Consider the following 144,179-nt stretch of genomic DNA (forward strand, 5'->3'; position numbering starts at 1 on the left):
CATGTTGCATGGCATATAAAAGGCATGAGGCACACAGGGGAATTAGACACAAGGAGCCACAAGAAAAGAGATGGTCACTTTAAAAAGTCCCTAACACTTATATACAACTTTATAGTTTTCCTTTAAACAAGTTAGCTTTTATCATTATAAAATTATATGAAAAATGCTAATAACAATAAATAATTGTATCCATATTTCTACACACAAAGATAATTGCTAAAATTGTGTTAAAATTTTTCCCTTTCATCTGTGCCTCTATACATTTCATAGTTGAGAACATACCATATGTTTTCCCCCACTTGCCTTTATATCACAAGCATTATATGTTAATATATAGTTGTTTTACAGTTTTTATTACACTTTTAAATTAAGATATAATTTACATACAGTAATTTCTACACTAAATTCACTCCTTTTCAGCATACAAAAGTTTGTGAGATTCATGAATATGAGTTTGACGAATGTGTACAGTCAAGTAACCACTGCCACAGTCAAGATATAGAACAATTTCGTCTTCCTCTCAAATTCCCCTGTGGCCCTCTGTATTCAACCACCCTTAAATCCCAGATTCTGGAAACTGCTGATCTGTTGTCCGCTTCTAAAGTTTTGTTTTTGCAAGAATTTCATGTTAATGGAATTATACAGTGATGTGGTTTGGATCTGTGTCCCCACCCAATCTCATGTTGACTTTTAATCCCCAGTGTTGCATGTGGAACCTGGTAGGAGGTGATTGGATCATGGGAGAGGATTTCTCATGAATGGTTTAGCACCATCCCCCTTGGTGCTATCCTCATGATACTGAGTGAGTTCTCCTGAGATCCGGTTGTTTAAGAGTGTGTGGTATCTCCCTCTGTCTCTCTCTTGCTCCTGCTCTGGCCGTGTGAATTGCCTGCTCTCACTTCACTTTCTGTCATAATTGTAAGTTTCCTGAGGTCTCCCTAGAAGCTGAGCAGATGCCAGCATCATGATTCCTGTACAGCCTGCAGAACCGTGAGCCAATTAAACCTCTTTTATTTAATATTTACCCAGTCTCAGGTAATTCTTTATAGCAGTGTGAGAATGGATTAATACATACAGTATGCAGACTTTTGGTTCTGCCTTCTTACATTCAACATATTGCATTTATGATTCATACATGTTGTTCTGTGTATAACCAGTTTATTCATTCTTATTGCTAAGTAGTATCCCATTGTATAAATGAACTATATTTATTCCCTAGGTGAGGTACATTTGATTTGGGTTTTGTATAAATCTGATCATATTTAGACAATTACAAAAAAGCTACTGTAAACATTTACATACACATTTTCATATGAACATGTGGTTCATTTCACTCAGGTAAGTGCCTAAGAGTGGATTGCTATATTGTATGGTAAATGTGAATTTAACTTTATACAAACTTTTCTACCTAGTACGCAAATCTTAGTTTCTAATACCTCATTCTCCAATAAAAGGAACCAGAGATTTTTGGAGAAATGGCTGATTCAAGGACTAGGACAGGAAATATATAAAATGAACTTGGAGCATCTTGCAGTATCAAAAATGAAATAAAAACAAAAAAGCCCATTGATGGGGACATATCAAAGAGACACAAGGGCCACTGAAAGACCTCCTAATGACCAAAGCTGGAACAATTTGAGAAACAAAGTAAAGAAAGTAGTATTGAATTGTAAACCAAAGTACAAAAGAGCTACCCATGTGTCCATACTGATATAAATACATGATTGAATAAATTAACGAATGGGGGAGAAGAGACGACAAATCTCCCATGCATAGGAATTCCAAATAAATTATTTAAGTATTTCACCACAAAAAAGGGGGAGCATAATTCCCCACTCCTTCAGTATAGGTTAAACGTAGTGACTTCCTTCTAAGGTGTACAGTATGGAAATGGGTGGGAAGTGGAAAGAAGAGTAAGTTTAAAGGTGAGAAATCTGACAAACACTACCACAGCCAGGTGATCAAAGTTAACATCAACAGCCAAAAATCATGTTGATTATATGCACTCTTGATATGATGTGTTGAAAGTGGCACTTTTACCTCTTTGGTTTTCCCTGCAAAAACCCATAACCAAATCATCTCCAACAAAGAGGCAAACTGCAATAGAGATATATCCTACAAAATAGGTAATCTGTACTCATCAAAGCTGTCAAGGTCATCAGAAACAAGGAAAGCCTGAGAAAACTGACATAGCCAAGAGGAGCTTAAGGAGACATGCTGGCTTTACATTACGTGGTATCCTAGATGGGATCTTGGAACAGAAAAGGTCAGTAGGTACAAAATAAGAAAATCTGAATAAGCTATAGACTTTAGTTGATAATAACCTATCAGTGTTGGCTGGTTAATTGTAGCAACTGTACCTTGCTAATGTAACATATTAATAATAGGGGAAATTACCTGCAGGAATAGATAGAACTCTCTACTATCTGCTCAGTTTCTCTATAAACCTAAATCCATTCTAAAAAATAAAATTTATCAATTAAAAAATCCTGAAAAATTGCTTTCCAAAATGGTTATATCACTTTGCATCCACACCATCAATGTATGAATGTTTTGTTTGCTCTATATCCTCGGTAGCATTTGGTACGGTAAGTTTATTTTAGTTTAGTTTTATTAATAGCAATACTATATCGTCTCAGTAAAGTTTCTGCTCATCTTTTGCTCACTACTGGTTTTCTATTTGGGTTGCTGGTTTTCTTGTTTTAGAAGTTTGGCAGAATGTGAAAAATGTATTTTGAATATATGAGATATTTTATCTTATATACAGCTTGAAACTTTTTCTCACAATCGGTGGTTTACTTTTTCATTCTCTTAACAGTCTTTTGAAGAGTATAAATTCTTAATTTTTATGAAGTCTAGTTTATCAATTTTTCTTTTATGGATTGTGCTTTTGATGGTGTATCTAAGAACTCTTTACTTAATCCAAAGTCAAAAAGATTTTCTCCTAGAAGTTTTATAATTTTAGGTTTTACATTTAGGTATATGATTCATATTGAGTTAATTTTTGTATAGGTTTTGTAAGGTAGAAAGAGAGGATACACACACACACACACACACACACACACACACATACACACACATACACATATTTATGAGACACTTAATGCCAGCCTGTGAAAGCAGTGGGGTGGAGAGGGTGGAGGCTGGGGGCTGTACTCTGCAAAACCACAGACATAGCTGCCCAAAACTGTGGGAGACCACCTCTTGTATCAGCATGACCCAGATGTGAAACATGGAGTCAAAGGAGGCCATTTCGGGGCTTTAAGATTTGATGACTGCCCCTACTGGATACATATACACATATATGTATGTCCTATATTCCTACCTCATATATATATATGTGTGTGTGTGTAAGTTTTATGTGGATGCTTGCCTGATATGGTTTGGCTCTGAGTCTCCACCGAAATCTCATCCTGAATTGTAATTCCCACCTGTCAAGGAAGGGGCCTGTAATTGCCACATGTCAAGGGAAGGAGGTGATTGGATCATGGGGGTGGTTCCCCCATGCTGTTCTCATGATAGTGACTGAATTATCACGAGATCTGATGGTTTTATAAGTGTTTGACAGTTCTTCCTTTACATGCTCTCTCGTGCCTGCTTCCCCTTCCTCCATGATTGCGTGTTTCCTGACGCCTCCCCAGCCATGTAGAACTCTTGACCATGTGGTAGAAAAGAAAAAACCCATTTTCTGGGGAGAAATTCAAGCTGGCTGCATAAATTTGCATAAGCAATAAGGAGCCAAATATTAATAGCCAAGATAACGGGGGAAACGTCTTCAGGGCATGTCAGAGATCTTCATAGCAGCCACTCCCGTTATAGGTCCTGAGGCCTAGGAGGAAAAAATGGTTTAATGGACCAGGCTCAGGGCTCCCCTGCTCTGTTCAGCCTTGGGACTTGGTGCCCTGTGTCCTAGCTGCTCCAGCTCCAGCCATGGCTAAAAGGGGCCAAGTTACAGCATGGGCCATTGCTTCAGAGAGTGCAAGCCCCAAACCTTGGCAGCTTCCATGTGGTATTGGGCCTGTGGGTACACAGAAGTCAAGAATTGAGGTTTGGAAACCTTTGTCTATATTTCAGAGGATGTATGGAAACACCTAGCTGTCCAGACAGATGTCTACTGCAGGGGCGAAACCCTCATGGAGAAACTCTGCTAGGGCAGTGAAAAGGGGAAATGTGGGGTCGAAGCTCCCACACAGAGTCCCCACTGGGGCAGTGCCTAGTGGAGCAGTGAGAAAAAGGCCACAATCCTCCAGACCCCAGATTGGCAGATCCACTGACAGCTTGCACCATGTGCCTGGAAAAACTGCAGACACTTAATGCTAGCCCATGAAAGCAGCCAGGGAGAAGGTGTTGGGGGTGCTGTACCCTGCAAAACCACAGAGATGCAGCTGCCTAAGACCATGGGAGCCTACCTCTTGCATAAGCATGACACAGATGTGAGACATGGAGTCAAAGGAGATCATTTCAGAACTTTAAGATTTAATGACTGCCCCCACTGGATCTTGGACTTGCATAGGGCCTGTAGCTCCTTTGTTTTGGCCAATTTCTCCCATTTGAAATGGGAACATGTATCCAATGCCTGTACACCCATTGTGTCTTGGAAGTAACTAACTAGCTTTTGATTTTACAGGCTTATAGGCAGAAAGCACTTGCCTTGACTCAGATGAGACTTTGGACTTGGCCTTTTGAGATAAAGGACTTTTGACTTTGGGGGACTGTTGGAAAAGCATGATTGGTTTTAAAATGTAAAAAAGACATGAGATTTGGGAGGGGCCGGGGCAGAATGATATGATTTGTCTGTGTCCCCACCCAAATCTCATCTTGAATTGTAATTCTCATGGATTGAGGTAGGGACCTGTAATCCTCACATGTCTAGGGAGGAAGGTGATTGGATCATGGGGGTGGTTTCCCCCATGCTATTCTCGTGATAGACAGTGAGTTCTCACGAGATCTGATGGTTTTAAAAAGTGGCAGTGTTTTCCTTTGCTCTCACTTCCCTCTCTCCTGCTGCCTTGTGAAGAAGGTGCCTGCTTCCCCTTCTGCCATGATTGTAAGTATTCTGAGGCCTCCCAAGCCATGAGTAACTGTGAGTCAATTAAACCTCTTTTGTTTATAAATTACCCAGTCTCAGGTAGTATCTTCATAACAGTGTGAGAATGGACTAATAAAATGCCTTTTATCAGATTGAAGTTCCTTTCTATTCGTAATTTCCTGAGAATTTTTATTATGAATGAATATTGAATTTAGTCAAAGGCTTTTTCTGCATCTGTTGAGATGATGATATGCTTTTCCCTCTTTAGTCTATTCCTATGGCGAATTATATTGATTGGTTTTTGAAAGCTGAGTCAGTTGAATACCTGACATGTATCCTACTTGATAATGACATACTATCCTTTTTGTATATATTAGTTTCAATTTGCTAAAGTTTGTTGAGGATCTTTGTGTATATGTTTATGTGGGATATTTTTCTGAAGTCCTGTTTTCTTGTAATGTCTTTGTATGGTTTTGGTATCAGGTTAATGCTTGCCTCATAGCGATAGAGGCAGGAGGCAGAGAACTCTCCTAGGCACATAAGGGAGGGTCCCTAGAGAATCTCCAACCCACCCCACAAATGCTTACACCAGATGTTTTGTGCAGAACTTGCACAGGGGGTTTGCCTGAACATTCCTACAGCAGACTAAGGGCACACATGTGCACTGTGGGGAGGGAGTGGAGCCACCAGGAATTTGCACCTCATACAGATAGGGAACCCAGCCCCATCAGCCTTTATGTAACAGCCCTGGTATTTAGCTGTGAAGGGGGCAACTGGGAACCTGCTTTCAGGACCCCACTCTTGGCTGAGAACTTTCCTTTTGCTTAATAAATTTTACTCCACTCACCCTTCAATGTCTGCATCCTGAATTTTTCCTGATTTTGAGACAAGAACCTGATCTAGCTGAGCTAAGGAGTAAAAAAATCCTGCATCATCTTGGTGGCCCATACGGGCACCTGAAGAAGGATGAGTAAAATGCAGAGCCCCAAAACCTCTTTTACTTTCATTTCACAGCCTTCTTATCCTCAGATTTTTCTGAAGGTAGAGGAAAAACTGAATCTCTGATTAGCCAATTAAGAATGAATGATGCACATCTACAGAGGAGGGTCCTCTCCATACCGATTGCTCTCAGGAGTTGGGAATGTCGACTTTCTTCTAGTCTAGTCTTTTCTATGGCATTTTTCTTCTTTCTTTTGGGATGGTCATGGCACCTATCTCCTCTTTTACAACGTTAGGAAGGCTGATGCAAACTGTTACTGGGTAGAATGAGTCCTTGCCCCAGCCATCGGATGTGCAATTTAGAACAATGTAATTTCCATCTGTTCTTAGAAGCATGTCCCCTACTCCCACTTCAATGGCCACAGGCTGGCCACAGGCTGGCGCAGGGGATGGACGGGTGAGCAGCAGCTCCCTGCCCCATCCCCTCCCGGCTAGGGTGCATGGCTCTATGTCTGCCACATGTGCATGCTACATGCAATGGCCACATGGGGTGGGAATGAGCCATGACCACTGCCCAGGCCCAGGCCTCAGGGCAGTCTCAGGGACTAAGGGCCCCATGTGGCCAGCTGGCCAAGCCAGGAGGGACGAAACAGCAATTAAAAGTTTATTTCCCAGTTGGAGGAATCCATTTGCATAAGAAGTTTATTCCCTAGGCATCTTCCCCCCTCCCCCGGCACTTAAGCTGTTGGTGTTAACTTCTTTGAGAGACTTTTTTTTTTTTCCCCACTTTTGAAAGGCATTTTATTAGGCCAGGACTCCCTTGTTCAAGGAGGACCCAGCTCCACAGCTTCACCTTAGCATGACTAATTCCTGTGGATTAGGCTCTTTCCTGTTTCATGGATGGAGGTCATGCTAGCATCCAAGAGATAGACAAGGTCTGGGGAACTCAAAGGTTACTGACAACAGGGGGACAAGCTATGCAAGGGTAAGAGTGGATAATTCCCACCCCGGAGGTCCCCTGTTAACATGGGTGAAAGTCACATTGACAGCCAGAGGTGGCACCCTGTTCGCCGTTGCCAGAACTTGGGGGTATAAGGATGGAAAAAGGAGAGAGGGATGCCTCTTCTTTCTCTCCCTCACATACCCCAGGTATTTACTAGGAAGGAAAAGGAACTAGAAATGCCTGTTCCCCTCTTTCTAGACGGGCAAACAATCATCTTCTATCTCTGCTTCTCTTGAACGCCTCCTGAATCACTGGGACGCCTTTGAAAAAATGCCTTATTTTTCCTTTTTCGTCCTCTGTCCTCATACCACAGGATATATAGTGGTGTTCTCATACCACAGGGTACTCCCCTCGGATGCGTTCCCCAAACTGGAACAAGTTAACTTCCCCAAACCTTAAACTGCTGGGCTTAAAATTGAGTTTCGTGGAAGAGAACCCAGAAGCCTGACATGCAGGCAAAAGGGTAAAAGTTTTTACCAGTCAGACTTCTGGCCTCCCTCTCCCTTTGCAAACTGGTTGAATGAATGATAAAATCACTGTTTATATCCTCTATAAAGTGTTCATTAATGGAAAAAAGATGTGTGAGGCTAGTCTTAAGGTGTAGCCAATCTGGTGTGCTTTGTATCTTTGTGTATGGTTCTGTCATAAAGCCTACATTAGGATAGAACGCAGACCTAGGACTCTATAAGCCCAGTGTTCAAAGCCAGCCTGGCAAACTGGCCAGTAACAAACTTTGTTGCAAGTCTCCATCTTGTTTTATGTCTTTGGGAGCATGACCTGTAACCACGTGGCAACCTGTAACCACCATCTGGTTTTGGTCTCTGCCATTTTATAATGGTGGCCTGGGTTCAATCTTGGCATAGAGAACGAGTACTTTCTGGGTAATATCTGTGTGACTTTTACCATTTGCTGATTCTCTTTCACTCCGTGAACAACTTCCAGCTTCCTTTATTAAATATTCCTTTCTCTGAGCCACCTTTAAAGATCCTAGATTTTGTAAAAACTGCTTATCACCTCTTTGAAAATACCTTATATACTTGCAGTTAAGCCATAACTATAGTTGAGGCTTCTTGTTTTCACCTGTGAGGTTACTTTGGTAAAGTTCAAAGGCCAGAAATATTGGCCACTTGGCATAGCTAAAGTCAAGTAATAAGGGATTTGAAAAGATTTTCTTAAGGAGCACTCAGCTTAATTAAAAATGGATAGCTAAGCTATAGGTATTTTTAAAAGGCCTTTACGTTTTTCTCTTCTTGGATCTTGTTTTTCTGTAAAAAGAAAGAACTTTTCTTGTTTTTTTCTCAATTAACCGAATTGTTTTTCTCCATTTTGTCTTGCCACTCTTAGTGCATGCATGGGAGGCCCTAAGATAACTTCTGATAGCCTGAAACTTCGAGAAAAAGCAGAGAAGGAGCCACAAACCCCATTTTGGTAAAAAACAAAAACAAAAAACAAAAAACAAAAAACCCTCTGTTTTCCTCAAGGAACTCCAGGAATTAAAAGTGGATAGATCCCTCTCAGAATCTGTTTCTGTCTTCCAGCCGTATCTGCTTATTAGGCTCTGTTAGACCACATACTTTCCTAGCCCTGTTTCTTGGAAGGCTCCACCCTCAGGCCAATAATCCAATTAGGGGATTGGCAAATGAAAAATCTTACAACTATGAGGTCTTCTTCTGTCTGTCTGTGTAATCATCATATATGTGTTATGTGTGGATGGTTATATAAAAAAGAGCTCTAATTGATTGGCCTGAAGAAAAATAAGTGCTTATATCAAATTTTTTTTGAAGGAAAAATAAAAGCTGTAATGCCTTTTAGTTAATGTGACTTTAATCTTTAAGGAATAAAAACAGTTTTGAAGATAGTTGGTAAAATACAAATGTCTTCAAAATGTAAATATGTGGTCTAAATTATGTGGGTCAGATACTAGGTTTGCTAAATGTTTTAAGGTTATAAACTGCTTCTTTGGCTTTGAGAACTGTTTGAATTACCTGCTTCACAACTGGTAAAGCCTGGGGACATATGGAATTAACCACACCCTTAACTATGCTGGAAGGAGTCACACCTTGCCTGTGCGTAGCACAAAATTAAAATAACTTAACAGGTTTTACACTAAAATTAAAAATTGCTAAGAGTTGCCATTATAACATGTACTTGAGACTACTGGAAATAGATTTATATGCAAGGTGTGTAAGGAAAGTAAAATGCATTTTTGGTAAAAGAGTATTAGAAGTCATGGGAATGTAAATTTCTCCAAACGATTAAAAGATTGTTTTGAATTAGATAAGATAAAGCTAGAGGTTTAAACAAATGGTGGAAGGTTTGTAAAAATAATCTTGTAGAAGAAACTCTGTGTGAACATATTAACAAAAATTTATAAAGGGTTATAAAAGGTTTATAAGAATCTTACTTCATGGTCAAATGATTAAGATTGGATAGAAATATCTATAAGGTTTCATTTAAAAAAATTGGGGTTGACCCCATCAAAACATGTGCAAAAGATATGAACAGACACTTCTCAAAAGAAGACATTTATGTGGCCAATGAACATAAAAAAAAAAAACTCAACGTCAAGGATCATTAGAGAAATGCAAATCAAAAACACACTGAGATACCATCTCTTGCCAGTCAGAATAGCGATTATTAAAAAGTAAAGAAATAGTAGATGTTGGTGAGGTTGTGGAAAAATAGGAATCCTTTTACACTGTAGGTGGGAATGTAAATTAGTTCAACCATTGTGGAAAACAATATGGTGATTCCTCAAGGATCTAGAACCAGAAATACCATTTGACCCAGCAATTTCATTACGGGGTATATACCCAAAGAAGTATAAATCATTTTGTTATAAAGACACATGCACACATATACTGCAGCACTATTTCTAATAGCAAAGACATGGCCAACCCAAATGCCCATCAATGATAGACTGGATATAGAAAATGTGGCACATATACACCACGGAATACTATGCAGCCATAAAAAGGAATGAGATCATGTCCTTTGCAGGGACATGGACGAAGCTGGAAGCCATCATCCTTAGCAAATTAACACAGGAACAGAAAACCAAATACTGCATGTTCTCACTCATAAGTGGGAGTTGAACAATGAGAACACATGGACACAGGGAGGGGAACATCACACACCGGGGCCTGTGGGGGGTGGAGGTGAGGGGAGGGAACTTAGAGGACAGGTCAATAGGTGTAGCAAACCACCATGGCACATGTATATCTATGTAACAAACCTGCACATTCTATATATGTATCTTGGAACTTAAAGTAAAATAAAAATTAATAAAAATAAAAAAATTATTGATCCATAAAAAATTGAGGTTGACATTAGTAGACTAATGCAAGTGTAAAATTTGGCTTTTTCTCCCTTGAACAATATTTTCATGTAATAGTAAACAATAACGAAAAGTTTTTGCCTTTTAAAAAATTTTTGAGTCACCATTTTGGCTAAAATAAATTACTTATGGTAATTTGGAATTTTATTTCATAATATCAATGCTTTGAACCCCTAATATATTTAATAGGCTTCCCCAAATCAAACTTCAGCTTCAAAAATTGTCTTTTTTGACCCCTACCTTGTGGATGCTACAGAGAGGTAAACAGGATTATTTGACGTATTTAGTTATGTAGCATTGTCAAAGTGATGTTCAATCTCTTTAGGTTATATTTTAGTAAATAATATTAATATATGTTCCAAAATTATATGGGATGTCTAAAATTCTAATATCTGAGTATATGCTATCAATCATAATTAAGGTTTTTATGTTAAACTGTTGTAAACCACAGAAATAAGCAAATTTTTTTGTCAATTGTGTTTGACTGTAACTACAACTACCCTGGATATTTTGTCATTCACAGACAATTGTTGTCTTGCTTTGACCCTTTTCCAAAGATGGTTTATAATCAGCTATAGGACTTTGACGTTGCTCTCAATGTAGGTTTCTGATAACTTTGGAGATTTTGACATTGGCATAAAGGAAGAACATATAAGACTCACAAAGAACTGAAATGTTCATGAATATTAAGCAGAACAACAGTTAACAGAATGGACTGAACTGACAGAAAACTGAAGTAATCTTTTTAACCTTTTTGCTTAAAGGGTTGCTGATCCTTGTTTTGTTTTTCAGTCCAGGAAACTTTTATTTTGAGCTACTTCCAGTCTTTAATAATTGAGTAAGGTATATTCCTGTGAATGAAATTTGGAATATATTTGTTTTTCTCTGCCTGGCTTCTCCAGAATTTGGAAACCATTTGTGAGTATTCTTGACTTATGGCAATATAATTATTTGCATCAGTGCAATAAGAATTCATTTTCTGCTGCAACAGGACACAATTGGAGAAACTGATTGTTGTACTTAGGCTTTGAATGGAAGGGTGTGCTTCCCTTTAAGGAATCAAGCTTGACTTGCAGAGCCAATAAGAGCCCTTCGGGAAAACTGGCCTCATACCTTGTCTACACAGTCCTTGCACAGGGTTCCTCACCTTCTGTGAGTAAAAAATGTCACTTGCTAACAGACCCAGGAGCCCCATATTCTTGGGACCTCAAGAAGAGAGGAATTTACACAACTCATAGGTATTTGAGGGTACAAACCCCCTGCTGGGCTCAGCTTTAAAAGGTCTTACCTGAGATTCTTTGTGGAACAGAGTTCCATCAAAGCCAACTGAAAAGCCAATGTGACAAATAATTATTCTTGCTGCACTTTATACAAATAATCAAGCCAAGAGACTAAAGTTTATTTTGCAAACAACTCAGTCCTATCATGATTTGTTTTGACAAAAATGAGGACTGGAGAGAGAAAAATTATATTTCAAAACATCATACATTTGTCATTAAATTCTAATCTCGTTCATTGTTTTAAAATTTTTGCCTACATTTTAGACTAACCCTGCTTATTCCTGTGAACTTACCAGTGATCTCTGCCTGCATCTCAGAAGAAACAAAAGGGTTGGGTATTGTAAAAATCTGGATCAATATTTTAATTCTGAGCAATTATCCTGCAAATCCTGCTGGGTGATGGGAGTAAATAGGGTGCCCATAACCTGGAGGTTTCTTTGTTTGGGAAAATAAGACCAAGGGAGCTAACCAAAGCCAAGCCCCAAGCAGACTTCCAGTCTGGGAGTCATTTAACTTATTGTTTATTAGATTCTAATCACACTGAAATATCCAAACTCATTTCCAGGCTTTCTAAGTAGAAGAGACTTAGAGAAGAACTCACTTTTTTTCCCCCAGAAAAGAGAATAAGTGAAACTACTTCTGCACATTCCAGTTAATGGATTAACATAATGAATGTTGGTAGGTCAAATAATGTAGCTGTGTAAACATTTGTTTAAGCTGCAGCCAACAAAGAAGTTTAATCTCCTTGAAGGAAACTTCATTTTTAGTCCCTTCGGAAACATCTATTTACTAATAATCAAATTGATATACACAGTATTTCTCAATGTACATCCCAGGGTACTTGTTTATCACAGCGTGCTGTATTTTGCTGTGGGCATTTATAAATCATAAAATTGCTTTAAAAAAAAATAGAAATCCCTTCACATTCTTCATAGTTATTCAAAGCAGACATAGCTTTTTAACATAGAAATAATTGCATGTGATTTTTTAATTTAAAGAATGAAATTGTGTCCTTTTTGGTGCCACATCAGTTAAAGGAAGGTGATATGATTGTCTTTTTGTGTGCTGCAAGGAGAAGGAATCAGTTAAGCTTTGAAGACTGGGAAAAAAGAAAGAGTTGAAGATGGGTGAAGTATGACTGGAGAGTACTGGCTAGAATTCAATGACTCAGACTTCATTCGTTCAATAAGAAAATATTTACTGAGTACCTACTATGTGTAAGCCACTGTTTCAGAAGCTGACTGCTGAGTGACGATGGAAGATTTTCACAAAACAGATTGTGGTGAGGTAGAAAGAGCTCTGAACAAAAAAAATGATTGATTTTAGTTCTATAAATGCCTTTGGTAACTTCTTGTCCTCGCTGGTCTCTATCCTGTATGTATGTAAAATGGGAGTGGTGGGATTGAACCGCATGATCTTAAATTCCTGTATGTCTCTTCTACCAAACTACCACCAGGTGACTAAAAAATGAAACTTTGCATAGGCAATTTCGATGTGGGAAGAGTTCAATATGTTAAGGTTCAATAGACGAACAGGGCGAGAAAGCTATGTGGCTGGCATAATAGAGAAGGAGTGTTCATGATTCTTTTTGAAGGGGCTGTGGTAAACTGGGTGGCAGATAAGTGGAGGAGTTCTGAGAAAATTGCAGCTGAGAACTGGATCTATTTTTCTATGTCTCCATACTATCATAGAGATGGGCTCTAGTCAAATTGAAGCCAGGCTCAATGTTAGCAGCATGGTGTACCAGAACAAAAAAATGTTTTAGATAGTCCTGGGTTGGATTTTTTTCTGTCCAACTCAATTATTAGCTCCTTGTGGTCTCCCTTTCTTACTTCCTATCTGGATGCTGTTGGAAAGTGTCTAACCCTTTTAGATTAAGGTTGATGAATAGATTATATGAGTTAATATGTATGACACTTAATACATGATACTGAGTAAATTCTTGAATGTCAATTTTTTTTTTCATTGTACTACTATAAAAGTACAATGATCTGGGATCTTCCATTAGAGAGCCAAATTGTGAATATTTGTTTAACTAAAGAATTATTCTCTCATAAAGATAATGATGACTCTTATGTTCACCACCTTGGACTGGAGTGTATGTTCTCTTTGACAACTCTTTCACAAGAATAGGCTTCTAAGTGTTAGCTCCCTATGCCCAATTACCCCTTTTGACAATGCATTACCCACCTGCTGTTGGAGTTTTCTTTCTAAAGCGCAGTTCTGATCATGCTACTCCTCTGCTCAAAATTCTACATTGGCTCCCTGTTGCTTACACAACAAAATTCCACCCCTGTGCTTGCATTCTAAGCTCACCGGGATTCAGATTCACCATGCATTTCCAGCCTTATCTCACATCATATCACTGCATGCACATTACCCTCTATTTCAGGGGTTCTCAAATCTAAGTGTGCTTCAGAGTCACCTGGATGTCTTGTTAAAACACATGTTTCTGGGCCTTATGCCCAGCATTTCTGATTCTGTGAGCCTAAGTGGGAACCTTGAAATTTTGCATTTCTAACAAGTTCCCAGTTGACACTGATGTTGCTTATCTAGGGACTACACTTTTAGGAGTCATTGTTGGCCGGCCTTGTTGGCCAGGCGCAGTGGCTCACACCTATAATCCCAGCACTTTGGGAGGCTGAGTCTGGGCGGGGGGGGATCACCTGAGATCAGGAGTTCAAGACCAGCCTGGCCAACATGGTGAAAACCTGTCTCTACTAAAAATACAAAAAAATTAGCTGCGTGTGGTGGTACTCACCTGTAATCCCAGCTACTTAGGAGGCTGAGTCAGGTGAATTGCTTGAACTAGGGAGGCGGAGGCTGCAGTGAGCCCAGATTGTGCCTCTGCACTCCAGACTAGGCAACAGAGTGAGACTGCATCTCAAAAAAAAAAAAAAAAAAGAGAGAGAGAGAGAGAGAGAACCATTGCTCTAACAACACCAAATGCTGGTTCTTTTGGAATATATCTAGTGTCTACTTTTTCATCTTAGCATTTTTCTGGTACTCTTTCCTCTTTCCTTGGGCACCTTCTATTGGGAGAATTCCTCTCATTTTTCAAACTAATTTTACTTTCTTTGGAAGCTCATACTAATCATCAGTCAGTATTAAAGGGGGAGCACTGACTCCTGTTTCCTTTCACAACATGCTGCTTGTACTCTGCTTTAGTATTTGTATCATTTTGCATTGTACTAGAGTTAATTGTGTTTGTCCTCTTGCTCACATTCAGTTGTCAAGCCCATGAAAGAAGGGACTATATTTCATTAATCTTCGATCTTCAAACGAATTGAATTTCATCATGGTGCCTAAAAGCCAGCCCCAGTAATTACACATCTGTTTTCTTAAAAATGTATCTGATTATCACAGCCTGCAGAAAAGACAACAATCTTATGGGGAGCAGCCACCCTGCCTTTTGAGATAGAAGGATATGCACCATTTAAGTGCCTGAACAAATGGATTCCATGAGCAACATGATAGAGAAATTTATTAAGGTTAGAAAGAAACCAGCCTGAAATGTTGGGGTGGTAGGTTTCAGAGTTGCCTATATAATAAAGATGCTGAAACCCATTGCAGTAAGTCAAACTGTCACAGGGAACACTTTCTAAAGCCAACTCAAATCTAATGAGGTGTTTGAATTATTGTTAAAAGGAAGAATGCCAGAAGCGGTTTGTTCTTCTGTGGATTGTGCTTTCCTATACCAAATGTACAGGAAAGAACTAGGGGAATTAGTAATGAAGCCAGAGTAAATGCACAGTCTGGAGAAATTTTTGTTCAATCTAAATTTCAGAGAATGTAACATAATCAATCTCCTTAAATACTCTGTCAGTTTCCAAAGAGCACAGAGTGAACCCAATTCTCCCATATGACACCCTGCTCTCTGTTAGTGGGAAAGGTGCTTGTTAGCCTCCCTCCCACTCCAGCTTCTCTGCCCCTGCTTTCCTCTTGAATACCAGGTCCTCTTCCCTTCTTATGCTTCACACTATACTTGCGGCATTTCATCTGACCTGACTTCCTCTGTCATCTTTTTGCTGATGACCACATCTTTCCTTGGGCTCCTTCTATTGGAGGAGGATCCAATAGAAGGATCCAGCCTAGATCCTCCTCCTGAGCCTCAGATCCCTGGAGTCAACAATTTTCTCTTAATTCTCCTTGGCTGTTCCATAGTCATCTCAGATTCAGTATCTCCCCAAATTAACTCATCATTTTCCTGGTACTTTGGTTATTTGTAGGGTGTCTACCTCAGAGAACAAGGAGTTGGTACAACCATTTTAGAAAGCTTTTCAATCATTTCTACTAAAGCTGAATGAATGCACAGGACATGACCCCAAAATAGCCAACAGAATTGCTTACATATATTCACCAGAAGAGATGTACAAAATGTTTATACCACACTATTTGTTGTATCTCCCAACTGGAAATGATGTAAGGGGTCTCTTGACTATAGAATGGGTACATCATTGTGGCTTATTCATACAATAAAATGCCATTCATCATTAATCATGAACAAATCATGAGTGAACACCATGAGTGAACCATACAAACATAAAGTTAAAAAAAAGCCAGAAGCCAGATACAGAATATAGACTGAGTACTTCCATTTGCATAAAGTTCAAAAGCAGGCAGAATGAAGCTGTGCTGTGAAAAGTCAGGAGAGAGAATACCGTTGGGGAAATGTGATGGGAAGGAACCCTGAGACCTTCCGGGATACTGGTAATGTTCTTTTTCTCAATCTGGATGCTGATTTACGTGATGGCGTTTAGTTTGGGAAAATTCCTTGCACGGCACACTAGGGAGTTGTGGACTTTTCTCAATATATATGTCAATAAAAGTTACAAAGAAAAGTAAAGAACTTGGATCACTGCTCTCTGCCTCTCTTCAGCCACTGAGAGTTCAGCCTTCAGTCCTGGTTCTGTCATTTTCCTATGCTGGGTAACTTTCTTATGTGGCTATGAGGGCCCTTGGTGACCCTCATCCCCAGCAGAATGAGAAGACATATGTGTGAGGGCACACTCTGTAAGGTTTAGTCAGAGTGATGTTTCTAACCATCTGGTTAGCTGTCCAGGCCGCCATGACTTTCTATGCCCAAGGTGGGTCCCCATGAACACTGGCCTCAGTCTAGAACTCAGCCTGAAAAAAGACTGCAGGTTGAAACTCTGTAGTATGAGGCGCTTGTGGACATAGATTCCCTATGTAGGAGGCTAAACAGGTGTTTGGTATGTTAATTAATTTATAGTCTCCAAATAAATGGAATTTAAAAGCTGCTATTGGCTAGAAACCCAGATTTGTATCACAGGTGGGATAGAGTCCATTATCAGCTGAGTTGCAGCATTGGTGTTTTAGTCAGCAGATAAACTCCGGGATCTCTGTGGCTTAAAAGATAAAACCTGAAATCTCGGTGTATTAACTCAGTAGAAATTTATTTCTAGCTTTTGTTAAGTCTAACAGCAGCAGCATTGGGGAGATGGGGCTGGGGAGAGAAGAATACACACCATGCTGTCGTTCAGGTTTGCAGAAGCTCTGGTGTCTTCAACATGTGACTTTCAAGGACACTTTGGACACGGACATGCAGCTGGCACAGAGGAAAATAAGAGTGGAAGACTGTGCAGTAAGTTTTCACAGTCAGGTCTGGCAACAGCATCTCTCATGTCTTTCCAGTTTTTATTGGCTAGAATCTGGTCATATCACTACATCTAACAGCAAGGGAGTCTAGGAAGTATGGCCCAGCTGTGGGCATGGAAGAAAGGAAAACAAATTTGATGACTCGCTAGCCAGTGTCTGCCACATTTAGATTTACCTACAAGCAGAGAAAGGTGGATGTCAAAAGCAAATGTGATACTCTGTTGGCTGGAATATATCACAGATGTGGCACTAGGAAGTAGTGGTGAGCTGAGGGGAGACATCCAAAATAAAACTGAGCTCTTACTGTAACCAGAGATAATTTTTTGTTCTTTTCATGCTACAAGCTGAAATTGGAACACTGAGAAAATGTGTGAGCATTCCATGGTAAGTAAACAGAAGAGGGAGACTGACTTTCCTAATTAGTGTCCTCCCACCTCAACTTGTTTCTTCTACATTCTCTCACATTCACATAGTCACCTAAGCCTGACATTGAGAGAAGTTCTTCCATCTTCATATTTATCCAGATATTTACTATGACCAGTCAAGTTCATGCCCTACATTGTATTCACTCCATTGCATCAATCCATTTCTACTGATGCTCTTCCATTTCTGGAAATCTAGTTCTCAAGTGGGTTACTGCCATATGTCTGTCAGATCTTCCCACTTACCATCTCTCTCCTTTGATCTAGTCTCTATACATTGTCAAAATCATCTTAAAGTAACATGGTTCAAGCATTCCAGTGACTCCCCATTTCTGTAAAATTAAATATAAACTCCTTTGTTTGACATATACAGCATTTCTCAATCTAGACTCAAAATTGACTGTTCACCCTTATCTCTGGAAATTGAACAACCCTACCAATTCTGTATTCCAGACCACCCTAACTGCTTGTCATTCTCTGTACAATCTCAAGTCCATTTCACAGGCTTCCAAGCATGCCTTTTCTGGGCTCTACCTGGTGAGTTCCTAATCATTAATAAAACCTGACTCAAATGTCACCTCTTTCTTGAGACTTCCAAAGCTCCTTCAGGGAGAGTTAATTCCAGTAAGACTTATCTTGGTTATCTAGCACTCATCACATTGCATTGTATTTTCTTGTTATCCACCTCCCCTGCTAGGCTGTCCTGGAAGGCAATGTAGTGTGGGGAAAAAAAGCCAGAATTTAGAAGTCAGGTTAAACCTAGATTTGATTTTCACCTTTCACATGACACCTATGTAGCTGTAAGTTATGTAAACTCTCTAAACTGTGGGATCCTCTTCTGTGAAATGCGGATGGTAATGTTTCATATGATATTCATACAATATCTTATACAGGACCAGAAACCACATGTCTAATTTATTTGTTATTGCCCCGTATTCCCCTCCTCTTTCTTGTATTTTGTCTTATATAAAAGACTATCTTTTAGTAAAGGCATACAATAAAGTTTTGTTTAATGAATAAACTAGAAAGTTAGCATCTTAGGACTATCCAGTGCTTACCTCCATCACAGCTCTCCCTTACTGCCACCCTTTTGCAAGTGGTGAAAGGCTCTCAAGGTAGTTATCCACAATGATTTCATCTAGAAAATGTTGGTTTATGCTTTTCTTTTGACAATGGCAAGTTTTCATCAAGGATGGTTAAAATCAGAAGTCTGTTTGCTTTTTTTTCTTTTCAACAAAATGACATTATTTTTCTTTTCTATTTTTATTTTAGGTTTGGGGATATATGTGCAGGTTTGTTACATAGGTAAATTGTGTGTCACAGAGGCTTGGTGTGAAAATGATCCCATTACCTAAGTAGTGAGCATAGCACCTGAGAAGTAGCCTTCCAACCCACAAACCGCCCTCCCACCCTCCCTCCTCAAGCGGTCCCCAGTGTCTATTGTGTTTATCTTTCTGTCCATGTGTATTCGATATTTAGCTGTTACTTATAAGTGAGAACGTGCAGCATTTGGTTTTCTGTTCCTATATTAGTTCACTTAAAATGAGGGCTTCCAGCTGTATCCCTGTTGCTGCAAAGGGCATGATTTCATTCTTTTTTATGGCTGCATAGTATTCCATGGTGTATGTGTGTACCAGTCCACCACTGATGAACATTTTTATTTATCTGGTCCACTGTTGATGAGCATCTTGTTTGATTCTGTCTTTTCTATTGTGAATAGTGCTGTGAGGAACATATAAATGCATGTGACTTTTCAGTATAACAATTTATTTTCCTTTGAGTATGTACCCACTAGTGGGATTCCTGGGTCAAATGGTAGCTTTGTTTTAAGTTCTTTAAGAAATATCCACACTACTTTCCACAGCAGCTGAACTAATTTACATTCGCACTAGCAGTGTATGAGTGTTACATTTTCTCTACAGCCTCACCAATATCTGTCGTTTTTTGACTTTTAAATAACAGCCGTACTAACTTTTATGAAATAGTGTCTCGTGGTTTTGATTTGCATTTTTCTAATGATTTGTGATGATGAACTTTTTTTCATATATTTGTTGGCTGCACATATGTCTTCTTTTGAGAAGAGTCTGTTCATATCTGTTGCCCAGTTTCTTAAATGGGTTTTTTTCTTGTTAATTTGTTTAAGTGACTTATAGATTCTCGATATTAGATCTTTTTCAGATGCATAGCTTGTATTTTCTCTCATTCTGTAGATTGTCTGTCCACTCTACTGAAAGTTGCTTTTGCTATGCAGAAGCTCTTTAGTTTAGTTAGGTCCCATGTGTCCAATGGTTATTTTTGTTGCAGTTGCTTTTGAGGACTTAGTCATAAATTCCTTGCCAAGGCTGATGTCCACAATGGTATTTCCTAGGTTTTCTTCTAGGGTTTTTAGTTTTAGGTTTTACATTTACGTCTTTAATCCATCTTAAGTTAATTTTTGTATATGGTGAAAGAAATGAGTCCAGTTTCAATCTTCTGCATATGGAGGCTTACTGTGGCTTCATACCGCATTAGAATTTGATTTGGAAATCAAACTATAGAAACAAGAGATCGTAAGCCATTTTATACTATTGACCTAAATTCCAGTCTAACGGTCCCTTTGCAAAGTTGTATAAAGCCCCCTTATATGCTAGTTGTAGGAAATATACTTATTAAACCAGACTCCCAAGTTATAACCTGTGAAAACTGCAGATTGTTTACTTGCATTGATTCCACTTTTAATTGGCAGCACCATATTCTGCTAGTGAGAGCAAGAGAAGGCGTGTGGATCCCTGTGTCCATGGACTGACCGTGGGAGGCCTCGCCATCCGTCCATATTTTGACTGAAGTATTAAAAGACATTTAAAATAGATCTGTAAGATTCGTTTTTACTTTAATTGCAGTGATTATGGGATTAATTGCAGTCACAGCTACTGCTGCCGTGGCAGGAGTTGCATTGAGCTCTTCTGTTCAGACAGTAAACTGTTAACAATTGGCAAAAGAATTCTACAAGATTGTGGAATTCACAATCTGGTATTGATCAAAAATTGGCAAATCAAATTAATGATCTTAGACAAACTGCCATTTGGATGGGAGATAGGCTCATGAGCTTAGAACACTATTTCCAGTTATAGTATGACTGGAATATGTCAGATTTTTGTATTACACCCTGAGTTTATAATGAGTCTGAGCATCACTGGGACATGGTTAGATGCCATCTAAAGGGAAGAGAAGATAATCTCACTTTAAACATTTCCAAATTAAAAGAACAAATTTTCAAAGTATCAAAAGCCCATTTAAACTTGGTACCAGAAACTGAGGCAATAGCAGGAGCTGCTGATGGTCTCACAAATCTTAACTCTGTCACTTGGGTTAAGACTGTCGAAAGTACTACTATTGTAAATTTCATATTAATCCTTGTGTGCCTGTTCTGTCTGTTGTTAGTCTGCAGGTGTACCCAGCAGCTCTGAAGAGACAGCAACCATTGAGAATGGGCCATGATGACGATGGCAATTTTGTCAAAAAGAAGAGGGGGAAATGAGGGGTAAAAAGAGAGATCAGACTGTTACTGTCTATGTAGAAAGAAGTAGACATAAGAGACTCCATTTTGTTCTGTACTAAGAGAAATTCTTCTGCCTTGAGATGCTGTTAATCTGTAACCCTAGCCCCAACCCTGTGCTCGCAGAGACATGTGCTGTGTTGACTCAACGTTTAATGGATTTAGGGCTATGCAGGATGTACTTTGTTAAAAAAGTGCTTGAAGGCAGTATGCTTGTTAAAAGTCATCGCCATTCTCTAATCTCAAGTACCCAGGGACACAATACACTGTGGAAGGCCACGGGGACCTCTGCCTAGGAAAGCCAGGTACTGTCCAAGGTTTCTTCCCATGTGATAGCCTGAGATATGGCCTCTTGAGAAGGGAAAGACCTGACTGTCACCCAGCCTGACACCCGTAAAGAGTCTGTGCTGAGGAGGATTAGTGAAAGAGGAAGGCCTCTTTGCAGTTGAGATAAGAGGAAGGCATCTGTCTCCTGTTCATCCCTGGGCAATGGAATGTCTCAGTGTAAAACGCGATTGTATGTTCTATTTACTGAGATGGGAGAAAACCACCTTAAGGCTAGAGGTGAGACATGCTGGCGGCAATACTGCTCTTTAATGCACTGAGATGTTTATGTATGTGCACATCAAAGCACAGCACCTTTTCTTAACCTTGTTTATGACACAGAGATATTTGTTCACATATTTTCCTGCTGACCCTCACCCCACTATTACCCTATTGTCCTGCCACATCCCCCTCTCCAAGATGGTAGAAATAATGATTAATAAATACTGAGGGAACTCAGAGACCAGTGCTGGCGTGGGTCCTCCCTATGCTGAGTGCCGGTCCCCTGGGCCCACTTTTCTTTCTCTATACTTTGTCTCTGTGTCTTATTTCTTTTCTCAGTCTCTCGTTCCACCTGATGAAAAACACCTACCAGTGTGGAGGGGCTGGCCCCCTTCAAGGTTTTACATTTAAGTCTTTAATCCATCTTAAGTTAATTTTTGTATATGGTGAAAGAAATGAGTTCAGTTTCAATATTCTGCATATGGCTAGCCAGTTATCCCAGCATAATTTATTGAATAGGGAGTCTTTCCCCATTATTTATCATTGACTTGTTGAAGATCAGGTGGTTGTAGGTGTGTGGCTTTATTTCTGGGCTCTCTATTCTGTTTCATTTGTCTGTGTGTCAGTTTTTGTACCAGTACCATGCTTGTTTGGTTACTGTAGCCTTATAACATAATTTTGAAGTTGGGTAATGTGATGCATCTGGCTATGTCCTTTTTGCTTAGGATTACTTTGACTATTTTGACTCTTTTTTTGGTTCCATATGAATTTTAGAATCTTTTTTCTAATTCTGTAAAAAATGACATTAGTAGTTTGATAGGAATAGCACTGAATCTTTAAATTGCTTTGGATAGTATGGCCATTTTAACAATATTGATTCTTCCTATTCATGAGCATACAATGTTTTTCCATTTGCTTGTGTCATCTCTGATTTCTTTTAGCAATGCCTTGCAATTTTCATTGCAAAGATCTTTCACCTTCTTAGTAAGTTGTATTCCTAGGTATTTTATTATTTTTGTGGCTAATGTAAATAGAATAGCATTCTTGATTTGGATCCCAGTTTGGATATTATTGGTTTATAGAAATGCTACCAATTTTTGTACATTGATTCTGTATCCCAAAACTTTAGTTAAGTCATTTATCTGTTCTAGGAAACTTCTGGCAGAGTCTATGGAGTTTTCTAGCTATAGAATCATATTGTCTGTGAAAAGAGATGGTCTGACTTCCTCTTTTTCTATTTGGATGCCTTTTACTTCTTTCTCTTGCCTGATTGCTCTGGCTGGGGTTTTTAGTACTATGTTGAATAGGCCTGGTGAGTGTGGGTGTTCTTGTCTTGTCCCAGTTCTCAAGGGAAATGCTTCTAGCTTTTACTTATTCAGTAGGATACTGACTGTGAGTTTGTAATAAATGGCTCTTAATATTTTGAGGTATTTTCTTTTGATTCTGAATTTTCTGAGGGTTTTCAATATACAGAGATGTTGATTTTTTTCTAAAGTTTTTTTAATGTCTATTAAGCTGATCATGTGGTTTTGCTTTTAATTCTGTTTATGTGGTGAATCATATTTCTTGGTTTGTGTATGTCAAACCAGCCTTGCATCCCAGAAATAAGGCCTACTTGATCATAGTGAATTAATGTTTTGATATGTGCTTCTGGATTTGGTTTGCAAGTATTTTGTTGAGGATTTTCAATTTTTTGTATCTAAGTTCATCAGGGATATTGACCTTATGTTTTCTTTTGTTATTGTTGTGTCTCTGCCATGTTTCAACATCAGAATGATGCTGCCTTCACAGAATGAGTTAGGAAGGAGTCCCTCCTCCTTGATTTTTTTGGAATAATTTCAGTAGGATTGGTACTAGCTCTTCTTTACATTTGGTAGAATTCAGCTGTGAATCTTCTGGTCCAGGGCTTTTTTTTTTTTTTTTTTTTATCGGTAGGCTTTTTATCACTGATTCAATTTTGAAACTCATTATTGATCTGCTCAGGATTTCAATTTTCTCAATCTTGGGAGGCTGTGTGTTTCCAGGAATTTATTCATTTCTTCCAGATTTTCTAGTTTATGTGCATAGAGGTGTTTATAATAGTATCTGAGAACTCTGTCTTTTTTTTAATTTGTTAGGGATTGGTTGTAATGTCATGATTGTCATTTCTTATTGTGCTTGTTTGGATCATCTCTCTTTTTAAATTTATTAATCTAGACAGCAGTCTAGATTAATAGCAGTCTATCAATCTTGTCTAATCTTTTAAAGAGCCAACTCTTGGTTTTGTTGATCCTTTGTATGAATATTTGCATCTCACTTTCATTCAGTTCAGCTTTGATTTTGGTTATCTCTTTTCTTCTACTAGCTTTGGGGTTGGTTCACTCTTGTTTTCCTAGGTGTAACGTTAAGTTGTTAATTGGAGATCTTTCTACTTTGATGTACGTGTTTAGCAGTATAAACTTTACTCTTAACACTGCTTTACCTGTATCCTAACAATTCTTACATGTTTTACCTTTGTTTTCATTAGTTTAAAAGAAGTTTTTGATTTCTTCCTTAATTTTGTTCTTTACCCAAAAGTCATTCAGGAGCAGGTAGTTTAACTTCCATGTAATTTTAACATTTTGATAGATCTTCTTGATATTGATTTCTATTTTTCTTGTGCTGTGGTCTGAGAGTGTGCTTCGTATGATTTTGATTTTTTAAAATTTGTTGAGACTTGATTTATGGTTGAACATGTGGTCAGTCTTAGAGTATGTGCCATATGCAGATAAGAAGAATGTATGTTTTGTTGTCGTTGAGTGTAGTGTTCTGTAGATCTCTATTAGGTCCAGTTGTTCTAGTGTTGAGGTTAATTTCACAACACTTGGTTAGTTTTCTTTTTCTTTTTTTTTTTTTTTTTTTTTTTTGAGATGAGGTCTCGCTCTGTTCCCCAGGCTGGAGTGCAGTAGTGTGATCTCTGCTCACTGCAAGCTCCGCCTCCCGGGTTCATGCCATTCTTCTGCCTCAGCCTCCCAAGTAGCTGGGACTACAGGCGTCCACCACCACGCCCAGCTAATTTTTTGTATTTTCAGTAGAGACGGGGTTTCACCATGTTTGCCAGGATGATCTCGATCTCCTGACCTCGTGATGCGCCTGCCTCGGCTTCCCAAAGTGACTTTGTTAGTTTTCTGACTCAGTGATATGTCTAATGCTGTCAGTGGAGTGTTAAAGTCCCCTACCATTATTGTGTGGTTGTCTAAATCTCTTCATAGATCTGTAAGAACTTGTTTTATGAATCTGGGTGCTCCAATGTTGGGTGCATATTTCTTTAGGATAGCTAAGTCTTCTTGTTGAAGCTTAAATCATTATGTAATGTCCTTCTTTGTCTTTTTTGATCATTGTTTGTTTAAAGTCTATTTTGTCTGATGTAAGAATAGCAACTGCAGCTCTTTTTTTTTGGTTTTGTTTCTGTTTGCCTGATAGATCTCTCTCCATTTCTTTACTTTGAACCTATGTGTGTTAATCACTTGTGAGATAGGTCTCTTGAAGACAGTAGACAGCTGGGTCTGATTCTTTATCCAACTTGCTACTCTATTTCTTTTAAGTGAGGTATTTAGCCCATTTACATTCAGGGTCAATATTCATATGTAGGGACTCGATCCTGTAATCATGCTGTAGCTGGTCGTTATGTAAACTTGATTGTATAGTTGCTTTACAGTGTCAAAGGGCTATGTACTTAAGTGTGTTTCTCTGGTGACAGGTATTGTTCTTTCATTTCCATGTTTAGCACTCACTTTAAGACCTGCTTAACGCAGGCCCCGTGTAAGAAATTCCCTTAGCATTTGCTTCTCTGAAAAGAATTTCATTTCTTCTTCACTTATAAAGCTTAGTTTGTCAGGATATGAAATTCTTGGTTGTAATTTCTTTTCTTTAAGGCTGTGGAAGATGGGTCCACAATCTCTTCTGGTTTTTAGAATTTCAACTGAAAGGTCCACAGTTAGCCTTATGGAGTTCCCTTTGTAAGCGACCTTCCTCTTTTCACTAGCTGCCTGTAACATTTTTTCTTTCACATTGGCCTTGGAGAATCTGACACCTATGTGTCTAGGGGATGGTTGTCTTGCATAGAAACTTCTAGGATTCTCTGAATTTCTTGAAGTTGCATGTTGACATTGCTAGTGAAATTGGGAAAATTTTAGTGGATTGTATGCTCAAATATGTTTTCTAAGTTGCCTGATCTCTCTCCTCTTGCAGGAATGTCAATGAGTTGTAGGTTTGGTCTCTTTACAAAATCCAATATTTCTCAGAGATTTTGCTTATTTTTATTTATTTATTTATTTATTTATTTGAGATGGAGTTTTGCTCTTTTTGCCCAGGCTGGAGTACAATGGCACAATCTTGGCTCACTGCAACCTCTGCCTCCCGGGTTCAAGTGATTCTCCTGCCTCAGCCTCCCGAGTAGCTGGGATTACAGGCATGCGCCACCATGAGTGGCTAATTTTGTATTTTTAGTAGAGATGGGGTTTCTCCATGTTGGTCAAGTGGTCTTGAACTCCTGACCTCAGGTGATCCACCCACCTCGGCCTCCCAAAGTGCTGGGATTACAGGAGTGAGCCACCGTGCCCGGCGATTTTGCTTATTTTTTAAAAGTCTTTTTTCTTTACTTTTGTATGCCTATTGCTTCAAAGGAACAGAATTCAAGCTCTGAGATACTTTCCTCAGCCTATTTTGTTGTTAATGATTCCAATTGTATTTTGAAATCACCTAGTGAATTTTTCATTTTCAGAAGTTCATTTTAGTCTTATCTTAAGATGGTATGTCTTCTTCAGATAGTTTTACTATTTCCTTGAATTGGATTTTAACTTTCTCTTGTGTTGCAATAAGCTTTCTTGATATCCAGATTCTGAATTCTATGCCTGACATTTCAGCCATTTAAATCTGGCTAAGAACTATAGATGGGGAGCTAGTGTGATCTTTAAAGGTAGGAAGACACTCTGGCTTTTAGAGTTGCCAGAATTCTTGAGCTGGTTCTTTCTCATCCACGAGGGCTGATTTTTTTAATCCTTTTTAGTTGCTGTCCTTTGGATGGGGTTTTTTGTTTCTATGTTCCATATTGCCCTTGAAGATTTGAATGTGGTACAAATTGGGTATAGTTGAATGGCTTTGTTTCTGGATACTTTCATATGGCTAAGTCTCAGTACTCCACTTCTGGGCTATGTCCTCTAACCCTGGGTGGCTGGGACTGGGCCCATAGCTTTGTCCTCTTGTCTCTCAAGATTGAGCCCTGGTTGGGCTGGAGGAGCCAAGGTACTCCTAGACCACTTACAACAGTACTCTGTTGGTGGTGGAGGGGCAGTGGGCATGCTAAGGATGGGAAGTGCTCCAGCAGGGGTGCAATGGGCAAACACTTTCCTAAGGGGGCAATGGCAGGGTCTCAAGCAAATATGCTCTGGCAGAAGGTGGTTAGCAAAAGTGCTCTGGCAGAGTCAGCAGGGGATCCACAGGCAGGAAGTGCTCTGGTATGGGCAGCTTGGTTACTGTGGGTAGGGAACACTCTGATAGTGTATTAGTCCATTTTCATACTGCTATGAAGAAATACCGGAAACTGATTAATTTTTAAAGAAAAAGAGGTTTAATCGACTCAGAGTTCCACATGGTTGGGAAGGCCTCACAGTCATGGCAGAAGATGAAGGAGGGGCAAAGATATGTCTCACATGGCAGCAGGCAAGAAACCATGCACAGGAGAACTGCTTTTTATAAAACCATCAGATCTCATGAGACTTCTTCACTATCACGAGAACAGCATGGGAAAAACCCATCCCCATGATTCAGTTACCTCCCACCAGGTCCCTCCCATGACACATGGGGATTATGGGAGCTACAATTCAAGATGAGATTTGGGTAGAGACACAACCAAGCCATATTATTCCACCCTGGTCCCTCCCAAATCTCATATCCTCACATTTCAAAACAAATCCTGTTTTCTCAACAGTCCCCCAAAATCTTAACTCGTTTCTGCATTAACTGAAAAGTCCACAGTCCAAAGTCTTATCTGAGACAAGGCAAGTCCCTTTCACCTATGAGCCTGTAAAATTAAAAGCAAGTTAGTTACTTCCAAGGTACAATGTGGGTACAGGCATTGGGTAAAAACACCTATTCCTAATGGGAAAAATTGACAAAAATGAAGAAGCTACAGGTCCCATGCAAGTCTAAAATCCAGCAGAGCAGTCAAATCTTAAAGCTCTAAAATGATTGCCTTTGACTCCATATCTCACATCTAGGTCATGCTGATGCAAGAGATGGACTCCCATGGTTTTGGGAAGCTCTGGCTCTGTGACTTTGCAGGGTATAACCCCCCTCCTGGCAGCTTTCATTGGCTGAAATTGAGTGTCTGCAGCTATTTTAGGGGCATGGTGCAAGATGTCAGGAAATCTACCATTCTGGTGTCTGGAACTTGGTGGCCCTCTTCTCACAGCTCCACTAAGGCAGTGCCCTAGGGAGGACTCTGTGTAGGGGTCCCAACCCTACATTTCCTTGCTGCATTGCCCTAGCAGAGGTTTGCTGTGAGGGCCCCACCCCTGGAGCAAACTTCTGCTTGGACATGCAGGCATTTCCATATGTACTTTGAAATCTATGTGGAGGTTTCCAAACCTCAATTCTTGACTTCTGTGGAACTGCAGGCTCAACACCATGTGGAAGCTACCAAGGCCTGGGGCTTGCACCCTTTGGAGTCATGGCCCAAGCTGTATCTTGGTCCCTTTTAGCCATGGCTGGAGTGGCTGGGAGGCAGGGCACCAAGTCCCTAGGCTGCACACAGCAGGGGATGCTGGATTAGCTGAGGAAACAATTTGCCCTCCTTGGCCTCCAGGCCTGTGATGGGAGGGGCTGCTGTGAAGATCTCTGACATGGCCTGGAGACATTTTTTCCATTGTCTTGGTGATTAACCAAGACTTGTTACCTATGCAAATTCTGCAGCAGGCTTGAATTTCTCCCCAGAAAATGGGTTTTTCTTTTTTATTGCATCATCAGGCTGCAGATTTTTCAAATCTTTATGGTCTCCTTTCTTTTGAATGCTTTGCTGCTTAGAAATTTCTTCTACCAGATACCCTAAATCATCTCTCTCAAGTTAAAAGTTTCACAGATCTCTAGGGCAGGAGCAAAATGCCACCAGTCTCTTTGCTAAAGCATAACAAGAATCACCTTTGCTTCAGTTCCCAATGAGTCCCTAATCTCCTTCTGAGACCACATCAGCCTGCCTTTCATTGTCCATATCACTATCAGCATTTTGGTTAAAGCCGTTCAATAAGTCTCTAGGAAGTTCCAAACTTCCCCACATTTTTCTGTCGTCTGAGCTCTCCAAGTCTCTAAGAAGTTCCTAACTTTTCCACATTTTGTTATCTTCTTCTGAACTCTCCAAATGTTTCCAACCTCTGCTTATTACCCAGTTTCAAAGCCGCTTCCACATTTTCAGGTATCTTAATAGCAGTACTCCACTCTACTGATACCAATTTACTGTATTAGTCCATTTTCATGAGCTATGAAGAAACACCCAATACTGGGTAATTTATAAAGTAGAAGAGATTTAACGGACTCAGTTCCACATGGCTGGGGAGGCCTCACAATCATGGTGGAAGGCAAAAGAGGAGCAAAGGCCTGTCTTACATAGTGGCAGGCAGGCGAGTACATGCAGGGGAACTGCTTTTTATAAAACCATCAGATCTCATGAGACTTATTCACTATCATGAAAACAGCATGGGAAAAACTCACCCTCATATTTCAGTTACCTCCCACTGGGTCCCTCCCATGACACATGGGGATTATGGGAACTACAATTCAACATGAAATTTGGGTGGGGACACAGCCAAACCATATCAGGCAGGGTGGCAGAGCACCACAGGTGAATGTGCTCTGGTGGGGCAGTGGTGGGATGGTGAGGAAACTCACTCCAGCAGGAGACTATCAGCAAAAACACTCTAGTGGGATGATGGGGGCCTCAAGTAAAAGCTCTATGGTGGTCTTTGCTGGCAAAAACCACTCAGGTAGGTTACCCAAGGCTGTGCTGCATGTTAGCACAGCCAGATATGGACTCCGGGAGGGGCTGATGAACAGCGGGGCATGCAGATCGAACTCATCCCAGTACCATGGGAAATGCAGCCCTGCTTTCTCCAGGTCTGGCAGATTAAACAGATCAGAGTCATTTGGAGGAGTATGGAGAACCTTGGGGATGGGTGCCTATGGCTATGCTCGTCTGCAGCCATCCCCACACAGACCACCTAGGCTTTATGCAGATTCAGGTTGTCTCTGACTACTCTCCAGGCAGTTCGCTCTGCCCACTAAGATGTCCATGGGGTTTTGGGGCTTCCTGCAGCTATGATCCCAGAGGTCAGTGGCAAGAGTGGGCTGCTACATATTTATTTCACTACTCCCATTTTTCCTAGGAGTCATTTAGGGCCTAGAGCATGTCCTAGCACTTGACAACTCTGTGCAGGTGTCCTAGCTTCCTCTTGGTTAAGCCCTAGCATCTGGATTATCTCTTTAACCATTTTCAGTGTGTTCTCTCAGATGATCTGTTTGGAGTATGGCAGTCTACTTGATATTCTGGCTTGTCCTGGTGGGGGAAGTTCTTGGCTACGTCTAATTGACCATCTTGCCTCCCTCCCTATTTTCCTGATTATTTTAATTTTACAGGTCTTAAGACCAAGAACTATATATTCTCTTTGTTACTTTTATTTCAAAGTTGTGTTATCTATTTTGGTTGTTTCATATAAATTATTTAATCAAATCATCAATTGCTCCAAAAAAACCTGCAGAATTTTGATAGGGATTGCATTGAACATGTATCCCAGTTTACAGAGACTGCATATCTTAACAATATTGAGTCTTTTAATTGATAAGCATTATTCATTTATTTCAGTCTTCTTTTGTTTTTTCTCAGCAATATATTGTAGTTTTCAGTAAAAAGTGCTTGTATATTTTTAGTTTTAGTTCAAGTTTTTGAAGTTTTTAAAACCTGTTGAAAATTGTATTTTTTAGTTTTGATTTCCAGTTGTTTATTGCTAGTGTTTAGGCTTTTTAACCTGTAATTTTTCTAAATTTATTATTAATTTTGTTGATAGATATGTTATTTTATGTTTTATTTTTGTGATTTAATAAAAATATATTGTCAAGGATTTTCCTTTTTATCTAACTTACTGAATTTATTTGCATAAGATTATTTATGTTTCTTTATTACTTTTTAAAAACTTCTATTTTGAAATAAATTTATATTTACAAAGGAGTTGCAAAGACAGTACAGAGAGTTCCAGTGTATTCTTCACCCAACTTCCCCTCATGTAAACATTTTATGACCATAGTACATTTCTCAAAATTAGGAAACTAACATTGATATGATACTATTAATTAAAGACAATTCAGATGTCACCTGGTGATATCTGACATCTGTCACCAGATGTCATCTGATATTTCAGATGACATTCAGTTTTTGTACTAATGTCTTTTTTTTTTTTTTTTTTTTTTTCTGTTCTGGGAATCAATGTAGAATACTACCTACATTTAATTGTTTTGCTTTTTAATCCTCTCTAATTTGTCATGCTTTCTCAGTCTTTCCTTGTTTTTCATGTCTTTGATAGTTTTGATATTTTTTATTGATTTATGTTTAATTGACAAATAGTAATTGTGTATATTTATGGGGTACATTGTAATGTTTTGATCTACATATACATTGTAGGAAGATTCAATCAATCTAATTAACATACCTGTCACTTCACTAAGTTTTTTGTGGTGAGGACATTAAAAATCTATTAACAATTTTGAAATATACAATACATTATTATTAACTATGGTCAAAATACAGTGAAATAAAATATCAAAACTTACTTCTCTGATTTAACTGAAAGTTAGTACCCTTTGATCAACATTTCCCCTTTCTCCACTCCTTCCCTTCCCCTCCAGCCTCTGGTAACAACCTTCCTTCCTCTTTCTTTCTTTCTTTCTTTCTTTCTTTCTTTCTTTCTTTCTTTCTCTTCTTTCTTTTTCTTTTCTTTCTTTCTCTTCTTTTTCTTTCTTTTTCTTCTCTCTTTTTCTTTTCTTTCTTTCTCTTTCTTTCTTTCTCTCTCTTTCTCCTTCCTTCCTTCCTTCCTTCCTTCCTTCCTTCCTTCCTTCCTTCCTTCCTTCCTTCCTTTCCTTTCTCTCTTTCTTTCTTTCCTTTTTATTTTGTTGTTTACTGACCTGCTTTAAGATAGATGGTGAGGAGAAGGTCAGAGAGACCTTCCTGCACAGGCTGTTTTTCAAATACCTTCAGGTTAAAATAATATGCCAAGTTTCAATGTTTTGGATAGTATGTTTTGAACCCCATCAGGTACTTATATAGAGTGTCTAAGTTATTATATTAATGTAATAGGAATAGGCTATTCAGATGAGGTAGGACATCTGTTTCTGTCTAGTTTCACCATGATCAGATGTGTGAGGGGTAGGTCGCCATTCCAGGCTACAACTCCCAACCAGGTTTCCAGGACCCCCCTTCACCTCATGTACAGGGCTGGTGAATGGAGAGGTTGCCTCCATGAGTGGGTCAGATGGGGGTGCTAAGCAATGTGTTGAGGCAGAGATGACTGTCATTCTGGCAGACAATTCAAGTCAACAAACAGGCTGCTCACTGGACCATAGAGAGAAGGGCAACTGGACACTGATTTGGTGCTTGTGCCTGTGGTGGCTGGAGACCTCCTGTCTTTACTCTGCTCCTTTCTAGATGGTTGTGGTGTCTTTTATTTGGTCTAAGGGCAGGAAAGACTTGCTCTGCAAGTTTATGTCTGAGCCCCTGTGCCCTGTTATGCTTAGAAGTGGGCATTGAAGGCTAACTGGGTTAAAGGAGAAAACCCTCAGAGATTGAAGGATCGTGGACTCAGGAATGGGGAAGACCATAAAGGAATGCTTCGAATTACCATCTTACTGCATTAAATTAATGTTGATCTCTGTGCCATACTTTTATTTCCCGTGTCTGTGTTTCTGTAAGGGTTATCTCTAACCCAAGAGCACAAACCATTATTATTATTATTATTATTGTTATTTTTTAAATTTCTTCTTTTTTTAAATTTTACTTTAAGTTCTGGGATATATTTGCAGAACGTGCAGGTTTGTTACAGATATACATGTGCCATGGTGGTTTGCTGCACCTATCAACCTGTCATCTAGGTTTTAAGCCTCTCATGCATTAGGTGTTTGTCCTAATGCCCTCCCTTCCCTTGCCCCCCCATCCCCTGACAGGCCCTGGTGTGTGATGTTCCCCTTCCTGTTTCCATGTGTTCTCATTGTTCAACTCCCACTTATGACTGAGAACATTTGGTGTTTGGTTTTCTGTTCCTGTGTTAGTTTGCTGAGAATGATGGCTTCCAGCTTCATCCATGTCCCTGCAAAGGACATGAACTCATTCTTTTTTATGGCTGCATAGTATCCCACATGTATATGTGCCACATTTTCTTTATCCATTCTATCATTTATGGGCATTTGGGTTGGTTCCAAGTCTTTGCTATTGTAAATTGTGCTGCAATAAACCTACGTGTGCATGTGTCTTTATAGTAGAATTGGTAACCACCTTTCTGTTTGGATTCTATGAGATCATCCTTTTTAGATTCCACATATAAGTGAGATTATACAAGCACATAAAGGTAACAAGATTTTTATCCCATGTTTTTCTTGATGTTTATTAGTTTTGGGTTCTAGTTTTGTTCTTAGATCCATGTTTGAATTAATTTTTGCATATAGTGTGGGGTATGGATCTAAAACCTTTATTTGCGTATATATGGAAAGCCAATATTTTCAACACCCATTTTTTGAAAAGTGTACCCTTTCTTCACTTAGTTGCCTTTGGGTCTTCGTCAGAAATCAGTTGTCTATATATGTGTGGGTTAACTACTGAAGCCCACTCTGTTCTACTGATCTGCTTGTCTATCTTTAAGTCAATGAATTACTCTTGATCACTATAGGTTTATAATAAGTCATGAAATTAGCTACTCTTAGCCTTCCTATTGTGTTGTTTTTCAAACATTTTGACTATTCTGTGTCTTTTGAATTCCATATGAATTTTAGAATCAGCTTGTCACTTTCTATGGAAAATCCTCCTTGAATTTTAGTTGGAACTTAATTAAGTTTATAGGTTAGTTGGGGAGAATTAACAATTTTAATATACTGTTTTTCTGCTTCAAAATCTCCTTCAACTGATTTTACTACAGCCACTTCAGCCTTCATTTGATTAGTATTTGTAGGGTATATTTTTTAACATTTCATTTTTTAAATATTTTAGTCTTCATTATTTGTTTTTTAAATGGATACATTTGTACATATCTGTGAGGTGCATATGATATTTTATTAGATTCATAGACAATGTAATGATTATGTCTGTGTATTTGTGGTGTTCATTACTTTGAGTATTTACCATTTTTATGTGTTGGGAACATTTCAAGTCCTCTCTTCTTGCCATTTGAAGTATGCAATATATTGTTGTTAATTATAGCCACCTTACTCTGCCATCAAACATTAGAACTTATTCCTTCTATCTAATTGTGTGTACCCATTAACCAGCCTCTTTTTATCACCCCCTTTCCTCACCCACACACCCTTCTCAATCTTTGGTATCCATCATTCTACTCTGTACTTCCATAAGATTACCTTTTTTAGCTTTTATATACAAGTGAGGACTTGTGATATTTGCTTTCTGTGCCTAGCTTTTTTCACTTAATAGAATGACTTCCAGTTCCATCCTTGTTTCTGTAAATGACATAATTTCATTCCTTTTTATGGCTGAATAGCATTTCATAATGTACATATACCACATTTTCTTTATTAATTCATTTGTTGATGAACACTTTGGTTGAATCTATGTCTTCTTTATTGTGAATAGTGCTGCAATAAACATAAAAGTGCAGGTATCACTTTGATATACTGATTTCCTTTTTTTTTTTTTGAGTAAATATTCACTGGGGGATGGCTGGATTACATGGTAGTTCTATTTTTAGGTTTTGAGAAATCTCCATACTGTTTTCCATAGTGTTGTACTAACTTTTTTTTTTTTTGAGACAGAGTCTCACTCTGTCCCCTAGGCTGGAGTGCAGTGATATGATCATGGCTCACTGTTGCCTTGACCTACCTGTACTTAAACATTCCTGCTGCCTCAGCTTCCCAAGCAGCTGGGGCTACAGGTGCATGTCACCACACCTGGCTTTTTTTTTTTTTTTTTTGTAGAGACAGGGTTTCACTATGTTGCTCAGGCTGACCTCAAACTCCTGGGCTTGAGCAATCTGCCTGCCTTGGCCTCCCATAGTGCCGGGATTACAGAAGTGAATCACTGGGACCAGTCTATTGTCTTTTTAATAATAGCTTTTCTGGCTGGGGTAAGGTGATATCTCACTGTAGTTTTGATTTGCATTTCCATGATGATTGATTAGTGATTTTTTTTCATATACCTGTTGGCCATTTGTATGTCTTCTTTTGAGAAATGTCTACTCATATCCTTTGCCTACTTTATAGTGAGATTACTATTGTTATTTTTTTACTCTTAAGTTATTTGAGTTCCTTGTATAGTCTGAATACTAGTCACTTGTTGGATAATTAATTGCCTACGTTTTCTCCCATTTAACAGGTTGTCTCTTTATTCTGTTGATTGTTTCCTTTGCTGTGCAGACGCTTTTAACTTTAATACAGTTCCATTTGTCTATTTTTGTTTTTCTTGCCTGTGCTTTTGAGATCTTAGCCATAAAATCTTTGCCAAGACCAATGTCCTAAAGTGTTTCCCCAGAAGGAAAAAAGTGATGAAGTTCAGAGCAGAACTAAACAAAATAAAGACTAAAAAAGTTTACAAAGAAAAACAAAACAAAAAGTTTTTTAAAATAAGATAAACAAAATTGAAAACTGTTAGCTACACTAACCAAGAAAAAAAGAGAAGACCCAAATAAACAAAATCAGAAATGAGAAAGAAGATATTACAACAGATATGACAGAAATACAAAAGATCATCAGAGACTGTTATGAAATTATCCCTCCGCAGATGATATAATATTATATCTAGAAAAACCTAAAGATTCTACTGTTAAAATGATTGTACTGGCTGGGCGTGATGGCTCACACCTGTAATCCCAGCACTTTGGGAGTTTGAGGCATGTGGATCACGAGGTCAGGAGTTCAAGACCAGCCTGGCCAAGATGGTGAAACCTCATCTCTACTGAAAATACAAAAATTAGCTGAGCTTGGTGGCAGGCATCTGTAATCCCGGCCACTCGGGAGACAGAGGCAGGGAATTGCTTGAACCCAGGAGGCAGAGGTTGCAATAAGCTGAGATTGTGCCACTGCACTCCAGTCTGGGTGACAGAGCAAGACCCTGTCTCAAAAAAAAAAAAAAAAAGTACCACCCAAAACAATATATAGATTCAGTGCAATCCCTATCAAAATACAAGTATCATTTTTCAGAAAAATAGAAAAATATTCTAAAATTTACTTGGAAACCCAAAAGCACCCTAATAGCCCAAACAATCATGAACAAAAAGAATAAAACAGGAAGCATTACACTACTTGGCTTCAAAATATATTACAAGGCTATAGTAAACCAAACAGCATGGTATTGGTATGAAAATAGACACATAAAACAAAGGAATATAATGGAGAACCCAGAAATAAATCCATATATTTACAACCAACTGATTTTTGACAAAGGCACTAGGAACTTGCACTGAGGGAAAGGACACACTCTTCAATAAATGGTGCTGGGTAAATTGGATGTTCTTATGCAGGAGAATGAAACTTGGTCTTTATATTTTACCATATATAAAATCAACTAAATTTGGATTAAATATTTAAATGTGAGTCATTGTATTTAGAATGTGTTTCTTGTTAGCAGCATATACTTAGGTCTTGTCTTTTTTATTTAATCTGCCAATTAATTAAGGGCATGTAGCACATATAGATGAAAGGTAATTATTGATATTGGAGTTAAATTTATCATCAGTCTATCTGTTTTTTAAAACATCTGTTCCCTCTGTTACTTGTTTACCTTTCCTGTTTGCCTATCTTTGGGATAATTTAACATACACTATGATTCCATTTTAATTTTCCTTGTTGTGTTATTTGCTATAGTTTGTCCCTTCCTTTCCTCTTTTCCTTCCCTCTTTTTTCTTTTTCTTGTCTTTCTTTGTTCCTCCCTCCTTCCCTGCCTTCCTTTCTTCATTTTTTCCTTCCTTCCTTTCTTTTTTTTCCTTTCTTTCTTTTCCTTTTCTCTCCCTCCCCTCACCACCTCTCTCTCTCTTTTTCTTTCTTTTCTTTTATCTGGGACTCATATATCTTGTACCGTTTTCAGATGTCATACCTTTTTGGGTATAGCACAAGATCCTTACAAAGATGTATTTTCATCCCTTCCTCCTGATTGTTGTGTTATTGTTGTTACTCATTTTAATTTTAGATAAATCTCACTCTACATTGTTATTACTTCTAATATTCAGTTATCTTTAAAAGAGTTACAGAAATTACAAAAAATTTTGCGTGTACTCACTTTTGAGCATTTCTAGTACTCTTCATTTCTTTGTGTGGGTGTAGATTTCTATTTGGTATTATTTTTCTTCTTTCTTTACTTCAGATTTGCTAGTGATGAACTCTTAACTATTTGTATTTCTAAAAACAGCTCTAGTTTGCTTTCGTTTTAAAAATGTACTTGTACTTGATATAGAATTAGTGGTTGATAGTTTTTTTCTTTTAGTATTTTAGAGTTGGTTCGCTATCTTCTATTTTACATTGTTCCTAATGAGAAGTCTGCTGTCAATTTTATTTTTCTTTCTCTGTACCTAGGGTGTCTTTTGCCTTTGGCAGCTTCCAAGACTTATCACACATTCTAAGTAATTTGATATGTATATGCCTTTGTGTAGTTATTTTTCATATTTCTTTTGCTTAGTATTCATTGAGCTTCCTGAGTCTATGACTTTATAGTTTTCATGAATTTTGGAAAAAATTTTGGCTATTTTTATTTATCCACTCTTACTACTCTAGAGGACTCCGATTACAAGTATATTCAGCTACTTAAAATTGTCTCATAGCTCACTGATGACCTGTTCTTTTTTTGTTTTGAATGTTTTCTCTCTGATTTATTTGGATAATTTCTATGGCTATGTCTTCAACTTCGATCATCCTTTCTTCTACAGAGTCTATTCTGCTGTTAACTCTGGTCAATGTATTTTTCATTTCAGCTATTTTATTTTTCATCTCTTGATGTTTGTGTCTTAAAAACATTCTCTTATGTCTCTACTTGCTCATTTTTGCTCTACATGCTAATGTTTCCTCTACTTTCTACAAATATGGAATACATTTATAATAACCTTTTTAGAGTTAATCACACAAATATTTATTAGTACAATAATACTGTCACCTTCTTAATTTAGAGATGAAGAATTGGGATCTGGATTATAAGTTCTACTCCAAGGTATCCAGAGTCCCCAGCTTTTCTATCTCTCTTCTACATTCTCCAACTCTGTGCCCTGTGCTTCTAATGCATATTTAGCAGTGACTGTGTTACTATACTCATATCTTAACACTTCCAGAGTTGGGTTAGAAATTGAATGCATGCTTAAAATTTATTTATGAGTATAAGTATAAATGACCATAACATTTGAATAGCCACATTACAGATGTGAAATTGGTCTGCAGTTTATATGATTGAATCTTATTCATCTTGCCATTTTCACATTTGTGTATTTACTCAAAAATATATGGTTGATTTAACTGGGTTTGGCCCATAGTCCTAAAAGATTCAATTCCTAATGCTATAATCATGAATGTTGAACTCCTGAAAGATAAAAGTCCCTAATTTCTAAAATCTAAAAATCATAATCTTGAAAAATCAATATCCCAAAAATATAATTCTGAAAAAAGGTAATTTAAAAAATACTTTGAAAAACATTTATTTACACTTTTAAAGAGGATTTATTTGACAAACATATAAAACATGGCAGAATACTTCATAGGACACTTTATACAAACAAACAGATAATAATTACACATTTTTGCAAGGATAAACACTCCAGTATACTAACAAGAGTTACATAGATATAACAGTTTTGAGCAGATGAACCACATTCATAAAGAAATGGGTCAAAATGGGAAAGGTATAGGCACATATCACTTTCATCATTAATTGTGTGCACCCATCTTTGTACCTGCAGTGATCTGAAATACTATAAAGGACAACCTAAATGTTTTGATGAGACTGATAAAAAACTGCAATGGGCCACTATCACATATTCAGTTGCCTGAAGATCTGAGACCTGGAGAAATTTTATCTTTCACACATGTAGATATGCAGAAAAGATATCTCTTCATTTATTGAGGAAGTTTCAACATTTATATATATATGTATAATGCTTGCACCCAAAGTCAGTATTGTGGTAATGCATTTTTATGGAGTCAAATTTGCAAAGAATGCATAAAACAAATTAGAATTCTCTAAAAGTCTTAAATTTATCTGTACCTCCAGTATTGGAAATGATATAAAGATAAAATACATGGCATAGCAAATTGTAAAAAATAATGCTGACAATTTAAAATAGTGGGAAAATAAAACTAAAAGAAAAACCTGAAAGAAAATTTGACATATGAATAAAAGATGTATTACAGGGATAGATCATGGACAACTGCATGGAGATAGTCCATAAGAGCTGGCCAACTTTCATGATCATTAACTATATTTTGATGTCTTGCATAGTGATGAATAGCTGTTTTTTTGTTTGTTTGTTTGTTTGTTTTAGGGCACAGCTTTCCTCAGGGAATATGTTCACTTCATTTTCTATGTGGTACTGATCTTTTTGAAATTCTGCTATGATTTAATATATTGTGACATGAACATTCCCTATCAAAATTTTTCATCTTCTCTGCCTTGCTTTCATGTTGTTTTACATATGCAAAAATCTATTTCACATGCACTAAAATACAAACTCTAAATTTGGAGGAAACAATACTGGTGATGGAACAGCAACACCATTGAGTGTCTTCTTACCTTACCATGCATGTAACTATTTTTGAACTAGCCTTGGCTTCTGCAGGTAAATGTGACTTTAATTCACTAAACGCTCCTAGAATATCATCAGCTAGAAGGAATGTCAGTGCAGAAAATGACACATTTTTAAACTTGAAGTTTTTGTTATTGCTCTATTGCATGGCCAATCCACTCAACTGAATTTTCTGTCAAATGCATAGGGCTGAATGGATAAAACAAATTTTATTAGTAACACCTTGAAATTTATTTTAGAGGTCTTGATCACACTCAGTTCCAAATCTGTCATTATGGTTTGGGGATTCAATTAGACGTTATGTATTTTAGACTTTAGGGATTTTGATCTTTATGGATGACTTTTGATCTTTTGGGATTTCAACATTTGGATTATGGCATTTGGGATTGTTATTTTCAGAATTATGATTGGCAATTTTAACTAATTCTGGCTTGGCATATTAATAATGCAATGCTTTTTTCAAGCTATTTGTGATTCATCTTCCAATCTAATGTGAATTCTAGAAAGAAGGCTATTCACTTGAAAAGCCACATTGTTCAAGAACTCAAATTGGGAATGATTTTTTAAAACAACTTGAGACAAATTTCACTTACTAGAAAATTCACCGCGTTAAAGTATACAATTCAATGGTTTTTAGTATTTTTGCATGAAGGTTCCAGTTTCTCTACATCTTTGCTTGTTATTTGCCTTCCTTCCTCCCCAATTTCTTATAATCATTTTAGTGAGTGCAAAGTGGTTCCCATTGTGGTTTTGATATGCATTTCCTTAATGACTAATGATGTTGAACATCTTTTCACGTGCTTATTGGACATTTGTAAATCTCCTTTGGAGAGATGTCTATTCAAATCCTTAACTCATTTTGTAATTGGGTCATTGTTTCTACACTAGCTTTTAAAATGTTCTTGTCTACTAATTCTATTATGTATGTTATTTCAAGGTCTTTTTCAATTGATTGACTTTTCCCAACTTATGGATTGTAGTGTCTTGCTTTTTTGAATGTCTAGCAATTTTATATTGAATGTCAAACATGGTGAATTTGACCTTGTTGGTTGCTGGGCATTCATTAGTTTAAAGAATAATCTTGCATTTTGTTCTGGAATGTACTTGTTATTTGGCAACATTTAATCTTTCAAGTCCTGCTTTTACATTTCGTTAGTCTGGGCCAGGGCAGCCTCTAGTTTGGGGCCAATTTTATTCCACTACTAAGACATACACATCTAAGTATTTTACCCAGTGCTCTGGAAATACTGAGGTTTTTTCACTTTGGTGGAAAAATGAATTTTCCTAGTCCTATGTAAGCTCTCTTTCTTATGATTCTTCCTTCTGCTCTTCTAGCTCATTCTTCCTCCTATAGTTTCCTTACACACACGTTTACATCATTTCTCATTTCTGTAGTTCTCCAGAGCAATCTGTGCGGAACTTTCCCCTTTGGAGGCCTGCCCTGTGAACTCCAGCTACAAAAATCTCTCCAGACTCCCTCCTCTGTTTTGTCTTCTAGAGACAAGCTCCTCTACAGATCATTTTCCTGCACAGCAGCCTGGAAATGCTCTCCAGATCTCAAGCTTGGCAATAGTAGAGCTCCGCTCTTTTTTTGTTTTTGTTGGGCACAGCAATAGCTTTCCTGCATTGCCTGAGAACTTTTATTCTATATATTTTGTCCCCTGCTTTTTTTTACTACTTCAAATGGGAAGGAAAATTCTATCTCATTACTCAGTTTTGGCCAGGAGCAAAAGTCTGTATTGATCTTTTAGAAACGTGTCTTTTCTGACTTACTTTACTGGTTGTTTTAGATATCACAACATAGATCTTTAAGTTATCACAGTTAACCTTCAAGTAAAATTATACTTTTAAACAAATGTTTAAGAAACTTAAAACTATATATTTCTATTCACTCTTCTGCTTTTTATCCTCTCATTGTCTTACATATGTTCTGTGCATGTGCTGTGCACCAGTTATATTGTTATTTATATTTTAAACTGTTAATAGCCATCAAAAAGCTATTTCAAGAAGCTAACAAAAAAAGGCTTTTATCTTTGCTTAGGTATTTATCCTTTTTGGTTCATTATTCTTTCCCGTAGTTCTAGAATTTCATCTGGTTTAACTTTCCATCAGTTGTAGGAAACTTTTTATTTTTTAAATTGAGATTAGTTTTTCAAGACTAATTCTAAAAAACTAATAGAAGAAAAGGTGTGCTTTTTCCTAGAATTATTGTTTGTCTCAGTCTTTACTGTTCTCTTATACAAAATGTCTATGCTATGACCAAAAATTACAAGATACATATAGAAGCAAGAAAATGTGACTCACACAGACAAGAAAAGAAATAGTTAATAAAAGCAGAACCAAGCATAGCCCATATGTGTGAATAAAAATGCTTATTTAGTCTTCATTTTGGAAAGATATTTTCATTGTATATGGAATTATGTGTTGACTGCCTTCTTTCCTTTTCAACACTTCAGAATTATTATTCTATTAGTTTTGGTCTCTACTGTTTCTGATCAGAAGACAACTGTTATTCTTATTGTTATTCTTTTTGCTGCTTTAGCTCCATTTAGAATTTTCTCTTTGTCTTTGACTTTGCCTGTTTTCACACTTGTGTTAGGTACAGTTTTCTTTGTATTTGTCCTTCTTGGGGTTGAGTTTTTAATCTCTGGGTCAATGTCCTTCATCAATTTTGAAAAGTTTGCAGCTATTTTGTTTTTAAATATTTCTTCTGCACTATTCTTTTTCTTCTACTCCTAGGACTCTCATTCCATGTGTTTTGGAACTTTTCATATTGTCTCACAACTTTTCATCTTGTGCCACAGGTGCTTGCTTTTTTCGTTTTTAATAATTTTTGTCTTCGAGTTTCATTTTTATTACTTTATATTGATCTGTCTTTAAGTTCATTGGTCCTTTCCTCTGCTGTGTGCATTTTGCACTTAAGGTTTTCTCTTGGATTCTTTATTTTGATGTAGTATTTCTAATTTCTAGTGTTTTCATTTGGTTTAATAAATAGTGTATTTTTCTGCTATAACTACTTAGCTCCTAAAGCAGCACTCCCCAGCCTTTTTTGGCACCAGGGAATGGTTTCATGGAAGACAGGTTTTCCATGGATATGGGTGTTTCATGATGAAACTGTTCACTTCAGATCATCAGGCATTAGATTCTCACAAGGAACACACAACTTAGATCCCTTGCATGCACAGTTCATAACAGAGTTTGTGCTTTTATGAGAATCTAATGATGCTGTTGATCTGGCAGGATGTGGAGCTCAGGAAGTAATGTTCATCTGCCTACCACTCACCTCCTATTGTGTGCTGGTTCCTAACAGGCCACAAACCAGTACTGGTCCCTGTCTTAAGGCATGTTGTATACATTTTCCATAGGCTCCTTTAGCATTTTAATCCTAAATACCTTCAAGACCCAGTCTGATATTTCATCATCTGAGCTATCTCTGGTTCTACTTTTATTAACTGTTGCTTCTCTTGTCTGTGAGTCACATTTTCTTGCTTCTATATGTATCTTGTAATCTTTGGTCATAGCATAGACATTTTGTGTAAAAGAATAGTAAAGACTGAGGCAAACAATAATAACTTCTAGGAAAAAGCAACCCTTTTCTTCTATCAGTTTTTTTAGAATGAAGGCCAAAATTAATCTGATCAGTTATTGAACTGGGTCTGGGCTTTGTTGCAGCTTTAGTTTGTTTCACTCACTGCAGGCTTTAGTTATTTTGAGGGTTGTTTGGGATTCTCCCTTTTGCAGGATTTATGCTCTGGAACTGCCAATATTGTGGAAATCTTTTTATGAATTTCAGTAGAGTTGACAGCTTTCCAAACTGTGTGAAAACTCTCTGCTTTATAGCCTGCCTGTCAGATTTATAAGTTGCTAGAGGGTTGTCTTTGCTCTCCAGTACAGCTCCTGAATTTTCATGGCTTGGGAGTTTTTTTTTTTTTTTTTCCCCCTGTTGGCTTCCCCAAACCTTCTGTGGGCAACTTTATTGTTTGAAGCCTTGAAATGACTTATATTTTAAGATGTGTGCAAGATATCTGGCATTTTTTCTGATCTTTGGTGCCTCTGATGAATATCTTTTAGCTCTCTTGTCATGCTCCTTACCTCTGGAGATGGGCTGCTTTGTAACTTGAGGAGGTACCATATATCTCATGGGTGATCTCTCCTTACCTGTCCCAAGCTGTTGGCACACTATCTCTGAGCACTCGGTGAAGACCATTAGAAAGATTTGGCAGGTGGATTCAATCTCACTTTGTACCTGGGGTTCTTCAGAATATTAATCTGTCATGCCAGTCCATATACACTCTTATTTTTTTTTTTAATTTCAGCTGGATTCTTCCTATCCCAAACTGTAGTGTGTTTTTCTTTTCTTTTCTTGTTTTTGTTTTTAAGTCCTCTCAGAACTCTTCCAGGGATGTGAACAGCTAAGGTCTCTTCTCTCTTATAAAGCACTTGTGCTTTTCTGAAATTTAGTTGATTTGTGTTTCTTTGTGTCTTGAACTGGTATATTTGAAAAAAAAGTGATGCAGCTTATCTGGTTTGTTTTGTTTGTTAGAGTGAGAAAAAAACTTGTGACTTTCTATATCATAAACAGACACAGTAGGGTTGTGTAATTAAAAAAAATCCCTATTTACCATGCCTGACAATTTCAGCAGTTACCATAGTATAGAGAAATTCTAAGGATGATAGTTCCCATAATAACTTCCATGTGACTGAACAGAACACGTTTTCATTTCCATAAGACCATTCTACAATTTCATTTTGGTCTTCCTCTGGATCCTAACCTTAACTAGCTCTTGGGACAGATAGAGTCATGTAGTATGACACAACTCACATTTATGTGGTACTTCTATAGGGATTCAAGCATTTTTCCTGTATATCCTCCAATCCTGGAGCAGTGTGTGCCAGGGAGCAAGCATTCAACAAACATTTGTTAAATGACTATTTGATCCTTAAACTTTCCCTGAAGATAGACAGAAAGGGGAAATAACTCTCACTTATTAAATGTTGATTTTCTGTTAGGAATTGTTCTGCACAGTTTATACACATTTAACCCTTAAAATACCTCTGTCATACATTCTTATCAATGTTTTGAAGAATGGGAAACCAAGTTTTCAAGCCTGTCAGTGGGAGTTCAGCTTTATTAGAACCCAAGTCAACCTTTGGTTCTTGACCTTTTCCATGCTACCACTCTGTTTCTCATAAAATGGCTCTCCCTATAAGAGGAAATGAAAGAACACAGGGTCTCTAGAAATCCTTTCCCTTACCTAATTGAGACATCTCCTTTCAACTCTAACCAAAGTTCAATGTGTGCACCAAGGAAGAAGAGGCATGTGATAAGAATCAAATGAGATAATGTAGGGCAAGTGGTTCACAGCCTAGAAAATGCCACTTGTAGAGTCAATGAACTGCTGGTTATCCATCTTTGTTTCTGAAGTCCTACATATCAAACCTCATGAGGCTACCCTTGTAGGGGTGGAGGATGAGGGATCTTTGGTGAACAAGACAACCTCAAATAAAAGAAATCTGAATTAGTCTATTTTTAAAAGAAATTTATTTTCATTTCTTTCAAATATGCAAACTACCTAGAACAAGATGAATAGCATTGTCCTTACAGACCTTGCTTTGGTGAATAGCCAAATTAGATCCATAATTAGCACACCAATTGTGGTTAAAAATAATTAAGTGGCTTAAATGCCTGCTTCCCCTTCCTCATCTTGTTTACATTACTAATTTAATGAACTGACACTTCAAGGAATAGAAGGTGAACTTCAAACCTCTAACTTAAATTACATTTAGTGGTCACAAATTAAACTTTGAGATGTTTCCCTTATTATAATGGTATCACATGGTGTGTTTTAGTGATTACAAAGTTTTTTTCTTATATATGGGCTCCTTTTGTCTTCCCAATAACTTTGTGAGGTGAGCAGGGAAGTTTCCTTATCTCTGTTTCACAGATGAGAAAATGCAGAGTCTGAGGCATTAGGTGACTTATATAAGGCCACACAGTCAAAGATCAGTCAGTTCGTTCTATTCTGATTCTTCAGAGATTTACTCCATTTCTAATGATATGGAACCAAAGCAAAACAAATGCTAGGCATGCAAACTGGATAATTTCATTTATCCTTTTGCTCCTTCATTCATTATTTCATTTCCTTATTCATTCATTTTTAATCCCAGAGACTGCTAGTATCCCTGGAATGTAACAAATGTCTCAGTAGGGTGCTTACTCTATGAATGGAAAGGGGGGAAAATGGAATAATTTACTCTATGTAGTGGAGTAAAGGTATCTTACCTGTTCATATTGCCACCAACCCCACACTGTGCCATACATAAAATCCTCTGAAGTAGGGCAAGTAACAGGGAAACAATCTCACTTTATCAGCTGTTTCTTCTTCAGGCAAGTATGTAGCAGATGCTGGATGACAATTTTAGCAATTGGAAACTTTTAAGTGTTCAGATGGCCATTGGTGTCAAGCCCATAAACCCTCACCTTCTGCCTTGTTCTTCTAAGCCTCCTGTTCTCATATTAGCACCCTGGTCCATCGGTCCATTCTCTGTCTTCCTCACTCCCTCTTTCTCTCTCTCTGTCTCTATCTCTTAGTTTCTTTCTTTCCTCCTCTTTTTCCCTCTTTCTCTTCCTTTTTCTTCTCCTCCTCCTTTTCCATTCCCCCACACTCTCCCTCTCTTTCATTTTTTGTACAGTGTGAAATTAAAGACTGAGTAGCATGACTGAAGTTAGATATTTCCACAAAATAATGACCCAGGATTGGCTTCAATGAGTTTTAAGACATGCCATGTGTACTTCAGGCTAAAGTCCATTTTTCCACATGGAATAGCCATACTGTTAAAAACGTTTGGAGGACTGAAATTTCCAGATGATTGACATAAGTATCTACTTTATGGTTTGCATTTTTCTTCTATATTAAGGACCCAAGAAGTATCAAGTGTAACTCAATAAAACATTAGTTTCTTTTTTGCTGAATAAAATTTCAGAAAAAATACCTTCATTAAAGTTACCAGGAGGCAGCTTTGGATTCAATATAATAAATCTGCAATGGTCTCCCAGCTGCTGCTGAATGTCAGGCTCTTAGCAAGTCCATTCCTAACTGACTTCATTCCTAAGTGGCCCCTATGCTTCTAATTCCTCAACCCCACCATCCTTCCCAAATACTTTTCTAAAAAATTAGATTTTGTGAATCTTCTATTTAAAATGTCAGTCTTCTATTTAAAATGTCAATTGATTCCTTGTCAGCAATGAGGTATGGTGTGAACTCCTTCTCTTGCTCTATCTGGTCCTTTGCGACAGCACGGTCATCTGTTTAGGCCTGCCTGCAATTCCCTCCCTGACTTTGTACCTCCCCTCTTCCCTGAGACAGCTCTGCATGTTTGCAGTGTATCCTTTACCCTCTTCTTATACCTCACTTGGTGGTGGAAATGAAGGGAAGGGGATATATTTGAGGGGTATTTCCCAGGTCCCCAGTCCATGAATCCTTCATCTATTTTACCAGTCAAAATGAATCTCTGTTTCCTTGGTGTGTTCCTGCATTAGCCTTGGCACATCCTGTCTTGTATTGCAATTATTTTTTTATGTGTTTCTTTCTTTCCTGGCCTATGAGTTTATATCTTATTCCTACCCTTTCAGGGTGCAGAGCTCAGCACTTGGCATATTCTTGCTGTTCGGTAGTAGGCAGCCACTAAGTTGTTGAATTGAACTCTTCTGTGTGCTTTGAGTTGGAAAGTTCTGAGGCTAAGATCCCCTCAGTCCTCAGAGGTCAGCCCTTTGTATCTCAGGCTGAGTTCAGCAAGAATCAACTGTTTAAAATTCATTTTCTTATAAGTTAGAACTTCTGATCAAGACTTTGTTTTAGAAACATATCACAGAAATGCTGAGAATTAAAGCATTTCCTTGCATCTGTAGAAGATGGTGACCCAGTTGTTATACTACCTTTTGTTGTGGTGGCCCCAGGATCTCAGACAATGCATTCTTACCTCAGATGGGGACATAGGAATGGCAATTTCTGTCATCTGCCTGGGAAATGAGTCATTTTGGTTATTTTACTATGAAGAATTCACCACCTCCCTGGCCAATGTGGTGAAACCCCATCTCTACTAAAAATACAAAAATCAGCTGGATGTGGTGGTGCATGCCTGTAGTTCCATCTACTCAGGAGGCTTAGGCAGGAGAATTGCTTGAACCTGGGAGGTGGAGGTTGCAGTGAGCTGAGATTGCGCCACTTCACCCCAGCCTGGTGACAGAGTGAGACTCTGTCTCAAAAAATAAAAATAAAAAAATAAAAAAATAAAAAGTTAAGTGTCTCAAAAATTTAAAATCCAAAATGGAACTTAAGAGTCACAAATTTCTTTATTCTCACTTTACAGATGAAAGAAGATGTGATTCCCAAAGACAGTTCCCCCAACTTGGTTCAGAATCAAATGGGGAGTTTTATTCAGTGGGTATGCACAAGAACATAATACTTCTGTTGACAATCTTTCCAGCCACAAATTTTTGGAATTATTTGTGCCTTGGTTCTTGTTTCTAGCTCAAGACACTGTAAACTTGCTGGGTTGAATGCTATTTGGAGAGATTTACCAGCTGATCATTTCAACCCAAAATGGAGATCACAATGGAGACTTCCTAAATATTCAGTACACCCCTCCAAAGTGCACTTGCTCTATCAAGGTTATCCTAGTATTAATTATTCATGGGCAGAGCACTGACAAATTCTAATTGCGAGTAAGTGCAATTGCTGTCGATTGTATAATTTATGATTCCATTTGTTAAACTAAGACAATGGGAGTTGATGAAAGGCATTGAGTGACCCCAAATTAAAGGTAAATTGGATTCAAAGGCTTGTCTTTCTGTGAATGTAGCTTGAAGTTGTCTGCTTTCCTGAGACCCTCTCATACACTGGTGATTTATGTACCAGATAAGCTGTGTTACATTAAATCTTGTGTCTGGCTGGAGATGCTTCAGTTTGGGCTTCCTGGAGATCTGCACTCCAGCCTATGGTGAGATGGTCTCTTGCCTGAGTGAGGCTCTGCCATCTTTCTCTGAGGCTCAGGGCCTGGCCTCTGTGGCTTGGCTTCAAGAGAGCCTGACTGCATGGCTTTGTCTGCATTGCTCTGACACTTTGCTCAGGGGAGTTTGGACAAGATGGCAAAATTGGCACTGGAGTTCATTGGAAACGATTTCCTTGAAAATGAGGCAAATGCTTTTCTTTCCACGGGACAGACACTCCCACAGATCAGCAACTCACAGAGGTTAAGTGCAGTCTCTGCAATTGCTCACTGCTCTTCTTAAATATAATACAAGACAAAGGCTGTACTGAAGATGGAATCTTTTGCATAATAAATCTCAAGATAAGTCTGTTAAATAAATAAAAGGTGGTTTGAAAGGAGATTATTTATGGGGTGTGCAAGGAGGAATTTGATATTCAAGATGTACATTGTGAGAATTCATTGCAAGGCTCTGACTTCCCTTTCTTTGAAGAAATGAAGCTGTTATTAAGAAATATTTGGACTTTGAATCTTACAGATTTGTTCTCTAAAGATTAAATTTCATACATGCACAAGAGAAGAGCTCAAAAACAAAGAGCTTTGATATAACTGCATTTATACCATGTACTGTGATTAATTAATGAGAAAGTGATGGGCTCATTAACTTCTGATTATGTGTCTTGTGCTGCAGTGGGACAAACCATTGACCCAGACTGGTGGCCGTCTTGCTAACTTCAGTAAGGTGGCCTTTACCATTAAAATTCTGGAACCAATGGGTACAGGAAAATGGAAGTTTACTTTGCTTAACAAATGAAATGCTGTTTATTGGTTCACTTCAGTCAAAGGGATCAGTAGATAAGTCCTATTCTTGTGTGAAAATGGTGAAAAACTGAAGTTGGGCAGAGCTCAAAATGCAGTGAGTACAACACAGAAGGGGAACTGGAGAATTATGCAAAATTTGGAGGGTATGGATGGCATACTTGGACTTGATCCTGTAGTTAATAGCTATTTATATGGTACTTTTAGGCAGGAAAATTTTAGCATTAAATTTCTGTTTCAGAAATATCCCTCCGGATGCTTATGCAGAGAATTGATTGGAGAGAGTGAGCTTGGAGGCAGAAAAGTCATTCGGGAGGTGATGCCGCAGTCTAGGAGCGAGATGACGGTATTCAGCCTGTGGAAGTGGCGGGGGGTATGGGGGATGGAGAGGAAGAGACAGATGGAGAGGCATTTTCCGTTTCAAATTGACAGAATGGGTTGACCTGGCATTCCATGGCCATGTCTTAGAAACCTGGCATTCCATGGCCATGTCTTAGAAACTTTAAACAACATTTGTGGTCAAAATAAACCAGAACTTGGCCCTTATACAGAGGCCAGGGTGGGAATCCCAGGGGAGATAGAATATGGCTCAAGGGACAGCTACCAATGGAGTGGGCAGTCCTGATATTCTGGGACTGGGTTGTAGCCCTCTCTCACCACAGAGGAGCCCAGGAAGGGGAAATGATTCACTCAAGGTCACTTGGCAAGTTAATTACACTCTTGACTAAGCCTTCCAAGCAGAATGCGAGCCCCTTCCAAGAAGTGCAGATGCTCAGTGGTCTGGTGGCTGCCTTTTCTAGATTCCTGTTTTGAGTTTTCACAAGAGCTCTCCTTGCCTCCGTGGACTGGGCCCTTATCCTGGGCTCACTGCTCCATCTTTCAAGCAACTCTGCCTTTTCCCTGCAATTTTGGGGTGGCACAGGCATTGGGGGGGAGCTGAGGAGGTAGTGCTGCCTGGGAACGAGTGCCAGTGGATGTGTGTGCCCGTCCGTGTGTCTCTGGAATGCCAACAGCACTGGGTTGCCTCTTGCCTGAGTGTCACCTGACCATCCTGCTTTAAACCAGAGGAGAAATTCTATTAAATACAAGCCCACTCAGAGCTTGTTTGCTTCTTTATCCCAAATAATTTCAAAGTGCTTCAAGCAGTTTCATAAAAGCAAAAAGCAAGCAGCTGATTTCATTTGGCGGCACAGAGTGCTAAATTAGGTCATATTATGTTAGGTCAGCCCTAGGGCTAATTAACTGATTGTCCTCATGGTGGCCCAAGGAGTCAGCTGTGCTTGCAGCTGTGCCTAACGTAGACCTACTCTGTTAACGCATTCTGGTTTTGCTTTCTGAGGTTTCAGTTACCCATGGTCAACAGCAGTCTGAAAATATTAAGTGGAAAATTCTAGAAATAAACAATTTGTCAGTTTTAAATTGTCTCTCATTCTGAATAGCATGATGAAATCTCATGTAGTCCTGCTCTGTCCTGCCGGGGACATGAATCCTTTTTGTCCAGGGTCTCCATGCTGTCTACACTCCCCACCTGTCACTTTGTAGCCCTCTAGGGTGTCATATCAGCTGTCATAGAATGAATGCTTGTGTTCAAGTCACCTTTATTTTATTTAATAATGGCCCAATGTGCAAAAGTAGTGATGCTGGCAATCTGTCAAAGAGAAGTCATAAAGTGCTTTCTTTAAGTGACAGGTGAAAGTTCTCAACTTAAGAAAAAAATCGTATGCTGAGTTTGTGAAGAACTGCAGTAAGAACAAATCTATTTGAGAAGTTGTGATGATGGAAAAAGAAATTTGCGCATAGTATATGTAGGATCTCGTACTCTATGTGTTTTCAGATACCCACTGCGGGTCTTGACACCTATCCCCCATGAATAAGGGAGGACTACTGTACTCTCAGTCTAATGATTTGTTCACAGGGGATTTACATCACTTGATCATCTCAGAAGCCTTGTGTGACAGGTGAGATTATGAAGTGTTTCATAATGAAGGAAACTATGGCTCAAGATTAAGTCATGTGCCTCAGGGCACATTCCAGCCACTCCCTGCCCCCAGACTGCCAGGCCTCTCTGAGACTATTAAATCTTCCTTTGGCCCTCCACCAACCTGTCTCTCTGGGAACTGAGCATTCAATGCTGCTAACATGCCCTCCTCAAAACATTCCACCCCCGTGGCTTTCATGACACTGTACCACCCTCTCTGTGCAGTTCAAGGGGGACACTGGACAAGGTGATTTCCTCAAAAAGTCCTCAGAAAATCTTCACCTTCTCTGGCTTTGTTATCTCGGTGTAGGACGCTACCACCACCACCACCACCTTCCCTTCTCTTCTTCCTCATCCAACATTTCTGGAAACTGGACCAGTGTTCCTCCCAAGTCCTTCTGTATCCGGGCTTATCACTATAATGGATTAGTCAGGGTTAATAGGGGTTTGGTGCTTGGGTTCTCAACACCAAAAATAATTCTGGCTATACTGGAATGCATTTTTTTTTTATTAGTACACAAATGTATACATAGTCCATTTGTTTCCCAAATTAAAATATTTCACAGTGTTTGCAAACAGCAACAGAAAGTGAACATCAGTATTCTGTGAGGGTATATTTATGGATGGATGCATTTTTGCAAGAAACATTTTCTATGCTGTACTGTATTACCCTGCTTGAGCTGCCATAACCAAGAACCACAGACTGGGTGGCCTAACAAATAGAAATGTATTTCCTTATAGTTCTGGAGGCTTGAAGTCCAAGCTCACCGTGCTGGTGGGTTGGTTTCTCCTGGGCCACTCTCCCTGGCTTTAGATGGCCCTACCCTTCCCCTGTGTCTTCATATGCTCTTCCCTCTGTATGGGTCTGTGTCCTAGTCTCCTCTTCTGATGAGGGCAGGAGAACCCATGCTAATGTTTTCATTTTAACTTAATTACCTTCTTAAAGACCTTAAACAACTCTGCTTTTTACCTGCTGTTTTGGGGTGGCCCAGGCGATGGGGTATGCAGGTATGTTTTAAAGACCTTATCTCCAAATAGTCACATTCTGAAGTATTGGGGGTCAGGATTTTAATAAGTGGATTTTGGGAGACACAGTTCAGCTCACAACATATGTTATGTATCTTTTCCAGACAAAAGCAAACACTGTAAATATATAAATGTAGGTTAAAAGATATAAGCACAATATTTTTCTGGATTTGCTCTTCCGGGTACTATAGATTGCTTAGCATGACAACCATTTTTATACATTTTGCTTTCAAAAGTTATTATTCGCAAACTTCAGGGAAGGGGTGGAACCTAGAGACGGTGTTGATTAGGCGGGATGATGGGTTTCACCTGACACATGAAGCCAGGGCTGATGGGCTGATGTGGTAGGTGCTGCATCCAGTGGCCTCCTAGAAGAACAGGTGTGCCTGCTGCAGCAGCCTAGCCTCAGGTGGGGTTCTTCTCAGTGCCCCACTGGTTCTGGGCCCTGGGCACCTGGGCCTGCAGAGATTAAATGGGGACTGCTGGAGCTCACGTTTCCCATTGGCTGGGTCCCGTGCGTGGCTGTAGGAGACTCAGACAGGAACCCACTTGATCCTGACCCTCAGAGCTCACAATACAATGGTAGAGACTTATCTGTCTGAGAAGATAAGCGAGAAGCAAGAAATGAGTTCGAGACCATGCTAAGGGAGCTCGATGAAGGTAGGGGCCAGTTCTACCAGAGGCTGGGGAGAATACCGGAAAGAATACCAGCGGAAAGACACGTCCACTCACTCCTTAGGCTGATTCCCTTGCTTGCTCTGACACACAAGCTAGGAAAGCTAGGAAAGTTCAGAGGTCACTCCCTCTGAACCAAGCATTGACTCTATCCTTAGTGGATTTTCCTTATCACCTGTGATTAATGTGGAACTCTTTCTGTTTTGTAAATAAGCTGAAGCTGAGAGTATTTTAAATTTTCTTATGTCATGCACCTAGATAGTAGCAGGTCATCTGCTCAAAAGGTGTTTCTATTTAACTGTGAGAGGTCTTCATTAACCATAGCTTTGCACCCAGGTGTAGAACCACAATCCAGATACAAAGGGAGGATGTGTGGCAGGAACACGGGAAAAACCATTCTCTGCTCCAGTCAGAAACTCAGAAGCACTGGGGGTTTCAACTCTCTCCAGCCACTGGTGGTGACTCCTCAGGTAAACTGGAAAGTCCTGAATTCCACAAGTGGCTCAGACAATTTGCTTACTTGAGCGAGAGTGAGGCACAGTGGGCATTTGCCCGGGGGTGGCACCCTCACTCCAGGAAGGGTCAGCTTTTCCGTGTGTCAGCCGCTTCCTGGGGATCTGGATATGAACGAACCACAGGATCCTCGGAACTCAGGTAGGGGTGCTGCCTCTTTAGTTTCTATTAGAGGTCATTGGGATGAAAAGGCCAAGAGCTTTGAAGTCAGATGGATCTTTTTCCATGTCCTAGTTCAACTATTTTCTAGCTGCGTGAGCTTTGCCAGTTTCCTTGTCTTCTTTGACTCTGTTTTCTTATGTGGAAAATGTGACTCTTAGAAAGATTTTAAAGTAGCACATAAAAACCCCAATAACATTATAATGACTACTACTCGTGTTATTACCTCAGAGATGGAGGGAGTCACTTATCTCAAACCCTCAATTTTCACATGCAGAAATTGAGGCTTATAGAGATTGTGTGCCTTTTTTTTTTTTTTTTTTTTTTTTGAGACTTTCGCTCTGTAGCCCAGGCTGGAGTGCAGTGGCACGATTTCTGCCCACTGTAACCTCCTGCTTCCCGATTCTTCTGCCTCAGCCTCCTGAGTAGCTGGGACTACAGGCGTGCATCACCAGGCCCAGCTGTTTTTTTTTTATTTGTAGTAGGGACAGGATTTCACCATGTTGACCAGGATGGTCTCGATATCTTGACATAGTGGTCTGCCTGCCTTGGCCACCCAAAGTGCTGGGATTACGGACGTGAGCCACTGCGTCTGGCCAATTGTGTGCATTTTTAAAAGTCACAGGTAAGACTCAGAAGGGCTGAGACTTAGGAAAACACAGTCCTGTTTTTTTGTTTCTTTTTGTAGAATCTTGCGATCATGTACTGGGATCTCAAACCTCTACCATGGCCCTTGCTAAGAATGTCTTTTTTCCAGCACATCTAGCCCCTTTTGGTCTTCTCCTCTCTGGGCCCCACCGATCTCCCTGCTCTATTTTCTCACCACCTTCTCCATCGCTCATGCCCACCCCATTGCTTGGCCCAGGGAGGTTCCTCTAATTTTTTAAAGGGTGGTGGAGGCAGAGAGTCATGTTCCTTATCACAATGTTTCTGCCAGATTTCGCCTCGCCTGAAGGCCTCTTAGGCTTTTGGAAAGCAAAGTCGAGTCTTTTCTGGTGGCCCTGTTACATCCCTTCCTAGATGTAACTGAGTATCAAGTGGAGGAGCTGCTTCGTTAGTTTCTGTAGCACTACAGAAGCAAAGTAATCAATATTGATAATAGCTGCTATGGAGTGAGTGCTTATTGTGAAAATGCACTGCAGCTGCTCTGTCTGGCATGCTCTAACTTTAACCATCACAGTCACCAGGTGAGATGAGGTTTTCTAACCTTGCCTTACTAGGGAGGAAGCAGAGGCTCAGAGAGACTAAATGACTTGTCCTAAATTGCGAAGCTAGTATGTAGGAGAAGTGAGACCCAAACTAAGAGTACCAAAGTCTAGCTCTTTTCCTTTTCTCTTTTCTTTTCCTTTTTCTTTTCAAGACAAGGTCTCACTTGGTTACTCAGGCTGGTGTGCAGTGGCACAATCTTAGCTCAATGCAACCTCCATTTCCCAGGCTTGAGCAAACCTCCCACCTCAGCTTCCCAAGTAGCTGTGACTACAGGTGCATGCTACTAGGCCTGGCTAGAAAGTCTAGCTCTTTCTGCTGCACCAAAACAGTTTTCTTATTGATTAGATGGAGGAATTTATGAAATGGAGACAACTTTAGGCTAATGCAAAGACTTTTAGGCTTCTCTTTTTTAATTGGTTGAATCAAAATGAGTCTGAGCATGTGCAGGAAGCCTGTGTGCTTAGAAGACTGACATTGGTTCAATTCACTGAATGAACAGAACCTCATCTAGTCACATTTCCATAACATATGAGGAGCTTGGGAAGCATAGGTGTGGATGTACTCGTTGTAGTGAACTTAAAAAGCTCCAGTCTTTGAATTTAGAAAGCCACTAGAATAAAATATCTGGGGCATTCTCTAGTAGGAGATTAAAAGAGAGAGTATCAAAGGTGCTTCCAGATTTTGGTATTCCTCAGTTCTAAATCCTACAGACATGTATGATTACATTCCACTTTAATTAGAAGAATATTGATGTCTACTGACTACCTATAGCAATGTGGAGAACTTGTGGTAGGGTGAAGTGGGAGGGAGGAGAGCAGTGCTCACATCAAATGTTGAGTTGGAGTAAAGGAGCTTCATCTGTCTTGTCCAGGAAGAAGTGTGAGTTTATGTGCAATCCAAAAGACCCAGGTCTGAACAAATGGAAACAATCACAATGGGAAGGTTTGTTAGAACTCTGGGCAACCTTTGTGGGGTACAGGATTGAGAACAACTTGTGTATCTTTATTTTAATTTTTTAGTACATATAAATCATCCCCCTTCTTTTCTGGAAGTTAGAGATGTAGCCAAGAAATGAGAGCCCTGACATTCTTGTGAGCAAGAGGTGAGGAGGGTGCCCTATTCTAAACAGTAGTGATGGCAGATGGTGGGTTGGCTGGAACAATGTCCTCTTGCTGTAGAAACACTGCATTTCCAAGACCCTACTGGGCTTCCCAGTATAAGTCCTGTTTCCAGGATGCTCAGGGGACTCATCTTCAAGATTAACCTCTTACTGAAGCTCCAGGCAGATTCCTATAGAATTACCAAGGAGATTCCTCTACAACGTTTAAACTGTCCAACAAGATATTAAGGTGTAGTGAAAAAGGGTGATGGTGGCCAGAGAGAATGATGCTGCAGAGAAGGTATAACACATCCACTCCTTTCAAGGGAGGCAGCCTAAAACACTGTGAGGTGAAAAACAACTGATGCAGGAACAAGCAGATCAACTCCAGCTTTCATTAGAAGTGGAGCCAACTTGAAATCTGCAACATATATGGCTTTTATTTTAAGCTAAGTTCTATTTTCTTCTGCTTTTCCATAATGGTAAGTCCACCTCTAAATCTCAGTATACATCTTGCTAGCCATAAGACAACCATTGGAGCAAGGAAACCCATTCATAAAGTTGGTTGACTTGGTGCAGTGACAAAGAGGGGGTGTTAATAACCCCTAAGTGATAGCCCCCAAAGAATAATGCTACTTCCCCCCTCAATAATGGCCTCCAACTATGACCACACCATAATCTCTGGAACCTGGAAATACATTATCTTACTTGGCAAAATAAACATTGTAGAAGTGTTTATAGTTAAGGACCTGGATAGGTGAAGATTATCCTGTTATCCAGGTGATCCCAGGCTAATCACCAAAGCCTTAAAAGTAAAGAATATTAAGGTTTCAGAGACCCAGAGGGACAGCAGCATGAGAAAGACTCAACCTACCATTGCTGGGTTTGAAGATGGAGCCATGGATTACAGGCAGCCTTTAGAAGCTGAAAAAGGCAAGGGCACATATACAAAGGTATGTTAGTCCATTTTCATGCTGTTAATAAAGACATACCCAAGACTGGGTAATTTATGAAGAAAAGAGGTTGGCTTACAGTTCCACATGGCTGGGGAGGTCTCAGGTAACTTACAATTATAGCGAAAGGCATCTTTTCACAGGGTGGCAGGAGAGAGAATGAGTGCCCAGCCAAGGGCACTATAAAATCATCAGATCTTGTGAGAACTCAGTCACTGTCATGAGAACAGAATGGGGGAACCTGCCCCTGTGATTCAATTATCTCCACCTGGTCCCTCCCAGGGGGATTATGGGAATTACAATTCAAGATGAGATTTGGGTGGGGACACAGTCAAATCATATCAAAAGGAATGTAATATTGCTAAGATATTGACTTCATCCCACTGAGATGCATGTCAGAATTCTAAGCCACAACTGTAAGATAATAAATTTTTATTCTTTAAGCTGCCAAGTTGGTAGTAATTTGTTGCTGCAGCATTGAAAACAAAAATAGCGTGACAACATAAACTGTGTCTGATTTGTCTTTCTAGTCTAATCTTTCTATTCCTGATTCTTTGCAGAGTGATGAGTATATGAATGAGCTCAGTAATGTTTTATGAATGAAAAAAATGAAGGAAGGAAAAACAAAAAAAGCATTTGAGTGTTTGGCCAAGCATAGCTGTTATCAGATTCAATGGCACTCATTTGTTCAAACAATATTTCTTGAGGTTTCATGAGCCCAGCATGGTGCCAAATACTAGTGAGGACATATGAAGGGGCACAAGCAAAGGGTGCTCCCTTGAAGAGCTTCTGATCTAGCACATCTATGAATCAGAACAATCAGGTCTTAACCTGTGAGTGCCACAGATCTCAGAGGAGAAAGAGATCTTCAGGACTAGGATGGTTTGCAAGGTCCTTTTTGGACAATTGAGGCTTTAACTGGATCTTAAAGAATAATCAGGGTGATGATAGTGTAAGGGCATTGCAAGTAGGAGGACATAATAGACCTAGAGGATAAGAAAAAAAGGAGCATGAGGAAAACATGGTAACTTAAGTGGAGCTGAAATGTAAAATGGGAATAAAGTAAGCCATAAAGGTGGGGTAAATTCAGTTGTTTACTCAACTACCATGCCCTTACTACTAGTGCTAGGCATAAATTAGTGTTTGGGGAAAGAAATGACATTATCCCCACCCTCAAGGAACTAAGAACCTAGTGCTAACATGTAAATGCCTAGAAATTGCTCAATATCTAATACTTGTTGGTAGATGTTCAATAAATGTGTTCAATTAAACATAGTTGAAATGCATGATCAACAATATTAGTCACAGATGAGGACATAGATCATTTTTTCAGCAGCTATATTGGTTATTTATTGCTGTGTTAACAAGTTATCCCAAAATTTAGCAACTTAAAGCATTATTATCTGACAGTTTCAGTAGGGTAGGAATCTGAGCATGGCTTAGTTTGATCCCTTTGGGTCTGGGTCTTTCACAAGGCTGCAATCAGGGGGTCATCTAGGGCTGTGATTATCTCAAGGCTCGATGGGGAGGAGGAATCCACTTCCAAGGTCGTTCATGCAGTGGTTGGCAGGATTCAGTTTTTCGTGGGCTGTTGGATGAGGACCTCCATTCCTTGCTGGTTATGGGCTGGAGGTTGTCCTCAGTTCCCTTCCATGTGAACTTCTCTAGAGGGCAGTTGACAACATGGTAGCTGGATTTTCTCAAAGAGAGCCTGAGAGAAAGTAACAGAACCAGAGAGAGCCAGAGAGAAAGAGCAAGACAGAAATCATTGTATATTGTATCGTAATCTTGGAAGTGATTCACCTTCACCTTTGCTGTCTTCTATTTGTTAGGAGTGAGTCACCAGCTCTAGTCCACATTCAAAGGAAGTACTGTACAAAAGTTTGAGTACCAGGAGAAAGCAGAGGCTGTCCATCACAGTTGGGCAGCCTGCTGTACTCTCTTTTCCTTTGCATTGTAGAAGAGAGGCTTTCTCTAAAGGCATCAGGCAAAGAAAGTAGGGAAGAGCCCATCCTCATTCATCTTGAAACTACTAGTTCTACCACAGCCAACATAATTTGCATCCTGGTTCCTGCAGGAGATTTAGGGAGGTACTAACCAGAGACCATTTTCTCATGGCTTACCAAAAAATCTAGATTGGGAAAAACCTCAGAACATCTCAGACTAGGGACTTCTCAGAACATCTCAGACAAGATCCCTACCTCTCCTTCAACCAGTAATCAAGGCCAGGGGTTGAAGGAGAGGTAGGGACCTTGGGCTATAGATAACGATATAGAAAATAATATTGGCTAAAGAATAGAAGAGCTTGTTTTGAATTCACATAGTAGGTAAGATGGTAAGCACATTGCTTAAACTCTCTGAGTCTGTTTCCTCATAAATTAAATGGGCATCTACCTGTAGTATAGTCATTTAGGAGATTTGGATACACTTCCATGTCTGAGGAATCTCCATCATTCCTAATTCCCTGAGAAAATCATTATTCCAGCTTCTCTTACAGCTCTGGTATAGGCATCTGATAAAGGTTCTGCCAAACAAACAGCTGGGGAGAGGTACTGATTTAAACTGTACTAACGAGAAAAAGGACAGGAGGAGCAATGAATTTTCTAGAGATTGTAGTGGCAGAGGCTTTGACTCTTGAGGCCACCTTATTCTGGTCCAACTCAGTGTACACAGTATAGGCCATGGCATAATATGGTGTTAGATGCCTGTGCCTGGGGAGGCTGCAATGAGGTGCCTATTGGAGCATTCCTGCAGTGTGGCTTGGGTCTCATTCCCAGTTGTCAAGCTCTAGTTTGACCTTCTGGGATGCCTGGAGATTCAGATCTACATTTGTGAGATTTATATTTATCTCATAAATTACATTTTACTTCTGCTTAAACCACTTAGGATGTGTACTGTTTTAGCAACTGAGACTATTGACTGATCCACTGCCTCTCAGGGTATTATGGGGATAAATGAGATAATGCATGTAAAGCACCTGGCACAGTGCCTTTTATATAGGTGGCACTAAGGAAATGGTAGCTCTTAATGTTTATTTTATTACTATTCCTTCTTGTTAGTGTTTCTTGGGTACCTCATGAGTGAAAGTCGAATCTCAGCTGCATGCAGATAGACCAAGGATTTAAATTCTGATAACATGGTTTGGGTCTGTGTCTCTGCCAAAGTCTTGAGTCAAATTGTAATGCTCAACGTTGGAGGTGGTGTCTGGTGTGATGCGACTGGTGGTATGGGTTTCCCCTTTGGTGCTGTTCTTTTGATAGAGTTGTCATGAGATTTGGTTGTTTAAAAGTATGTGGCACCTCTCCTCTCTCTCTTTCTTCTGCCCTGGCCATGCAAGACGTGCCTGCTTTCCATTTACCTTCTTCCATGATTGCAAATTTCCTGAGGCCTCCCCAGCCATGCTTCCTATAGAGCCTGTGGAACCATGAGCCAACTGAACCTCTTTTCTTTATAAATTGCTCAGTCTCAGGTATGTATTTCTCTCTCTCTCTCTCTCTCTCTTTCTCTCAAGACGGAGTTCCACTCTTGTTGCCCAGGCTGGAGTGCAATGGCGCGATCTCGGCTCACCACAACCTCCAACTCCCGGGTTCAAGCGATTCTCCTGCCTCAGCCTCCTGAGTAGCTGGTATTATAGGCATGTGCCACCATGCCTGGCTAATTTTGTATTTTTAGTAGAGATGGGGTTTCTCCACGTTGGTCAGGCTGGTCTCAAACTCCCAACCTCATGTGATCCACCCACCTCAGCCTCCCAAAGTGTTGGGATTACAGGCGTGAGACACCATGCCCGGCATTCAGGTATTTCTTTGTAGCAATGTGAGAACGGACTAATACACCTGGGTAGTGTTGCCCCACAGGTGGTGGTGTGTAATGTCTGGAGACAGTTTTGATTGTCATAACTGGGGGTGAGGTGTAACTGGCATCTAGAGTCTAGGGATGCTCCTAAACAGCCTGCAATGCACAGGACAGCCCCCATAGCAAAGAACTATCCGGTCTATTATCTAGTCAACAATGCCGAGGTTGAGAAGCCGTGTTGTAGATGTGGGAGCAGAATGAAACCTGGCCACCACTCTCTACTCTGTCAATAACAACTTACTAGGTTTTCCCAACTAGGATGAATTCCAGCATGTGGAACCTCCAGATGCAGGAACACCAGACTGCAAATTTAATCATGCAATTTTATGTGCCCAGAAAGCACTACCAAGGTCGCGAGATCAGAACATGGAATGATCTAAGTTTTCATAAATGTATTCCCAAGGTCCTTGATCAAGCAATTAAAAAATGAATTAAGGACTATCTCAATTTCTGATTGGTTGGCTAGTATAGCTGGGAAGTTTCTTTGTTTGATTTTGATGATGCTGTTTTAATTTCTGATTTTTTCTGTGCCAGGGAATCTTAGTATTTTCTTTGCAGATTGTAAATCTCTATTATGCCCTCATACGGCAATATAGAGTCTGTCTGCAGTTATGCATTTTTATTGGTACACAGAATATTGAAACATAAAACATCAAACAGGCTATTTCTTTTAACCACAGATGTGAGTTGAATCCATTACCAATATTGTTCTTCGACTTCATAATGACTTTGGCTTATTGCAAATGGCAAATGTGTCCAAGAGAAGGAGACAGTTGTAATGTAGTGCCACTGGTGAGCTTGTGACCCTCCTTTTCTTTCTTTTCCTGAGCCTCATCTTTTCTTTCTATAAACTGAAAGTATGCATTAGATGACCTCTAAGTCTTCCATTTCTGAGATTCTTAGGGGCTGCCAAGCTCCCGGGGATTTCAGAGCCCTCCCCAGAGGAAGGTGGCCTCATGAGTTTGTTGGGGCATGGCACAAATCCATTCCCAACTTCAGGGTCATGGGCAGGAGTCAAGGTCACCTCCTATGAAGGTCTTGTGGGATATGTTGGCTGTTCATTAATTCAAGTGCTCAGTTGTGATGAGGATCTCCTGGGAAATACAAGTACAACAATATTTTTTATTTTTGTCGTTGAAAAGTATTCAATTTTGTAAAACATGACTAATTTATCCCATCTATTATTGATGTACATTTGGATTTTTCAGTTTTATGTTACTATGTTGTTGTGAACATTCTTGTACAAGTACTTGGTAAATGTGTACAATTTTTGAGTATATCTAGAGATAATAGGATATGCATAAATACAACCTTGATTTTGCTGAAAATGGTTGATCAATTTTATACTTCCTCTAACAATATATTAGTATTGTCTATTTTTAAAATTTTCATCATTTTAGTGAGTATGCAGTGGTGTTCTTATTGGAGTTTTAATTTGCATTTCCCTGATGACTGGTAATGTTGAGTATCATTTTTATACACTTGACCATTTGAATATCCTTTTGAATAAAATGCCTAGTTAAATCCTTTACAATTTAAAAATAATTGGCTTATTTGCCTTTGTCTTATTGATTTATAATAGAACTTCTTCACACATTCCAAATATGAGTTCTTGGTCAATTACATGTATTTCAAACATTTTGTACTCTTTGACTTAGTGTCTTTAATAAATGAAAGCTTATTAATTTTAAAGAAGTCCAATTTATCCATTTTTACCATTTAGGTTATTGATTTTTGTGTCCTTTTAAGGAAATCTTTGCCTAAACCATGGCCATAAAGGTATCATCCTGTGTTGTGTTTTAAAGCTTTATTGTTTTATTCTTTAAACGTCAACCCACAATCACCTGTAATTGAATTTTGGGCATGGTACGTAATAAAGGTCAAAATTTACTTTTTTCTATATGGAAAAAAGTACCATTTATTTTAAAATGCCCTCTTTTAATTGATCTTCAGTGTTGCCTTTGTAGTAACCAAAGGTCCATAAAGGTGTTGATCTATTTCTGGTCATTCTATTCTGTTGTATTAGTTTATACTAGCACTAATACAAATGTCCAGTAATAACAGAAGCATTATTGCTGTCAAATTACTTGGGAGAAAAAGCCACTTCTGCAGAACTGAATCATTTATTCCCCTCCAGTGGGATCGTAGTCTGTTGGAAAAAAGTCTGAATTAGTGGTTATGAGAATAGGGTCTGGTTCAGATCCTGCTCCTCATCCTCTCTGTGATCTGAAGCAAACCAGTTTCCCTCTTTTGGCATTAGTTCCTCATCTGTAAAAGCCAGGAGATGCTGTTAACAAACTCTCAGAACAGGTTAGTTGAGAACCCACACACATCAAAGACATGGCAAAGAGGCAGAAACGAGCCCCTAGGAACTAAAATATCTGGATATTTTTGGAAAACGTTTTCCCAACAACATGTTTAATTTCAGTGTTTTCAGTTGAGTTGAAAACAGATGACCTTCTCAGCATAGTTTGCCATATTTTAATCAAATTGTTAGCTTCTGAAAAGTGAGCTACGTTTATTCTCATGTTGAAGTGAAGGACCTTGAGCTGCGATCAAGTGATCAATGGTGTGAGCTCCTACTCTCACTCCTGTGACCCCGGCCTATCACATCTCTCCATGTTGTCAACTCTGTAACACGCTATTTTCTGATAGAGCCGCTCTGTACAGCACATGTTCTCATGCCTCTTCCTTTTTGCTCTGTTGGTGCCTGGGATCCAGTGTTTCAACAGGGTTCTTTTGTGGCACAAGAGCACGTGCATTCTAGGGTAGCATGGCATGAGAGCATGATCCTCCATAGCTGAATTTTAGGGAGCTGAATTCCAAAGGCTCTAGTAGATGATAATGACTGATAAATGAAAGATAAGAAGGCTGGTGCCTGCAGCCTTTATTAAATGAAAAATTGAGAACCAGGAAGTCCAACTGCAGTGGATGAGAGCTTCTGAGAATACATGGTAGGAAACATTTGTGTATTTCCTGGGCCTAAAGACCCATGGAAAGAAGGTTGTAGAAGAGAGATACTGGAAGCTCTGACTTCCTCCATGTACATACTGGACCTTTCTCCTTCCCCCATAGGTAGATACTGCTCCTTTAGGTCTAATGCCTGTACCATAGCTTCCTCTCCCTTACAAGACCTGCGTGACTTCACAATCCATGTGAGTGATGTGACCTGTACCTGGGCCCTACATTCCTTTACCTTCTCACTTGGGAGCCTTACCTTTCTCTTTTATATTAGCACACATTCTTCAGCATCACTTAGAACCACTTGGTGTCAGAGATCTGGTCACAGTCTCATCCTCTCAAGAAACTAATGTTTTGTTTCACAACTCCTGTTCTTCTGTTTCCCAGAGATCTCTCGTTCCTTGATCTGTCTGCTCCCTGCCAGTCAATCAGCTCCCCCTTTTCTTTCTTTCCTTATCTACCCAGCCTGTCCTGAGTAGTTGAACACTTGAATAACTCTATTACTAGGATCCACAATTTGTAGGTGTCTTAGGATTCTACTGCCCCTCTAAAGAAGCTCCTTACTCACTGTAGACTTGCTCTTTGTTTTCAACAAGTAAGACACTATGGTAACCCTCAATTTTGTGTTCCTCATCCATAAACATTTTATCCAAGTTGCCATCTATCTTTACTGTCTTTCATTCTGCCTAAAAGGATCTACTTTGTCAGTTTAGGCATTTCTTAAGAAAAAGGAAAAAAAGGCTGGTGTGGTGGCTCATGCCTGTAATCCCAGAACTTTGGAAGGCTGAGCTGGGTGGATCATGAGGTCAGGAGATCAAGACCATCCTGGCTAACACAGTGAAACCTCATCTCTACAAAAATACAAAAAAAAAAAAAAAAAAACACAAAACAACAACAACAACAACAACAAAAACAACGTGGTGGTGGGCATCTGTAGTCCCAGCTACTCGGGAGGCTGAGAGAGGAGAATGGCGTGAACCTGGGAGGCTGAGCTTGCAGTGAGCCAAGATCACTTGCCACTGCACTCCAGCCTGGGTGACTCTGTCTCAAGGAAAAAAAAAAAAAAGAGGGAAAGAGGGAGGGAAGGAAGAAAGGAAGGCAAGAAGGAAGCAAGGAAGAAAACATTATTGATTGCAAATTCTCCTGTAGCTACCACTTTGTTCTTCTCATTTAAATTCATTCAAATCTAAATTGTGCTTAGGCACTGTGCTCAGTGCTGGGAATTCAGAGTTGAATAAAATATACTTAAGTACATAAGTAGCTTATAGTTTCAGTAGAGTAACATGGAGGTAGAGATAAGCATTGCAATGAGATCAAGGCAAGAGAGGACCAGAGAAGAATGTAGGTTTAGACTTGACCATGGGACAGCTGGAGTGAAGAGCAATGTAGTGCTGTCAGAGCATCAGCGCAGTGCAGGGAAGGTTAGGGAGCAGAATTCCAAGGCTGTAGTAGGTGGTAACAACTTGTAAATGATAGTAAGGGAGGCTGGTGCCTGCAGCTTCTGTCAAAGAATTGAGAACTGGGGAATCCAATTATAATGGATGAGTGCTTCTGAAAATGTATGGTAGGGAACTTGTGTGATCCCTGGGTATGAGGACCTAGGGAAAGAGGGTTGTGGAAAAGAAATACTGGAAGCTCTGACTTCCTCCTTGTACTTAAAGACCTTTTTTTTCCAGGCTGATGAGTTAGGCTGGTCATGGCAGACCAAGAAAGGCTTTGCAAGCCAAACAAGCCTATTCCCATTTTGTCACTCCCTGAAAGACAGGGAGGTGAGTACTCATTTACAAATACCTCCTATAGACAGAGAAGAAGAAGATTGCATCAATCAGAGAATTTCTGCTCTCCCTCTTGCTATAACTTTTCTAAAAGCCTGCTTGGGTTTCTGTATTGGCTCCATAGCTGGGGAGGGAGGGCTATGTGTATGCATGGAAGTGGCACAGAGAAAGGTGAGGATGGAACATTGAGCTGATGGCCTAGTCTTACATACTGGCAACCAGAGCTGCAGCATCCCATTCAGCCTCTGGTTGGAGACAGACATGGTGTTGAAGGTCGGTTTGCCAAGGTCAAGAGTACACACTCTAGGAAACTGTCCAGGGTGGGCTGCATGCAGCTGGTCATTTAGTTTTGAGCAAAAATGCTTCCTTTTCTGCCCTCCTCTCCTCTCCCCTCCTTTCCTCTTTTCTTACCTCCTTTCTCTCCAGTCCTCTAGAAAGGCTGATCAGAGAGAGTGGCTGAGCTGAGTAGGGGCAGTCAGGCAAGGAGGGAGGCTGGGAGCCTCATGTTCTGTCCGATGACCCTCCCTGGGTCCTAAATGAGGAAGGCCTGGCAGCTCTGTGAACCAAAGCTTTGCCAAGTGAATGGGGCTTTGGGTGAATTTTAAAAGATAGCTTTTCCGGGCTTAAGGTGGGCAGCTTACTGTCTTGATTTCATCCCCCTTATCCCTTTGTCAGGCACCCTTGCAGAGGGCACAATCTGAGTGACTGCAGCAGCTCTGTCCCTGAAGGCTTTATTTCCAGTTGAGAAACCCCTATCACAGTGAACAGCTGAGAAAGCCCTCCCTGCACCCCAAGTCTAATCCCTTTATCATGGCTGGAGTGCTGACTTCCGGCCAGGCTCTGAGCATTTGTATCAAGATCTGACCCACACAACAAAGGACTAAGAATTCAGCTACATGGGTGCATTAAGTGATGACTGACATTTTTTTCTCTGCTTAGAGGGCTTTATAAAATTCCATTTGTTATTATCTCATAGGATGGAGTTGGTGGTGAAAAAGGAAATTACTTGTCAGCCTGTATAGGAAAAATTTCTACAGATGATTGTGAGGGGTACGTCCTTTTGGAAGAAAGTTCCAAGTAAGGCTGCTAATGCTTAAGGTTATAGTCTAAGTCTGTTTTGGTTTAAAATGTACAATAAATTAGAGATAATTTTATGGTGATTCCTAAGACCTGACAAAGTAGACATTTTCCTTTGTAGTATAACCAAAAGTAAACAGTCTTCTTAGGTAAGAAAAAGCCATTGAACCTGTAGGGATTAGGTCCTCCCCTTCAGACTGAGCTTTAAAAGGAAATAATCCAGCAAGAGGAGCTCAGGCTGAGGGCAGGATAGTGATGAGAGGACTAAGTCAAATATCCACCTGTGCATGTGGCCATGGGGGGCTCAAATGGACCCCTAATGGCTTCACCTGGGGAATCAGCAGCTGAAAATATGAGGAGCACAGCAGCCACCAGATCACAGCTCAGGGGGTCATAAATATCCCCTCCATCTTCCACACAGTGAGGAAGAACTGCTCAGATCACAAGGGCATCTCAGATCACAGGGTCCAGGGTGAGAGAATAAAAAGATGGGCAATTGCCATCATTTCTATGTTTTCCCTTTTTGGATGTGGCATCCAGTTGTTTTTTGGCCTTTATAAAACATTTTAAAAATGTCTTTAAGTGTTTAGTGTTGAGATTGCTTAATTCTTCTAAGCCACAATGACAGGCTGGAGGATTTGAACAAGCTGGCTCTTATATCCTCAAGCTAAAAATAGAACCATTTTGCTATCTAAATGGAGGGGTACACCAAAACCACTTTGTATCTTTTGCTCCCTGATAACTAGAAATATATAAGTTCCCCATGCAAAAGAAAGTACATCTCAATATGATGCCTTTGATTAATGGTGATGGTGGTGATAATGTGGCTTGAGGCAAACATGAAAAATAGTGCCTGTTGAGCTTTAGATTTATAAAGTACTGAGATTCCTTGTTTAAGCCTTTTGAAACTCAACAGATACTCTGCTGTATGTAAGGGCTATGTCATAGATCTCTGTCTAAGGAGCATTCATGGGGATCACTTATCTGAGCCTGGGAATGCCTGAAAAGACTGATTCTCACCACTCCCGAGAAACATTCAAAGAGACTTTTTGGGTCATGTTTCTTGTTGTGATAAAATTCTTTACTGCCATCATACACTTTTCTGCAGTGGTCATATTCTAGCTGTTTCTAAGAAGGAGGAGGCCATTTATGACACTGAGATTGTCTGAGTCTGTGCAGCATGTGATGGGCCTGCACGTAGTAGGTGGTCATTATCTTTTTATTTGTTAATGTTGTTTTTTTTTTTTGGAGTGGAAGAAAAAACTTGTTTTCAAATTGAGGCATGTGTGAGAATTTTAGGTGTAATCTATCTGAAAATTTTTATAGTAGGTTGAAACTAGTTTTGTTCACTAAAGACTTCTGAAAAAAATTATAGTAATGAGGTAGACATAAGCATACATTACATTTGTATACCTTGTTGCTTTATAACTTATACACATATTATTTAATTTTTACAACCATCCTAAAAATAGCTTTTATTAACTCTATTTTATAAATGAGGAAATCAGGGAGATGGTGGGGTTAACCTAAGCAATAGAATGAGGACCAACTTTATTCTTTCAAACTTCTTATCTTATTCTCTTTTGGCATCACTGCCGCTAGAAGAGCTTGGCTCTAGTTCACGAGGAGCCATTCTTTAGCTGAGTGGCTGGAAGCAAATCACTGCCTCTTTGGTCTTGGTTTTCGAATCTGTGGAATCCAGTCATCAGTACCTGCCTGAACAATCTGAAGTCCACAGAAGGAAGAAAAGAAGATTGAAAGTAGAAAAGGCATTAGGAACTATCTAGTCTCCCTCTTTCCTTGCCAGAAAGTTACAAAGCATAAAGTCTTCCCACGACCAGTTCTCTTCTACCTACTGTTTCTCTAAAAAAGTTATCCCTAGTCCTTTTGTGCTTTCAGCAACCCCTAACTGACCTTGACCCTTTAGAGAAATAGAATAGAACTTGGACTCGCCATTGAAAGTTTTGATAACTATGTTAGAATGTGTCGTCTTTTCCCTATGGGCTTATTTCTATATTTTGGACCTATCTCTGAACTCATTCGCCTGCTATATGGTCTCATTCTTCAGCCAAGTCCTTGGCCTTTATCCAGTCCCAAGAGTCTGCCTGGATATTTGACTCTAGACTTAACCAGTATGATCTGTTCTTTTACTATTATTATCTCACTATTCTGGTCCTGATAGACACCTGGTTTAGCTAGCCAATTTTCACCAGGACAGCCATTGGTATTTGCAAACTTTAGACTTTCTATTTAGTGTATGAGGTTAAAGAGATATATCTCTCTTCAAAACTGCGTGTGTATGTGTGTGTGTGTGTGTGTTTAATTTGAGGAAAACCCAGGAATCTCTAGCATAGTTGTTGGTTATGTTCTTTTTCAACAGCTCAGTCTGCCTATCGTCTACAGTGCTCCTAGCATTCAGATAGAACATGTGGAACAAATGCCTTCTCTTCCCAGACTCGAGGATGAGGGAGGTCACACAGAGGTCCAAAAGATGGCAAGGGAGGTCAAGTGAAGTGATCGTGAAGTTGATTTGTAAACATTCAGTAAGAATGGTTTCCTTTCTAAATAGCTATTTTGGAAAGTGTTTTCATGAAACAAGAATGTGACTATTAAATGTCATCTCACTTCACAAAACAATCTCTAGTCCACCAGCCAAACTGCTTGCAGCAAACAAGTTGACTAGGTGGCCCCATGAAAGGGTCCGGGGTTGAGTCTAGCCATTGCTATTTTCCCTTGTGTAGAAATCCAAAGGAAGCTCTGTTACTTGCAATAAACTTGTTATTTGTCTTGGAGAAAAAAGTGAAGTATCTTCAGTTGATATACTCTCAAGCAATGTTAACAGTGTGTACATGCAGCAATATGAACTGAAGATACATGGACATCTTCACCAACCTTAGAGGTCTTCGTATTTGCAAGAATCCAAGAATCTTCCAACTGTTCCAGGGGGTGGACCCAGAGAATTATATGTTATCCTGGCTATTTATCCTGCCTAGACAGGAATGTGCTGGGAATATAGAAATGTGTATTCTAGCATTGATCTTGTGAGAGTGGAGAAGTCTCTAATCGTTTTGGGACCTCACTTTCCTCATCTGTAAAATGGCAGATAAGCTGGCACAGGAGATATCTGTGCCTTCTCCATGCTCTAAACTTTTACAATTTTATGTGTTTCCTACTTTCCTTTTTCTGAAAGCATAGCTATATGCAGAGACCAATTTTGTGTCCCCACACCTCTGTCTGACAAGTGGGTTGGACATTCTTTCTCTTTCTGGGCACCCATTAAATAAACAGATGGTTGGCCTAGTCCACCTGGCCTCAGATATTTTCAGATACAAAAGTATAGCCTCTGTGGGTTTTAAAAAGGGAGCTATTAAGACTAGCTGTGCAGCTTGAGAAGGACTCAGTCAGGATGCTACAGATCATACTATAACTGGATTTGCTGAACATTTAAATTACATGATTTTGCTAACTACAGATGTCTGACATTTTGCCTCTAGGTGAACTTTATGATGTCGAGTTCAAGTGGTCCTTTCTCTTCCCGAAGGAATTATTATTTGTCCTTCAGCCAAGAGGGGCCATTGACATTCATTTTATCATCTCTTCTGTCTGCTTAGGTTGCTCCCTCCTTGTCTCCAGTGTTCTCTCAGAATGAATCAGCTCTCACCTCAGGCAGGGTCTCTGCCACTGCTGAGCATGTATAACATGGACTTGCAGACTCCTCTGGCAGAAGATTTCAAGGGCATTGCTCCTAGTCCTCATAAGCTCCCAATATCTCCCTCCCCTCCAGCCTGTTTTGCTCTTTTTCTTATTCTCTGCACACTGGGTGCACCTGCTCATCACCACTGCTTCTGCAGAGCCTCCTCCAAGCTCTCAAACTCTGTATCTCTCACTGCTTACAACCACACAGAGTTTGCAAGACTTCAAACACCTTTCCTCTGGTGTAGACATGATCATCATTGATTTCTGCACAATGAGATAGTTTTCCCATGTGGAAAAGAAAAAGCTGATCTCAGAAAGATAAGCACCCTCGGGGCACACTACTAGTGCTTTTCCCTTGGCACACCCTGGTAACAAGATTAAAGTGCACTGCTCTAGACTGAATGTTTGTGCCCTCCCCCAAATCGTGTTGAAATCTAATCCCCAATATGATAGTATTAGGAGATGGGACCTTTGGGAGGTGATTAGGTCATGAGGACAAAACTTTCACGAATGGGCTTAGCACCCTTAGAGAAGAGGCCCCAGAGAACACCCTTGTCCCTTTCACAGCAATGTGAGGACACAGCAAGAAGACCCTGTTTGTGAACCGGAAAGTGGGCCCTTGTCAGAGAGCAAATCCGCCAGTATTTTGATCTTGGACTTCCCGGCTTCTGGGACTGTGAGAAACAAAATTCTGTTGTTTTCATGCCACAGAGTCTATGGTATTCTGTTATGGTAGCCCAACCAAACTTAGACACACACAACAAAGTCATTCTTTAAATTAGAGCCACGGCAGGAAACAGAGGGCCAACTTGAAGGAGTAATTCAGAAGTCATTAATAACCAGCGCATTTCTCAGTGAGTAGGCGGTGTTAGAAATAGTAATAAGGCATGGTGAGCACTGCAGGGCTGGCAGCAGTGTGAAGCCGCGCCAAAAAAAAAAAAAAAAAAAAAAAAAAAAAAAAAAAAAAAAAAGGCTAAAGGGGACTGCAGCTCCATGAGAGCTGAAGCATGGATGGGGCCACCTGACAGGACCTCTGACTGTAGGGAGAGCAGCCACTTCCAGGCGATGGCCCAATGGGGAGGGAACAGGGTAATGAAATCCCACATCTCTCTGCTTCTGCCCCATGACAGCCTGCTGTGGCTGAACCCAACAGGAAGCTGGAAGGCAAAGGGGTCCAGAGATGCATCCCTAGAGATTGCCCTCCTAGGGCACAGAGCAGGATGCAGAGTGTGGAAATGGATCTGGGGATGGAAAAGGAGATAATTTGGTAAATTCACTGCTGTTTTTAAAATGGTGCTTCTCATTTTGTTTACTTTGACATTTGATACTTTGCTGTATCCAAGATTTCTGAAAACTCATAGTAGTAAGAAATCTAAACAGAGTCCTATTTCTCTTTCCTTTTTTTATCTTTTTTTTTTTTTGTGAATCTGAGTTTTGCTCTTTCCTATTTCAACAAAGCTTGCATTGTTTCCTGCAGTATGGCTTATTCAACAGTCTTGTATTTTAAAGAGGGGTTTATCTGAGAAAGGGAGGTCTATAGCTATTTTCAAAGTTTAAAGAAATTTCTACCTGCCAACTGGGAGTATTCTCTATTAACAGTGAATTATTATGCCTACTCTAGTGGTTGCTTGGAATTAGATTTTATAAAATGCCTTGAGCTTCCTAGAGAAATAATTCTCCTTGAATGCAAAGTCCTGTGTATGCAATGAAATAATGACACGTAGTATCTATAATTTCAGAACATATGCTTATTGTTACAAATATCTATCTTAGACATTTATATTCTAGAATTATCTCTGGCCAAAAAGATATAAAATTATTCAGCTAGGTAAGTTTCAGGACAGCCATCTAGGTGTCAGCCTTGGCTCTGATATGTCTCTCCTAACCTTTCTCCCTCTCTGTTCTTTCTCCCTCTCTCTTCTTTCTCCCTCTCTTCTTTCTCCCTCCCTCTCCATGCCTCTACTCCGCTCCTTCTTTCTTCTCCTTTCTGGATAAAAGGTGAACTTTTGGTAACAAAGACATTAGTGTATGAATTCAAGCATCCTAATATATGTGTTTTAATATTTTCTTGGATTTGTTTATAAACTTAATTTTATCTGGAGCAATTTTTTTTTTCAAATTGTTGATTTGGAAGGCTTCATACCGTCAGGTTTCATTTGATTTATAAGCTTGTTTAAATTTAGTTGTTGATTTGCTTCTGTTTTGCTTTGTTTTCTCTCAGTTGGTCCTTTTCTTTATAACTATCTTTTCTTATTTGGCAGTTTCATGTTGGCTTCTTTGTGGTCTCCAGTCCTCTGGATTCTAGTGCAAAGCTAGGTCTTACTTAGCATTGCATTCTGAGGATCTTATCTTACTGAAATATTAGGCATATTGCAAACGCAATCCCCAAGCCAGTAACTATCCACTTTAAGAGAAGCTTCTGAATCTAGGGAAGTAAGAGGTCAGAGGTAAGTGTCTCATGACCTGAAAATGGGTTGTGCCAATCTAACCTGCTACTAGCCACAGCATTTAAAAGCAGTTTTCAATTTCAAAATTAATAGAACCACAGGCATTTTAATGAAAATTATTTTAGTTTAAAAATAAATTGGGGTAATAAGTTGAAATCTTAAAGTACTTACATGGTTTAATATAAACTGGAGAAAGCTGCTATTCTATGTCCACTCATTTTTCTTCCCCAAAGACAATTGTCTACAATTGTTATTAACTAAAACATATTGCATTTCTTTTAGATTTTGGGGAGATCTTAAACTATATAGGCTTACCAAAGTCTATGCATATAAATTCATTGCTTTACCTTCTAAACTGGAGGAGTTTGATATTGGAGGTCTCTTCCAACTGCAACCTCAGTAGTTTTTATTTCTATAAGATATATATCCTGAAATTATCTGGAATTTTGAGTTAGTGAAACAGTTTCAAGTTATGATACTAAGAATATATGGCAATATATACAGCTACTGAGTCTCTTCGAGGGAAGTAATAGATATTTTTATTCTCCAGTTATAAAACATCCCAGCTGCTTGAGCATTGAATGCTACTCTATTTTCATAACCTTTTATATCTCAACAGTAGAATATATCCCAGTTGTTACTCCTGAATAATGACTAGGTTGGTGGTATTGAGGAGCTATAAACCACATTCTCATTCTCAGCCCCTGATTTAAGAACTTGTCAGACTGAAATACAGTGGGATACGTGGGTGAGAAGGGAAGCAGGAGATACGAGTGGAGACTTTCAAGACAGTGTGGCAAAAGGCATGAAATTAGAAATTCTATATTTCATTGACCTACTGCCATATGTACATTTTTCAGCTAATTCTTTGTGGTTTTGATCAATAGATTTCATTTTTACTCCCTATCTACTGCCATCCCCTTCACCATCTCACATATGTCTATTTGATTCATAGTTTTCCAATTCAGGTATAAATGGAAACATGATGTTCCTATTTCTTTGGTTACAATTTTGCTACAGAAATACATCCCATAAATTTCATTTTCCTGTGTCTTCTTTTTTGTTGTATCCAAAAATCTGTTTGTATCTGCACTCTTTTTATTTGACACGCTGGAGTGTCTTCTCCCAGTGTGTTATCAGATGGTATTTGTCAAGCTCCAGAAGCAATATGCTTTTCTTTTAAAAGTGTTACAGATGCACTTGTGGGAATGTAAAAAGAGCCCAAGGGTTTCTGAAAGGGTGCTGACATAAACAAACACTGTCAAATGAAACTGCACAGGACCATTTATATCTGCATCTAACCTCCAAACTTGGTGTTTTTTTCTCCTCCTCTTGAACCCAGGCTCTTCCATGGATCCTCTTTCTTCTTGAATTTTCTCTGTGGGGTGATGTCATTTTCAGGGTGACGTACCAATAGCCTGCCCTGGATCACACTGGTCATAGTGGGTGCTGCTACCTTCCCAGCCAGCCAGCCTGCACAGTGCCTCTGTCTTTGTCTCACCGAGCCTGGACTTCGTAGTGCAGGACAGCTTGGCCCTGTTATCCAGCCTAGATTGGGCAATTCTCCTTTGTTACCAGTTTTCTGTCCACCTTTGATTCTGCCATTAAAAGGAGGTATGGGAAGGTTTGTGCTGAATCTTTTATATTTCCTTGGAAGCATCTCTTCTAGAATTATGAGCAGTTCAGATTTCATAATCAAGTAGGCACTTTCACACATAACTCTCTGCTTCATATTCATGTCCGTCATTGATCCATTCTTCTATATTTTGTTGAGCTACTGGCATAAAATTATTTTCAACTTTTTTGGTGAAATATTGGGTCTATAATCACTGATAGCTTATTAGGCAGCAGCTGTTTATTATTACCCTTTGTGTGTGTTTTATTGACTAAACATTTGTATTTTCCAATGCCATTAATTGATTTGGTACATCTATGCTCTTGCCTTCTGGCTTTATTTGTAAATCCAAGATGTTGCATCCAGGACAAGAAGAACACAATTCTCTCTCTCCATAATCTACCACTTCTATGTTACATGGTGCTATGGTTTGAATGCACCCTCCAAAATCATGCTGAAACTTAATCCTCAATGTGGCTATATTGGGAGGTGGGGCCTTTAAGAGGCGATTGAATCATGAAGGCTCTACCCTCATGGATTAATGGATTAATAACTTAATGGGTTAATGTATTAATGGGTCATCTTGGGAGAAGACCTGATGAATTTATAAGAGGAGGAAGTGAGACCTGAGCTAGTACATGGGTACCCTCGGCCCCCTTGATGTGTGATGTCCTGTACCACCTCTGGACTCTTCAGAAAGTCTCCACCAGTAACAAGGCCCTCACCAGTCATGGCCCTTCCGTCTTGGACTTCTCAGCCTCTATAAATGTAAGAAATTAAATTCCTTTACTTTACAAATTATTCAGTTTTAGCTATTCTGTTATAAGCCATAGAAACTGATCAGAAATACACACTTTCTGTCAAATCGTCTCTGGAAGTTGAGTTGGGGCAAGTCATCCATCTCATCTGAGAAGCATTTTCCTATGAAGGGGGACATGACACATATGTTCTCTGAGACTTATAATGGTCACCTACTTGGAGCTACAGCAGATGTCAGAGATTGTGTTTGGAGATATTCTGAGGCAAGTTCTGGGGCTGCACGTCCACTGTGGGTGATGGGGTAAGAAAGCCAAGGAGACAAGGGAAAGACCTAGAAATTCCGGTCTGCTAAAGTGTCACTTGGGAAAGTCTTCTCTGACCTACCTCTGTCAGGTCACCTGCTACACTCTCATAGCACCACACAACCTTCAGAGCTTTCAGCCTCCAGCCCTTGCTCTGACATTACATTGTGTAGTATGTATTATTGGTAGGGTTAATTGTTCAATGTCTGCCTTATCCTTCTGACAAAATACTCCATGAAGGCGGAAACCATGTCCCTACCTTACCATTTTATCCCCAGCATGGTAATTGCAACATATTAGAAACTCAATGCGTACCTGTTGAATGATTAGATGAATGAATGAAAGGGGAGAAGACGAAAAGAAAAAAAGGCTCATTTTAGAGTAGATGCATTTACTACTGACTCTTTTGTCTAATGAGTTTGTTTAATGACCCTTTCTAGCAGATCCTCTTATTTCTACAGCCACCTCTCCCACTCCTTCCCCCTCCTCCTCTTCAGCCCAATAACCAGGATCAGACCTTCTTCCAGACATTCCTGCTGTCTTGCTCCAGGCTTATTCCTTCCTAAGTAAGTCAAATGAGTTCTTTTTTTTTTTTTTCTTTTTTACTTTTTAAATTTTACTTTAAGTTCTGGGATACATGTGCTGAACTTGTAGGTTTGTTGCATAGGTATACATGTGCCATGGTGGTTTGCTGCACCTATCAACTTGCTGTCTAGGTTTTAAGCCCTGCATGCATTAGGTGTTGGTCCTAATGTTCTCCCTCCCCTTTCCCCCAACCCCTCAACAGGCCCCAGAGTGTGATATTCCCCTCCCTGTGTTCATGCGTTCTCATTGTTCAACTCCCACTTATGATGAGAACATGCGGTGTTTTGTTTTCTGTTTCTGTGTTAGTTTGCTGAGGATGATGGTTTCCAGCTTCATCCCTGTCCCTGCAAAGGACATGAACAAGAGAGTCCTTTTTTAAGGAAGAAACAGTGATTGTATGTTTCTTGATTGGGTAGAGAGAATTTATCAAATGTCTCAAGCAAGAGGAATCCACTCTCCTTTTGCTTTCTTCTCAAGTAGTGCATGGTTGTGATCCTGAATAAGCCTGTGTGTTCTGTAGGTTCAATATTTCCCTCCAGTGTGCTGGCCCAATGCCTAACTTGGGGAGAGGCAGTATTAGGAGCTTCACGGTTGACACATTTCTAAGCCACAGTATCCAAAACACTTTTCTCACTAATAAGGGTAATATTTGGTCTTCATCTACCTAGTTCTTTTTCCTTTCTCTCTTAATTAGTTCTGAACTTGGGCATGAAACAGAGGTCTCATTTCTTAGGCTATGTGAAACCGCAATATCTCCTATGCATAGAAACAGTCCAGGAAAAATCAATGGAGATGTATCCTAAGGTTGAAAAATTTGAGATTCAAAGGGAAACATGAGAGTTAAGGAAGTGGGGGAATAAAGCTCTGAAACCAAGGGCCTTTCACATGGAGTCAAAGTCAGTGAGTCTTCTGAAATGCTGTGCAAAATGTTCTGTGTACAGGATGCAGAGGTTTCATCAGAATTTCAAAAAAGTTGTTTACCCTCTAGTTTAAGAAGCCCACATAGACCTTGAGTTTATCTCCTGAAAATGGGAAATGTGATCCCAACGTCTCATTTTCCTCTTGCTTTGAAATGGTCTTGCTGCTCCCCTCATCATACCCTTCACCGCCCAGTTGGAGCCACCACCCATCCCTGGAGGAAGCCTCCTCTTCCCCTCCCACCCTGCAGGGATCTCCCCCTCCTCTGGGCTCCTGGCCCCCTTACAGAGGGTCTCCATCTCCTGCTCTCCTCAACTAAAGTGTGAGCTCATGAGAGTGGGGCAAGATTATTTAATTAGTTACTATGTGTCACCCAAACTGTCTAGCATATAACAATCATTTCTGAATCACACTCAGACTTGCACTGTGATTAGGTTCTATAGCCACTCTTTTGCTTTCCCTAATATGACCCCTGTAAGGGATTCATTAGATGCATTTTTCCAAAGAAGAAAGAAGCTCAGAGAGATTAAGTTATTTTTCTCAACCAAAACTTGGGAAACAGCAGAGCCAGGATTCAAACTAATGTCTTCTGATTCCTAGTTCACAGTTTCTTTCACTCCACCAGGCAGCTTCCCCTAGAAAGTATTAACCAAAATTTACGACATTAGAATTCTTCTCCAGAGGAGAAATGTCTTTGTTCAGAAACACACATGGATGGACAAGTCTGATTTTGGATCCCTTTGGTCAAGGAGGCAGGAGGAAGGAGACCAAAAGAAAACTGGACTTTCTTGCAGAAGATACTGATGGGAATTTTCAGTTCTGTGTAACCTCCCAAAACAGTGACTATCCTTTGTAAGAGGTAGGGAGGCATTAGACATAAATATCAGTGGAAAGTCCCCCAAGGAAGGTTCGGCAGATGGGTTTTTGAAGAACAGGAAGGTTTAAGTGTTCTATATTAAGTTGATCATCTGTGTTGTTTGTATGTGATCTCCCTCTACTCCCAGCCCAGCAGTTTAAGAAAATTTCAAAACACACAGCTATCTCAAGAGTTCAACATTGAGGAAATCAGGGAAAAGTGGTGACGTTTTATTTTGGATCAGTGGGTAGGAGAGAAGAGAATGATTAGAGTGGGAAGAGCAGGGGAGGGAGCGCTATTCAAGAGCCCAGCAAAGAGGAGGTTCAGAAGGACAAGGAAATGAAAATGAGATGCCCTGGGAATGTTAGCCCCTGGGAATTTGCAGGTGTCTTGGGGTGAAGATTGAACCTCTCTAGGATGAGGACTAGAGGTTAAAGCCAATTTTGTTTAGATTCCAAAGACATTTGATTGTCAATACATTGACAGTCACCCTCTCTACATTTTCTGAATGAAGAGCTGTAGGTGGATGATAAAGGGAATATAGTGTTTTAGGAAATAAATGGAATTTTTCAGTTTCCCAAAGGCCTTGTATATTTGGAGGAGGGAGAGTAACAGACAGCTGAGGCTTTCTTGGTGATGACAGGAGAATTGTCTGCTGCGGAGGAAACGGGGCGGCATTTAAAATTCATGGACATTGTCTGCAGGGCAGGGCTATGGAAGCACCCCATGCCTCTTAGCAAACTCTAGGCTTCTGCCTCCTGTTAAAAAATGTTCCCAGTTACAAAAGCAAGGTGACAGTGCACACGTCACAATCTCTGAGACAAAACCTGATTATCTTCTCATCTGGCTGCTCATCTGAGCAGCATAAATGTAAAGGTGGCAGGGAGTGAACAGGTGAGAGCCAAAACACAATTTTGGGGTCCAGGTGATGATCAACAGAGCCCACAGTGCACTACTCTGCACGGGACCCCGTACCTGTCTTGGCCCAATAGAAACATTGAATTTAGATCCTGCAGCAGCTCACAAGGGCCCTGATAAGCAAAGACCTGCAGGTCTGTTCATTGCAGTGGGAGTGATTCCTGGTGCCTCCCTGTCCCCTCATCCTCAGAAGCTGAAGTGTGAGTCTTGGTGATTTACACCGCAAGCATCAGGCACATCTGAAGGATTTGCAGTAGACATTGAATTGTGGATCTAAGTCAAAGACTGAAACACCGTCTCCCTTCAGCAACTGATGTAACCAGACCAGTGAGTTCTCATTCCCTTTGAGACTAATCATGCTGCTGGTTCCACTGCCCTCACTGCTGCCATTGTTGTCACTACAACTATTTACCACTAATTGCTGATGACACGCCAGGTACGCTGTCTATGGGCTTTCACTTGCCAGCTCATTTAATCCTCATCAAAACTCTTATGAGATAAGCAGTGTCACTGCTTCAATTATATATGTGAGAAAGCAGATTCAGAAACTTAAGTGACTCATTTCCCATCTGAGTGGATTGTTCAGGAAAATAAAAGGAAATTGGCACACAGCTTGAGAGGAAGGGTTGGATACTGGCTTACAGTAAGGGTTTTATCATCAGCGAATCTGAGTTTGAAGCCCGGCTCTGCAATTTGCTGGCTGTGCGAGCTTGGTCAAGTTACTCAAATTCTCTGAGGCTCGGTTTCTCCGTCTGTAAAATGACGATGACAGTGCCTATTCCAGTCCTACTGCATTGCAAATGATTAAGAAGAGTCATCCAATTTTATCATTATTAAATAATGGCATTTTTTTCTCTGCTCATGAATCAAAAAGGCTTCTCATAAGCTCCTTACAGGGTAAAATAGTTTGTAAGGTAAGATTTCTTTGAAAGATTTAAAGCTTCGAGCAGAAAGGAGCTCTGGAAGGGCATTCCCTTTCCAGGTTTGGGGAAGTGGTGGTAAATGTAAAATGGTCTGGCCTCAGTCTCACTGGTTCCCTGTTTTAATCTCTGCTTTTATGATCAGTGTCGTTATTTCATAGTACAACTGAGACTGAGTGGAGTTTACAAAAGGAACATTAATAACCCCTATATCCATGATCTATGGCTGCATAAAAATACTCCAAATTTTGGCTTTAAAACAAATTATTTATTGCTACTTTAGGGTATTGTGGTCTCTCCTGGGCTCACCTCTGTGATGCCAGATGATGAATCGAATGCTGGATTGTCTAAGACGCCCTCATTCACATATGTGCTGTGAATATATGTGTTCACATATATCACAGAGGGGGTGCTGGCTCTCCCTACCAGCACAAAGACCAGCCTGGGCTCCTTGGTCCTTGTCCACATGGCCTTTCACCTTCCAGGGGGCTAGAAGCTTCCTTACAGCATGGCTAGCTCAAAGCAGAGCTCCAAGAGGACATGCCTCAATGCGCAAGCACCTATTAACCTCTGCTTGAGACAAGTTTGTTCGTGGCCCTTTGGCCAAAGCGAGTCACATGGCTGGCTCAGTATCACACAGCGGGAGAATTAGATTCCACCTTTTAATGGGGAAGTGGTAGAGAATTGTGGCCATTTTTAATCCATCATGATTACACACCAGAAGAACCATAAAGGATTAAGGGAAGGCACCTGGTGATATAAGAATAAAAAGAACTCAACTTGCAAAGGGTCAAAAAGCTTTCAGGCCTGGTCCCATCCCCCATCCTGTCAGGGTGAAGCAGCACCCACTAGCTCCTGGCAGGTACACTTGGTAGGCGTCTTCTTGTCCCCTTCCTTTGTCTCCTGGCAGGTTTCTAAGGCATCATCTTACATCCTCTCCTTTGGGAGCTGGCTACTGTACATCTCCATTCCCTAGACCCTCTTTAGCAGATCCTCTTATCTCTATAGCCACCTCTCCCATGCCTTCACCCTCCTCCTCCTCAACCCAATACCCAGAACCAAACCTTCTTCCAGGGCTGAGACATGATATAATTACTCTATTATTGCTGTGGTATAATTGTTGCTGATTGAAATTATAATACATACAATGATTACCTTTTGTCAATCAGCTTAACATTTTTGAGATTACTTTATAGCTTTATTTAATAGAGAAATATAAGTATTCCTTATGGAAGTGGCTTATATTTATTAATGTCCAACATGCCTTTTAAGTTAAATTATAAACTAGATATCTTTCCAAATCTCTCTCTTTATGTACATATTAATGTATTTGTCAGATAGTATGCATCATAAATATTCCATATCTTAAATATCTGATTAACACTCTATTTGTGTGGTTGTGCTAAAATATATTTAGCCATTCTAATGATGAATACTTAGGTTATTGCCATTTTGCTACTCAAATAAATCATGTTGCAATGAATACCTTTTCACATATTAATATACTTTTTATGATTATTTCCTTAGGGTGCATTCCTAGGGAACTCCTAAGCCAAAGGATATATACAGTTAATAAAACTAATTTTATCAGTTTGCCCATCAAATAATTTTATGAATTTATATTCACAATAATTGTGTATAAGGAAAAGATACCCCTTTCCTCCCACCTTTCACGTACTTTTCTTAAAAATCCCAAGTTACTTTTCCTTTTTTTTTTAAATCACAAGAAGTGAAGAGGGCTATAAGTTGAATAGTTCTAACCCAAGGAATAGGCAAGTCTAAATTAAACAACTAAATTGCTTGACAAGCTACAAGAATCCCTAAGCTGGGAGTCCCAGCCCAGGACTCCCTAAAGCCAGGAAGGGAGAAAAAAAAGTCTGAAAAGCTGCAGAAGGAAAAGCCCAGTCTCCTGTTCTATCCAGCACGGCAGCCTGTTCATTGCAGGTTGGTTCCCACAGAGGGGCCCCTATGGCAGACTCTGCCGACTCTGCCACTACCAAAGGATCCTCTTCAGAGGCCCGACATTTTCCAAAGCCAACTCAAACCCTGGTTGTCCTGTTAAGACAACCTGGTTTCCAGTGGGAAGCTATCGTTTGCCCTCAGACCTGATCATTGCTTCAGACTTTGGGGTTGATATAACATGTCAAGGAAAAAGTCTGTTTGTCCTTAGAGAGGCTGAATAGAAATATTCCAGGGCCTACCGTGGACACAACTTTTCCTTCAACTCAAAATTCCAGACTCACTTTCATTGGCTCATTGCTTTTTCCAACAACAGCCCCCAGTGACAGATCTCTGTAACAGAAAATAGTCAAAGGTATTTTGCCATTTGGCAACTGCTTCCAAATAGTACTTAGAAAAGGGCCTTTTATCTCTTTGTTATGCTTTAAGTGTCCTGATTCATGTTTGAAATAACTCCAGGGATTATTATGTGAAAGTCTTCCCAGGGCTTTGCCTGGGATCTTAATTCCAGGGGAATGCACACATGTGGGATGTGGGGTTTGGAGCCTTTTGGAGTGGATATTTCAGAGCTCCCACCATTTTCTTCTAGAGTGGAGTGGAAGCAGCCAGCTAGCTCAAGCCTCCCCTTTTCTCACAAGGCTTTTTCACATTCTGAATATTAAAGTGAATTCTTCCTATAATAATCTGTTACTTCCTCATACTTGAATGCAAAAATTTTATGGCTTTTCTCTTATGTTATTCATCCATGTCAGAGAAGGTGGTACCCTTAAAAATAAATCTTCTGTTCAAATTCCTCATTTGGAAAAACTGCAGCCAGGAGAGGGAATATGAGTCGCCTAAGCTCACATATATCTTGTTGGTACCAGGCCCTGGATGAAAGTCTGGGCCATTGGGCTTCAATTTTAAACAGGTTACAAACTTCACTAGAGGTCAGGTTGCTTTTAGAAGCTCTTTGGTGAATACATTTTTGAGCCTATTGCTAAATAGTCGTTAGGCACCAGTCACAGTGCCTAACATTTACAGTCATCACATCAAATCCTCACGGCAGTTCTATCAGTACTATTATCCTAATTTTACAGGTAAGGGAAATGGTTTTGGAGATGTTTTTAAGTCACCTAATATAATGTATTAGTTTTCTATGGCTGCTATAAAAAACTGCCACAAACTTAATGCTTAAACAAGATGTATTAACTTAGAGTCTTACAGCTTGTAAGCCCAAAATTGGTCTAATTGGGTTAAATCAAGGGTTGGCAGCATTGTGTGCCCTTTCTGTTGGTGCTGTGGGATAGTCTGTTTTTCATGTTTCTAGCTTCTACTGGCTGCCCACAATCCTTGGCTTGTGACCCTTTTCTCCATCTTCAAAGCCTGCAGCTGCCTGCTGCATTCTTACCTTGCATCTCTCTGACCCTTCCCTCTATTATCTCTGACCACAGCTGGGAAAGGTTCTCTTCTTTTAAGGACTCAATGTGACTAGCTGGGCTCACCCAGATAATCTCCCTATCCTCAGGGTTTATCATCTTAGTTACAGTTGCAAATTCCCTTTTGCCATGTAAGGTTAACATATCACAGGTTAGGATGGACATATTTGAGAAGGTCTTTATCCTGTCTTCTAAGTCCACCCTCTGAATTCCTAAAAATCCACATCTGTCACACATGCAAAATACATTTTTCCTATCCCAAGATGTCTAAAAGTCTCAGCCCATAACATGAAAGCAGCTAGTAGGTCAATGAAATATAGACCATTTAAACACTGGTCAACTGCACATGGTACAATTTTGCTTCAATTTGAAACAGGTTACAAACTTCACCAGAGGTCAGGTTGCTTTCAGGTAAATTTATCAAACTGCTCATGCTCCATCTGGGTTTTAATTACTAGTAAATGTCTTTTCAGGCATTGTGATTCCTGCCAATATTGGCTCTCAGCCCACGCATTCTGTTTTAGGTTTAAATATAACCATTAAACTTACAGGTTGCCAAATATTTGTTATTCTCAACATATTTAGGTACTAGGTGCAAGCAGCCTGATATATTTGTAGATAGAATGCTCTCCTGCAGTGTTTTTCTAATATTGCTTGCCATAATGACTGAGCCAACAGAACCTGAAAGAAGAGTATCATTTTCTCAATAAAGGTATTTAATAATAGTTTGCTTTAGATTAGTAGTATCCAGAGATGGGGTTGAAAATAGGGATTCACTATAGATGTGTGCAAAGGATTTTATGAAGATATAAAAATGTTCAAAAACTAGATTTTGGTGATGGTTGTATAATGGAGTAACTTTGCCAAAAATTATTGAATTGTATCTTTAAAAAAGGTGAATGTTAGTAGTATGTAAATTATATATCAATACATGCATTAAGAAATAATTTGCCAAACTGGAAGCTTTCCCTTTGAAAACAAGCGCATGACAAGGATGCCATCTCTCATCACTCCAATTCCACATAGTGTTGGAAGTTCTGCCCAGGGTAATCAGGCAAGAGAAAGAAATAAAGGATATTTAATTAAGAAAAGAGGAAGTCAAATTGTCCCTGTTTGCAGATGACATGATTGCATATTTAGAAAACCCCATTGTTTCAGCCCAAAATCTCCTTAAGCTGATAAGCAACTTCAGCAAAGTCTCAGGATACAAAATCAATGTGCAAAAATCACAAGCATTCCTATACACCAATAACAGACATACGGAGAGTCAAATTATAAGTGAACTCCCATTCACAATTGCTACAAAGAGAATAAAATACCTAGGAATCCAACTTACAAGGGATGTGAAGGACCTCTTCAAGTAGAACTACAAACCACTGCTCAACGAAATAAAAGAGGATACAAACAAATGGAAGAACATTCCATGCTTATGGATAGGCAGAATCAATATCATGAAAATGGCCATGCTGCCCAAGGTAATTTATAGATTCAATGCCATCCCCATCAAGCTACCAATGACTTTCTTCACAGAATTGGAAAAAACTACTTTAAAGTTCATATGGAACCAAAAAAGAGCCTGCATTGCCAAGACAATCCTAAGCAAAAAGACAGCTGGAGGCATCATGCTACCTGACTTCAAACTATAGTACAAGGCTACAGTAACAAAAAAAAGCATCATACTAGTACCAAAACAGATATATAGGCCAATGGAACCGAACAGAGGCCTCAGAAATAACACCACATATCTATGACTTGATCTTTGACAAACCTGACAAACAAGAAATGGGGAAAGGATTCCCTATTTAAAAAATGGTACTGGGAAAACTGGCTAGCCATATGTAGAAAGCTGAAACTGGATCCCTTCCTTATACCTTATACAAAAATTAATTCAAGATGGATTAAAAACTTAAATATTAGACCTAAAACCATAAAAACCCTAGAAGAAAACCTAGGCAATACCATTCAGGACATAGACATGGGCAAGGACTTCATGACTAAAACACCAAAAGCGATGGCAACAAAAGCCAAAATAGACAAATGGGATCTAATTAATCTAAAGAGCTTCTGCACAGCAAAAGAAACTACCATCAGAGTGAACAGACAACCTACAGAATGGGAGAAAAATTTTTCTACTACCATCAGAGTGAGCAGGCAACCTACAGAATGGGAGAAAATTTTTTCTATCTACCCATCTGACAAAGGGCTAATATACAGAATCTACAAAGAACTCAAATTTACAAGAAAAATCCCATCAAAAAGTGGGCAAAGAATATGAACAGACACTTCTGAAAAGAAGACATTTATGCAGCCTGCAGACACAATGAGAAAATGCTCATCATCACTGGTCATCAGAGAAATGGAAATCAAAACCACAATGAGATACCATCTCACACCAGTTAGAATGGCGATTGTTAAAAAGTCAGGAAACAACAGGTGCTGGAGGGGATGTGGAGAAATAGGAATGCTTTTACACTGTTGGTGGGAGTGTAAATTAGTTCAATCATTGTGGAAGACAGTGTGGCGATTCCTCAAGGATCTAGAACTAGAAATACTGTTTGACCCAGCCAGCCCATTACTGGGTATATACCCAAAGCATTATAAATCATGCTACTATAAAGACACATGCACATGTATGTTTGTTGTGGCACTGTTCACTATAGCAAAGACTTGGAACCAACCCAAATGCCCATCAATGATAGACTGGATTAAGAAAATGTGGCACATATACATCATGGAATACTATGCAGCCATAAAAAAGGATGAGTTCACGTCCTTTGCAGGGACATGGATGAAACTGGAAACCATCATTCTCAGCAGACTATCACAAGGACAGAAAACCACACACCACATGTTCTCACTCATAAGCGGGAATTGAACAATGAGAACACTTGGACACAGGGCAGGGAACATCCCACACCAGGGCCTGTTGGGAGGTTGGGGAGTCTTGGGGAAGGGTTAGCATTAGGAGAAATACCTAATGTAAATGACAAGTTGATGGGTGCAGCAAACCAACATAACACACGTATACCTATGTATCAAACCTGCATGTTGTGCATATGTACCCTAGAAATTAAAGTATAATAATAATAAAAGAAATCATTTACACTCTTAAAAAATAACTTGGATTCATTGGAAGAAGCACTTTCCACATGCTTTGTGCTAAACGTAATTATTTTTTTACAAGAGCATTGTCTAACTGCCTCCCTTAAAGTAATAAGAGCTAACATTCTTCAACTATATCTTTGCCTGTTAGTCACACTAGTTGTTTCAGAAGTAAGCAGGCCATGCTTGTTTGCCTTCCTCTTCCCATACAATTTAAGAAAAAAATAGAAGTTTATTCTTAATCTTTACATAATTCTGATATTTGGTTTAATTCATCTGAGTAATTATCTCAATATAATTGAAACTAAACATTTTTAATGTCCTACCATTCACTTAGAAGTAGTAATTCAATCCCCAATCAGAGTATTGTTAAAGAGACAAGTCAGTTTCTCATGGCACGTAAAGCTTAATATGCTGGTGTATACACAGTAGCTAGGCAAACAATGTGAAAAAAACGAAACACTTGCCAGCTTTTTAGCATTTTTTGACTTAAACTTCAATTATATAAATGCATTTCTGGACAACTGTATGCAAAACCAAATATAGATACATATACACTGATGCAAAATAAAGATTCTTTAAAGAGTTACTGGGTTTAAAATAATAAAACTTCATTTTGAAATTGTATAAATCATATGCTTCATGGAGGGTTCCATATTCCTTAGACAAAGACTTGGATGAACCATCTCATCCTCAGAGCGCATGCCACAATGTTAGACTCTTGGGCTTGATTCCCATTTGAACCAAGGAGGCAAGCTGTGAACTGTGGCTTCATTCCTTGTTCCTTGTTCCCTGGTATGTGTTTCTGTCCCACAAGGATCATTGGCTGCTAGTGGTTACAAAGTGTAAATTTCAAGTCTACCGAGTCAGAAATATCTAAGGTGGGATTCTAGGAATTTGCATTTGTAACAAGAGTTACAGGTGATTACAATGCACATCGATGTATTATTTCCTTCAATTCCCTCCTCCTCTTCTTTTTACTCCTATTGGTCCCATTTCCACATTTATTTTTGTATCCTTTGGTCCTTAAATTGTTTTAAGAGCTGTTGACTTTTCATTATAAGAGAGTAGATCTGATTTGGTTTCTAATAATAGTTGATATGTTATGGGCATTTGTTTGTTGATGGCTATTTCGATTAATTTTTGGGTTAACCCTCTAACACAGGGGATAATGCAACACCCTACAGCTGTTAGGACTCCAGTCACTATTATAAGGGACATTAGAATGAAGGCTACCATTCCTTTCCATTTCCCGAACCAGCTCTTTAGCCAATTAGTAAATGGGTTATTCTGGTATTTTTTGCTAATTCATTGGCTAAAGTTGTTAATCTTTGTAACACCTTTGTGAAGACTCCATCCGGGGCAGTATTGTTAGGAATGAAAGTGTAACACTTTCCATCCAGCATGACACATATGCCCCCTTTCTCTGCTAAGATCATGTCTAGTGCAAATTGTTCTCTTAGGCCATTCAGCTGGTGGCATCTAACTGGCTAACCACTCCTTTGAAAACATTTCGAGTATAGTTGATGAATCTTTGTTGATTATAATAGATGTAATTAATCCAATCCACATTTTTGTTAATAGTTGACCACAAGAAGAGTGCTGATCCAAACCCAGCAGCTATTTGGTGTGGGACCTGAAATTCATTAGGTACTCCTCTAGGGACTTCTATTGAATCAATATAAATGTTGGGATTAAAAGAATTTGTTAGATCTCTCTGACTTTGGTGGCCATGTGGATTTTGGGAGATTTTATGGAATGCCAGGGTGAATGGAATGACCGATTGAACTAAAGCACAAGTCCCAGTCCAATTGGACGGTAATAGGTCACAGAGGTTCTTTTTTCCACAATAGCACCAGACATCAGCCCAGGGTATATAAAGAGCTGAGTAGTTGCCTTTGTTTGACTCACCAGTAACATTTGGGATGTGGGTACAAGTAGAGAGTTTCCCAGCTGGCTTATTGAACTCTGCCTCCTGCCTAGAGCAGCAAGAGGAGTGGTTTATATTCCCTATGGAGAACGAGGGGATTGCTTTAGGGTTTGATCTCCGCAAGGCAGGAAAGAGCAATGATAGATTTTGGCAAATCTTATTTCCCCATGCATCCCTGTCCTGGTATACAGCCAACATGTGACACGTTCCCTCGGGATTGGTGTCCCATCCTAGGGAAAATGGAACCACTTGTGCCTGAGGCCGTGAAGCAGAGCATGCATAGCAGTTACTTCAATTAAGAGCTAGTACTCAAAATTTGACCCATTTAACCCAGGCATTTATATTCCCATATCCAGTCTCAATTTCTAAAGTCTGCCTCAAGTCAGTTACCTTAATTATTTTTATTCTCTTAAGGTTATTGTCTGGTGGGTTAAAGGAAGTAATAGGACCAGGAGTTATAGGTGGCTCTGGTGGATTCCGGGTTCCTGGGTGGGCTTGGGGTAGAGAAAGCTAACTGTCTCACAGGATCGCTTCCTAAGCTATCTATTCCTAATCTATACCTCCAAGGTTCCTGGTCTAGAGTAGCTGGGTTGTTTATGGTAATTAATATAGGATTGCATTCTAAAGTTTTACAGTTGAGTGGTGTGGGGCCCTTATACAAATGTATTTTATTCTTTAAGGGTTTGTTTTTGGAAGAATGGCTCACCTGGCATTGCAATTAGGTGGTCCACCAGACCTCATTCCAGCTGGCAAAGGGCTTTCCCCAGTAGCAGCCTATTTCAGGACATAGATATTTGTTTGCTCGGGAGAGCTGCCTTTGGTTCCCTAAGTCCCTAAGGCTTGGGAGGCATCGAACTTTATGGTTTGGGGGATGGAGGTTCTGGTTATGTTGACTGTTAGTTTGATTGGATATTCTTCTTTCAACAGGCTCTATCCAATAATTGTATACCCTCTCACGCCTGGTAGTAGGATTAATTCTAATTACATCCACCCTCAATGACAGAGCCTGCTTATAGCTTCCTTCTAGGTTTTCCTTAGAGTCAGCTTTAAGGGTTTGTTAGGGGATCTATGAATTTTCCATTCACCCTTTTCCTTTTCTTCCAGGGGTTCTTTTACCAGTCTCTTGGCCCTACTGTAAGATGTCCACCCCCATTCAGCTGTTTGTACAGCTGTCTCAGTGGTCAGAAACACTAGATAGGGACCTTCCCAGCTTGGGCGGAGCTTATCTTCTTTCCATGTCTTAATTAGCACTGAGTTGCCAGGCTGCAAGTGGTGACCCATGAACTGAAGAGGCAGCGTTTGAATTAGAAGTCCTTTCAGCCTAAGGAATGACAGGGTGGAGAATATGGACAGTATATCATCTCTTAAAAACTGATCTTTGGTTTCCAAGGTCAGTAGTCCTACCTAAAAATGATGGGAGTCCATAAAATAACTTGTAAGGGGACAGTCCTAAGTCTTTCCTTGAGGCTGTCCTAATCCTAGGGAGTGCTATTGGGAGACATCTGGTCCAAGGCACTTTAGTTTTTAAGATTAGTTTAGTAATATGCTTTTGGAGAGTTTGATTCATTCTTTCTACTTTTCCAGAGGAAGGAGAATGCCAAGAGGTGTGGTAATCCCATCTAATGTGTAAACCTTCCATAATTCCCCCTAGTACCCTTGACATAAAGTGGCTCCCATTGTCCAATATTTTCTATCAGGCCAAATATGTGTATAATTTGTTCTAAGATTATTTTGACCACATTCCTGGCAGTGGCAGTTGCTGGGGGAGGCCTCTACCCAGCTGGAGAAGTGGTCTACCATTACCAGTAGATACTTTAGTCTCCCTATTTTGGGCATTTTTGTAAAATTGGCTTGAATTGTTTGAAATGGCCTTAACCCAGGAGGTCTTCCTCTGGTAGCCTGTTTTCTAACTGCCTTTTTGTTTATTCTCTGGCAGGTCACACAGCCCCCACGTACTTGCTTAGCAAGGGTATAAATCCCTCTCTACCCATAATTCTTGAGTATTGCATCACACAAGGCCTGAGGACCCCAGTGGTTTCCCTTATGCAGTATAGATATCAGTTCTCTCATTACGGATTTGCTTATCATTTCTCTCCCATCAGGGAGCACCCACCTCCCATCCTCAGTTTGAGTGGCCCCTATCTTGCTCAGTGTTTCCTCCTCCTCTTTAGAAAATTGGGGTCATAATACCCCCTTAGAGATATCTGGGATTAGGCTAAACAGTCTGACTTCTTCCTCCAGGGAGGCTTGCTTAGCAGCGTCATCCGCAAGCCAGTTCCCTACAGCTTCTATAGTGAAAGGCGTGATTTTTAATCTGCCCTTGTTGCCTTCCTTAACCCACACTAGGGGATCAATTTTACTTTCTTCCTCCTCTGTTAAGAGGCCCATCATTACTTTTATTTGTCCCTCCTCTACTCCTAATCCTAAACCTAATCTAATAATCCAGTCTCCACCCAGGAGGTTAGTTCCTGCTTTGGGAAAATATAAGAATGACCCCTTAATTTGTTCTGATCCCTACCTAATGAACATTTTCTTGAATATCAGAACCTGAACTCCCTCCCCCTTTACCCCTGATACTGTTAACTTTTCCTTGGACAGTTCTATGCCCCTTGGTTAGTATGTTAGGGAGGAGTGAGCCACTCCAGTGTTGACCAAAAATGTCATTTCTTCCCCTTTGGGTCCCACCCTCAGGTTTATCAAAGGTTCCTGGTGGGACCTACTCAGAAGGAACTGCTGACTTCCCTACTCTTCATCAAAAGTCATAAGGGGGATCACCTCCTCTTCCCTTTTCCACTCTGGGCATTCTCTCTTAAAATGTCCTGGTTTCCCACATTTGTAGCATCCACTTACAGTCTTAGGAGTTTTTCCCTGCACTTCCCTCCTGTCTCTTTGTTGAGACCTAGTATTCCCTCATCTCCTCTGAGAGGGGTCCTTATTTAATCTCTGTCTACTTCCTCTACAGTGGAAACCATGATCTTTGACTTTTGTTTCTGTCTCTCTTCCTCTCTTCTTAGAAAAACCTTCTGAGCTTCCCTCAGTAATTCCTCAATCGGTTTCTCATTAAATCCATTAATCTTTTGCAGTTTCTTAGTAATATAAGGCCAGCTTTTAGTCACATAATTAACCTTCTTTAAAAGACCTTGCTCTACTGGGTCCTCTGGATTTAATCCTGAATATTTTCTCCTTTGATCCCTGAGCCTCTGCAGAAATGCAGAGGGAGTCTCCTCTTTTTCTTGTTGAATCTTTAATGCTTTTGATACATTCTGTGTCCTAGGAGTGGACTCTTTAATCCCTTTAATTATTAGCTCCCTAAGGTCTTGCATTTGGACCCAACCCCTGGGGTTATTATTATTGCATCCAGGATTCGCATTTGGGATTTTTGGGTCCGCTGGCAGGACCTCTTCCCCAGGAGGATGCTGTCTTTCCCAAATGGTCCTGGCTGCCCTTCTAATCATTCCCCTCTCTTCCCCAGTAAGCAGAAGATTTATGATTGATATTATTTCAGCCCAAGTATAAAAAGTGGGTCCTAAAAATTGATTCAGCTGCTTTGCTAAACTGTGGGGGATCTTCCAAGAGTGGCCTTACTTCCTTTTTCAAATTCCTAACCTCGGTACTTGTTAAAGACACACTTACAAATCCAACTCCTCCCTGTCCCATGGGAACTTCTCTAAGAAGGTACATGTTAGACATCTGCTGTTTAGAAGGAATAGGGAAATTCTCAATGTCCTTCTTACATTGTTTTAATTTTTTCCTGAAGTTTGGATAGCTATTTAAGGGAGAATTGGGTTTAGCTCCTTCATGACCCCCAGATTTCTCTTCCTCTAGCCTTCCTGTTGCTCCCTGATCTTCCTGTCCTCTACTTTCTGAGATGTATGGTTGGGAGGAGCGTGTGAGGGAGTCCCAGGGTTTTTCACTGGGTGAGGGTTCTCCACTGTGTTCTTCGTCTTCCTCTTTAAGGGGGAACATCTCCTTTCGTGAGGATGGGGTTTTATCATTTACATAGAGAATCAAAGCTTGGCACACCCAATCCTCATCTGAGCCAAACATAAGCCAAAAGATCAAAGGCTGATAAATGGGCTCTTTGGGTCAGATAAAACAGTAATACTTTATTATTTTTTGCTTTTCCTTGTCCCTAGTTTGAGGGTTATCCCTCCAGACCTGTGGCATTCTTCCCAATGGAGTATCTGGGGGAATGTCAGAGGAAGTCTCTTTAGTTCCCTCCTTCCTTTGTTCCTTAGGCCGAGAAGTCCTGTTTCACATTTTTGGTTAGTCTGTGTGTCTGAGCTTTTCCCTGTGTACTCAGTTCCCACAACTGGAGGTTTCTTGCACACCCTGAGAATCGCTTCATCTATCTCCGGCCATTTCCCTCGAGCAGAACGGAGCTGTGGATTGAGACTCTGCACTAGCTTTGTGTCTTAAGATACATCTCAGTCACACACACTTGACCTCCAAAAATGCTCAACCACCAAGGCAGTACATACAGTCCAGTGTTCCTAACTTGGCTCATGCACGACATTGCCTGATTGCCACAGTGCCTGCTTTTCTCCCTGTGTCAGTTTTGCTGCCTCCTGAATAACAGTCTTGGGTTTGTCGATGGCTTCTATGGGGTGCAGGGACACTGGGACAGTGTGGGTCACCTAAATCAAGTGGGATGTGTCTCCCCTCTTGGCCAGAGTCTTACTCCATGCAGGTGCAGAGATCTCTGTATGGGCCACCAGGTTGTGAGAAACAAACTTGCCCATCTAAACCCAAAGAATGGACTCAGAGATCTGGAGAACAGTAGAAGCATGACTTTTTAATGATGGTCTTGCAAGATAGGGTGTTTATTGGGCAGGCACACCCAGCATGGTTACAACATGCAATGTATCCCCTAGGGCCCAGGTTCCTCCCCTGGTTCCTCGTGGGCTGAGTACTATGGGGTCACAGTTTTCCTGGACGTTGCGTATCAGTTGTTGGGTAAGGGCTTTAGGTGTTTTCTTTAGGGTTGTCCTTTGTTATTTTGTTGCAGCCCACAATGCATTGCAATTCTAGTTAGCTTAGGGGTTCCTTAAGTATATGACTTATGAGCTAAGTAGCTGGGCAGGCTGATAAGAATAGAAAAAATGAGCTATTTTGCATGCTAGTACACTTTCATCTTCGCCTAAACTTTTTGGTTTGGGTGAGGGCAACTAAGGGGGTAGGAGGGCCAACAAGCTGGCATCAGCTATTCAAGCAGGGGCCTAGGATATCCTATTTTTTTTTTTTTTTTCTGTAGTTTGCTGACCTAAACAGATTCAAAGCACTTTGTTTTGGAAATGGACCACTATATACATTATTTCCTTCAAAGACCCTTTAGATGCCTTAACACTTAAAAAAAAAAAAAAAAAAAAAAAAGTGTCTCAAAACAGAGTTTTGCAAGCTTCAATGTACATATAGGTCACCTGGAGATCTCTTGAAGATGCAGATTCTGTTTTCATAGCTCTGGGATAGAGCCTGTGTTTCTTCATTCCGACAAGCCCCAGTGATGCTGATTCTGCTGGTTCATAGACTACACTGTGACTAATTAATGAAGCCTCAAAGTGTATTCATGCCTTGCTATGGGATCAGGTTGTCTTCTAGAGGGTAGAGTATAGTGGCTACACTAAGACCATTCCATGCAAATGCCCTTGCATTGGATTGAAGGAGCAAGTGTTCTTCTGGGGATCTGGGAAAGATATAGGGGTCTGAGGGGATCCACTCTTGGGCTGCAGAGAGTGGAGCCAAGGAGGGACTGAAATTCACGGTGGAGAAGGCAGTAGAGGGAGAAGCTGGGAACAGAGCCAATTAGGAAGTTCATCTTGTCACAAATATAAGGACAGAAACAAAGCCTAATATGGAAATAAATACCAAATAACGTCAATGTGTCCAGAAAGGAAGACAGGAGGCAGGGCCAGAGGTTCCCTGAAGGCTGAAGGGTAGCTGCAAGAGACATTTATAAAATGCCTGCACCTTCACCATGGGTGGAAAGAAAGCCATTCTGAATTTGAAAAGCCCTCATTTAATCCTGGATATATAATGTTGATGCTTTTATGGTGCTATGCATTAATTTTTAAAAATTATTCTAACTATATGCAGTAGTAGTTTTTAAACTAAAATATGCTTAAGAATCACCTGGGCAGCTTGTAAGAACTAGATTCCCAGACTCACCATATGAGATTCTGAATCTAGTGTTTGAGGAGGTACCCAGGAATTCACATTTTCAAATGTTAAAAATGTATGGTTTTCTTATATATTTACATATTTAGTTCTAAGTTATCTTGGCTAAAAGATGTGTACCCACTAATTAAACAATTGTGTCACCCTAAGCCAATTGAGAGATACCTTTTCCAGCCATTTGAGTCTGTACAACAAAGAATTTTGGTCTCAAACTGACTGGAATTTTGTTGGCAACAGAATCTAGTCCTGGGCTCCAAATATACCTGTACCAAAACCTCCGTAACCTAAGGGGGTTGATCATGCAGCCTCTATTTAGAATAAAGTATATTCTACTTAAATCTAGAACTCAAATAAATCTTCATCCCTACCCACATTGGACTTTTTACTTGTTGGCCAAAACATTTAAACATCTTGTAGTCTAATTCAAAAGATCTTCTAAAATGGCCAAATTCTAATTATTTTCATTTTTCTTCTTCTTGCTTGTCAGGACCAAATATTTTTTGGATCTTAAAATTATTTTCGATTGGGTTTTATTGATCTTTTTTTCACATTGTCTGAGTAGCAATCTCAAGTTCTGAGGTTATTGTCTTTGTCACTGGATACCAATCAATAAGGAGACAAAACCTGGATAGTTGGAGTATGAGTATCAGCTCCATTACTAGGGAAAATCCAGCCTGTGGCTGGTAGCATGCTTCCTCCAGTTTGCCTTCCCTATCCATTCCCATTCAAGACCTTGGGACACCCCATCAGAGGGAGAGACTGGTGGATGCTTGCTGAATGAACTGGCAATGAATTAGTTTATCAGAACCTGAAGAGCAGGAGTGAGAACAAGGCCACAAATGGATACTGCTTGTTAATAAATACTACACCCAGAAAAGGAACATGGCACTTACCAAGAGATAAATACTTCTCCAGAAAGTTCAAGAATTAGACTCCAAATAGGAATTCCATTAATAGAAATAATGGGACAGGGAATTAGGAATTGCTCTAAAGTTCTGAGCAGCAGACAGGATAAATAGTTAAACTGTTTTGAAAATTAGAAAGTTCTACCCAACTTCAAATTACATTAATTATTGTGTCTAAAGGACTCTGAATGTTGAGATTGTGTCAGGAGAATCGTTCAGGTTAAATTATACTGGCAAGAGATATTTACTGTTCCCTATACTTGAGTGACAATTTTTTGTTTTGTTTTGTTTCGAGAGGGAGTATTGCTCTGTCACCCAGGCTGGAGTGCAGTGGCGCAATCTTGGCTTACTGCAACCTCTGCCTCCTGGTTTTAAGCAATTCTCCTACCTCAGCCTCCCAAGTAGCTTGGATTACAGGTGCCCACCACTATGCCTGGCTAATTTTTGTATTTTTAGTAGAGATGGGGTTTCACCATGTTGGCCAGGTGGGTTTTCAACTCCTGACCTCAAGTCATCAGTCTGCCTCAGCCTCCCACGGTGCTGGGATTAAAGGCATGAGCCACTGCGCCTGGCCAAGTGACAATTTTAACATATTGACATAAACAAAATACATTAAGAGAGATAACCTCTCTTGACATAAACAAAAGAGGTTAAGAGAGTTAATCCATTGAATGATGGGGAAGTCTATTTAATGCAGCAGCAACAAATAGGAGGTATATGGTACCTTTCTGCTTCATTAGTGTGGCTAATTAAGAGTTGACTGTGGAAATTTTTATTTAGCTATGCTTTTTAATCTCAATAATTTCCATAAATTAATGGGAAGGCTGGCGTTTGCTTGTCTGATTCACCATTAACTACATAAGTTAATGGGTGTCTTTGTTTGGGCTGCTATAACAAAAATAGCATAGGCTGGGTGGTTTAAACAATAAGCATTTATTTTGATTCTTCCAGAGGTTGAAAGTCCAGGTCAAGGTGCTGGCAGATTCAGTGTCTGGTGAGGACCCTCTCTCTGGTCCTGCCTTCTTGCTATATCTTCATATGGCAGAGAGGGGGAATGATCATCTGTCTCCTGTCTCTTCTTATGAGGCTGATAATCCCAGTCACAAGTATCTTTTTCTCCTTGAAAGGAAAGATGATGATATTGCCTCTAACTCTGTCTTGTGGCAGAGCTGAATGTATCCCCTACTCTAGAGATGGGAAATTTGATAGGATATAAATACTACTACCTCCCTGTAATCCCTGGTTCAAGTCACCATTCTCTTTTTCTGGGACAACCAGAGTAGCCTCCTACCGGATCTTCATGCTTACACTCCTGCTTCTTACAGTCTGCTTCCCACTCAGAATCCAGAAGCACTCTTTTAGAATGCAAAGAAGAATATGTCACTGACCTCCTCAAAACCTTCTAAATCTTTCTCTCCCCAAATTCTAAAATTCTGACTTAATGCAGCTGCTCAGACCCACATGATCTGCCCCCTGGCTACCTCTTCATTGTCATCTCCTGCTATTCTCTTTGTTCACGTTTTCCAGCCGTGTCCACCTCATTTGCTGTTTTGAGAACATGATGAGCATGCTTTGTACAAGCTGTTCTCTCTTGCCCTAGATAGCTTCATGGCTTAATCCGTCACAGCATCTAAGTCTCTGTTCAGATGCCCTTTCATCAGAAAGACACCACTGTTATAAATTGAATTGTGCCCTCCCACTTCATATGTTGAAGCTCTAAGCCCCAGCATTTTGGAATGTGACTGTATTTGGATATAGGAACTTTAAAGAGGTGATGAAGTTAAAATGAAGCTGCTATATATATGTGTGTCAAAACATCACACTGTACAGCAAAAATATGTGTAATTATTATGTGTCAATTAAAAACAAAACTTAAAAGTGAGGCTATTAGTGTGGGCCCTAATATGATCTGACTATTGCCTTTAGAAGAAGGAGGAATTTGACACACACAGATGCCAGGGATGCAAGCACATTGAGAAAAGGCCACATGAGGACACCATGACAAGCTGGCAATCTGCAAGCCAAGGAGAGAGGCCTTAGAATAAACATTTGATGTTGGACTTCCAGCCTCTTGAACTGTGAGAGAATAAATTTCTGTTGCTTAAACCACCCAGTCTGTGGTGTTTTGTGATGGCAGTCCTAGCAGACTAATATATGGACCTCAACCACTAAGTCAATAGTATGCTATTCCCCTGCCAAATTTTATTTTTCTTTACAGTACTTACAGTTTGACATTGTATCATATATTTTTCTTTTCATTTATTTTCTGTCTCACCTACTTACACATAAGCCCCATGAAGACAGGGACTTCGCTATGTTTCCTCTTACAAAGCCCAAGACAGTATCTGGCACATAGCAGGTGTTCAATAGATATTCATTAATAAATAAATGAATGGACTAGGTTAAGATTTATTACCTCCCTGGTCTTTCTCCACCTGTCTATATTCTATCTCTATGAAGCCACTTTTGACTCCTGTGTCCTTCCTGATTTTTCTGACACCCTCTACTCCCAGGTCTTCTCTGAAAGCACCAACACTCAACTTACCCTCCTGGCCCCTGGTCACTCATCGCTTCTTTAATGCTCTGATATGTTGCTTTGTCTTCTGTTTACTATTTTTCTCCAGCAAAGGAAAGTTTCTCTGAAAAGGAGTTTTGCGTTTGGTTTCAAGTGCTATGCATCTCTACTTATGGCTAATGCGTGTACTTTCATCATTTCCCTGGCACCTGAATTGCATAGTTGGCCTGGTCTTTATTTTGCTGAGAGATGCTGAAGTAAGGGTCCTCAAACAAATTCAGCTAATATTTGTTCAGCCCAAGTAGACAAAAAGAAAAGGCACAAAGACAACACTGATCAATAACTTTGCCTTGCTCTTCTGAAGGCTTACCATTTTGATGCTGTAAAGACTGTGTTCCATCTAATGGCTGAGTGGTGATGCCACACTCAGAATTGGGTCCATCTGTAAGACTTAGCAGATTAAGACAATGTGGATGACTGGGTTATTACTTATAATAGAAGCTTGGGCAGGAACCAAGAATGTGTGCAAATTCTCAGACTAGCATTCAAGGCCCTCCCCACACTGCTTTTATGTCTCATTTCCCACTCTTCCATGTGAAGCTTTTGTTTCACTCCCAGCAGAATGCTTTGTTTCCTGGGCTTTGACTTTGACACCCTTGACTTTCCTGCTTTTCAGCCTCTGATTTCTTTCTCCCTGGTTATGAGATAAGCAGTGAGGAAAGATAGATATTACCTTTTCTTTGATTATAAATTGTACTTTCCTACCCTTCATTTCCATTGATACAATACTACCTATCCTCCAAGTTCATTCTCAGCTAGCAGCAAAAAGTAACTAACAGTTATTGAGAGTTACCATGTGCCAGGAGCTATCTTTAGTTTTTGACATGGAATAACTCATTTGATGACTATAAACAGGCTACACAATAGGAACTATGATTATCTTCATTTTATAGACAAGGATGCCATCTCCAATTCTACAGGAAACCTCTCCTGATCATTGCTGTGTGATGTGATTGCTTCCTTTACTGAGCCTCAATGGCACATGCTCTTTCCCTCATGTCATTTAGCTCATATGGTCTTTTAGAATAGTTCTGGGTATACTTGTCTGACTCATATCACTGGTCTATGCACTCCATAAGAGGGGAAACCATATCTTAATAAGTTTTTTAATTCATCAACTGCTTGCTGAACATAAGCAACATAAGAACTGTATCCTGCATTGGCTCAGATTGATTTCTTGGCCCTGGAAGCCCTAGGTTGGTAAGAAAGTTTCCAGGACTCAGACCCTGATGCAAAAGAGTACACAAGTAATTCTAAATAAGATTTTTGGATGTGATTTCTGCAGGATGGGGGTGTTGGCATGCATTGGCCCAGTACAAGGGCTCTTAAGAACAGACCCAGCCATCAGCTCAAGTGCTGTAAACTCCCAGAGACCAGAGACTGGGTCTTTGCCATTATTCCTCTTTGATGATGGGGGAGGTTTGGAATGGTTTTTAGAAATTCAGTGGACATGGAACTCATTTAGGAGAATTGGGCTCCTCCCATCTGCTGGGCACTGGGCTGGAGGTATAGATACATCTTCGTATTATTTTATTTTGTCCCTTCAGTCTAAGTAGGCCAGGAATAATCTGAGTTCTATTCATCGTTTGAGATCAGCTTTCCTCTCTAGGAAGTTTCTTCTTTCCTCATCTCATCTTCTGATCTTATCCGACACTAGTATGTGTGCCATTCTAAGGGCGTGAAGTGCAGATGGCCCTGTGTGACATTTAACTTTCCGTGGGTACATACCCATGGAAATACACTAAACGGGAAAACCATGTCCATACATTTTATCTCTTGAACACTGCTAAAAAGTCCCAAAGACCAGAGATGGAACCTTATACATCCTTCAAGTTCCATGCTTGGGTGCATAGCCTAGACAAACAGATAGCTTTGTGGTGGGTCCACTAATCATTCCCCATATGCTTACAGGCATTAGAATAGGTACTCTGGGATCAGACGATTGAACAGGTAATCAAGGAAGCCAGGGTTCACCACAAGCATATTGATGACAAATGAAGAGATTTCAGGGAAGGCTTTTGGAAAGTCTAATATTATATATTAATGGTTGCTATGAAAATTGTCCATAAATTATAGACAGAGGCTTTAGAAATGTTAATTAACTCACTTAAGTTGCCCAAATAAAGAAGTGTAGAGCCAAGGTTTGAACTCGAGTCTTTTGAAACCACCTTTGCTTTTCATACTTACTATACTTAAATCTTAAAGGACTGCGGAACTAACAACCATTCCTAAACTCACTGACAAGGATAGTAAGTTGAACATTTCCAGAGCTTGTCTTCTATTCTTAACAGTTCTTTCCACAGAATTTATTTGAGTCGTTTCTATTTTCCTCAGTCACTAGCTTTATCAATGTGCAAAGCCATTTAAAATTAATTAAATTGATCCTTATCTGCAAACTAGTGCTGCATAATGCTTTTGTAGTTGCCAAAGGAGCTTTCCCAAAGGCACATTAATGATATATTAGTTTTCCACTGTCTTTTTCTTTTTTTTTGGTTCCATATTCTAGGCCTTCCATTCCCCAGAACAATAAGTGTGGTTATTATTACATAGAAGGTAGCAAAATGTTCCATCCTCCCAGAGAGATGGAATCCCCATTAGGCTATGGTAACAATGGTCCAGGCTTTGCCCTTTGTGTGAGAGCTGCTCTCAGATAATGACAGGAACTTGTTCTTGGATGTGCTGAAGTCATTGTCAGACATTATGGCTATTGAGACACTATCTTCCATATTGGCTGATGGGAGCCTGGGTTATTGCCATTACACTAAATGAAAAGGAAATGACAAATCCCGAAAAGTCCATGAACACAATTTTGTTTTATTTTGTTCCAAAGTGCCTTTGTATCATTATGTGAAATAATGAACCCTATTGTATGCCTTAGCTTAAAATCTTTCTTTGTTGTAAGCATCCTCAGGGGCATTACAGAGCTGTTTTGATGTTCCTGGTCCATGTGTCACCTTGTTTAATTTTTTCATCTGTAAAATGACACTGGGGTCTTTATGACTTGGGGGTAAAAAATAGGATGAAAGGAGATATCAAAGCATGGTGACTTGAGAACTTTCCTATTCATACCCCAAATACTGGCAAGCCCCAACTTTGAAAGCATTCCTTTGAGATGTTCTGGAAACACAAACAATGCAGCAGAGTGCAGCTGGAGATGTACTATATTAGCACAGAGAAGTCATACCTGGCTCATGTTACCCAACAAAGGAGTGGAGAAAGAAAGAGAACTTGGGCTGCCCGGCTAGTTAGCAGCTACTTCTTTATCATCATGGAGTTAAACTCATTAAATGAGGGAGCTGTAGATTCCCACTCCAATGTGCTTCCTTATTCTACTAAATCACTGTTGGATTTCTTGAACCCAACAGTGAAGTGGGCTTTTGCAGAAAAAAGCAGAGGTGGCTTGATGAATTCCTGCCTGAATTCAGAGAGAAGTCCTTCTGGAAGAGTCAGGAGCTGAGCCTGGAAACAGGCAGGCAGCTTCATCCCCACCATCAACACTTCACTTTAGACAGTTGACCGTTGGCTTGGAATGACTCCCTGACTTTTTTTGTTGGCCTGGCCATGGGGCTGGTGTTCAGTGTAGCCTGGGTATTGGCATATAAGGTATTACTAATTCTGATTCTTCTGTCAACAATCTGTGAGACTTCCCCAATCTATCCCCTATTGGACTAGGAAATCTCCAAGGCCTCTTCCATCACTAAAATATTGTGATATTTTGACAAGACTATTTTGTGACAGCATGAACAAACTGATCTTCAAAATTTTATAACATCTCTGTATTGGTGAACACCATTAAGTTTCCCATCTGCAACATAAAAAATATCGGAGGAAATTCGTAAGTTGCTACCCTTCAGTCCTCTCTCCCTCCCTTCTTAGCTCCCTCTCCTCTTCCTTGTTTTCTTTGTTTTACAAATACACTTTAGTTTTGATATACATTTTGTTAATGCAAACTATAAAATGTAACTTTCTCAAACCTTTATTTTTTGTTTCTCCTCACTCTTTCTACTTCACAGAACACTTGGAACCAGCTATAAAGGGAGATCCTATAACATCTTTCCATCAAATTTGAAACTCATCTGCATTTGTTTCATTATTCCCACAGCATTCCTGTTACACTAGAAGTGTTTATTCTACTTCCTGAGATCAATGCCTGCACTGCTGTTCTGTAGCCCAAACTCTGACATTTTGGGAAAATCCACCCTTAGATTGTCTCCTGTATATTCAGCTTTTCCATCTTTTGTTGAACATTTCAACATTTCCGCATGTCCATGCTTTTCCCGTTGTAACAAAAAACAATAGTCCTTAAAACAACCTTTCCCATGAGTCCACTTTGTCATCCTGTGAGCACACAATCTCTCTTCTCATTCACAGACACTTCCTCAAAATAATTACCTATACTCATTGCTCCCATTTTCTTATTCTCACTCACCCTGCATGCCATGCCAATCTGCCTTCTACTTCCACCATTAATCCGAGCCTCCTTTTGCTAAATTACCACGGACATCTGTACTCTTTGGAAGATAGGTGCCATTGGGAAGTTACTTTCACTAAATCCACGTACTGACTTGGATTTTTCTGCGCCAATTTCTGCTTTTCTATTACAGTGGAAGAGGTGGTCTTGATTCTATTTAAGACCTCCTCACTCAAGCCCTGGGTTCCATCACCTCTTTGAATATATAAGTCTTGGAATTATCTCCTCTTTCCTGGACCATTTCCATTTGCATAACCTTCATGCATTAAAAATGAGCCCTCTTAAGCCTGAAAAACTTTAACCTATTATACATCAAAACTACTCAAAAGAGTTCTCTAGGCTCAGTCTTCCCATTTTCTTTCTCCCTAGTATACTCTCAATTCTCTTCATTCATGCTTTTTATTCCTACCATTTCATTAAAATTGTACTTTTCAAGGTCATGAATGACCTCCATCTTGGCAAAGCTAAAGCCAAGTGTGGATGCTACACTGTTCTATTTTCCTCTAACTTAGCAGCAGCTGAGTGAACTGAACACTTCCTCTTTCTCCAGGCTGCTGTGATGACATATTTTCCTGGTTTTTCCTTACATCATTGGCCTGCCTTCTTGTCCTTTACTACTACCTCTTTATCTGACTCTTTCTCTCTGTATTCATTCTACTCTCATCCAGTCTCATGAAAATAAACAATATCAATAAGATAAAAACAGTCAAATTTATACACACAGATGTGAGCTACAAGTCATACTCAGCCACATATTTGACTTAGATGTTTAACGAGACATCTTAACCTTAATGAGCACAAAACTTATTTTTTGATCCACTCTCTCCCTCTTCTTCTGGTTTTCCTCTGTCTTCATCAATACAAATGGTTCCACCATCTACTCAGTTGCTCCACCCTTATATCTATGAGTCATCCTTGATTCTTCTCTTTCCTTCTTATCCCACTGTGTTACTTTGTTTTCTGTTATTTATAGCAGAATACCTGAAACTGGGAAACGTATAAAGAAAAGGAATTTATTTCTAAGTTATGGAGGCTGAAAAGTTCAAGGTTGAGGAGTTGCATTTGGTGAGAGCCTTCTTGCTAGTAGGGGCTCTACCGAGAACTGAGGCAGTGCAGGGTATCACATGGTGAGGGGCTGAGCGTGCTCACATGCTAGCTCAAGTCTCTCTTCTTTTTCTTATAAAGCAAACAGTTCCACTGTCATGATAACCCATTAATCCATTAACCATGAGTAAATAAATTTATTCATCAGAGCCCTCATAATCCAGTCACTTCTTAAAAGCCCCACCTCTCAATACTGCCAGGTTGGGGATTAAGTTTCAGTATGAGTTTTGGAGGGGACGGGCAAATCATAGGACCCAGGTTCAATCCATTAGTACTTAATTAGATATGTATTTCAAATCTGGTAATTTCTTACCATTTCCATTGTTACAGCTTCTTTCCAAAGGCACCAAAGTCCCCAACTAGAGTACTGTATGAGCATCCTGATGCTGTTTCTGCTTCTACTCTTGCCCTATATTATATATTCATATATCATCTGGTGATCTTTTTAAATATAATTTTTCATATTATTTTTCTCCTTAAAATATTACAAAAGTTTCACTTTGCAGTGTAAATAAAATGTAAATTCCTTACTTTTGCCTCTCACAGTTTATTTACATTTTATTCACAGGAACAGGTGATCTTTGTCTGCCCTTGGGTGCAAACTCCACAAATCCCATGGTTTTCTCCTGACTTGTGGTAGAAGTCACTGCAGTCACTCTCAGTCTTCATTCAGACATTGGATTTCCCAGGCCTATGAAATTATGAAAATTAACATGACTTGATGTTCACTCTTCTCCCTTCTCCTATCTAGGACTTGCTTCAAGTCTGCAACCTGCATCAAGGAAGTAGCACTTGGTTCTTCTCAATTTCTCTACTTCATGCTTCCCTTCTCTCTACCCTCCAATCTTAGCCAGCTTCTGACGCTTCTTCAGGGTGGTGTTAGGGAGGGAGGGAGGAATGGTAAGGCAAAAGAAAAGCCTCTGAGATTGTGGGTTTCAAGACATTTCTGTATCACAAAATAAAGATTTTACAGGAAATTGTCATGGACTGTTTGGAGGCCCCTTTACCGAGCACATCTTCCCAGGTGATTCTTTGTCTTAGCAGGTGCATCTCTCTTCCAGGAAGTCATATGTGCCTTCCTCAGCCTTCAGGAATGTCAGCAGCCCCTCTAGCTTCTTGCTGCTGGAGTCTCTTCACCCCTCTGGTAGCCTTGTTGGGTAGAACTTAAGATGGCTCCACTCAGCTCTTTCTGTCCCCGTGTAGCCCACATTTAGTCCATGAGAAACATTTATGTCCTCTAGGAAGGAAAGCAGGTTATCCATGGCACAACTATGCTCTGCTGGAATCAATGTCTGGTCAAGACAAGACTGACTGTTTTGTGTTCTTAATATATCTCAAATCCACTTGCTTCTCTTCTCACCAGCCAAGGCATGAGAATCTCCTGTGTACCTCTGTAAACAAAGTGTTCTTACAGGTCACCTCACAGTTATTCTTATCTGCCTCCTCAATTAATTTTCCTTTCTGCAGCCAGAGTTCTGGGAGGTGTCAGAGAAGGTAAAGTTGGCAGATTGGGGTGCTGGGCTGAGTGAAGAGAGGCCCAAACATGTTGTTTGAGTGGTGGGCCCCTTCCAGGAGGTTGCTGCAGGCTCATTCCCCCCAGAGTAGTCAGATACCTTTACTCTCTTCCTGAGTGCCTGTTTGGCAAAGGGGTTTTAATTAGTACAAAGAGCCAGCAGTACCTCCTTACCCCCAGGCAGTGGTTCTGTTCCAAAATGATGAAAGACCCAGCAAGTGTTCCCAGAAAATGCTAGACCTATGAAGGAACTGCCAAGTGTTAGGACTGAAAGGCACCTACCAGTTTATCTAATCCAAGCACAAGAAAAACAGATCACATCACTCTGGGTTGCATGAAAACAATAGGACCTTTTAAAATTTATTTTTTAAATTAGAGTTTCTTACGTGGTCCAGCTTATGCATTGGTACATGTGTTCTTGTTTTGTGGATGCTACTTGTGAGCCACATTGCAGAGCAGCAGTGCTCACATTGAAGGATGTATCAGAATCATGTGTAAAACTTAAGATGATTTCTGAGTATACCACTAGAAACTCTGCTTTTGAGAATCCAGAGTGGGTTGAAGAATTTGCATTTTCTTCTACTTTTAGACAAATTATTATTACTATTTCTAACTGTGGTAAAATACACGTAACATAAAGTTTACTATTTTAACCATCGTTAAGCATTCAGTTCAGTGGTACCCTGCATTGTCGTGTACCCATCACCACCATCCAGCTCTAGAATCTTTCCATGCTGTAAAATTGCTTCTCTGTACCGATTAGACACCTATCCCCAATTCTCCACCCCAACTAGCCTCTGACAACCGCCATTCTATTTTCTACTTTTACAAATATGACAACTCTAGGTTCCTCATACAAGCGGAGTCATGCAGTATTTGTCTTTTTGTGCCCTCCTTCACTCTCCTCAAGGTTCATCCATGTTGTAGATGTGTCAGAATTTGCTTATTTTTAGAGGCTGAATGATATCCTATTGTATGAGCATACCTGATGTTGTTTATTCATTCATCCATCAGTGGACATCTGGGTTGCTCCCAACCTTTGGCTACTATGAAGAATGCTGCTATGAACATGAATGTATAAATGTCTCTTTGAGACCCTGCTTCCACTTCTTTTTGGAATATGCATTTCTTAAAATCTTGCCAGGTGACTCTAGTAAAAGTGGTCATCAGCCTACAGTGAGAGAATGTGGGTGTGGTGGGAAGCAAAGTGTGGATGCAAATTCTGGCCTCTTGGCCCACCACTATGTGTGCCCAGGCAGAGAACTAACTAGGCATTCTTCAAAAGAACCTGTTTGAATCAGAGCATTTAATGTCACTTCTCAAAATGAAAATGCCAGAACACCAATAGTAATCAGGGGCTAAGTTTTCAAAAGTAATACTTGTCAAAGACTTGTGAAAAATATAGTACTGATAGAATCAATGTTGTCTTCCCAACCAGACAACACTAAAGATACTATTTTCCAACCAAAGATGCTCTTAGCCTATGCCAGACACAGGTAGGCATTTTCCCATATATTCTTTCATTTGTCCTCACAACAGCCCTGTAGGGAGAGCATTTATTATTAATTCTCCTATCTTTCCAGTGTGGAAATTGGAACTTGAAGGAGGTATATGACTAGTGTAATGTCACACAACTGGCCTTGATGAGACTCCTGATTCAGAGCATTCTCTACTATATCAGAACATAAATGGAATTGGAAACAATGCACCTCTGAACCTTACTGCTCAGGAATTTGTAGCTGGAGGAACTACATGGACTTGATATTTGGTGGGAGCTCCTGCTAATGAAGGCAGGGGCAGCACTGGGCAGACCTGCTGGAGGCAGAGATGAGGACTGCTGGGATGGCTACATGCACAGGCAGGAAGATGATGGGGCTGCCTGCAGCAGGAGCAGACAGGCACCGGCTGGATCTTACCCAAGGGAGAGGGAGTGAAGGTTTCCTGGGTGAGTAGGATCTGGTCCCTGATCTGGCCACTGGGGCTTGGCCAGCGTAGCTGGTAAAGGAACTGGAACATGGATGCCAGCTGCAGCTGCTCAGCCACTCACTGCATTTGTCCCTATTCTGTCCTGCTCTCCAGCCCCCCATTTCTTGAGATCTATCCTTCTGTCCTTCCTTTATACAGAGGATGGAGGATTCTCTGCTCACTGATGTGGCCTGGAGAGGCCTTATTCTTGACCTCAGTTTCAGACTGGGGGCAACCACAGAACAGCAGACTGAACTGGATCCTCCCACTTCAACAAAAACATCTCTTCTGCCCCAGCCAATGCCTCCTTTGACCTTGGATGCCAAACCATGGAGATCTCCCACTTTTCCTGGGGTATGAAAAGATTTAGAAAGTGAACAGCGTCCATGGGCTGAAGATTTCAGGAGGGTCTCGGCTGCTGTCCCCTATACCTAAGCTACACTGGTTGTTTGACATACAAGGAGGAGCTGCACTGTCTCAACTAGAAACCTCTCTTCCTCCTCCCCACAGACCCTGTGACTGGGGTGAGACAGAGTGACTTCTAGACAGATGTGGAAATTTTCCCACCTGTCCAACAGTACTTCCCATCAACCTGGGTGCTTCCCAAGGATGACAGATTTAAGGAGGGCATCTCCTCTTATCAGTCATCTTGGGACAGTGTGCAAAGAAATTAGCCTATATTTTTGGAAATTAAATTATATTTTTGAAAACTCAAGAATTGGAATTTATAAACCTACTAAGATTTGTCCTACACACCAGATTTAGAGGTTTTACTATTATAAGGAGCCCACTTCCCTAAAGAAAATTCCACTCAGAGTTTCAAAGCTAAGGCCCTTTCTTCCTGAGGTTCCTCTCTTCTAAGGATTACTCTGACACCTGAGGCCCCTCTGGGTGCCCTCTGGGATACCAAGCAACCAGTGTAGTCACCAGGTGCTCCTCTTGGTTCTCTCCAGCCCATTGAGGTGGGCTAGGACCCTTCAAAGACCACACTGCACCAAATAGCCCAAAGACAGACACAAATGACCAGATGCATAAAGTGGAATAAATCATATGATACAGGGCCTGAGACCTGCCTGAAGCTGGCTGGCAGATGCAGTTCCTGAACCTGCACATGCTGTCTTGTCCCACTACATCTCTGGGACAGTTTCAGGCTCCTGCACAGAATGACATTGCTTTCAGCCCAGAAGGCCACCAGACGCAACCTTCTCAAATGACTTGGTGAGCTTGTAGACAAGGCTAAAGGCAGGTTCTATCCTTTCTGGCCTGTCCCCCTATTCCTGTCCTCACAGGCCTTTCTCTAAGCTATTGTCAGACGTGGTAACTGTCTCAGTGGCTAATTCCACCTCTCACATGAGACCCCACCTCCTATATCTAGAGTGTTGCCTCGTCCCTGATGTGGTGTAAAAATATCAAATTTACAATGACCGTAAGATTCACTGTTGCACAGGTACTGTGACCACACAGTCTTCCTGACACAGGGACATTTTGTCAGTTCAGACTAACCACAGACCAGGTTGTTGACTTTACCTGAAAGTATTTTCTGTCACCTTTGAAACCCTAGGTGGCTAATACAGTAAACACATTACAGTGAGTGACCTATTTAGATCTGTTTAAATCGGCCTTTGCTTGAGTTTTGGTTACAACAATGCTTTTATTTTTAGCAGGAATGAGAGATGAATGCCTTCTTGCAGATCAGGGTCACATTTTCTTGCCTTCGTCAGGTAGGGCAGAACAATTAGTCCAGTTCCCCCATCAATAGACTTTGGGCTTCTGAGATTCAGATTCTCAGCACAGAGACAGCTCGGGCCCCTGTGAACAGCCTGAGCCCCTGAGAGGGCCTTGATAAGCTCTTGATGAAGTCTGTTCCCATTAGGTGCTAACACTTAATGCTAAACAGGAGTGTGGGTGCTGGAAAATGAAGCAAGTACAGAGTCAATAGTCTGGATTCTATTTCTGTTTTTCTCTCCAGATAACCTTGGGGAAAATATTTCACCTCTTTGAGCCCCAATTCTGCCATTTGTGTTTTGTTTAAAAAAGGAGGGAAAAGAACATACTAAATCACACTGCTTTGTAGATGCAACCATTCCCTAGGAAATACTTTAAACTAGTTCATACTAAAGTGTTAGTGACTCATCAATTCACTGTCCTTTTGTTTTTAAAGGAATCAAAAGTACCCTGATCTTTCAGAGTTTCTGGGTTTGGGTGCCAGGCTTAGTATTTTATAGACATAACTTCATTTAATGCTCAAAATAGCCCACTAAGGCAGTAGTTCTCATCCTTTAGTATGCATGAGAGTCACCCGGAGTACTTGCAAATGCAGGTTGCTGGGACCCAATCCACTGAGTTTCTGATTTAGTAGGCTTTGAGGCGAGCTTGGGAATTTGCATTTCTAACAAGGTCCCAAGTACTGCTGAGGCTCCTGCTTGAAGACCACACTTTGAGAATTGCTGCTGTGAGGTACGTGTACATTTATCTCAGTCTTACAGAAGAAGACTCTGGGACACGGAGAAATAAAGAAACTTGATGGAAACCACTTAGTGGTAGAACAGAGATTTGCAGCCAGGTTTAGTTGGACCCCAGAGACCAGCCATTGACCAGTGAACTACATGGTCTCTAAAGAAGAGACTGAAAAGGAAGAGAAGGGTCAAGAGATGAAATAGATCTTGCCTATTCATGATTTTGCTGGATCCTATGAAATCCATAACTTTCCAGGAATCACTCCCCCATGTCTAGCTTGCACTAAGGAATCCTTGGGTCCATTTGAGTCTTTCCAACAATGAAAAGACATCAAAGTTTGTGGGATAAACATTACTTTTAAAAGCAAAATTGCCAGAGGTCTGAGCTAAGGAGGACTCCTGACCTTGGACAATGGCTTAAATTCTGACTTAGCAATTTCTTAACTGTGTGGCCTGGGGCAAGTTATTTATCTTTATTGTTCTTCACTTTCCTCAATGGGCTTACAGTGTCTATGCTATAGAGTTATTATGAGGTTTAAATTATACTAAAGACAATAATATGCATAATAAGCACATAATAAATGATGGTGGGCATAGCAGTGATAATTGTAGTAGTCACTATCATTGTAAACTGAGATAAGAAAGAGTTTGCAGGATTGAGTGGGGGAGAGCTGGCTGACCCAGGCAGGTGAGGAAGGAGTGTTAAGGGGAGACAAGTGTGATCTGAGAGGGTGGAGATGAGGTAGAGAAGGTAGGGCCAGAAAAATCTAAATAAAATGTAGTAGCAGAGAAGAGCTTGGTGTTGACCATCCAGATATCCTGACACTGATTGTGAACTGAGTTCAGAACATTTACTAAACTGTCTCTGTCCTTGGTGGCTGCGATGACCAAGGAGATTGAAATGCTACTACCACCGGCTTCATGGAACCTGGTTCTAAGATACTGAGGAAGCTGACTGAGGTTGGGGGCAAAAACAGCCCTTCTGGCCCCACTTTGTGTGAGGCATGGTGACTCTAACCTTTTCATCCTCACAATCTCTTTCATGTGTGATGCATTCCAGAGTAATGACACATTCTGGAAAGGGGTCCCACTTTGAGTCAAATGAGAGATTGAATCCCTGCTCTGCCATTTACTAGCTGTGTTTCTTAACTTCTTCAGTTCATTAACTTACATCTTTGAGCTATATCTTCTTCTTTTGTGAAATAGGCACAGGAGTACCCATGCTACAAGGCTGATGTTAGGATTCAAGTAGATAAATGTCAGGAATCTGCTACAATGCCTGACATGCAGTAGGCCTCCATAAAGAGTCTTTTTCATTTCCCTATCTCATGATCTCACAGAGTCCTATGAAGAAAGTTAAGACACATAACATTACCTCCATTGTTCAGAGGAAGAACTGTTAAGTAATTTGCATAAAGGTCACATAGCTAAAAGTTGATATTTCTCAAATTCTGGCTCTGTGGCTTTCTATGACCCTGTGGTGTGCTCTAAGGAGGAATAATAAAATGTGTTTCACTTAATTGGTACTTATTACCTGGAGTGAAGGATTCCAAGCTTTGTGCGATTGAGGAAGAAGGAAGCACAATGAATCAGCTGCCTCTGCGTGGCTAGGGGCCTGAAATGGAAGCAGCAGCTCCTCTGTAGTGTACCTGTCATGCTTGTCCTAGGTGGGTACTTTCTCAGGAAGCAAGCTTCTAGGGCGGGCAAGACGACCCACCAAAATTTTATACTCAAATCCGAGGAGCCAATGAATATATTCCATTACACAGTACAAGGGATGTTGCAGACGTAACTGAGGTTACAGGCTTTAAGATACGGAGATTATTCTGGATTATCCATATGGGCCCTATATAATCACGTGAGCCATTAAAAGCAAGAAGTTTTCTCACGCTGGAGTCACAGAAATGTGGCATAAAGAAAAGCTGGAGAAATTGGAAGCATGTCCTTGATGGCTTTGAAGATGAAATGCGTCAGGAAAATTTTTTTATAAAGAAGCAGATAGCAAATATCTTTTTGGCTTTGCAAGACATATGGTCTCTGTTGTGAGTACACTACTCTGTCATTGTGAAGCAAAAGTAGCCATACAGAATGTGCAAATGAATGGATGTGCCTGTGTTGCAATAAAATGTTATTTGCAAAAGCAGATGGCAGGCTGGAATTGACCTGCAGGCTGTAGTTTGCTGACGGTTTTCAGACATGCTGGTTAGGTAATTTATACAATGTCCCTCTATTGGAATTTGTCTGATGTTTTTCTATTTTTTAAATTAATTATTTATTTGATGTTTTTCTTATGATGACACTGGAGTCATAGGTTTTTGAGGGGAGGATCACAGAGGGAAAGTGCCATCTTTATCACATTATATTAAGAATACATACTACCAACATAATTTATGCCTGCTGATGTTGACTTTGATCACCTATCTGATGTAGTGTTTGTCAGATTTCTACACTATCAAGTTATTCTTTTTTCTCCCCATTCCAGACTGTACACTTTGGAAGGAAGCTGCTATGCGCAGCCCACCCTTAAGGCGTGTGAAATTTTGCTCCCTTTCCTTTAAAGTGGATTGTCTTCATAATTTATTTGGAATTCTTCTACATAGAAGATTATCTTTTTTCTGTATTTATTAATTCATTTGATCATTTATATCAGAATGGGCTAATGGATATTTTATATTGTGGATTATAATCTAATACTATTTATTTTCTTATTCAAATTATTCTAGCTTTTTGACTAATTTTAAAATTTTGTAAATCTGTTAGATTTGAAATAGTATCCTGTTGAGATTTCAATTGACTTTTCCCTCATTAATAAAGAGGTTGAGAGTCTTTTCACATTTTTGTGGGCTATTTGTGTTTCATCTCCTGTGAAATATGCCTTTCCGTGTCTTTTGTTCTTTAACTGTTTTAAAATCTTTGTCTAATTAATCTGTGGAGTTATTTATACAGCCTGGCTATTAACCTTTGCCAGTTGTATCTTCTTCTAGTTTGAGGCTTGTCTTTTTGCTCCTTTTATAGTGTCCTTTGATGAATGGAAGTTTGTTTTGAACCTTAGATAAATTTAGTCAATCTTTCCTTTATGTTTTGTATAATTTTGTTTAAAAAATTATTTTCTCCTATAGGATTACAGTGGAATTCTTTGACATCTTCGAAACCTTTTACAATTAAGGAATTAGTTATCTTGGATCAGATTCTGGGCGTAGTGTGAGCTAGGGATCAAATTACTGTTGTTTTTCCATATCAATAACTAAATACTTTAGCATCTATTGTTGAACTATCTCTCATTTGTTCACTGATCTGCAACTTTGTCATGAAATAAATTTGTGACTTTGTATTCTATGCCAAACCAGTACTAATTTTTCTTAATTCTTGTAGCTTATTTCTTTCTTCCTCAATTTTTTTAAACAAGTCTTACTATTTGGTAGGGCAAGTCATTTACATTATTCTTCAGAAGTGTCTTGGATAATGCCTTTTTTTCTTTCTTATTTGTATTAGTGTCAGTTTTTTAAATTCCACACAAAATCCTGTATGGATTTTCATTGGAATTGTGTTGAATCTTTGTATATATTTGGGAAGAGCTGGCAAGTTTACAATATTGAGTCTCCTTTTCCAAGAACATTGTGTTTCTCTTTTAACTTTCATTTCTTTTCAACAGTCTTTCAGTAGAATTTTATAATATTCTCCATAAAGATCTTGCATATCTTTTTCAAAAAGATTTATTCCTAGATATTCAAAGGTTTTTCTTTGTTCTTCCTAGTATAAAAGTATGCATTTCTAGAAATTAAAATTTCTAGATATTGTTGGCATGTAGCAATACAGTGAATTCTCATACTGATTTTGTATCTAGAAAATTTGCTAAAGTCTCTAAGTAATTCAAATAATGAATATGTAGATTGTCTTGTATTTTTAACATAGAAAATCCTATCACCTGCACACAATATGTTTTATTTCTTTACACTCCAATTTTTATACTCTGATTTCTTTTTGTTAAATTCAGGCACTGACCAGGACCTCTATTACAGTGTTGAGTAGAAGAGTTCAGAGTTCACTCCTTGACTTACTCCTTTGACCTCCATCAGAGTTCTGAAGGGAAAGAGTTCTTTTCCTTGAAACCTCTGCTAATGAAATTTCTCCCACTTATAAGCTTAGGAAATGTGATATGGTGGGCATATAAAGAAAACTGGCAGACCAGACCAACCAGTGTGTGCTTGTGCTTCTAAAGTCATGGCAGGTCTATTTCATTTGACTTAAATATAGGCTTAAATTTCAATAATTGAAAAAGATAATAATAATGCTGAAAATAGTAATTCTACTGTACAGGTGAATACCATCTCCTGTGAGTAAAACCCTTTCTCTGGAGTTACACCCACTTCTTTGAGATCCTCACATTTCCTATGCAGAAACATTGTATATTTCTCCATCACAAGACTCCTGGCAATAGCTGCTCTACAACTTAGGCACAGATCCAAAGCTCAACACTTCTGCTGCTTTCTTAAAACAAATTATTGGAAGAGTAATGAATTAATAGAATGTCAGTGTTAAAGGTCTCACATAATCCCTCTTTCTGTGGTAGCTCAACTTCTACAGTAGCAGAGGTTTATAGTTGCTAGTTGTTAAAAACTACAGGAGTAAGGGTTATCGTTTGGTACCTTGGGCTATTCGTCGCTGACCCTGGCCCATTCTTGTGCTTGCTGCTGAAATCTGACAAATGTTTACTTGCTTCCAGATCTCTCAGCCATGCTGCCCAACTTTTTCTTGGATACCATCAACTTGCTCCAAGATTAGTGCCTCTCAAAGTTATGACTGATTCACAATGAGATAAGTACAGAAAGTGACAACAGGCAATCAGACCCTTTTACAACAAACAGGCTGACCTTGTCTTAACATTTTGACTGCATTTATTACAAGTACCAGTTCACAATGGATTAGTTTAAAAAATACTCCTGTATTGTAGAGTCCTTGCCATTCAGCCTGTTGTTTTGGAGGAAGGCACAAGGTAAGGATCATCCCAGTAAGTTTTGCTATTCCTTCTCCTTTCCTTGTCCTTGAAATCTTAGCTTCAACTGCACCTTCACAGACACCTTCTCTGCCTATCTCTTCCAAGTCATACTTAATTGTTCCTTCCATTGTGCACCCACATTTCTTGTAACTTTATTTGCTACTATTGCCTTCTGCTTGGTTTTACAGTTGTCTGCATGTCTGTCTTCACTCCACATTTAATTTAGATCCCCCAAGGATAAGTAAGATTCATGTTTTGTTTCTACCCATTAGGGAGCCGGTGTTATTGGCTTCTCTCACTTGAACACTGGATTGTATCTTTTTCATGTCTCCCTGTGCATGATACATTGTCCCTAATGAGCAAATATTTGCAGATTAATGTATATATAGGTTCTATATATACACTGACTCATTCAACTGATTTTGAGTACTGACTCTATGCCAGGCACTGTTATAAAAGCTTGTGAGCAAGCAGTGGCCAAGACCCATTAAGTTTCTGTTTTCATGCAGCTTACAGTATATAGTAGGTAGAAACAAATGCATGATAAAGTCAGTGGTTAAGGTGTATTTGGAGAAATAAAACAAGGTCCCACAAGTAGCTAATGTGTCTCTCTGGCTTTATCATTTCCAAACAGCTTTCCCCTGGTTTTGGCAGGATGAATCAACAAGGGACGGTCATTTTGTCTTCAAAATAACAGGAGACTATACTGAAAGTGCTTTACGATAGGCTCCAGCCCCAGGATCATTCATTTTAGGCACTCATTTTGTGCATCCAGTCATGATGTAAGAAATACCACCCTATAATCTTGTCATGTTGACAATGCTGCTTGGGGAGGCCCTTATCATTGTGTCTCAGCCCCACTGTTGGAACTTACAGGTTGTGCTGCAGAAAAGGATAATTTAAAAACCAAAATGGTGAAGGGAGAGAAACAATTGCTTACTTCTGAAAATCATGACCTCTGTTTGCAGTGTGATCCTGTCACTGCCAAGTTTAGAGTCCAAGATGCCTAAAATAGAACTATTATTTCAAAATATTTCAAAGTGATGGACTAAATTTGTCCAAGCAATAGCTTCTGTAATTAGATCAGTGGTTTCTAGACTTTATTTTTGCTTAAGAAGCAGCACCCTTAATTGGAAAAATATCTTATGGAAAAGCTAAAGTTATAAACCAGATTAATTTATTAGTTCAACAGATAGTACTTGAATACCAAATGCCAGACACAATACTAGGCACTTTTGTCAACGTCAGTAAACAAAAAATTGGTTTTCGAAGAGTTACACCTAAGTGTGAGGACAGAACGACAACAACAACAACAAACCATTTGCCATGGAGAAGATGAAGATGAGAGGTCAGGTTAGAAATGGACAAGTTTTATGTAGTGCCAAATTTGGGTGGTTAGGAGAGACCTCTTCAGTAAGTTAACACTGGAACAGAGAGCTGGAGTGAGTGAAAGAGGGAGACTTTAGAATATCAGGAGGATGAACATTTTAAGCAAAGAAGCAAGTGCAAATATCCCGAGATAGGTGTATGTGTGCAGAGATCCAGGAATAGTAAGAGGCCAATGGGGCCTGTGGATGGAAAGAGTAAAGGGCAATTGAGACTGCAGAGACTGGGAGGAGGATGAAGAATGGAGACATCATGATGAAGGTTTTGATTTTTTTTTTTTTTTAAAGAATCCTGAGTGAGATGATGTTAAGCTATGAAGAATTTTGAGCAGAGTAATCACAGGATTTGCCTTAAATTTTATATTTTGCCTCAGGAAGTGCATGAACTAGCTATCTATAGTAACTAGAAGGAAGGCAGGGTAGATGGGTACAAATGCAGGTAGTTTGAAAGATGTGATGATGGTAGCTTGTGAACTATTTCTTCTGATTGCTTCTTTTTCCTCAGTGAATTAAGAAGCAGAGTAATCAGCCATGAGTGAGTATGTCAGAGGAGTTGTTAGAGTTGTTCAAAGAGAGAGAAGCACAAAATAGTTTTTCAGCAGTGTGGGGATATGAAGTGGACTTGGAAAATAGAAGGGCTGCCAGGCAGCACAAAGTGTTGGTCATGAATTAGTTATTTGTGATCCTAAATTTTAAGGGAGAGCACAGTCCAGGTTTGGTTGATACCTCCTTCACCATAGCATGGTATCAGGAGAAAGGAAGGTGGAGGCCCAGGCTCCCCGCAGTGCCAGCAGCAAAGTTGGACTGAACAAAAAAGAGGGGGGCAAGGGAGAGACTTTAACAATGATGAACCATAGTACCCAAGCTGAGTGTTTGGAGGAGGAAGGAGAACCAAGCAAATAAAAGACCAGAAGACTTTAGGTCTTTTTTGGGTCACAGCATTGTGGTGATTAATAACAGAGGAGTATTAGAGAAAGTGAGGTACAAAGACATTCAGATGGGTCCGGGAGAAACTTCCCAAAATTAAGATTGAGAGAGGGTCAGGTCCCTTCAGTGTTAACGAGGACTAATGTATGGCCACAGGAGACAGTTAAGGAAGCTAGGGATTAGATCCTTGCAGGAGATGATGTCAAGTAACTGAAAGGCCTAAGTACGGGAAGGATCATATATATGGATATTGAAATCATCAAGAATCAGGACAGGAGTAGTATTGGAGGTAATGGCAGGACACCATGAACTACCTTTTCCTAAAACTGCAAGGAAGAACTGTATGGGAGTCCATGGATGGTTAAGGAAGGGGGGTGGGCGGAATAGTTTTGCTGCAAGAGCTCCTAAGCCAGGTGGGGATGATTTAAGGAGGAAACAAGGGCAATGGCCATGTAGGAAACCAAAACAATTCTCATTAGACATCCAGGGTTTCCACAAAGGCCTGAAGTATTTCAGACTGAAGGAGAAGTGAAATTTTGAAGCAAGGGCTTTGAAAAAGTGTTATAGACAAATGCATGCCCAACAAATTCCTTGTGCTCATTGGTTTGCTTTTATTTCTCATCTGGAATATATAGTCTATCGTTTCTCTGGCTGTGTATGTGTACTTAGTACTCGAAGAATCAAACCTCTGCAGGCAGTGATGTGCAGCTCTAAGTAATAACACCTGCTGCTCCTAAGAAGACACTCAGACATCCTCCTATCTGCTCTCCACCAGCTGCTGTTCATCTTCTGTTTGGAGCTCTCATCTGTGGTTCTCTGTCCTTGCCTCTGTTACAAATATTTGGACCCTTTATTCTTGGACATGTTTATATCCCTTCCCTGGCTTACTGGACCCAGCCTCTTGCTCCATTCTCAACTCTAAATGATCACTTGTTTTTATGATTCAGTTTTGACTTCATCTGTCAGCCACTAGCATGTTATTAGGGAGAAGGCAGATGGTGGAGACTGTTGCCCTCCAAGGTAAGATCACAATGTTCCTGATATGGTTTGGCTGTGTCCCCACCCAAATCTCATCTGGAATTGTAGCTCCTATAATTCTCACATGTTGTGGGAGGGTCCTGGTGGGAGATAATTGAATCACGGGGGTGGCTTCCTCCATACTGTTCTCCTGGTAGTGAATGAGTCTCACAAGATCTGATGGTTTGATAAGGGAGTTCCTTCTTCACTTGGCTCTCATTTTCTCTCTTGCCTGTCTCCATGTAAGACATGCTTTTTGCCTTCCACCATGATTGTGTTGCCTTCCCAGCCACGTGGAACTGTGAGTCCATTAAACCTCTTTTTCTTTATAAATTATCCAGTCTTGGGTATGTCTTTATCAGCAGTGTGAAAAGTAACTAATACAGTGAATTGGTACCAGGAGCGGGGTGCAGCTGTAAAGAGACCCGAAAATGTGGAAGCAGCTTTGGAGCTGGATAGCAGGCATAGTTTGGAACAGTTTGGAGGGCTCAGAAGAAAACAGGAAGATGTGGCAAAGTTTGGAACTTCCTAGAGACTTGTTGAATGGCTTTGACCAAAATGCTGATAGTGATGTGGACAATATGGTCCAGGCTGATGTGGTCTCACATGGAGATGAGGAAGTTGTTGGGAACTAGAGTAAAGGTCACTCTTGTAATGCAAAGAGATTGACAGCATTTTGCCTCTGCCCTAGAAATCTGTTGAACTTTGAACTTTAGAGAGATGATTTAGGGTATCTGGGGGAAGAAATTTCTAAGCAGCAAATTGTTCAAGAAGAAGCAGGGCATAAAAGTGTGGAAAATTTGCAGCATGATCATGAGATAGAAAAGAAAAACCCATTTTCTGAGAAGAAATTCAAGCCGACTACAGAAATTTGCATAAGTAATAAGGAGCCAAACATCAATCACCAACATGATGGGGAAATGTCTCCAGGGCTTGTCAGAACCCTTCTTGGCAGCCCCTCCCATTACAGGCCTGGAGGCCTAGGAGCAAACAGTGGTTTCATGGGCCAGGCCCAGGGCTCCCCTCCTGTGTGCAGCTTAGGGACTTTGTACCCTGCATCCCAGCCACTCCAGCCATGGTTAAAAGGAGCCAAGGTACAGCTTGGGCTGTTACTTTAGAGGGTGTAAACCCCAAGTCTTGGCAGCTTCCATGTGGTATTGAGCCTGTGTGTGCACAGAAATCAAGAATTGAGGTTTGGGAACCTCTGCCTAGACTTCAGAGGATGTATGCAAATGCCTGGATGTCCAGGCAGAAGTTTGCTGCAGGGGCAGTGTCCTCATGGATAACCTCTGCTAGGGCAGTGTGGAAGGGAAATGTGGGTTTGGGGCCCTGTACAGAGTCTCTACTGGGACACTGCCTAATGGAGCTGTGAGAAGAGGGTCACTGTCCTCCAGACCCCAGAATGGTAGATCCACTGACAGCTTACACTGGGCACCTGGAAAAGCCGCAGATACTCCATGCCATCTGTGAGAGCAGCAAGGAGGGGGGCTGCACCCTGCAAAGCCCAAGGCCATGGGAGCCCACCTCTTGCATCAGCATGCCCTGAATGTGAGACGTATAGTCAAAGGAGATCATTTTGGAACTTTAAGGTTTAATGACTGCCCTATTGGATCTCAAACTTGCATGGTGCCTGTGGCTCCTTTGTTTTGGCCATTTTTTCCTATTTGGAGTGGATTTATTTGCCCAATGCCTGTATCTGTATTGTATCTGGGAAGTCACTAACTTGCTTTTGATTTTACAGGCTCATCGGTGGAAGGGACTTGCCTTGTCTAAGATGAGACTTTGGACTGTGGACTTTTGAATTAATGCTGAAATGAGTTAAGACTTTGGGGGACTGTTGGGAAGGCATGATTGTTTTTGAAATGTGAGGACATAAAATTTGGGAGGGACCAGGGGCAGAATGATGTGGTTTGGCTGTGTCCTCACCCAAATCTCATTTTGAATTGTAGCTCCCATAATTCCCCAATGGTGTTGGAGGGTCCTGGTGGGAGATAATTGAATCATGGGGGTGGTTGCCCCCATACTATTCTCATGGTAGTGAATAAGTCTTGAGATATGATCATTTGATAAGGGTTTTCCCCTTTCACTTGGCTCTCATTTTCTCTCTTGCCTGCCACCAGGTGAGATATGCCTTTCACCTTCTGCTTTGATTGCGAGGCCTCCCAAGCCATGTGGAACTGAGTCCATTAAACCTTTTTTTCTTTATAAATTACCCAGTCTTGGTAATGTCTTTGTCAGCAGTGTGAAAATGGACTAATATAGTTCCAAAGAAGGGGAAGACTTTATAACTGTTGAAACCTGATATAAATATTGTGTAATATAAAAGCTACATAAATACTACATAATAAAATCACCTAAAAGTACATAAAATGAGCTATATATATTATGAAACATCATTCATGGTTCTAGTTGTTTTATGATAATGTAAAAACCTCACATCCTTCATCAAGGGAACAATATAAAACAAAGACCAAATGAGTATCAGCTTGTGGCGGAAACTATTGCCACCATATATCCAGATTATTTGTTTTTCCCTTCAACTAAGTTCTACAAGTAGTATCTCTGGCAAGCCAGAGTAGTATCTCTGCCTCAATGACTCATCCATATCCTGATCCACACCAAGAGAGAGAAATTTGGAGAGAGCCACCTCCCTCTACCACCTCATTTCAAATGGTTCTTTTCAAAACCCCAATCAGGCTCCAGACCCTTCAGAAAACCTTTCAGAAAATAATTTCCTTTTGCTAGAAATCCTTCTGCTTGGTACAGATTGAGTTCCCTCTTCCAAAATGCTTGGGACCAGAGTGTTTTGGAATTCAGATTTTTAAAAAAATTGGGAATATTTGCGTTATACCAGTCCAGCATCCTTAATCTGAAAATCCAAAATCTGAGATGCTCCAATGAGCATTTTCTTTGAGCATCTTGTCTGTGCTCAAAAATTTTCAGAGTTTGGAGCATTCTGGATTTCAGATTTTTGGATTAGGGATGCTTAACCCCTACCATATGATTGAATGTGCTTTTTTGATTAATTATCTTCTGTTTTGTTTTTGCTTTTGCCGTAATATTGTCTTAGATACAGCATGAGCTCCTGAAAGGCAGAAGCCTTGTCATGTTTTTATACTCTCCTCCTTGGTCCCATGGAGTTTACAGAGCATCCAGGAGGTGCTCAAGGCACCTTCCATGCTTGATTTGTTGGTCTTGTCTGTTTCCCTCACTGGATGGCTGATGCTCAGACTCTGCATCAGAAGCCTCATGGTGCAGTAAGGTCTGTCCTCTGCTCAGACCACGGAGGTGATTGGGATCATAGGCCCTGGAGATGACTGCCTGGGTTCAGCTGTCTGTTCCACTGCTTCAAACAAACCATGATAGCTTGGTCTAATGCCTAATGTCCTGTGTAGCATTTTGTCATCTGTAAAATTGATGTGATAACAATACCCACTAATTGAGTGGGAGTGATAATTTAATGAGACAATACATGTAACATGCCTTGAAGAATGTCTGGAGGGAGGTAAACACAACATACATCTGCTACTGTTCGCATTTGCTCCATTTTTCCAGGATCCCTGATCTACTTTCTTCCACAGGTCAAATGTCCTATAAGATTTTCCATTTGCAGTGTTCAGGATTTTGTTGCTGTCTGGTCTTCAATTGAAGCTGCTCATGGCTCAGTGATGCTCCTGGCTAGAGGCAGATCACTGTTGGGATTCAGGCATTCCTTGGATATCCCTGGCAATAGTTACGATAATTACAACAGCTGTTACAGTTTAATAAGTGGTTTCATAGCCTTAATTCCCCTGATCTTCTTTCAGAGCCAGGGCTGCCACATATGGTTGTGCAGGTTGTGCACTGCTCAGCTGCAGCAGGCACCATTTACACTGTAGTCTTTGTGAAAGGCGTCCCCTAGAGCTCTGCAATGCAGTGCTTTCCACTGTCACATGGTGGTGAACCTGCTCACAGCAACCATATGAGTTTTGTGTTATTATTCTCATTTTAAAAACAAAACAGTGTGGCTTAAGAGATTTTTTAAAAAATTAAAATACAAAGAAAAAGATTTTACCATAAGTCCATGAATGCTTCTAATAGTCTGTATTTTGTCAGTTACCAGGAAATTACCCTGGAGAGAAGTAAACAATCAATTTCAAACTGTTTGCCTTTATTGCATCTTCTTCTCCACCCTCGCATTGAGAAATGGAAAATCCAATAACTAATAAAGAGCACTGTAAAGTCCTTTCCCTTTGTGGAAAGGATTTAATCATTGGAGTGAACGCCACAAATATTTGTGCTGTAGATGAGGGAGTGAGTCAGCAAATGTGGTATTTCCTTGCTCCAAGTCTCCATGGAGCTTCCTACAGGGATTTTGAGTAACAGGGTAGCTCTGAACTGGCTAGATCTGTCTATCAAGACGAACACTCTAGAAAGCTCAGGACTCTCCTGGCACCGAGCTCAGCTTACTGTGCTCAGGCCCCTGGGAACTCAACGGATGCGTGACTGTTGAATTTGGAGCCCGTCTCTGGTCCCAGGTTTCTATCTGTGTTTGCCAGGATTCACTGGGATGTAGACTGAGGCTCAGACAATCTACCAGCTACCCATTTTCCAAGGGAAGGGCTATCAATTACATAGATAGAGGCTATTTTCAGAACTCATGGCTTTGACCATTCTCCCCTTGCAGTTTGCCTTTGACTGGGTTCCGCCAGGGTCTCAGAAATAGATAACTGTTTCCTATTTTTCCCTGGCATCTGGCCTGCATCACAGTCCTTCCCATCCAGCCGCCATATTGCCTTTCCTAAAACACCAGTGGGACTGTTTGACAAAGGTAATTCTGCTAATTACTTGCAAGAAGTTTCTTAGCAGAATCTCAAAGCTCTTGATAATCTATAATCTGATCCCAGCTTCCTTCACACCAACCTTATCTCTCCCACGTGGTTTCCACAAACTTACGCTGCACCAGACCATGTGTAAGTCGTAGCCTTCCTCCCTCTGTCCTGCGTAGGCTGTGTCCTCTGCTGTGATGCCATGCCTTCTCTGCCTCTTCTCTTCTCCTTCAGTAACTTGTTCTCTTACACTTAATATGGTCAGTATCAATTTCTCACACTTTTTTATGTGGAATCCATTCCAATTGAGAAAACATCTCTTTTTATAAATATTTCACCCTGCTGTACACCAGAAACAACTTCCATGCATCTTTTAATCAGACTTCTTTTAGATGCTACTAAGGGTCAGGTTCTGTGTTTGAGTCTCTCTTTTCCAATAGATTACTAGATTTTGAGGGCAAGAGACATTAGTTATACATCTCTGACTCCTTCATGGGAGTCAGGCCAGGCCTGGTGTATGACTTACCAAATTAAATTGAATTTCTAAACCATCTAAACATATTTCTTCCATGATGACAGGGGAGGTTAATTGTGTGTGTTTATAAGTTGGCTGTTGCCAGGAGACACGGAGGTGATCACTTGTCAGCATTGCTCTTTGGAAGTGAAGCTGAAGGCAGTTGGAAGCTGGTGAACCTCTCTCTGGCAATTAGACTGGCAGGCTACCAAATGTAGCAATGGCAGGCAGGAGGCATCATCAGTTCTTACTCTGTGTCTCTGCCTGGCTTTGTTCCCGGGAGAATGTCCAAGCAGAGCTGACACTGGGAAGCTCATAGATTCAGAATGCTATCACCAATTCAGGACAAAGACGGCAGTGGGCAGAGGAGCTGTATATCCTACCAGCTCCTGGGATGGGTTAGTGCTGCAGCTTCGGTGGGATTCATGTGACCCCAGAGGGATAGATAGGGAAAAGACAGACTTTATCCTCTATGGAAGGCTCCAGGTGGGCCACATACTTGGTCCTCACTAAGGTAATCATACCATCCAGCAATGCAGCTCTCTGACAGTTGCTTTGTAGCCTTTCCCTTGAAAAAGGCTGGGTAAGGACTGACCTGGCCTCAGGTCACTGGATTAGATGCCTGGCATCCCCTTCCTCCTTTATTTGTTGGAATCCTCACTCTCTTTTTCTTGCAGGAAAATGCTCTCAGGTCCCTCCATTACAAACAGAGGTTTTGAAAGAAAAAGCCCTCCCAGGGGAGTTTACATTTTGACTGAGAGTAAACTAAACAAATAGTGCATAAATGGTTGAATTCAGAGCAGCAAGCATCAGAAAAAGGAAAACTGGGAGAGGACTGCATGGCATTTATGTTACCATTGAAATCACACCATAGCTTGGCTTCTTCCTTTATTTATGTGTACATAGGCATCTGTCTACCACCCTTATTGACACATTCAGAAGATTCAATAGATGTTTGCTGAACTCAGCTGTTAAATTTTAGGAAAATAAACCTGATCATGTTTTAAGTATCCTCTACTGGTACTGTAGCGTTATAAAAAACGTAGGAATAAATGCTTTCTGGTTCAACTGCTAGACCAACTGACAAGTCAAGACAGAGAGGAAGCAATAATAGTAGCAGTAGTAGTAGTGGTAGTAGTAGTAATAATAATAGAAGAAGAACATATAGGAATAAAACTTCTTGACATTGGCCTTGACAATGATTTCTTGGATATGAAACCGAAGTACAGGCAATAAAAACAAAAATAGATGAGTGGGATTATATGAAACTAAAAAGCTTTTGCATAGCAAAGGAAATAATCAATGAAATTAAAAGACAACCTAAAAATGCGAGACAATATTTGTAAACCACATCTGATAAGGGGTTAATGTTCAAACCATAAGGAACTCAAATAACTCAATAGCAAAAAATCAAATAATCCAATTAAAAAATGGATAAAGGAACTAATACACATTTCTCCAAAGAAGACATACAAATGGCTGACAGATATATGAAAATGTACTCAACATCATTAATTATCAGTGAAGTGCAAATGAAAGCCACAATAAGATATCACCTCACACCGGTTACAATGCTTATTCTCAAAAAGATGAAAGACAAATGTTGGTGAGGATATGGAGAAAAAGGGAACCCTGTACACTGTTGGTAGGAATGTGAATTGGTGCAGCCACTAAGGAAAATGGGTACGGAGGTTTCTCAAAACAAAAAAACTAAAACATACCAAAGAAAAGCTCAAAAAACAACCTAAAATTAAAACCATGCTGTGAACCAGCAGTCTCTCTCACTTCTGGGTATATACTCAAAGGAATTAGGATCTTGAAGAAATATCTGTACTCCTGTGTTCATTGTAGCATCACAATACCCAAGATGTGGAAGCAACCTGAATGTTTATTGATAGATGAATGGTTAAAGAAAATGTGTATGCATAGAATGGAATATTATTTTGGGCATAGAAAGAAAAAAAAGTCCTGTTATGTTCAACAACATGGATGAACCTGGAGGGCATTGTGTTAAGTGAAATGCCAAACACAGAAGAACAAATACTGTATGATCTCACTTATATGTGGAATTAAAAATAGTGAAACTCATAAAAGAAGATAATAGAATAGCGGTTGTCAGGGGTTGGGGGGAGGGGGAAACTGGAGGTACTAGTTAAAGGGTACCAAAATTTAGTTACACAAGATGAATATAGATCATAGAGATCTATGACAGAGAATAACGCCTATGATAGACAAAACTGTATTGCATACTTAAAATTTGCTAGGACAAATCTTATATTAACTGTTCTTATTACTACTACTACTAATACATAAAGATAGTGCAGAAGACTTTTGGAGGTGATGGATATGTTTATGGCATGGATTTTGGTGATAGTTTCATGCATGTATGCTTATTTCCAAATGGATTAAGTTGTATACATTGAATATGTACAGCTTTCTATATGTCAATGATACGTCAATAAGGTGGTTAAAAATAGTAACTTCCTTTTTTTTTTTTTTTTTTTTTTTGAGATGGAGTCTTGCTCTGTCGCCCGGGCTGGAGTGCAGTGGCCGGATCTCAGCTCACTACAAGCTCTGCCTCCCAGGTTTACGCCATTCTCCTACCGCAGCCTCCCGTGTAGCTGGGACTACAGGCACCTGCCACCTCGCCCAGATAGTTTTTTGTATTTTTTAGTAGAGACAGGGTTTCACCGTGTTAGCCAGGATGGTCTCGATCTCCTGACCTCGTGATCCATCCGTCTCAGCCTCCCAAAGTGCTGGGATTACAGGCTTGAGCCACTGCGCCCGGGGTTACTTCCATTTTTGAACAGCTACTGTGTGCCAAGAACTTCACATAGTTTTTCACATTCATTTCTCACAATAACTCTGTTATTGTCCATTTTACAAATGAAAGAAGCAAAACTCAAACAGTTTAAATAACTGTTTAACAGCAATATTTTAAAAAATAGGAGCCAAGATTTTAAGCATAGTCAGTTTGAAAAAGCTAGTATTTTTTCTATGACACCATGATGCTGCATTAAGGATGGCAAGGCTAAGATGAAGGGAGGAGGAGAGACAGATTCCAGAGTTGTGTGTTTTAGAGGATGTAGAGAGAAGGAGTTTGTTGGGGTTGGCCCAAGAGGACATTATAGAGGCTTTGTGTTGTGTGTTGGCTTTACATGAGAAATGTTTTCTTTTTTTTTCTAAAGATTCCTTTGCAGTTCTGTTTATTCATAGAGTATGTATTTCTAAGGATGTAGAGTTAGGGAATGGTGTTCAAAAGTCCCTTGAAATAATATATGAGGAACAATTTTGTAAGAGTTTTGAGAATGAACTAAACACAGGACTGGCACATTTCCAGGTTTATGAATGAATAAGGACATACAAAAGCAGAGGGGACACCTATACCACCTACACTATGTCTATGGGCTGAACTTGCCATTAACATTGGTTTTAAACGTTGTAAAGATTTTAACATTTTAATCTTTCAAGATCTTGCTTATAGTCATTAGTTATTCCAATTATGCTGTTCTGGTCTAGATCACAGCCCAGTTATTTAATGCAAGTGCTCATCCTTGCATTAAATCTCGTGGCTTCTTGAAATGACAGCTGCCTTCTGGCTGGAACTGATCTTAGATGAAGCCTCATTCCTGAGATCCTGGGCAGCCATCATATCCCCAGAGTCAGGGAGAATTTAGTTGGCAATGGAAGTGCATGAAGTAATTCGTTTAACGAATGTATTAGCACTATTTACTATGTGTCTGGCACTGTTCTAACATCTGTAGATAAAGGAAAATGAACTCTGCTCATATTCGAATGGGAGCTCACATTTTAATGGGCTGAGCAGAAAAAGAGCTACATGAGTAAATGTGCTGATTGTAGATAGAGGTTGGCACCACAAAAACAGTCACAGGTGAGGCAATGCCAGAGGATACTTTAAATGAGGTGGTCAATGAGGGCCTTTTGGAGGAGGTGACATTTGATCAGAGATTTGAATGATCTGAGATTTGAATGAAAGGGGAGAAAAGTCCACACAGATAACATGGCAAGTACGATGGCTTTGGGGTGGAAAAGAGCTAAGTGGGTTTGAGGAACTGAAAAACTGGTGCTGGCTCATAGACCTGAAAGGGAGGTTAGATCAAGTGGATCCCCATCACCCAGGGAAGGAGGATTGGTATGTTATTCTGACTGCAATGGAAACTCCTGGAAGGTTTAGCAAAGGATTGACATAATTCAAGTTTGTTTACTTATTTTTTTAAAGAAAATATAATTTTATTTTAAATTAAAATGATACATATTTTTTTCATTGCAATATAGGCACATCATGGAGAATTTAAAAGACAAAGCCCACAAACCTAAGAAATTACACTTCTCATAACATCCACAGAAAACTGCTCTTGGATACTAAATTTCTACTTTAATCAAATTCTGATTTCAGTAGCGTTTCCTCAATGTGCATTGATTTGTGCCAGTCACCATACTGGAAGAGTGTGTGTGTGTGTGTGTGTGTGTGTGTGTATGTGTATGTATGTATCGATATAGATATAGATAGATATACAAGTTAATCTTCACCTCACTACTGAAGGGACATGCTATCATTCCCATTTTGCAAATGGAGAAGTCATAGCACAGAGAGAAACTTGTTCCAAGTCATGTCATTGGCTAAACAAGTTTAAATTAGTTTAGGGCCAAGATCTGAATCAGAGTTGGCTCCACATTTTCTACTCCTTCCACTCTGCTATGTTATCTGACACATAAAATCATGGCCCTAAGAAGTTTTAATTAATGAAATTATCTCAAGATTGAAAAACCCAAGAAATGTTTGTACTGGCTTTTGTTTCTGCATGCAGCTTTCTCACCAGGGCTCCCCCAGCCTCATCTGTGCTGTCCCTGCAGTCCTTGTGCCAGGTCCTGTGACCTCCATGGATGCTCCAGATGGAGGAGCTCATTGGGCTAGCTGCTCCTGGCTCCCTGGTCACTTGCAGGCATGCCTCATATAGTGCACTTGCTTCTGGCTGCTCTGTAGGCCTCCTCCTTAGGGCTTCCCTGCTGCACAGAATGCTGCAAGACTTACTTGGCACCCAAGTGTGAGCAACGCAGAAGATATGGACAGCCTGAAGCAGAAAGTGTTCCATGGGGTCCTCACTGGTCCTGGTGACATAGTCCAGTTAGATACAAAACTAGTTTTGTGCTATAATGTCAGAAGTGCAAACTTAGGCACTCAAAAGTATCTACATGTGAAAAAAGAAATTGAGTATTCAACATCCAGTCTCAAATTAAAGTACATGTTAACATATCCTCTGGCAAAGGGTATAGGAATTATAGTGATTTGGTAAAACATTTCAGGAGTTTGTGTGAGGTCATATAACCCCTAATGGAAGGAAAAGCTTTTGAGCTCTTCTCAAGGCTACACAAACAACTTCCTCCCCTCACTTACTTTTCCTCATCTTGAAAAAGTAGTCTCAAGAAAGGAAAAATATATATAAACAAGTTTTTCACAAACTAATCAAGTATGACTTTGAGAAATGATGTCAAAAACCACAATTACTTTTGCACCAACCTATTAGTAAAATAGAAACATAACTTCAGATACAGAAACCAAAGCATTAACCAGATACAGAGCTCTGTGGTATTAGACTATTAGTACCAAGTGAAAAAAAAAGGAATTGAATCACCAAGTTTACTCAGGAACAGAATTCATTTATTTTTCAAAAGCAGGTTAATTCTCCATCGCAGTGAATGGTTGCTTTTTCCCCATTTACAAAATCAGGGCTCCCTTATTAAGCCAGAGTACTCTTCCAGGACAATAATGAAGAATAATGCAACTTTTTATTGCCTCTGGGCTATGTCGGTGCACAGATGGCCTTGAAAATAAAACAGTATTTTGGACGGAATTCAGTTTGTTTTCTTGTTTTTCTAACCCAACTCATGAATACAAGCAATGCCATGTTTTTCAGCTCCCAAGAAGCCCCTTAAGATGAATGAAACAACCCCTCATGTACACATCCTTTACATTTATATTGACAACCTATAAATACATGTTTATGCAAATCTGCCAACTAGTTATGTATTGTGGCAATCCCTAGGAATAAATTTTACATTCTATGTAGATTAAGCTTCACTGCTGCTGAGTCTTTCTGAAATATGGCCCTTGGCTCAACTGATACTCAATGGTCTCTGCAGCTTAAATGTCATCAATTTTGCATTTTCTGTGGTCTAAGTCCTCTGTGGTATAAGTTCTGTGGTCTCTGTCCTCTACTTTACACCTCTTCCCTCAGAAAATGGATCAGAGTGGTCTTGAAGACCATCTCTGAAAAACATTAGCTTTTTCAGCTGATTTTATTGACCTCTAGGGGCCGCCATCTTGGAGACATCCAAAATTCTCTGGAGGCATTCAGAATACTAAATGGCAGAGGTGATGCTAAATTCTCTTAATCATGTTCTGGGGCAAATCATTGAAAAATTTTACACACGTTACTTCCAGGTTCACAAATCTTCAATGGTTTCTTATATTCAAAAGATAAAAATTGCTAACCTGGCTGTCAAGTCTTCTTCCACATAGGGTTGTTCATACATGAGATATTTACTGAGGGGCTACTAAGCATTGTGCTATGGGTCATCAGGATCCCTAGCCTCACAGCCCTGACAATCTATGGAAGGCAAATAATTGTACAACCAAGTATTTAATTGCATCAGTAATATATGTCATGATGAAGAAGTTCAGGGTGATCTGGGGGCTCCTAACTAAGGATTCAGTCAACTCCAGGTGGTTCTGGGCCTTGACAAAAATTCTATGTGAAGAATTTTGATCTTTACCAAAGGAGAGATTGGAAGTCACTGTGGACTTTCAAACAGGAAAATTGATGATTAATTTTGTGGTTAAACATATTGCTCTGGATACAATTTAAAAGTGAGTTCAAGATGGAGACTTGAAAGCCAAGAAGCCAGTCATGAATCTGTTGGAAGGATCTGGGTGGGAATAGAGGGAGATTTTGGATGAAAATGATAATGTTGGAGAAGATTAGAGGTGAGTGAAACTGAGTCATTTTACAATTAACGGAACCTTTTGTTATCTCTTTAACCTAATACTCTGTTATAACCCCCCCTTATTTGTTTATTTAAATTTCATATTTTTCCTTTTTAAACTCTTCTTAACAAGGAAAGAAAGAAAGAGATGACTTCCTCTTTGTCACAGGAATGATGCCAATTTTAGGCCACTGGCCCTTAATGTCACTCTGGGTGAAGGAGGTGATTCTTCCTTATTTCTGATATTCCTAAGCCCTGTGAGAAGCTGATCTCTCCATCTAAGAGGATGTTGTCTCAGGTAAAGAAGAATGAATCTTTGGCCAATCATATTTGATTATTTTATTACTTTTTAGCCAACCAAAAAAGTTGATGGAAGCTGATTAAAACTACTTTAAGAAAAAAATCTATAAAAGAAAATGCCGGGAATTTGAACCCCACTCACTCAGAATTTTGGCCAGTTCACACAGGAGCTAAGCTAAATGAGCACTTGAAAAAGGACTTCATAGGTTTTGAGAAAAGGAGTTTAGTAAGCAGATTCACACTGTAAACAGAAATATATGGGCCAAGGAGAACCCTGGATAAATGCCCCCAGCTCAACTTTTTATTGGCTGTGTGTCCAGGAAAGTAAACTTAACACTATGAGGCCTGTGTAGACTCATAGTATTGACCTCACAGGGATCTGTAAATGTCGATGAGATGATATGTGCAACATAATTTGCACAGTTTATGGTATGTCATAAGCACCAAAAAGATAATTGTTTCTCTTGTTTTGAAATATTCATGCTTGTCAAAACAATCAAGGGAGTAAGTAAATGCAAATTATTTTCTATTTCCTCAAGTTGGCACATAAAAGATCTAAGAAGCTAAAGATCAAATAGATAAGCTCTCATTAGCCTTACTAACTTATGCTTAGGGAAACTTGGATGTCATAACAAGCCATTGAGAGTTCTCGAGTTTGGGCTTCAAGGTTACTAGTACTTCCCCAGTCCCCTCACATCAATAATGCTTGCAAAATGATTGTTAGTATTTCCACACAAGGATTTCTTTTGTGCTTAAGATCATTGCATTAAGGAAAGGACAGTCCCTTTAATAAATGGTATTAAGAAAACCAGATAACCATATGGAGAAGAATAAAATTAGACCCCTGTCTCTATCATATAAAAATCAGATCACAATGGATTGGATACTTTAATACCTAAAACTATGAAACTACTAGAAAAAAAAATTGGATTTTTCAGGACATTGGTTTGGGCAAAGACTTTTTGGGTAAGACCTCAAAAACAGGCAAGGAAAGCAAAAATGGATAAATGGAATAACATCAAGCTAAAAAGCTTCTGTACAGCAGAGGAAACAAGCAACAAAGTGAAGAGACAAAATCTAAAGAATAGGAGAAAATATTTGCAAACAATCCACATGACAAGGGATTAATAACCAGAATATATAAGGAACTCAATTGCATAAAAGCAAATAATCCAATTAAAAGTGGGCAAAAGATCTAGACATTTCTCAAAAGAAGACATACAAATGACCAGTAGGTATATGAAAAAATGTTCAACATCTCTAATATCAGAGAAATAAAAATCAAAGCCACAATAAGGTAAATGTCACCTCACCTTAAAATGGCTTTAATGAAAAGAGAAATAATAATGGATTTTGGTGAGGATGTGGAGAAAGGGGGATGCTCATACACTGCTTGTGGAAATGTGAATTGGTGTAGCCACTATGGAAAACACTAGAGAGGTTCCTCAAAACACTAAAAAATAGAACTGTCATATGATTCAAGAATCCCACTACTAGGTATATATCCAGAAGAAAGGAAATTGGTATATCTAAGAAGTATCTGCACTCCAATGTTTATTGGAGCAATATTCACAGTAGCTAAGATGCAGAAACAACCTGTGTCCATCAATAAATGAATGGATAAAGAAAATGTGGTACAGAGGCACAATTAAATATTATACAGCCATAAAAAGAATGAAATCTTGTCATTTGCAGCAACATGGATGGAACTGGAGGTCATTGGATTAAGTGACCAGGTGCAGAAATAAGCCAGGCAGAGAAAGATAAATACCTACACTTTATATGTGGGAGTTAAAAACTGGGATCTCATGGAGATAGTTGATTGATGCTTACCAGAGGCTGGGAAGGATTGAGGGGAAATGATGAGAGGTTGGTTAATGGGTAAAAAATACATTTATATAGAAGGAGTAAGATCTAGTGTTCGATCGTTCAGTAGGGCGACTATAGTTAACAACAATGTACTGTACAGTTCAAAATAACTAGAATTAAAATGTTCCCAACATTAAGAGGATATACATATTTGAGGTGATTAATATCCCAGTTATTTTATCTGATCATTACAAACTATGCATGGATCAGACTATCACATGTACCCCCCAAATATGTCCAACTATTACATAAGATCATTGCTATTCTTTCTCTTGTTCTAGGGCAGTCACCTAATAGGTAGGGAGGAAAAGATACGGACTTTTGAGCCAGGAGTTTTGGAATACAATCTGATTCTGCTACTTACTAGTTGTGACCTTGAGCAAAAAAACTTCCTTCTGCCTGCTGTGCGTCATTTTTCATTTGTAACAAAAAATGTGAATGGTATTTTTTTTTCTGTCTATTCAGGTTGTTTGGAGAAAGAACTACATATTTTTCAAACTACTATGTAGAAATGATAGGCTATTACTGATGTTTTCATATTTTTGGTTTTCTTTTATAATTTGGCATCCCCTTCTTGCTCAGCTTGGAGAAAAAATAGGGTGGGTTTTGCTCCTTACATTATATACTGTTCTTTACTTTATTTTCCTTACTAGGTGACTGCTTTGTCAGCATAAATGCCATGCTATACAAGTGTTTTGGAAATGACTGGTGCTGTGCTGAAGTTAAGTAAAAAGCTTGGGTCATAGCAGTTGGGTAATATAAGAGGCAAAATGATAACTTGGGGCATGAATGATTCTGACCTAAACCTTGGTTAGGGCAGGATTATGAGTTTTTATGGTCCTGACTTGTTCTTTAAGGTTTGTAGACCATGTCCTGGAAAAAGCATGAACAGTTGAGTCAGGGAAGTCTGAATTTAAATTCTAGATTCACACAATACATTAGCTGTGGGATGTAAGGTAATTTCGTGAGCCTCTATGTTCTTTAATTACCTCATCTGTAAATGGAAGTAGGTAGTGTTCCCTCCAAGTCGCTTTCCCACCCTCATTTCAGTCACTCTAGTGCACCAGGCTCATTGCTGCCTTGGGGCCTTTGCCCATGCTCTTCCCTTTGCACTGGTCATCCTCCCCATTGATCTTCCATAGCTGATTTTGCTTCATCTTCCAGCACAGTCTAAAATGCCAGTTCTTTAGAGAAGGCTTATCTTCTCTAAACATTCTTTAGAGAATGTTTTTACCACTTCACTTCTCACTCCCCTACCCCCAATATTTTCCATGGATTAACTATTGCTTTCTGTTATTTTCCCTTCTGTAAACTCTGTAGTTTTGTTTTGCTTACCACTGCATTTCAGCACCTATCCAATACTTGCCACATAGTAGGACATTAAAAATATTTATTGAAGGGTGAATAAATAGATGAATAAATGAATAAAGTAATTGCCACAAGGATTAAGTGGGGTAATGAATTAAAACATCTCCAAAAAGTGCTTGACACATAATAAATACTCCAGAAAGCCAGTGTCCTTTCCTTACTTTAGTTCAATAAACATTCTTTGGGCAGTAAATATTTGTAGACAGTGTGGGTAGGTGCTAGATTTCCCACGATGACAATGGGAATCCAGAACTTTAATTGACATGAACAAGCTGAAATGGTTAGGAAAGAAAAGGAAGTAACTTATGTTCATCAATTCAATAGTTGTCCTTTGCCTTGATATTTTAAATCAGAATTAATGAATTATTATTATTTATGAGAAAGCCCAAATATAGCTAATGAGCTTCTCTGTGTTCAGGTTTGTATTTCACTCTTGACAAAATATGATTTCCTAGTCCTATGAAACTAAGACTAAAGGACTTTCTTCAACATTGCCTATAAAACATAATTTTAAAAAATATTATTTTTTTCTTCAAAAAATGTCACTAGTTCTGTTTCACTTGGGATGGTCAATCCTACGGAATCTATGAATGATTCGAAATGAAATGTTTTTACTAATTTTATATTTATTTCTATTGATATTTTAAAAAGAACAGTACAGCCAGACAATTCAAAATTCAAGTTGGTATAATCTGCAAGAGAATGTATTGAATTTATAGAATAAATGCAAGTTACTTTATCAAACATGTTTGGAGCAACTGCTACACATCAGGCCCTGTACTAGAGGGCGTGGGAAATTCAAAGATGAGCAAGAAACTGGTCTCACTTACAAGAAACCCACAGTCCATTAAGACATAAAGAGAAGCCCACAGACGTTTACTTTATGAGATAGGGTAAGGGCCAAAGAAGTCTCACCGTGTTGTGGAAGCATGGAGGCTAGAAAGAATGGACTTCCTGTGTAGCTTCTGCATAATGGAACTGGAAAAATGTCATCCAGGTAACTTTTTCTGGAAAAAATAATTTAATAACAAAGACAACTTGCTTAATAGGCAGATGAGTCAATCATGAATGTATGTCATCAATTTTCCCCCTGAAGTCACATCTCTCTGTTAGGAAATCTGGATTGTAAGTGACAGAATGCCTAATTCAAAGTAGCGTAAGCAAAAGACAGAATCTATGGCTAATGTAAATGAAAACGCCAATGGAAGATCTTACTCAAACCATTCTCTCAGAAGTGGTTTCTTTCCACTGATTAACTCTGACTCCTGTTGTGTTGGTCTCATTCCCAGGGAGGCTCTTTCTCTGTGATCAGGGGATGGCTGCAGGAATTTCAGGTCTTGCATTCCCTGCCTCCAGCCTCAAGACCATGGCAAAAGCTGAGAGCATCTTCTCTAGAAATCCCAGCAAAGGTTTCATGGCATCTTATGGCTCTGATTGGGTGTTTTAACCATCACTAAATAAATCGCTAAGAACTGGGGAATGCAGTATGCTGATTTTCTCTGGCAAAAGGATCTACCTCTAGAGCTGGGAGTGGGTTCAACTCTAACCACACTACATGGGCTGGGAGTAAAATTCATGTGTGCTTTACCAAAAGAAGGGTTAAAAAGTTTAGATGGCAGAAAGTGTTGTACCTCTAACCAGGCAGAGCAATTGGTGAAGAATGTCTTAGAAATGATGACTAGAATGAAACAGTGAGGGAGGACATTATGCCACGTGAAATAAGCCAGGCACAGGAATGAAAATACTGCATGATGTCATTTATATGTGGAATCTAAAATCATAGCAGTAGAGAATAGAATGATGTTTACTAGAGGCTAAGGGGGAGGTGGGAATGGGGAGAATTTGGTCAAGGGATACAAAGTTTCAATTAGACAGGAGGAATACATTTTTGAGATCTATTGCACAGCATGGAAACTATAGTTAGTAATAACTTAACGTTTATTTCAAAATTCTTAAGGGAGTGAATTTAAAATGCTTATGCCACATACAAACACAGATAAACATGGGAGGTGGTAAATATGTTAATTAGCCTGATTTTATCATTCTATAATGTATGTGTAATTAAAATATAACATGGTACTCCATACATTTATATAAATATTATTTTGTCAATTAGAAATTTAGAACAAAAGAGTGATGGTTTTTCCAAATCGTTTTTATGTTAAAATGTGACTGGTGTACTCTGCTGCTGTTACTCATCTTTGCTTTTCAAAATAATGCATTTTCTCCAATGTCAATTTATTAGACATTTGCCGAGGGCGCATATGGCTCAGAGCTGTGTTGGAAGTATGTGGTGTAATTATATTGTCTCTACTCTCAAAAGTTTGCTGTCCCCTGAAATAAGCAGAAAAGGCAGAATCAGAAATTTCTAATGTTTCTGCTTTTCTTTTTAATGTGTTTTTGGGCAATATGAATGTCATATTGTTAATAAGTTGAAAAAGAGGTTCAATAAACCAATGAAGAAACTGATATTGGATTACATTACAGTTGCCTCTGATATATGAGCTCTTCCAATATAATTAAGACAGTATCTATTTTTTAAACCCAGCTGCCAAAGTAATCCTCTTAAAATATGGATACAGTCAGTCATTTGCTTATGTGGTCACTTCCAAATTCCCAAGCATGGTTCTGCGTTGTGGTCTCATTCTCCACCACTTCCTGTTCAAACACTTGGTATTTCAGACTCAGTGAAGCTCCGTAGGTCTCATATATGATTTCACATCATGAGATCAGTGCACTTGCTTTTTCTTTGTCTTAGTTTCTACATACTTCAGTTGCAGATCAAATGTCACCTCCTCTGTGGAGCCTTCTTTAAGTTTCCCACATAGATGTAGAAATTTCCTTTGTATCTTCCATAGCATTGTGTTAAGCTTATGTCTCTGCTAAGCATTTATTCATTGCATTGTAGTGGGTTTTTTTTTTTTTTTTTTTTTTGGTCCATCTCCTACACTCTGGAACTACAAGCACCTTGGAAGGAAGTGTCTAATTTATTTATTTTTATTTCTCAGATTAAGTCAGGGCATGACACATAGCTATTGGTTGAGGGTTGAAGGAATGTGAACAAAGATAGCCTGAAGATTGTTGCAACAGAAGAGTTTTTAAATTTATTTCCCAGCAGAAACATATTTTGTTAATCATTTTTCTGGGAAATGTGGTTAAATCAATGTCTAAACACATTTAAAATATGTAGGCTTATTTTCAAGGTGGCTCAACCCATTAAAAAATAAGGGGGGCCATTGATTGGAGTCATTTTAAGCAGCATCAAGATAGAGAGGGAGTGAAAGTAGCAGGACTGGAGAAGATCTGAGTTTCTTCTGTCTCACCTCCACAACTAACATGCTCTGTGACTTTTTTGTTAATTTCCAAACATCTCAGTTTCCTTATTTGAAAAATGGCGCCTAAGAAGGAGTAGCTCATCTGAGATAGATCACTCAGCCCTGCATCATAGATAGAACCAAAGCAACTTTAGAGTTGTAAAGAACTCTAAGGTGATTTCTCCCAGCTTTCTCCTTAGATATAGGAATCTGCTGCTCAGCCCTCCCAGGAAATGATGCCTGACATCTAATTGAGGCCTCCAGGGGCAAGGCATTTATTTCCTCTAATACTGCACACCATTTTATTGGACAGTGCTCATGTTAGAGAGTTCTTTACCCTGAGCTAAGATCTGCTTCCAATCTGTGACTTTACTCATTGATCTTGCTCAGTCCTCTGGAGTCATACAAATAAGTCAATTCCACTTGTGCCCATGACAGCCCTTCAATCGTTGTGAGCCAGCTGTCACAGCTCCCCTGGGCCTCATCCTCCTTCAGATCGAACGGTCTAAGCTCCTTCAAGCATCCCTCATGTCGCGGATGCTGATGTCCTCACTATTTCTGACTGTTGTTCTTAGAACATGCTCCATTGCCCCTGCGTCAAAGCCCCTCTGAAACACAGCCAGATTCTCAGAAGTATCTGATGCAGGCAGATCTCAGGGAGCCACAGCTTCCCTTGAGCAGAGCATTGCATGTCTTCCTTCACTGCCCAGTAGCTTCACAATTTTAGATTTCTTCAGCTTCAGAATCCTGTTGGCTCAGGTTGTATTTCTGGTCAGTTGATATTTGAAATATTTCATAGTTTAAAACAAAAATAACTTTGAAAATTCTCTATCAGTCTAAGTTATCCTTCCTTGCACATCCTTATGCAATTCAGTTTTTAACCCTAAATGGAAGTGTCTACATTTATCTGTTGCTCTGATTCCATAAATTCCACAGCCCTACTAGGAAACACTTTGCGGAGTTGTGACCACAAGTAATGGTCCTAAGTTGAAATACTGAATCAGGATCACCTTTGAGAATCTATTTACTGGTTCACTCCCTGATCTCGTTTACCTGGTTAGATGTGGACTGGCTTGGAAATCTACTTAGGCTCCCTACCCTGGCACCTCCTTTCCCTTCACAATAGTGGACTCTCCACTCTTGTCAACCTTCTTTTATTTGGTACTTATATCAACAGTTAGAACTCTTATAATCAACCTCAATCTTCAAAACTGCTCTTGCCCTGGGAGGCCAACTTATTCCTTCTTTATAACAGGGAACTGAGAGTGCATCTATCTATTCCTTTAAATTTTATCTTGTCTTGTTTCATCCTATTGGTGAAGATTTTTTAAATTAATTTTAACTCCAATGTCAAATATAGTCGCAGTATTTTCCAGCTTTATGTCATGTGAAAATGTGATCTGCTGGTTCCCATGTCTTCATCCAAGCCCTCAATAAAGATGACAGATGGAACAATGGCAGAGACTTGTGGCCCATTACTAGAGATTTGCTTTAAGACTAACATCCAGGCATTTATTCTGAACTCCGGACAGTTTAATCAACTGCAACTATTCCCAAAGTTATCATTAGAAAGCCCACATTCCTTGATTCACCATCTTCTTAATTGAAGTAGCGTCCATGTCAGCTACTGAGTTAGATCTGCGGATAAGATAGTAAATAAGGCATAATCACTTCCTAAATTTGCTAAAGTTTTGACCTAGAAAACAGATTTTCATATGGTTCAACCTAATTCAGTATGGTGTTACAGGTTCTCTGATAGAAGTGGATACAGCAACTTGAGGAAATACATATTATGGGATCCCAGTCTAGTCTTAGGATAGGTGGTGAAGTAGAGTCATCTGGAGAAGCTTTTCAGAAGCAGTAATATCTGTGCTGAGGCCTGAAGGAGGAGCAAGTGTTGGGAGGATGGGGGAAAGGGAAAAGGCAGGAGAAATGATGTACCATGGGAATGCTGCTGGAGCTCTGAGAAGATGCAGGTGCATTATGATTCTGGAACATGTAGTTGCTCAATATATGCTAATTAAGATGGATTTAACCTTATGACTCCATCAGAAAAAAGAAAGTGAATTAAAAATAATAGATGAATGAGGCTAAAACCCTTTAAGTACCAAAACACCAGAAAAGAAAGCTGTTTCTAGTTCAAGAGAACTCAAGGAAGGAGGCTTTAGAGGAAAAATGTGCTGCTTAGAGTTAAGTAAGGATAGCAAAGGATACACTTGATTTCAAACGGGAAATTGCTAAAATAAACCTTATAAGAAAGACTCACATCAAGAATTTTAAAGAGAGAAGCACCTTCTTTGATGTGATCTATCTGATTTGGTATGTCAAACCCAGTGGGGTGAATGCAGTGTGAGATGATATCACTTTTGGTTGGAGAGTCTTGTGCAGAGTTCAACTCCTCACCTTCACAGCACAGACCTTTCCATGCTTCTGAAGTCTGAATACATGCACTTTGTCCTGCCATTACATGACTCTATCTACGTCTTAAATTCCCCACAGGAAGGGGTACCATGTTGTGGTGTTGAGTATAAAGCTTATCATCAGGGACGCTGGATTTGAGTAGGCCCACCCTACCACATCCTGTGTCATGTGTTGTAGCTACTGGAGAATATTGAGGGTTGTTGTCCCCACAACTGTCACACTACCACTTTTTTGTTTTAGCTCTTAGACAGATATGCCACCAAACCCAGAATTAGAAAAGAGTGAATTTTCTAGCTCCTTATTTTCTTTATTTTCCCATAAGAATTTTCTAAGTGCTCACTAGAGTCCAGATACTATGCTTGTCCCTGGGACAACAGGATGAATTAAATAGAATCTTAGAATAATTTTAATGCCTTGTAAATATAGCCACAGTGGCACATACCAGGTAACAAATGGACAGTATTATTTGCCTGGTCAAAGATGGTGGAAGAGGCGCAGTTAGAGGCAGGAATCACGTAAGGACAGAGTTTCAAATTTTCGTCATGAACTCAATGAAGAGACATAAGCAGCCATGTAACCATGCTCCAAATGCCATTTCCCATATTACTTCCGGAATGTGCTTTTGCTAAGCATGCTGTTTCTTGAAAGCATCTCACTCCTGGGCATTGGGACAAACATATGGTTCTCGAATATAATATCTCTTGAATTATTTCCTATCTTGTCAGCAACAAAAAAGTAATAATTCTATGCTTTTAAAAAATGAGTTTAAGATTATATAGTGGCAGAAAGATTTTTAAAATCCCACCCAGATGAATAGAAACTCCACAATAAAGAGTATATTTAGATAGCAAAACCATTTAGGAGCAAGTTGTTGAATATTAAACGATGCTGAGAAAAGACACTTTGAAGTTTGAAGTTTCAAACTTTGAAGTTTGAAAATATCACTTCATATGCTTTATGGAGCTTAAGCTATTTGAATAAAAATGAAATATCTCTTGGCTGGAAATGATATCGCTGTGGTCCGACGTTATTTCCTTAGGACTACAACTGAGAGGGAAAAGGAGGCAGTTCGGAAGGCAGTTTTTTTTTTTTTTTTGGTCTGTATTTCCTGCTGGGTGAGATGCTGAGAAGTAAAATAGGAGAGAGGATGTGGGGCAAAGTTTTGCTTAAGGGGGAAAAAAAAAAGCAAAGCTTGGAGTGTGTGACAAGAATTTTTCTCCAGGAGATTAGTAGTTACATTCTTTGTAATCTCTCTCTGTCTTTCTACGTTTTCTAAACTGGGCAAGTCACTCTTCAAGGGCAGGATTTAAATTACACAGTTTTTTTTTAAGACCAACATTGATTTAGCCTAAGTCTGTTTGGTATAGCTTAAAAATGTTGCTCCGCTAAGACTTTAATGATGACACTGCTGAAATATTTTGCAATACTAGGAGATTAAATTCTATATAGATTGGGCATGATTCTAAACTTTCATTGTTTTTGCCAATTTTTATGCCCCAAAGACTCAAAGTCATTTGTCAAATAGTCTCATATGTCTTACTGCAAAAACTAATCAGAAAACTGTAGTTATTTGGGAATGGTTAAAATAAAAGAATGTATAACTATTAATGTAATGTCAACAAGTTTTTTTTAGATCTCTCACTGAATATATTTTAGTTTTTTGCTTTACCTTATAAAAAAGGTTTTAACAACCAATCTAAACATTCTCAGAAAAAGGTCTAATAGTTTTTAGAGAGAAAACAAACAAAAATGAGTTAGACCTCAAAAGGTCAAAAGAAACAGGTTTGGTGAAAACCTTTATCCATATTAAGTGAGTTTTCATTTAGATAAATAAATTGAGAAATGTTTAAAATGTTTTCTGGGAATTTTTGTTTGTTTCTGAGACAAGGTCTCAGTCTGTGGCCCAGGCTGGAGTACAGTGGCACGATCATAGCTCACTGTAACCTTAACTCCTAGGCTCCAGCAATGTTCCTGCCTCAACCTCCCAAGTACCTAAAACTACAGGCACATACCACTGTATTTGGCTAATTTTTAAAATTTATTTTTTGTGAGGTAGGGTCTTCCTCTGTTGGCCAGGCTGGTCGCAACCTCCTGTCCTGGATCCACCCTCCTGCTTTGGGCTCGCAAAGTGCTAGGATTACAGGTGTGAGCCACTGTGCCCAGCTGTTTTCTGGGAATTTCATTAATTCTTGATGTCTTATCAGCCGTCGATTTGTTTACAGAGTTGTGCCCTTGGGTCACTTTTGAAAGGCCTGGAAGCTGTTTGCAGATTGGGTTCAGAGTAAGGAAGACTACTAGAACTGGACCCTGTGTCCCTGCCCATCAGCAGACACCAAGACTCTGACCTAACCACGACTATCAGTTAGACTCCCACCTCAGGGGGATTGGGAGTAGAATGGATTTGAGAAGGAAGTTCTAGAAACCCAGCTTCAAATCCCAGTTCTCCACCAAAAACGCACAGGTACTCCATCCTAGAGAACTCTGGGAGGTGCCCTTCCTGTCTAATCACTCTTAGCAGTTTCCACAGCCTTCATTTCCTCATCCTCACTCATTCCTTTATAGTTTAAAATCTGGCTGACACTCTCTGAAATCTTAACTGGAAAGTTGGCCAGGCTTTTTTATTCCTCAAAGCAATAGTCCTCACTATGTCCTTGGGCTCCATGTTGTCCATCGTTGGCAGTACCTCTCCTTCCCATGCTGGACTCTCTTTCTTCTTAAGGCCTGTGGGAAACCTTGCCATCCTCAACTTCTTCCTCCCTCCCACTTCTCTTTTCTTCCATTTCCTATTCCCTCAGGCAGGCAGTTACTGGAGCTTTGATTCAGCTTTCTTTCTTCTTTCTGGCCTATTCGACATCAATCTTTACTTCCATCGTTACATTTATTGGGTATTGATTGTGAACGGTTCTAAAATTTCTGTCTCCAGTCCCCACTCTCTGTTGATTATTGTATATCTCCCCATGGATGTCCCACTGATAGCTCAAGCACAACAGGTCTCGAACTGAATTTATCATCTCTCTTTTCCAAACTAGCTCTTCCTCTTGACTTCCTAGTGTCTACTGATAGCTCATCATGAAACTACATAAACCTTTTGCATTTTTCCTGCTTCTTCCTTCAATAGTTTTCAGTGTCTGTTTCTTCTTTTTTATAAACAGAAATGATTTTATTTATTTATTTTTTATTATACTTTAAGTTCTAGGGTACATGTGCACACGTGCAGGTTTGTTACATAGGTATGCATGCGCCATGTTGGTTTAATGCACCCATTAACTCATCATTTATGTTAGGTATTTCTCCTAATGCTATCATTCCCCTAGTCCCCCAACCCCGACAGGCCCCGGGGTATGATGTTCTCCACCCTGTGTCCAAGTGTTCTCATTGTTCAATTCCCACCTATGAGTGAGAATATGCAGTGTTTGGTTTTCTGTCCTTGTGATCATTTGCTGAGAATGATGCTTTCCAGCTTTATCCATGTCTCTGCAAAGGACATGAACTCATCCATTTTTATGGCTGCATAGTATTCCATGTGCCACATTTTCTTAATCCAGTCTATCATTGGTGGACATTTGGGTTGGTTCCAAGTCTTTGCTGTTGTGAATAGTGCCGCAATAAACATACGTGTGCATGTGTCTTTATAGCAGCATGATGTATAATCCTTTGTGTATATATCCAGTGATGGGATCGCTGAGTTAAATGATATTTCTAGTCCTAGATCCTTGAGGAATCACCACACTGTCTTCCACAATGGTTGAGCTAGTTTACACTCCACCAACAGTGTAAATGTGTTCCTATTTCTCCACATCCTCTCCAGCATCTGTTGTTTCTGGACTTTTTAATGATTGCCATTCTGAGTGCTTTGAGATGGTATCTCATTGTGGTTTTGATTTGCATTTCTCAGATGACCAGTGATGATGAGTGTTTTTTCATGTGTGTGTTGGCTGCATAAGTGTCTTCTTTTGAGAAGTGTCTGTTCATATCCTTTGCCCACTTTTTGATGGGGTTGTTTTTTTCTTGTAAATTTGTTTGAGTTTTTTGTAGATTCTGGATATTAACCCTTTGTCAGATGAGTAGATTGCAAAAATTTTCTCCCATTCTGTAGGTTGCCTGTTCACTCTGATGGTAGGTTTTTTTTTTTTTTTTTCCTGTGCAGAAGCTCTTTAGATTAATTAGATCCCATTTGTCTATTTTGGCTTTTGTTGCCATCACTTTTGGTGTTTTAGTCATGAAGTCTTTGCCCATGCCTATATTCTGAATGGTATTGCTTAGGATTTCTTCTAGGGTTTTTATGGTTTTTAGGTCTAACATTTAGGTCTTTCATCCACCTTGAGTTAATTTTGTATAAGGTGTAAGGAAGGGATCCAGTTTCAGCTTTCTGCATGTGGCTAGCCAGTTACCCCAACACCATTTAATAAATAGGGAATCCTTTCCCCATTGCTTCTTTTTGTCAGGTTTGTAAAAGATCAGATGGTCATACATGTGCGGTGTTATTTCTGAGGCCTCTGTTCTGTTCCATTGGTCTATATATCTGTTTTGGTACCAGTACCATGCTGTTTTGGTTACTGTAGCCGTGTAGGTTGAAGTCAGGTAGCATGATGCCTGCAGCTTTGTTCTTTTTGCTTAGGATTGTCTTGGCTATGCAGGCTTGTTTTTGGTTCATATGAACTTTAAAGTAGTTTTTTTTCCAATTCTGTGAAGAAAGTCATTGGCAGCTTGATGGGGATAGCGTTGAATCTATAAATTACTTTGGGCAGTATGACTATTTTCACAATATTAATTCTTTCTATTCATGAGCATGGAATGTTCTTCCATTTGATTGTGTCCTCTCTTGTTTCCTTGAGCAGTGGCTTGTAGTTCTCTTTGAAGAGGTCCTTGACATCTCTTGTAAG

Source organism: Piliocolobus tephrosceles, chromosome 15, assembly GCF_002776525.5.
Source record: "Piliocolobus tephrosceles isolate RC106 chromosome 15, ASM277652v3, whole genome shotgun sequence".
NCBI classification, from domain to species: Eukaryota; Metazoa; Chordata; class Mammalia; order Primates; family Cercopithecidae; genus Piliocolobus; species Piliocolobus tephrosceles.